The sequence below is a fragment of the Natator depressus genome, chromosome 5 (genome assembly GCF_965152275.1).
Source record: "Natator depressus isolate rNatDep1 chromosome 5, rNatDep2.hap1, whole genome shotgun sequence".
Classification (NCBI taxonomy): Eukaryota; Metazoa; Chordata; order Testudines; family Cheloniidae; genus Natator; species Natator depressus.
The window spans coordinates 86877004-87007802 of record NC_134238.1 but is presented as its reverse complement, the minus strand read 5'-3'; the positions used below and the strand labels follow the sequence as shown (position 1 = coordinate 87007802).

The window sequence follows — 130799 nt, the reverse complement described above, 5'->3', positions numbered from 1 at the left end:
AGGTACATAGGAGAAAAAAATTGCTTTTCAGGGGAGGGGTAAGTTCAACCACCACCCCAACCCTTTACAATAAACTTGGACCCTGCCCAGCTCCCACACTGCTATATTCTTACCTATATTATTTATACTACAGTAACTGCTAAAGGACACCTCCAAAATCGGAGCCCCATTGTTCTGGATGCTGAGCCAAGGAAATAATACTGTTTTCTATACAAGGAAATAATTCCTCCCCCAACGATCTTACAGTCTAAATAGACCAGATACACAGACAAATAATGAGAGAAAGGAGATATTATTTCCCTCATTTTATAGACAGGGACTGAGATTCAGAGAGATTAAATGGTGTGTCACAGATCACACAGGAAGTCCTTGGCACAGACTCGACTTGAACTCAGCTCTCCTGAGTCCTAATCTTGTACTTTAACCACACGACCAGCCTTCCTTTCTGGGGAGCCCCTGGAATTCTGGTATGGCTCCTAACAACTCTCCTCCTCTCTGTTGGGCCTGGTTGATGGAGGAGTTCAAATGGTGAGCACTTGTGGGCCTCCTGTAATCAGGAATGTCTTGCACTCTGCATGTGGTGGGGGAGCACAGAAAGTGGAGCTTGGACAGATCAGTGAGCTCAGGCCCAGAAAAGATAAGTCATAGTGGGTCATGCAATTCAGTCATGTTAAGTGTAAAGAACTCTGGAAATGGGAAGCGAGTTGCAGAGTCTGGGGACTAATAGGGGCATGTAGGGTTTACAGGGGTAGGCAAAATACACAGAACCCAAATGTATCTGATATTGATTTTCCAGAACAGAATTCCAATTAGTACAATATCCATGCTATGCATTCCTCATTATCTGGTTCCCCATCCAATGGACCATCGGAATTGATTGCCGAGTGGTCCACGCTCTCACTCGGAGTGAGGCTGAAGGGTTATTTGTCTCTGTCATGGGCTCTGCATGAGGTGTTTTCTCCAGGTTCAGTTGTGCACACACTCAACACACAGCAAATCCAGAGGCCGAATATGGGACTTCACTCTTTGGGTGTCTGCTTTAATGTCTGACTACTAGGAGCCAGACTCAACTGCCAGACCGCCATGACTCTGTCCAGACAAGGCTTTTCCAGAGTTGTATGGCCCCAAATAAATTATCTTAATAAAATCAAAGCCAGTTTCAAATACCACAATATAAAATGGTTCACCTTCTGAAACTAGCAATTATAAAACCTTTCCCTGGAAAAGGTCTCTGAAGCAATTCCTATTATAAAAGCTGCAGCTGAGCTAAGGGTGGTAAATGACCACAGTGCTCCTTGGAGGCTGTGGGTGTCAGAGGAAAGATGCATGAGAGAAAAATGCATTGGCTGAAGGTAGAGCATGTTTTCAAACATTAGTGGTAGTTTAGTAACCCAAGCATGTTTCTGATTAACATCAGAGTCCTTCAGATGAATGGAATGTAAACCACATACCAATTATTGGAATCCCATGAAGTAAACTCCCTTTTCCGTCTGTCTGTCTATCCATCTATCTGCCCACCCACACAACTACAGTGTCTCAGAAATATTCCTCCTTAGAAACTGTGGAAAATTCTACTTCTGTGTGTGTTCACTTTATCCTTGATTCTGTGGTACTGTACTAAAAATTGAATAAATGAAATTACAATGGAGGCACGTGGACACTATCAAAGAAATAGACCTGCTAATTAAAAGGATAATATTTCCTGGCACCAAATCAAAACACACAGGAGCAAGTCCTGAGATCTTTATTCAGGCATACTTCTGAGGATTTGACCCATACAGTAAAACCTATTAAAAAATTAAGTCCAGTGCATTACAAGATAGAAAGGAATAGAAAATGTATCTCCCTAAAAATTAATTGATCAGTTACATGTATATATGTGTGTGTGTGTGTATATATATATATATGTATGTACTGTGTGCCAAATCACTAATTACTTTGTACTTTTATAACATCCTTTATTTAAGGTTCTAAACCTATTAATTCTATTAGCTAAGCTTCCCATCCCTTTTGTGAAGCAAGTAAGTATAATGTCTATTTTGCAGATGGCAAAATTGAGGCACAGAGAAGTATATTGACAACAAATTAATGCCACTGGAATACAACCCAGAAATGTAGAGTCTCCTGCTGTAATCACTAGACAACACTGTCTCTCCTAAATATATACTAATCTTAACCATAAACCAGCAGATCCCTCCTACAGGAAAGAAGTAATATATCTGATTTAATTAGTACTGTCTACTTCTAACATCTGATCCTACCTACTCAAGGAATATAGACCTATGATAAGGGTAACATTGTGGCATGGGGTGTTTTTTTGTTTGTTTGTTTCCACTCTAATTGCAATACAAGTCAACCGGAATATAATAGTATGGCAGCCGTTGGAAAGCTGGAAGAAAACTTTAATCATAATAGTTCTGTAAGAGTTGGTCCTATGGCAGCATCAGGTCCTATTTCACTGTAGCTGTTTTCTGATGCTTTGCTGGCCTCTAGAGGGACAAGCTGTAAATACTCTGGAGTACAAACTGGAAATAAACTTTAAGCACAACATTCTGTTCTTATATCCCTCTCCCCAGGCTTCTCTTTTCTACCTATAATTCTAGTGAATTCTGTGAAAGAAGGATGCTTTGTAAATCCTTGAGAATAATTTTCTTTATTTGTGTAACTCCCTTTCTGTGTCGGCCTTATGTTGAGGACACCATCCTTCTGGCTGAGGAGGACTGGATAGGAGTTCCTTGGGATCCCATCAGTGCCACCCCTTAGTCAGAAAAGGGGAGAAGTTCTGCTGACACAGCAGTGGCAAAGAAGTGTGTGTGAGACGGAGGGAGATTCTCTAGGTTCCTACAGGGAGGCAGGAGATCCCCTATGAATAGAAGTGCAGAAAAGAGAACAATGTATTTTATGTGTAATGTTGATTAACTTTTAATGCTTAGAACACCATTATTGAATACTCTCATTCTCAGTAGAAAGCATTACTACACTGTGAAAAGGAGCAGTGGTTTTAAATCTCTCAGCAAGTAGTATGCCTCCCCTTTCTCTTTCTACTCTGCCTCACTGCTTGCTGAACTAGTTTGCTGCATTCCCTCACCCCGCTCCTTGGCTCCCACTTTCTGCTTTTCCCCAGAAAAACCTTAACTACATGTTTTAAATTTGCTGCACATAGCAGAGAATAACGCCCTGAGTAGGGGGCTCTGGGAACTTCATGGGTTTGTTTAATATTAAATGTACATATTCGTAAAATGTCAATGTACCTTTCTGAAATTTCATGACATAGCCATGTGTCTTGGCACATTTTTTAAAGGCCCTAGTTATTCTTCCAAAACCAACAGTACACATCCTCCAGTTCCCCAGCTCCTTTCCTTCCCTTCCCCCTTGTCTCCACTCCCTCCTGCCAATTCCCTCCCAAATGAAGTGTTCATATCTCCTGATGATATCTTCATTCCCACTCTGTTCCTACTTGCCAGTTCCCTTCCACTTCAAGCAAGGTCCCATGTTCCCACTTATTTGGCCCCAAACCAAAACTAATTAGTAATTCCTCTGCCTAGTGATATGATAAACACAGGGTATGCTTGTATTGGCCTCTCTTTTTTCCTTTGAAGTGAAGCAATTGTCAAAAGCTTTCATTATGTTAGAGAGAATCCCTGCTAATACCTCTCCCATCTCATAGGGCAATAGTCACCAATGTGCAAAAGACTCACACAAGGCCCTATGCAGTACTTAAACTCTTATGGCAAGGATTACATGGTGCAAGAAAGCTTGGGGTAGGCCTCTGAACCCAAACCTGCAATCCTTCCTCAAGCAGAACTCCAATTTAAGTCAATCACTATAATAATCTAAGGTTCTATTTGAAGTTAATGTCAAAACTCATATTGACTTCAACAGGATCGGGATTAAGATCCCAATCTTGCATGGAAAACCAGACAATCCAGCACCGTTCCCTTGCCCTGTCTCTTAGGGAAGGATTTTCCTCTCATTACACTTTTGTACCATTATTCTGCCATTCCTCCCCACAGTCCCAGGTTTCATGGGGCTGTCCTGCTTTGACCCCAATAATCTCTTTCTCCGGAGGAAGATCAGTTTGCTCTGGGCCCCCAGTTTGAGAAGACCTCCAGACTAAATCGTGGCACACAGGGTCACATCATTGCTCAAGTCTGACCCATCTTCCCCTCAATCTGTCTACAGGCCCATCCAACCCTCCATCTCCAGCTATGGAGAGGTGGATGGGCCAAACCTGAGAGACACTGCACCTCACTTTAGCCAACTGAAATGTTGGGAAGTATTGTTGGCAAATATTTTATCAAAATGTTAAAAACAAATGAATACTGAATCTTACTATAATGATATACTTTGTTAGTGTGAGAGAACTTATTGGTACTCCTGAGTACATAGAAGAAATTCCAGGTGTGTGTATGGCGGAGGGAGATATAACGTAAACTGCAGTATAAAGGAATTGGGTAGTATCCCTTTAAATAGTTTGTGAGCCCTCTAGTTGTGCTCAGTGTGTTTTCTGTTTTAGAAACCACTCAGAGCAGCATATATAGAGGTAGCTAGGCTTTGTGTGTTTGTGTATATTTAGTAAACACATCATTTTGTTGTGTTGAGAGGAAAAGAAACAGTTGGTGACAAGGATGAAATCCTAATCCAGGAACACAATGAAATAGAGAATGATTTGGGGACTAGCTGGGACTGTGACTAAACTACTCATTTAAGGGGAAAAGGGTTAAAAATGTCTGTCTGGGGAAAATGAACTTGTTTGATAGCTCAGTAGAGGACTGGCCTGCCTATATCAACAGATTGGAACGGTATATAACTACTCCTAGTATAACTGATGAGAAAAGGGTGATGGTTTTACTGTGTGAAGTGGGAGCTAAAATTTATAACCTGCTGCATAGTCTAACAGCTCCTATTAAACCAGTGGACAAAACGTTGTGCAAATTGTGGAAATCCTACAAAATTGCCTATCCTCACCAGTGATTGCAGAGTATTTCTGCTTTTATAAACAGAATTTAAAAGAAAATAGAGGAATTTCTGAATATGTGGCTGAATTAAGAAAATTTACAGAGCATTGCCAGTCTGGGGAGTTTAAATTGTACATTAAGGGACTGGTTCGTACCTTAAGGGATTGGTATGCAAAATGAAGCAATTCAAAATCATCTATTGACTGAGGCTGATTTGGTCCTTAAAAGTGCCCGAGAAATTGCTCTGTTAATGGAGGCAGCAGCAAAGATGCCAGGGAGCTGCAACTGCATCATGTAATCTGTGCAACAGATAAACTGGGGTCAAACAGAAAGTACAGCGAGTGCAATGCTCAAAGGCTCGGTGCTTTCATTGTGGGAAACCATCTCACAATGCAAATGATTATTGGTTCAAGGACAAATCCTGTAGAAACAGCAAGAAACTGGGGCACACAAAAAATATCTAAGTCAGTAGAACTACTTACTGAGGGCAAAACCAGAGAATTTCCGATTCATCAGCATGCAGGTGACAACATGGTGTCCACTGAGAACGTTATAGCATCTCTACAACTGTTTAATTTGCAAAACAATGACTGCAGTGTTTAGATTTCTTTACAAGTGGAAGACGTAGAACTTAAATGCAGCTTGATAAAGGTGCTGCTGTTTCTGCACTTTCACAGCAGCCTTATCAAAGACCACTTAAAGAAGTGAAGATGCAGAAAACCTCAGTGCTACTAAAAATATATATATACAGGGGAAATTCTTGTTCCCCTCAGTGTTGTTACAATGGAGGTAACATATATAACTCTAAACTGCATATGTTAAATCTCTATATTGTGAAGTAAGAGGGTCCTGCATTATTTGATAGAGAGTGGCTATGAGAGATTCAGCGAGACTAGCAAAGTATGAAGTGTCTGCAGATTTTAAAAAATTATAAACTCTGGCCTAAATAAAAAATTTGCCCTTTTGGACATGACAATGTAACATCATCTGAACAAAGTGATACTTAATGGACAGATAGGGTATTGGTCCCCACATTGGATCAAGACATTTGATGAGCCCAAGAAGCTTCTAGCATCTGAACACTACAATGTATCTCTGCCTGAAAAGTTAGCTTGTGACATTTCCCGATATAGAATAGGAGCAATCTGATGGAAGATCATTTTGAAAGGCCTATTGCCTTTGCTTCTAGATCTCTAAGGCCCTGTGTTTTCAGTTTTTACCAAAAAAAATTTCAACAGAGAAGTTCCAAGGTTTGACAAAAGTCATTATTTGTTTTTTAACCAATTTGCACCCAAATTTTGGAAGTGCTGGAACTCCCTGGACGTGGCTCCCCACTCCAGAAGGGATAGAATCCAGTTCTTACAGACAGCATCCAGTTGCTCTAACCATAAGACCATCCTTTTCTTACCTGCAATCTCCTGCCTCATTCATTACACACCTTCCAACTACTGCAACAAATGAGGCAGGGGTCCTACAGACAACAGCCTCCTTCATTATGTGCACTGAATGAGGCTGTGCTCTTCTACTCTTTGATCAATTCTTCACCAGACCATTTCAGTGGATTTCTTTCTTTTTCTGAATTCTTTCTAAAAAAATCACACCCCTCTAATGTAAGATGCAGTACTGGGTAACTGGTGAAATTCTCTGGCATGTGTTACACAAGAGATCAGACAATCTGGTGTAATCGTCCCTTCTGGCTTTAAAAATCTATGAATCTATGAAAATGACATTTAAAAAAAAGTTACAAATGCAAGTCACTTAAACCAAACTTTTCACCAGTGGTCACTGATTGTGTGTCTGTGTCTGACTAAAGACCCTGGGGTCTGATCTGTAGAAGTGCTGAGCCCTCATAGGTGTAACTGAAGTCAGTGGGAGCAGTGTTTTGAGCATATTAAGTGCTACATAATGCTAAGTACTCTGAAAAATCAGGTCCTACCTGCTTCAAATTGGCACCCAAAATTAGCGGATGCTTTTATTGCCATTATCTAGCTGTGGCTCGGTTCCCGATATGTAAAATGGGGATAATACCACCCCCTCAACTCACGAGGGTGTTGCCAAAATATATTAATTAATATGGGTGAGGTACTCAGAGACTACAGTGATGAGCGCCATAGAAAAGATCATGAGGAACATGGACAGCTAGTGACCTGGCCATTGGGGGAGGCTAGCCCCCCGGCCCCTACCCTTATGCCCAAGGCCCAGCCCCTCCCCATCTGCCCTCCCCCTCCCACCAGAGCCCAGAGCACCCCCACCTCAGCCTCTGGTCCCAGCACCGGGCGGCCAGGGGGGTGGGGCCCCAGCCCTGGTGCTGCAGGTAGCCAGGTGCTGCGGTCAGCCCTGGTGCGCCGGGTGGCAGCGCTTCTGGCCCTGGTGCTCTGTGCATCCAGCGGGCAGTGCAGCCAGCCCCAGTGCATCCAGCGGGAGGCAGGCCAGCTAGCCTGAGCCGGCTAAGGCAGAGTGCTGTGGGAACCGCAGGAGGGGGCCTGGCCTGGGGGCAGAGTATGGGTGGGGCTATGCTAAGCTGTTTGGGAAGGCACCGCCTACCCCTGCCTACGATACCCACCACCCATGATGAGGAAATTAATCATTCTGTTTCTGTACCAGGGTTTCAATAGTGTACAGTAAAGAAGGCATGGGGCCACATGTTGAACAATGAGGAGAAAACAAAATATTGTTACATCACTAACTGAGCACCAACCATTTTGTGCACTGAATAAGGCAGAGGTCCCATTGAAAAAATAGTATTTGATCATGTAATTAAAGAATTTACTATAATATATATATATATATACACAAAGAGGCTGAATTAAGATTGTGCAGGCAATCTTAATTCCGGCATTTCCTAACTTCTGACCGCTTGACTTTGCAACTTTAATAATTTCTTTTTTACATTTGTGGCTTGTTTGTTTGTAAAAGTGTGGAAAGGTTGCCATTCCTAGAGCCCAGCTTTTGGGGGAGACCTTATATTCCTAATCAATAGCACAGGCTTCCCTTTAACTAGACCAATGGAGGTGATATTTTCTTTATGGGTTTTTTAAATTGTATCACCCTTAAATATTTAAGTTACAGGAAAAGGTCGTGATCAATCTGTATGCCTTCTAAGAGCAATTCAAGGGGTTCATAGAACCTCAAGTTCTACAAGTTTTTCCCATCCCTAATTGGCTGGGCTCTCCATCAAAATTGTCATTATGCATCATCATCACTGGAAGAGCGGAAGACCACTCAGATGCAGTATGCCTCTAAAAGATCCATGAGGAAATGGACAAAAGTTCACATTTAAGGCCATAAGTCTCATGCACTTCCCCTTTAGTCACTATTTCATGTAACAAAAGCAGTTTTGCAGTCTGTATGTCATTTCATTCTCATTGGTAGAGTCTCTCAGTACTCCTTTCACTCATCAGACAGAAATGTATTTATTTATAACAAAAACAACTTAGCTCTCTAGTGCATGCTCCTTTTTTCCATGTGTTTTGCCTCTATTTGCCCCCGATTTCTAGGACATCGAAACCAAATATGGCATTCTGTGGTGAAACAAGAGGCTATGGCTTCTATTGGGTTCTTTGGGATTTGCAACCTCCAGAGGTTTTTATCTAGCTGTTCAAAACTGCAGTGTTCGTTTAATTCCTTTTATTTTGCCTTCCCGTCCCTGCTCAAGTACCACTCCCCTTGCCTTCGTGCTGTGTTTGAGATGGTTTAAGGTAAGGACTAATACTGCATATTCATTTTTATGGATCTAATCAGTGGTGCTCACAATTGAACGTAAGTCTCTTTATAGTAGCTTTTTACAAACTTCCTTGTATCTTCTATGTAATCATTTCTTTCTTCGGCAAACACATTGGAAATGCTTGAAACTGAAATTATTGAGCCAATGTCTGTACTTTAACTAAAATGAGTAGTGTGCAGGTAAATACTTCCTTTGAAAAGATCAATTCAGAGGTTGACATGGTCCATTGCAAAGGGGCTCTTAAATGTCATCACGCTAAAGAGAATATCTATTTTTTATTACTCCTGATGTCTAATAATGAAACTTACTATTTATATGCACTGCTTCATCTTCAAAGTGCTTTGCAAACATTCATTATCTGAACATCTGCAGACCTTGGTGCCCATCCACCTTCCAGAATCCTTCCCACTACTGCACTTGATACATTAATCCTTCACGTTAAGCCTTTGTGCAAAACAATTGCAACAAAACCCCGCCACATGCAAAACTCACTTGGGCAAGGCTTTTCTTTCAAACTATAATTTTATTTCCTCTTGGCTGAATGAGCACCAGTTCAAGATTCGAGTAAGCTGTAACAAAGTCATGTATTTTTGTGTGTGTGACACGAAAAAGGAACGTGATTCAGCCATAACACTGGAGTTCTGAGTATACTGTTTCTGTAGATCCATGTCAGAATGTGCCTCAGCACTGTAAGTTCCAGAGCCATTTAAAAGTGGTATATAGGGCATGTATCTATAAGGGTTTTCCATCCCAATCAGCCTAATTTATTTTCCTCCCTCCACAATCTGAGAGTCTCAGAACCATCTCTCTCTCTGCTTTTCTTTGTGGTTTACTTGCATATTATGTAGTATAAGTAGTTTAATAATTTAATCACAATCAATGCTTTTTAAGCATTTGAACTTGTTGTGTTGTAGCCCTACCCCTACTTATCTAAAAGGAGCCAAATTGTATCTACGCTGATGTTAGAGGGGGTTTCAGTCAATTTAACTCGGTGGTGCTAAATCAATTGCAAAATGCACCTTTTTTGTCTATGTATTCAGGACCTAAATTAAATTCCTCACTTCTGACGTGGGACTTGACTTTGATCTCAAGTTGGTGTAAATCAGGATTATCTCAACAGAAGTCGTTGGAATTATATCGTTGAAAAGCGGGTGTAAATTTGATGGGTATGAGGTTCATAATTTGATTTTGATTACTCTCAAATGTTATATTTAAGAGGTGAGTCATATGGTATGAAATGGAAACTGAAATGGACTGAAATGGAAACAAATTATTTGCACAAACTCTAGCCAAGCAAAAGTGTTGAGTTTCAATCAACTCTAATTTAGAGCTGAACTTTACTAAACAGTTAGCATTTAAAAAAAAAATCCCTGCCTACGTCAGACCTATTGAAGATTGTTGACATGGATTCATTTCAGCCTGGTATCAGGAAAGGGGGAAAGAATACATTTTAAGGAAAAGTTTAAAGGAGAAGTTCATGACAGGCAATATGTTATCTATTACATCTTGTAAATACGATCATTGCATTTACATTGGATCACATCAAAAGCCAAATGTTATGTGACATACTCACCATCATAAACTTTAAAGAACCTTTTTTTTTAACGTAGCTATCCATCTCTGAAACGGGATGCCTCCTGTCAGTGTTGATAGCAGCAGCTCTCTGATCTTAAGGACCCTGAGCAGAGGGCACAAATGTCTGAGGTGTGGGTACTGTAATCAAGACAGTTCACTGTCACCTGCTCCAGTTATAGCTGCATAGTTTGGTGCTTCTCTCACTGCGCTGTTATGAAATTGCTAAGGGCGTTTAACTACAGAATCTGGAGGCTTGTCTGTGTTTAACCACTGTGTCCCACTATCTTTTACACAATCTTCCATTTGATCTTTTTTGTGTATTTTATTTACATTATTTATTTGTTTAATTTTTTACACCAAGTATGGATTTTTAAAAAAAAAAAATAGGGGCAGCAAAAACAAGTGCTTGTCAGTAATTACTGGGCAAGCTGGTCTGAACAAAGAAGAACCAACCTGAATTTTCATTCAGAAGTCAGACAAATCTGAACCTAATCTATTTTTAGTTATTTCATTTTTGCATACCCCTATTGTGATACACTGTGTACACACGGGACTCTAGCTTTTTAGTAAGGAAAGACTGAGGCTTCAGGGTGTGTTGATAATGACCAGGTATGTTTTATTTTCCACTCACCAGACATACACCCAATTTCCTGTTAAAGATTGTGCTTAGTGTAGTCCAACAGACCACCTCCTTCTTATCTGGCATCTCCATTTCTGGAGGTTTACAACCATGGCATCCCATTCTGTACAATCCTTGGCTAACTTCTCTGTGGATGAATAGTCCTTTTGATCCACCCAGGATACCACATTATCCATCGAAGATCTTCTTTTTCTGCCTTGAGTTCTTCTGCCATCAACTTTCCCTTCCAATGTTTATAAATATCCATTGCTTGCTGAAACTCTTAAAGTGTGCCCTGGAAATTGATTCTTTTCATAAGATCTCTGACTAGTGTTAGCTGGGTTCCAATCATGTCCAATACTTTGTCATTGGTTACTTGGTCAAGCCATGTCTTCTATAACACCGTCATTCAAAGGATTGTAGTTACTTTATTATCAATTGTTTCAATGTCTGTGTTTCACAACTGTAATTTCACACAGACCAAACATAAATTGTTAAGAGTCAGAATTCAGTCTTCAGATTTATGTCTCTTCTCATCAGATGTTTATACTTCTGGAATGTCTTTCAGTCTTGCTATTCTGGTGCTGACTTCAGTATCTGATCTTCTATCTTCTGTAATGATGCTTCCTAAGTAGTAGTAATTTCTCACGTGCTGTACAACTATGTCATTCAGTGGAATCTTGCACGTTTTCCCAGGATCCTTGCATCACACCATAGTTTTTGTCTTATCCACATTCCACTTTTGACCCTATTCTTTGCCATGTGCATATATAATCTCCACTAACTTCATCAGAAATAGTAATCTCCACTAATCTCCACTAATAATCTCCACTAATTTAATCAGAAATAGGGCAGATCCTGCTGTAGTGAGCTCCAGGCACAGTGAATCTAGTGCAGTGCAGTTCTGCTATGCACGGAAGTCAGGCTTTGTATCTTCTGAGCACATGGCCTGCTGCTCTACAACAGTTTCCTATGCAAACCCAGCCAGAAGGGCTCATAGAGGTGGAACAGAGACGTGCAGTGGGATAGGAGCTTGGATGGCACATGAAGCTACTTTCTTGGGATCCCAGGAGCTAAGGTACAGGCACAAAGAAGATCAGGCTGGTCAGGAATCAGAATTTCCATTCCACAGGAATTTCTAACGTTTCATTTTTAATTGGAACAAAAAGACCATTTCAAAATTTTCCAGGAAACAGTTCAGAAAAACTTTGGATTGGAGCCATTGTTTTGATAGTGCTGAAATGTTTAGTTTCCATTTTTGTACTGCTTCATTTCATTTCAATTTGTATGTTATATTTAAATAGTAAATATATTGTATTATATATACATAAAATATAATATATTAATGTAATAATAAACATTTTATGTAATATAAAGGTCAAAAGCAAATTACTCGAAATGATAGTCGAAATAAGTTTTGTACTTTATGCCAAAGAAAACATTGTTGAAATTTACACATTCCCATAAAGGTTATAATTTCAACAAAACTGTATTTGTTGACCAGTTCTGAATGAGGACTATAGCAATCTCCTTGTTACAGCCATGGCCCCAGAGCATCAATGCTGCCACTGTGGCACAGCCTGAGAGGAGTATTCCTTTCCCACAGCCCCATAAAACACTGCTGCACCAAGCCCAGTTACTCAGCTTGGGATCAGGATTTAGCATATTTCTACATTACATTCGCAGTTCCAGCTTTGGTAGTAGAATGCTGAAACGCCACAAGAAATGCTGTTTCCATGACATTTCTGGCTTAAATAGAATTCTAGTGAGTGAGCTATTCTCTTAAAATTTCCATCTCATGTCTGCATACTCACAGTCTTGGAGGTTTGAGGTAAGCCTCCAATGAGCATGCAGAGTTCTGAGATCAGCAAGTTGGATATAAGGCAGCTGGCTGAAAATAACTCTGAGAAAGTCCAGAAGCAAAGTTGGTGGGAAGAGGGAGGCATTTTGAACAGCTACTGAAGGAGTTCAGCAGCAAATAGTCAACTCGTTTCATAGCCTTGGAATTCTGTTGGAATTGTCACTATTTCTTGATAGCCAAATAGCAGTGACTGAGGGGGAAAAAAACTGCCTTCCACGTTTTGGCTGGGAAAGAAATCTTTGCTACCCCCTTTTACTTCCATGATGCCCTAGTCACAGTGGACCATGTCTTATTGACTTCTAGGCTGGATTGCTGTGAGTCAAAATACTTCAGAAAGATTGTTCCAAAAATCGCTAGCTGGTCCAACGTGCAGCAGCCTTCCTCCAGAGCAACATCGGCTGCTTGACAGCCTCAGCATCCCAGTGCTCCACATGCTATGGTGGTTTCCTGCAAAAAAAACTAACAAAAAAAAACACTGGGTAAGTTTTCAAGGTACTCATCCTCATCTTTAGAGCTGTCCATGGCATTGGATTAAGACTCTTTCCCTTGGACCTCTCTCAATTATTACATTCCACAGGAGCAATGGTATTGTCAAACTCAAGGATCAGGTTTGTGAGACTTGGGAACAGAACTTTCCACAGTCTTGGGCTAGCTGCCAAGATCTTGTAAGAGGTGAGGATGACCACATACCTCACCACCTTCAGAACAAAGTGCAAAACTCAGTTCTTTAGCCTTTCTATGACAACTGGACTTTCAAGTAAAGAAAAGCAGACAAATGGAGGAAGAGAAGCTCTCTCACACACATTCCAGCAATTTTCTTGGTACCAGGGGAAAATGTAGCAAGGTTCTTGGTTTATTTAGTTTTAGTAGGTGGCTGGATACTATGGTGATAAGCTGGAGAAAAGAACCTAGACATATAACATAAGAACATAAGAATGGCCCTACTGGGTCAGACCAAAGGTCCATCTAGCCCAGTATCCTGTCTTCTGACAGTGGCCAGTGCCAGGTGCCCCAGAGGGAATGAACAGAACAGGTAATCATCAAGTGATCCATCCGCTGTCACTCATTCCCAGCTTCTGGCAAACAGAGGCTGGGGACACCATTCCTGTGCATCCTGGCTAATAGCCATTGATGGACCTATCTTCCATGAATTTATCTAATTCTTTTTTGAACCCTGTTATGGTCTTGGCCTTCACAACATCCTCTGGCAAGGAGTTCCACAGGTTGACTGTGCATTGTGTAAAGAAATACTTCCTTTTATTTGTTTTAAACCTGTTGCCTATTAATTTCATTTGGTGACCCCTAGTTAATATAGATATTAACAGAAACATTTACTGTGCAATCAAAGCTAAATAGAAGTGTGAAGAGATATTGGCAATTCTTCATCAGTTCCAGTGTCAGTCACAGTCCCATATTTGATATGCTCCCTACAGTCCTCCCAGTAGGGCTGCTGGAAAGGTTTCTACTGAAACTTTTTTTCAACAAAAAATTGGATTTTCAATTAAATGAGATTTTTGTGAACTCATACACTCAGGGTGACCCATTTACTCTAGGGTATGAGGACACAATTCCTGTGTCTTTTTATGAGTACAAGTATAACAATAATTAAGGCTACATTTTAGTCATGGGTATTTTTAGTAAAAGCCATGAACAGGTCACAGGCAGTAAACAAAAGTTTATGGCCTGTGACCTGTCCATGACTTTTACTATATACCCCTGACTAAAACTTAGGGGGGTGGGGTGGCTCAGGGGGGTGGTTCTGTAGGCGCTGCAGGTGCTCGGTGCGGGGGGGGATTGCAGCCTTGGGGGCACCATGGGTGCTGGGGGGGAGGGTTGGCGGGGATGGGGCAGGTTCCCTGTCCCTACCTGGCTCCTGGGAAGCAGTGACCTCCAGCTCCTCACTCCACATGCTGTCTCTGCTCCGCCCCAAGCCCTGGTTCTGCAGCTCCCATTGGCTGGGAACTGCGGCCAGTGGGAACTGTGGGGGCAGTGCCTGCGGGCGGAGGCAGCATGTGGAGCTAGGAGCTGAGGGAGAGGAGTTCCTGTCGCCCTTCTGGGGAGCTCCCCCCAAAGGTAAGCACTGACCCGCACCTCAGTCCCTATACCTGAGCCCCTCCCACACCCAAACTCCTGCTGCTGTGGGGTGGGGGAGCCCAAGACTGCCCCAGCAGCAGCCGGTGGGACTGGCCCAGGGGCTGCCGGAGCTGCTCAGTCGGATCCCAGGCCAGCTACACAGGTCGCTGCAGAAGTCACGGAGGTCATGGAAAGTCACAGAATCTGTGACTTCCGTGACTTCCATGACAAACACGGAGCCTTAATAATAATTTATTAATAATCAAAACATAAACAAGTTCCACAAAAGCAACAAAGCTTAGTAGGTGGAATTATGGGTAAGCAACAACATAATTCATGTAAATAAAGCTAGCCAAAGCTGGCTTTTCGCCTTCTTCTCTACAATTTGAGCAAAGAATTCCAGCTGTAAGTCTCCTGGCCTTGGGGCTTATATTTGGAATGATCCTCCTGTCTTCACCTACAGAGAGACTCTTTTCCTCCCCTTTTTATATGCCTCCTTAAAATCCATCACTTCAAGCAATGCTCACTCCCTTCTTATCATTAATAATCGTTCCTCTTAACACCATTCCTCTCCTGAACTGTGGTCCTGCGTCACATCGTCTGTTTAGTATGTTTTATTTAGACTTCAAGACAGGGAAAATATCTTTGTTTATAAATGCCATGTCAATGTATAGTGCTGTATAATTTATTATTGTAAGTGCAGGACTGTGATGGGGCATTAATGGAGCCCTATGGAGGCTGCGTGACTAAGATGGGGGCTGTGAGGAGCAGCCAATCAGGGCCTGGCAGGCCCATATAAGAAGAGCTGCAGGGCTGAGCAGGGTCAGTTGCTCCCTGCAGCTCAAGATAGGAGGACTGGCTGCCTTGCAGGTGGTAGAAAGCTAGCACCCTGGACAGAGTGGTGCTGGGCAGGAACAGGGGAGTGAGAGAAAGAGCTCCTGGCTGGCTGCCAAGACTGGCTTGCTGAGGCCCTGAGGTAAGGATGAAGAAGGTGCTGGGGCTGTGGGGAAGTGGCCCAGGAAATGTACTGAGAAGTTGGAGGGAACGCAGCATGTGGGTGCCATGTACAAGGTCCCTGGGCCAGGACCCGAAATAGGGCGGGCCTGGGTTCCCTCCAGCCATTCGCCACTGAGGAAGTGGTTGGACATTTGGACTGCAGTACTGTTCCCCGGAAGGGGGGAGGGCAGAGTGTAGCATGGATGGAGGACTGTGTCACAAAGAGGATGCTGTCATCCTTGGAGTGATGTGGGAGAAGAAGTGATAGCAGGCAAGACACCACCTGGAGAGGGCGTACTGACCTACAGAGTTGATCCCCAAGATGACCAGCAGGAGGTGCTAGCATGGTGAGTGGAGCCCTGTCACAAGGACATATTTCAGATTGTCTTTCCAAGTCATAAATACAGTCCTTTGACCATGTGCTTGAACATTTCATTTTAACATTTTTTCTCAAATGTTTCTTTTTTCCAAGGTGGAAAAATATTGGAACAATTTTGGGAAACCCCAAATCCCCTCTTTTTGCTTATTTAGGCAGTATTGAGGGACCAATGTCCTCTCTACTGGCAGAAAAGGTATATTTTACCATACTCAGTGGGATATACCGTATTCTGTGCCACCATGGAAGAGCGAACAATGACAATTGCAACTAACAATGGCTTCAGAATGGGTTAATAATGACCCTTTCAAAAGCAGTTGTGAACTAAACTGATATATGTAGATATTATTTTGATACAGCAATGAATGAGTATGAATGTTCATCTCAAGAAAATATTTGAGCACAGCTGTTGCTCTCTTGTCCCATATGGTTGTTTTTAAACATGGCTTAAACTTGATGCAGTTTCCATTTATAAAAATTCTTTAGCAAAATCCTCTTTTCAATAATAATATTCATGTGTGTGTCTTCACTTCTGATATTTTTCTAATTAATTAATATCTTGAAACATAGTTCCCTTGTCTCTTTGCTCCATTGTATGCACATTTTATACTCCACAGCTCTAAAATCCTCTTAACTGGTGCAAGAGTGTGGAAAGGTTAGGTTACCTTGTTTTGTTCCAGAGAATCTTAACTTACATTGTTATGACAGTGTGTAACATGTCACATGCCAGATGTGCTGTCTCTTCATTACATACTCAGACACATCCCCATATTTTTAATGTACTCACTGAAAGAGCTTCCTGCTATGTTTGTCCCTGCAAGGCTGTTCTAAACCCATAGATCAAAATGGCCAGATGATTAGTTAATGTATCACTTACGCAGCAAAAAAAAGAAAATACCCCATTGAACATGCGAGTACGTTCAGGTGGTAACATTCTCATTTCTGGGACACCTGGTTATTGGGTTCAAATTCCACATTAGGACTTGAGATCTACCTATACTGACACTGAAGTGCAGTTGCATACAGTATTTTTCCTTTCAAGGTGACATCCTAGGGTGGAACATGAAACAGATGTCCTTTCCAACAACTCTTCAGGTAGAAGTGAAAATTGCATTGTGCCTTCTTAAGAAGACTAGTGCACCCCAACAATGCACCAAAATCAAATGTCATTTATTAAATGACCACAGAGCAATCCTACATATTTTGATGATGTTTTTATGAATAAATATAAGCTTGTTTTTCCACATTGGCCCTATTATTGTCATTTGAGGGAGGGCCTCATTTTGATTTGATTTACACTAGGGGACTTTAAGAGAAGCTACTCTGACTTTATATCAGTGTAACTAAGATCAGAACTGAGCCCATTATGTTGCTGGGGAATAAAGAACTCTGAACATATACTGACACACAATTAATGAAATAAGCACAAGACCTGAATTCTTCATCCCCCTTGTGATCTACCCACTGAACTAGAGAATAGACTTTGCTTTTTCCTGTGCACCTTTTATAGATCTTCCATGACAATATAATACACCCAAGTAACAGCAGTATTATCAGCTGCTCCTAATCTTTAGATACCCTATACTCCACTGAGGGTCTGACAACACACAAAGACACTTAAAATAACTTTTGTCTTTTACAAATCTAAAGTATTTTAAAAAAAATTATCCAGCTGTAAGGCAGCTACTGGAGTTTATTACATTTCCAAACCATTTTCTAGTTTTCTTTTCTTTTTGCACTATATCAATTTGAAATCTGTTACTGAAACAGATGCACTTTGAGACACCATTTTTCACCACTTTTTGATTCCTATACTTTGTGTCCCCTATACAGCAAATACAGGTCACAGTAATGGGCCCTAGAGTAACAAGTGCTTCCTGTGAGATACTGAGCAGATTTAACCCTGAGAAGACATCGACAAGAGTTGAGGCTGCACATCACATCACAGAAGGCAATAAGTGTCATCCAAGTTTAGGCCCAATACACTCAGAATTTAATGAAAAACTGCAGTAATTGTTACTATTACTATAGGTGACTACAGAGAATGTAAATTAAAAGGGGAAATTATAGTACTGCCAGCCACAGGCATTAAGAAATCATGGGTCAAGCTTCAAAAAAGCATGGGAGTGTCTTAAAAGCGGGGGGGGGGCTTCAAAAACACATCATAAATGTTGGGTTCTTTCTATGTGACTTCTGGTGTCACTGTGTGAGCCTTTCAGGTCCCATTTTTAAGCTTTTCTCCACAATCATGTAGAGCTTTTTAATGAAAGTTGAGATTCTCATGAAATGTCATGATTCCAGGAACTACAGCCTCAAGAAAGACACCAAATATCATGAAACTCTCAATAAAATCATGAGAATGGCAACACTGAAATTACAAAGCAGCCTCTTAAAATACCTAAAAATGCTTCAGAATCTCCATTGATATGAACTGGCCAGTTCTGTGGCCTCTGATTCTGCCACTTTATGCATGTTCCAAAGCCTGTGGAAAAACAATGGAATGACTGCACTGGCTTCAGATCCGGCCTTGAATGAGGATTTACAGAGAGAATTCAGTAATATATATCCTGGACTATTTAAAGAAGAAAAAAAAAGTAGGGTGAAGGCTCATGAGGCTTTCCAATTCTGGATTCCTGAGTTCAAGTAAAAAGAGGTTAATCTTACGTCACACCCTAATATTTTGGTGTACATCACAAATACTACCACACAGTTAGGCACACTAGCAGTTTCTAGCCCGGAGAAACCAGATGCCTACAACCCCACTTGATTGTGCTCTTTTCTTTCTCCACATGGCCTTGAGGAAGCCAAACTAATGGGCAGCTCTAGTCAGCTCCTCTCTAGCTGGCTGGGTTTGCGAAGCAGTCTGTCTTTTTATTTTGAGTGCATTCTGAATTCCACGAACCCAGATCTCAGTAAACCACTGAGGATATAATCAACCTTTGAATTACAGAGAGGTTCAGTTAACCATGGTTTTAGTGTCTGTAATCAATTCTGTCAACTTTCTAGATACAGTAGTTGTGCTGAACAGATCTCAAAGAGAATTTATTTTTCAGCATGTCCTGTGAACTCTGCATTGTGATCTAACTTGCAGCTATTGATCACTTTCCTCACACCTGTCCTGGCTGATTTCAACATTCAGTATTAGTGGATATTAACAAAATCTTATATTCTTGTATCCTTTGTATGTCTCTCTTTCTCCTTTCTTTCTGCATTTTTTGCATGTACAATTACAGCAATTACCTAGCAAATTAGGCAGCTGCATGTAAAAATAATATTTAGGTGCCAGATAGAGACCAGTTTGCACTTTCAGCTGTGGTAACTGCATGTATAAACATAAAAATATATGCATACATGTATAACTATGTCTGAACTTCCTTATTTTAAAATTTGAACATATACTGATTAGAACTGGTAGAATAGGGGATAGATTTTTTTTCCCCCTTACTATCTGTTCAGATTCCAATTGAGTTTCTGTTTGAGAGTGTCTTGTGATCCTTTTGCATTTGCTTTCTGCAAACATTGACTGCTCAAGCTTAGCTAGATCAAATCCTTAGGGAAAACTTTTATTCAATGTTTGAATATTCACTGGAAAAAAATTGTTTGCAAAATTTGCATTTCAAAATTCACCCTAACCAATACAGCATGAATTACGAATTTTATAGTTGAATTCTCAGTTACACTGTGTGTTCCCCTTGGAAAAGCACTGTATGCCACAGCTACAACCTGAGTGTCATGGATCACTGAAGGATCTAGCAGGAGCATCCTCATATTGCAGACAGGTTTAACAGATGGCAGGCACACTCCCTTAGAAAGGGATAGGCAACTCTGACAGGTGCTTCCTCAAACAACCATTATCAGTCTTGTCTGGAATGGGCCTCAATCAGTTAATCAACATTGAAGACCCAGTCGCATTCAGCTCTCAGCTGCAGCAGCCAGTCATGGGAGAAGGAGACAGAGAATATGATCTGACTACTGAAGGTACCATAATCCATGTCTCCTCACTAACCATCCTAACAGCTTTGCATATGTGCAACACAGAGTTCCATGGGTGGTCCACTACTTTGTCAGCAGCTCTTGTCAGGCCTGATGTACTCACTATACCCAACACACTGTTGTTATGATATTACATACCACCTTTGAGTGTGTGTATATATATTATTGGAAAACTAATAACTCACTAATCATTAATATTCCTGTGATGTATGTACGATGTGAGTGCAAAGAGTTATAGATGTGCTAGAATTATGCTCTTAAAAGCAAGCAATGCATAAGCCCTGGCGGCCCTAGACAATGGAATGTGTACTTGCATGGCTGACCAGTCTGATCATCAGGCAGAGACAATGATGGTGCATTTACATGAGAGATAAACAAAGCCTTCAAGCTAACAAGGGGAGGAGGTAATGACTCAACTATCACTAGCAAAAGCCACCAATGAAATTAAGCAAAGCGTGGCCTAAAACAATGGAAACCCCATTTACATGCTGTGACAGGGTCGGGCCAGATGGCTACAGGAGAGTAATCCCTACTGGGATCTGGGAAGTGGGTGGGCAAAGCCCGCCCACTGCTAAAGGATTCCCCCCCCCCCCCCCGAGCCTAAGAGGGGGATCCACAGGACCTGGACACCAAATTAATTAATTAATTAAATAAGCCCTACCGGAGAATAATAGAAGGCAGATATATTAGCCCCAGGCTAAGCAGGTCCCTTTTCCCTGGGTAAGGTAACAGGGAAGGTTCCAGAACAATCAGGAACCTTCTGGAGACAATTAAGACAGGCTGATTAGAACACCTGCAGCCAATCAAGAAGCTGCTAGAATCAATTAAGGCAGGCTAATCAGGGCATCTGGGTTTTAAAAAGGAGCTCACTGCAGTTTGTGGTGTGCGTGTGAGGAGCTAGGAGCAAGAGGCACTAGGAGCTGAGAGTGAGAACGCAGACTGTTGGGGGACTGAGGTGTACAAGCATTATCAGACACCAGGAGGAAGGTCCTATGGTGAAGATAAAGAAGGTGTTGGGAGGAGGCCATGGGGAAGTAGCCCAGGGAGTTGTAGCTGTTGCTCAGCTGTTTCAGGAGGCTCTCTAGACAGCTGCATTCCACAGGGCCCTGGGCTGGAACCTGGAGTAGAGGGCAGGCCCGGGTTCCCCCCAAATCCTCCCAACTCCTGGTCAGACACAGGAGTCGTCGACCTGGACTGTGGGTTCAGAAAAATGGCCAAACTGAGGGCTGCCGTGAAGCTCCAAGGTGAGCAAATCCTCCAATAAGCGCAAGACCCACCAAGGTAGAGGAGGAACTTTGTCACAATACATATCAGCAGAGGGATCAGACGCCCACTGGCAGGGAAGAACAGCATGAAGTCATCTGAGTCTGGGGACAAAATAGTGAGTTTGGAAAGATATAAGGGGAGAGAAGAAGCCGTCATAGCATCCATCACTGAACAGACAAAAGGGGCCAGAGCTTTTGCAAGCTGAGAAAGTCTCTGGGAACTGAATATAGGTGGAAAACCTGCTTAGACAGAGATCTTTTACCTAGGAAGACAAGGAAAGCCAGTACTTTGACCTTCTAACTTCTTGACTGAAAGGTCAGCCATGGCTATAAAGAAGAAAGATTGAACAAAGACAGTAGCTTGTTAAGTCTTAGCCACTAGAAGGCATATTTTACTTTCATTCGCTGTCTTTATCGTTTGTACTTGAAATCATTTTTAACCTACCTCTTTTTGAATAAATAAATTTTTTTTCTTTTAATCTAAACCAACCCAGTGCTGTGTTTGAATTGAAGTGATGAACACTAGTTAAAGTAATAAGCTGAGTTTTTATCTCTTCAAAGGCACAACAAACCTTATTGACTTCTCTGCATGCTCTGGTAGAGGGCTGGACTCTTCATGGCAGATGCCTGTGGGGAAATTTGGGGTTGGGAGTGTGTTCGAGTCACCCTGCAAGTAGTAACCCAGGCTTGTGGAGACCAAGGCGGGGTTGTGCTGTAGTAGGCAGGCTGCTGGGGACAGAGTGCTGAATCCAGGCTGCACAGCACACAGATACTCCAGGAACTGTATGCTTGGCTGCTGAGTGTTGGTGGCCAGGCTGTGAGCCATAGCAGCAGAGCATTTAAGATTACATGCATGCAAGATTACAGGTCAGGCAGTGACACAACCTCTCACTGCACCCAGAGGAGTGAATACATATCCATGACATCCTACAAGCCTTTGGGTGTGGAAGAGCACTTGCTGGGATTTCTCACAGAGAAAGGAGAGGAGCCATTTGAGAGCAAATATATCAAGAGGCACCTGATAACTCTAAAAGAATAAAGCGTTCACTTTCCTCCCCAACCAGGAGATCAGCCCACCACTACCACCAGCACCACACCAAGACCTTGGAACCAGGTTACTTTGGAGTCAAAGAAATCTGTCGACTTCATATACCATCAGAATTCTATTGCAAGACTTCTTCTGTTGCAAGAAGGTCAAGAGATGGGATGAGATAGGGTGATTGCAATATTTTGTGTTCTGCTTTTCAGATTATGATATTCTAGTTGGAGGAATGTGCCTCTGCAGTCTTCTTTTCTACCACACCAGTAGAGACTAAACCACATCTGGTACTCAAATGATGTAATGCAAAGAGGTATGGGGCCTGGTTTTTGTTTTTATTTTGTTTATTGTGCTCACTAGCTAAAACTAGAGAGAGAATTTTTCCCCGCTTCTCTGTAAAAGTTATTTTTCACACTAATTTTGTAATTGGAGGAGAGAGCAGTTCTTCAGTCTCACCCCGAAGGCAAAAGTTAATCTGATGCTCATTATCATTCTTATAATTTCTCAGCCAGTAATCAATAACAGAGAATATAATTATTGGCCAGTTCTAGGACGCTTATCTTTTCATTAATTACAAGCAAGCTTCATTCTTATTTCAAGTTTTACATTAGCTCTTGATTTATTTATTTTTAAATCTTTTGCTTCTTGTGGTACTTTCCTATAAAGTATCATTTACAGTATAGTAGCTTAGATCATATGACTGTCTTCTTTGGGTCTCTGGGAATACTGCACAGTGAAAGACCAGGGGCGTGTGGCTAACTTCAATCCTAGAGTGCAGGAGACAGTCATACAGAGTGTCTCCAAAAGAGGAATGTACTAAAAATGAGCATGCACCACCTTATAAAACTCCTAAATGAGATGCTAAGTATAACTTTCTCCTGGACTCTTGTGCATTGGTCAGTCATACAGCCCTATCCTTTGCCCTCCAGCACACTCTGTTTTCCTGGGGATGCTGAGTGAGATTCAACATGTCTCCAGTTCCTCAGTGACTACTTGGGACTATTAATAAATTGTTTATCCTTGGGTCCAAGTTACTTTTACACCCTCCATGGGTTTTTGTGCTGCTTTTTTCCCTCTTGCCTCTCTACATTTGTGAGGATTCTGAAGTTCTTCAGCATAAGACTGGCAGTTCTCTGTTTCCAAGTGCAGCTTTTGTTCAGCTAATGAACATTTTGCAAATCTATCCCTTCTGTGTGTAAGCCTAGTTTCTACTCTTCAAATTCAGGTAAGATTCCCTTACAGAGATCCTTTGTCCTTATTTAGTCCAAAACTCTTGTTACAGTCAGTGAGAGTTTTGCCTAAGAACTGAGTAAACTCTCCATGATTTGACACTAAATCTGTTAAAAAGTAAAATTCAGACAACTTTTCTTAATATTGCTTTTAGTTGAACACATTCTAGTTGCTACATTTTAATTGTGTTGTTTAAATATATTATTTATCTATTCCCCTTATAGTACATAGGAATTTCCATACTATATCAGGCTATTGGTCCACCTAGTCCTGGTATCCTGTCTCAGATAGCAGCCAATAACAGTTACTTCAGAGGAAAGTACAATAAACACTGTAGTGGGTTTCACGCTGTCTGGAGTGGCTCAGGACCTTGGGTGCCAACTTCAGGGCAGACTGTCAAAAAGCAAGGCAGAAACCCCAGACTGGTTGTATGTTTTATAATTCGATTTCATCAAGCCAGTAACAACTGTGAACTCCTAAAGTATTGTAACAGTCTTACCATGGGGTCACAGACAGTTCCCTTGGGCAATCCAGTCTATCTTTGCTGCCCAAGCAAGCTGGACTACGTGATAGATGGTCACTTTACACTAAAAATCACAACAATACTCAGGTTACTCCCTGTCCCAAAGGACCAGTCACTTACCCTGGTCATTTGTACTCTAATCTCAAACCAAGACAACACCTGTAGCCAATCCTGTAATAATCTAATTAAAGATTTAATTACTAAGAAAATAAATGAGTTATTTACAAGATTAAAACAGGAAACACACACACATGCACAAGTTACAGGCTTAGATTTACAAAAGGTAACATTAGCTTCTAATAAAAGCAGCTTTATGTGCCCTTTAGGGCTGAGCCATGCCAAGCAGCATGGGGATCTCTTGCTTATGTTTAGGAATCTTTGCCCCTCAGAATCCAGACAGCATGAAGAGATCTCAATTCCTTCTGGTCAGGTATTTTTATCCCCTTCACCCCAGAATCCAAGATGAAGTGATAAGTTCCTGGGAAGGCCTCCCCTTCCTGGGGGGAGTGAGGAACACAGTCAATAAGATCTCTGTCCTTTTGATGCTACACAACGTCTCATTTACCTTCAATGGGCCATCTTGTGTGCAGGACGAGCACTTTACCTTAATTAATGTTTCTTTTCCTGTTTGGTGAGTTATACAATCACAGCAGTTTACAATGCAAACACTCAATCTAACTTTATACCATGGGATACAGATATTATAAGTAAGACTAATACACGTAGCATCCTAAAAGCATTCCATAAAGTCTAAATATATTCTTATAGCAATGTCTATTTTAACTGTATCAACACACAGGCGCGACAGACTGGTTTCCAGCTGTGCACTTGTCAGTGTTCAGTGAGTCCCTGGGCCTTGGCATGAACTGGCACCTGGTCTGCCAGGGTCACAGTGGGTATTTATGGAACTTCTTGCTTATAGCAGATGTTTCTTCCTAGCCATAGGCACTATGGGTGGCTTTTTTCCTGAAGAGTGAGAGTTTATACATAACTCTATGGTGTTTGCCTGATGAGAAACTTACTCCTCAGAGGCACTGAGTGCCTTCAATTCACAGTGAAGTCCATAGACATTGAGGGCATTCATCATCTTATAGGATCAAGCCTAGAGTGGTTTAATCATGAAGCACTTGGAAATCAATTTGCTCTTCATAAATGTCATATTAGAACACTAGACTTAATTTCCTTGGGAGGTGGGGGGGTGGGAGGGAAGAGAGAGAGAGTGTCTTTGCAGGAGCAAGAAAAGCTCACAAAGTCACTTGTGCTCCCTCTCCCTGTTGTGATCCTCATTTCTTGTGTCTCATAGCATCTCCTCTCAGACATTCCAAGTATGATGACAGCCATAAAAATTAGGCTTGTTAAGTGACAGGAAAGATCACAGGCTTTCATTCTTATTGAGCTCCTCCAACAACAGCTGCCATTTGGCTCACCATCACCATCTAATATGGGATCTGATTTATGAAGCTGCTCAGATCAGAAAGTGGGACACATGTATTGTCCTTTCCCACAAATAATGAGGTGGGACAGAGACACTGAAAGAGCTATTCTGGGCCATCACTAAATCCTAAAGCTAAAAAAATTCAAAGGTTATTAAAACTCACTTTAGATAAAGACGTCCAGTAATTCACAGGAATAGCTGTAATCTTATACATAGTTCAAAGATGCAGGAACACTAATGCACTTCAATAGCTAGTAAAAAGTACTGTAGAATAATTTTTATTTGAAATCCACAGTGCTTGTGAATTACAGGGATAATAGATACATAGCTGCTTTGTAGCAAAGCTGTCTAACATGGAGTATTTACTCCTGAAAAATAATTAGCCATGATAATATCTAGCTTTTATATAGAGCTTTTTATCAGTAGTTCTCTACTGATTTACAAAGGAGGTCAGTGTCATTATCCCCATTTTACAGATGGGGAAACTGAGCCACAGGGCAGTGACGTGACTTGCTTATGGTCACCCAACTGCCAGGGACACAGCTGGGACTATAACTCAGGTCTCCTGAGTCCCAGTCCACTAGGCCGCATTGATTCCCACACTGTTGTGATAAGCTGCTGAATTAAATAAAAATAGACATTTGATTTTCAAGATGAGGGGAACTGCATGTGTGTGGAAAATAATATTTTAACTTTTTTGAGTCATAAATCTTTTAGTGTGTGACTTTACTGAAGTGACTGTAGAGCTCTGAGTGATGAGGGAGGAGTGGGGAGTCGCATATTAAAATTAAATGAAAGCAGAATATCACTCTGTCTTTCCCTGCATTATGGGACTTTCTGAAAATGTAGATTAATTTTGTGTCTCCTCCCACCTCCATCTGAGAGCTCTGAGCTGCCTAAAATGTCAGATGCCAGTTTATTTTGCTTCCATTTGGTTCAGATGGCTGTAGAGAACAACCTGATTTTACTGTACACTGCTATTTCTTCTTTGTTGTACTGTACGTCGTTTTCCAGCTGTTGTCACTGATTCAATGCACTAGATCCTGTCCTGACTCTTAGGGCAATGGCTGCTTGTTTCTTGTTAACTTCTGTCCTCATAGTACGATGGTTTCTTCTCTGTGTGCAGTCTCTTCTTTGGCCCTTCAGAAGGGACTTCATAAAATACAGGAGAGGGGCACTCATCGTCCCAGGGTCTGTGGTTCACCCTCCCACTTTACTGTTACTTCAGATGCTACTGCAGCTGCTGTTGCCTTTTCCTCCTCCCCTCCCCCACCCCGTGGTGGTACTACACACTAAATAATATCCATTAGGAAGCGTGAGAGCTCTTTCTTTCAGGTCTCTGTTTTAGTCAGATTGCTATGTGATGAACAGGGAGACCTTTGAACACCCACCTCAGGTGCCAGTCATATGGGTGATGGTTGTTCCTTTTGGTGCTGCAATAGCTGTTGTTCCCCACTAGTGTTATGCTGCCAACATTTTAACTCCATCAGTTCCTTGCTTCTCTGTCCTCTGCAAAAAATCTGTTGTTTCCATACTCTTCCTTCCCTCCCTCCATCCCCCCAACTCCATCAGTTCAGCCACCACTCCCACACCTAGCCCTTACCTCTTCACCCACCTATTTCCCCTCTCTTCATTATCTCATTAAGGCCCTTCTAGGTGTCAGGTGTTACTCACAGCAGCAGCAGTGGTGTTGGTAGGCAGGTTTCTGGCTGGCTGCTTGCTTGGTTGTGAAGCAGGTCACCTCTGGCGATGGGCTTATGTAGTCAGTTGAGGAAGGGATCTTGTTTGGTTCCTGAAGTACACAAGTATCCCCTGACTGTTTAAGGTCTCTCTCAATTGCTCTGGAAAGGAAAGATGGAGCACATCACCCCAGAATGGTGAGGTAGATCTCCACTAGCTGGTGGTTGGTGAGGCAACTCTGTCTCAAGCGCCCTCCTAGTACCTTTTCTTCAAATTCCAAGCTGAGGCTGGGAAGAGAGGCACTGGCCGAAAGACAGCCGGGCTGCATCATGCTTATCTGTCTGGAAGTGGGGAATAAAAGAAATCAAAAATGAAGATGTGACTAATAGACATCTCAAGCTTTTATATGCCCTAGCACAGAGAAACCACACTGAGATGCCATGAAAGTTGTGGATAGGAAAAGAGACAGGCTCAAGACAGCATAAGGAAATTTGGTGCTCACATGAAAAAAGTCCTTGGAAAGAAAAGCATATAAATTAAAGGGGGCAGGGGAGGAAGGCAGGCAAACGGAGAGTGCAGGTATTTTGGATTGCGAATGGGCTGATAGGGGCATTCATTGGGATTGCAGTCCGTGAATAACAAAGATGGTCCAAAATGTCTTGAATCTGTTGACCTTCAGGACATGCTGCAAGGTCCACCTGTTTTTCTCAGCAGTAGCTTGGCCCCTTCTTTCCTCAGATAGTACTGGAGAGGGATGGGGGGCTTCTGGAACTACTTGGTTGCTTCCCCAGGCACACCAGGAGGCACTGGTAAAAGATGCAAGCAGAGAGGATTAACATTTTTAATAGGCAGAGCTGGCCATAGTCATTTTGGAGTAGGTTGCCAAAAAGTTTTTGCCATCTCCATCCTGAATGTAAGAGATTCCAAACTGTCATGATCACACAACCATGAATAGGCCCAGCCTAAGGATTCAGGGATCGCAAACACCATGATACTTTGAGATAAACCCAAAACTTTACTGATTCATTTTACTTAGCGATTGTGTGGGTATGTTTGTACAGAGGCAGGTAGGAAATGTAAGGGCCTCCCTGCTTCCTGCTGCAGAACAGAAGTGGAGCTCAGCTGCATATTCCTTTCAGTCTTAGCCTTGAACATGTAAACTGATTGCCATCTCCTCAAGAAAATGGTCTGGAGAGGTACTTTATTTAAAAATAACCCAAAAAGCTGAGATTCTCCTTTACAGGGCCCAGGGACCGGTTCTATTAACAAGGATCTCATGGTCACCTTAGCAATCTCCAGATACTCCCCAAACTTCTCCACCCTGATCATTTCTTTCATTTTCTTCTCTTCTGTATTCTGTCTCCTAATATTTCCCCAGTCATCTAACTTCTCTTCCAAAATTAATTAAAGTAATAAAGGGACCAACTTATGCCAAAACAGTTACTCAATATGGGTGCATATATATATATGTGTGTGTGTTTGGATGGTTCTATTATTTTTGTCATTTAAGGCACCAGTAATTTTAATAGCCCTTTATCTGACTCTTTCTCTACAGGCTGTAAATTATTTTTGTGATATTTCTTGCATGTGACTTTTTCCAGATAAAGGGTCTGATTCGCCATGGTGTTTCTCTGGCTATATGTGTAACTCCACTGGTATCAGTGGACATATGCTGCTGTAAAAAAGGTCTAACGGTGCAGAAAGTTTAATTGTTTGCTGTTGTAAAAGCAAGCCTAGCTTAGAAGGGAAAAAGCATTAGTAAGGTTTTTTTTTTCTTTACACATCAGATAAAATAAATTATCTGTAAATACTTATAAAATATAAGTTTGTAGCAAACTATGTCAAATTATGATATTGAATCTCTAAAAGTATCATTACTGAGGTAACAAATAATAGTTTTACAGTGAGTGTAAAAGATTGATTGTAGTCGTATTTGTTTCTTTTTTTAAAAAAAACACAGCTTTGGTTACTAATGGGCCTTTATCATTTTCATTTCATGTGCTTTGAAGCAACTGTATCTGTCCCTGGATGAACAATGGCATAGTGGAGAACTGCAATTTGCTGAGAAATTGAATTCAAAATCATTTTCAAATTAATATTAATCTTCCCCCTCTCGCTCCCTTTTGCGTGTTCCCTGGAATTTTGCTTTGACTGGGAACCAAAAGTTGATGAAAAAATCTTCACTTCTCATGTTTGCATCCTGCAAATGTTATGTCTTAAATACTTCTTTTTCCACATGACTTCATGTGCTAGCAATTTGACTTAATGAGTAGCTGCAATAAATGTACAGTATGGAAATGTTGTTACAAGTCTGCTAGAGCATTCCCATGCTTAAGCAAAGCATTGCGTTGAAAGAGATGTAAAATATATAATTACTCTGAGGCCTTGAACAAAATCCTGGTTCTTAGTTCACTCTTACCCTTTTTTTGGACAGTGTGAGTAAACCTTAATTATGCCTTGTTTTTAAAGAGAATTGCTGAGGGCCTGTACATCTGGACTTTGCTTTCCCTATCATCATCTATGGATATGTTCAAGCTATTAAAATGAACACAATTCACTGCATATTGTTTATTTTAGTTGAAACCCTGCCAAGTTCCTTACCTAATGATGTATTTAAAAGATCTCACATAAGCATATTGGTAATTTTATTTGGAAATTCAATTTAGCGGATGCAGCAAACAAGATGAACCCAGAATTAAATGTGATTAGATTTCCTCTCCTGAATATTTACAAATTTTAGATGTTAAATCTGCCCTCCAATCCCCTTCAATGTCAGCCTGTTGCCAATTTGTTTCTCATTGCTTAGAAGAGCAGAAAATCATGGGTGTGACTGAAATGTGGATTTTGCAGTTATTGTTGCTTTTCTCAGAACTGAAGCATTCAGGGTTTTTTTTTTTTAAATGGTTAATGAATAAATTCTGTGCTGACTTATACCCTATACAGTTTCAGTTAGTTTCTTAGTTCTTCTGAATGTCTGAAGCAGTCTTCATAGTGTAAACTGATGCACTGGTAATCAGTACCCTCTTATTGAAAAGAATCCGTAGTGTCTAGTGATGGACAGAAATAAATCCACAGGTTAATGGTGGTTGAACTTTAAATGGTTTGCAAGTTAAGAGTCCAATCCTCCAATTCTATCAAGTCAACAGAAGGGGGCCAGCAAAGAAGGAAGTGCATGCACCACTTTTCAAAGGTGTGACAGGACCACTCTGCCTGGTACACCCAGAGCATTGCACTGTCTGATGCAGTCAGATACCACCATGATGGGTGTGATTATAAATGCTTGGGTAGATGGATGGGTAGACACACTGGCTACAGCAGCTCTCACTGGCACAGTGCCACCACTGAGAGGTGAAATCTGTCTGCTATTCAGTTTAAGACCTGGTCCCAGGAGGGCTCAATTTTGGTTAATGACATGTTGCTGAACATGATCTGTCCTTACAAATTAAATAGTTATGATATATTAACAGTTTCCCCAAAACTGAGCTGAGTGGAAAATACTTTTCTTCCTGCATAAATTTTTTACTTTTCTGTTTTAAAAAAAAAATGGTGGCGGTCGGGGGGGGACCGGGGGAAATTTGGCCACAATCTTTAGGTTAAAATTGAAAATACTTCACTGAGCCTCATGGAAGTTGTAGTTCAGGTGTCTCATACTCTCATTCTCCTCTATGGGCCAGGCTCCCTGGATGAGCTATATCTTCCCTGATACATTCGAGTTTCTCCTCTTGCTGAGCATAGAACAGTGCTTCATCAGAATTGCTAGCTGCAGTGCATTGTGGGAGATGTAGTCTGGCTGGGGAACCTAGCCCATAGAGGAGAATGGAGGCACGAGGCAGCAAAATAACAACTCCCATATAGCACCAGAGCAGCATTTCCAAATTGAAATATTTTAGTTTTCGACTTAAATGCTTTGGTTTTTTAGGTGTTCAGCTTTTTAATGAAAAGTCAGGTTTCCATGGAAAGCAGGACACTTTCTGTGACAAAAGGTTGTTTGGTCAAAAACCCAATTTTTTATCCAAAAACAGTTTCAACAAAAAATTTTCAATCAGCGCTACCCAAAAACATTGTCTCTCTCTCTCTCCTAATAAACATTAGAGCCATGACTAACATCATTTGATCTGAGAAACCATGAACTTAGGGTAAGTTCAGATCTGAGCTCTGCAACTCAAGCCCTTGTTATTATCTTCATGTATTTCAAATTCAAACAAAATGACTCCTCTTCATATTTGTTGTATTGAAGGATGGGCAGACTTCAAAAAGCTGGATAGTATACATTTTAGTTTGAAACAGGACTTGAAGATAGTTATTTTAAGCCTTCCCTAATCTATCCAAACCATTTTATCCTTCAAAACAGGGGTTGAAACATTATGAAAGTAGCGTAGTAGCTTGTGTTTCCTGTTTTGCCTGCAACCATGAGTTACAGGTATGAGTAAGGCTGAAAATATAATGAAAAAATCTAACGAGCTAGGGTTTGTCTCAGGAGTCAGATGAGTGGAGAGTCATTTTATTGGAACCTGTTCCTGGTTGTACTATGTTATTCTGGAGAAATTCTGCCCTATTTTGCTCCATACTAGTGGTTTAGATGGTTCTTTTACTTGACAAATTACTGAGAATATTTTTAAAAATTATTTAAAATTCTATTTTTAGAACAACTATAGCAGAAGAGCAGCAATAGTACTGCCACGCTGTTTTACAAGGCCATAATTCAGTCCCCTTGTTGGCATAACCCATGAGAGCTTTGGTCTCATAGTTTCTCCATTTGGTGACTGGATTACTGCCTTGTAAAACAGCATGACAGTACTATTACTACTAAAAGAAGGGACAGCCATCCAGAGAGCCAATTGGCTGACACCTTTTTTTCTTTTGGCCATAATATTTTTGTTCTTGGAAGTAGCATATAAAACAAAATGTTTGCAACTCTAACACCTAATAATTTACCTTTTTTTTCCCTGCAATATGAAGTCTATTTTATATAGTTTGCTTAATTTATTATCAACTTGCTGATAGTATTATTCATTATTTATATAGCACTGTAAATGTATGAGGCATGTCACAATAAGTAATATGTCTAAGTATGTATATGGCTCCTTCACAAATATTATTAATTTACCCTCCCAAGACTTCTGTGTGGTAGGGACATATTATCCCCATTTTATGTATCAGGAACTGAGGCTCAGAAAGATTAAAGATTAGATTGTGTATCAATTTCTCACATTGGTGAGCATTTACATACAGTGTCCTAATGAAGTCACCCAATGTGAATGTGAAGAAGGGGTGCATAATCTAGCTCTTTGTGACTTGCCCTGGGTCATACCAAAAGTCAGGATGGAACCCATATCTCCTGAGTCCCAAGCCAGTAGCCTTAACCACAAAATCATTCTCCCATTCCTTTGAGAAGTAAAGGACACAATGCCTGCCCAAAGAGTTTACACTTTAAAGGCACTAGTGGGACCAGGGCACACAACAATATGGCCTGGTATCATGTAGACAAACAGAGATCATTGTGTTGTCACTGTAGCTGCAGCATTTCCACAATGTAGGTGGGTTTGCGGAGACTTTTGAAGGAGGACAGAACAGGAATTTAGAACAACCTCCCAATTTTTTCACACATTCACGAGAGGGGGGCGGGGAGAAAGAGTAGTGGATAAAAGTCCTCAGAAGAATGTTTCCCGCTGTTAGAGCAAAGCAGAAGACCATAGCCGGCTGGATAAAATAGAGTAGCCCCCAAGCTGTTCTATTCTGTGCCAGATCTAAGGAAGGGAATCAGGGAGCCAGCTATTCCCCTCTTTGCTGCACTCAAGATCTGGCTTTGTGCCTTTGATGAATAAACTACTGCTAATTATCCAGCTAGATGAGCAATATTTTTTCTTTTCAAATACATAATTGCTTGTCTGAATCCAAAATTGCCAAATTTCATCTGTATCCACATTTTTATTCAAATTCACTCTGAACTACTACTACTACAGAAAGCTGCTTCCAGGTTGTCTTAGGGCTTGTCTTCACTACAGAGTGGAGTTATTACTCAAGTGGAGCTCCTAACTCAATTCCCATCCACACATAAAACCCCTTATCTTGAGAGTGGTGGCGCTTTTTACTCAAGTTGGCTGAGCCATCAGGGCCGTACCACTGTAGTGTCTCACTGTAGATGCTGGGTCGCCCTCAAAGTTATATAAGTATGATAGAATTATCATTATGTAGTAGTAGAAATAAAGATAGACAAAAGAGTATATAGGTATTGTAAAAAAGTATGAACATCAGTTCCATGCTGTTGAATTTCACTCTGTAACAAATGCAAGGCCAAAGTGCTAATTATTTCAGACCGGAACAGGACAAAGAGTCTGTGCTGGAAAGTGATAAGAACTTTGAGAAAACAATGCTGTTCTTTAAAACAACACTCTGATGCTCTTTCCCCATGGGGGCCCCTTGTCATGCCTATGTAAATCTTGGTATCCAAAGAGGGAAAAATAGATAGTGGGATAAAACTTGTTCAATGAATCAAGAGTCATAGATTGTGTTGTTAAGTAAAAGAATGGATGATGAGTGCATGGAATTGAGAGCCTGAAGCAGGGAAATAATTGGTTAGTAACTGGTGCCAGCCTAATCCTAAGAATTTCAACCTTGATATCGATGGGCCGAAGAGTATGCAAAGTGGAGATAACCGGATGACCCCCGGAGGGCGAACCGGAATCCACGCAAAACGCATCAAGGAAGAACAAGAAGATAACATCTAGCCATCATGGATGTACCACCTGCTGATTGAGCTGATTGATGGTCATCTCAATTGTAAATTCAGCATGATGAAGCAACTTCCATAGACTTGTATTGAACCAGAGACCTACAAAAATTGGGTCCAGGGACTGTGTTCTTTGAGTCTGGTTCTACAACCACCCTCCAGGAGCATCGGATGTGCATCTGACAATGACTCAGCTCCACTCTTGTGTCCAGGCCACCTGGCCAGTGACTTGGCATGAGCAACGTCTAGGCTGGTAACTATAACAACCTTTTTGTAGAACCTGTGTGTGAATGTCTGTGTGTGTGAATGGATCTATATAGAAATTGCATATAGGAATACTTTGTTGTATTTACAATAAACATGGCAATTTGCCTTGTCCCTCTTACAAGATCCTGTTGGTATCATTTTTATTAGTGTAACATAGACTCTACCTATGCCAAGGGGAGGGGTTCTCCCATCACTGTAAGTAAGCCACCTCCCCAAGAGATGGTAGGTAGGTTGATGGAAGAATTCTTCTACGTGAGCACTTGGGTCAGGTTACTTACACCGTTCAGGAGTGTGGATTTTCACACCCCTGACTGACGTAGTCAAACCAATATAATTTTGCAGTGTATACCAGGCATCAGTGTTATTTCACAGTGTGACTGCTCTCACTCAAGCGAGGCTAACACAAGAAGTAGTAATGCGAGTGTGTATAACTTGAGCTAACTCTGCAGTGAAGACGCAGTCTTAGAGAACAGAGTGCTGGTGCATTTCAGCCAGACAGAAACCAGTGTATGGGTAAAAGTAATTTTTAAAATTATCATTCATTCATAAATATTCTGGTTGCTACCACAACAGAAGCTTAAATTCTTTACAGACTTCATCAGTAAGCTTTCCTGGAAAAATTTACAGGAAGCACAGGTAAACCCTGATTATCCAAATGTTTATTCATTTAGAACTTACATAAGACATGAACAGCATAATGTTTAAAAATGGGGGGAGCCAGGATTGCAAAGCACATTGTTTCCCAGAAGCATTAAACATCATGCAATTCACTGCCCTTCATAAATATATAACTGGCTTGCTTACTGAATTGCATGTGAGTCCACTCATCCAACTCCCCCACTGAAAGACCAAAGATAAGTTACTGTAGCCAACATTTAGAATGGTGTTGGCAGATGCCAGAGGGAGCCATACCTAGCCCACCATCAGAGTGGTGGTTGTGACACAGAGCATTTAAGGGTAAATGGGAGGGTTCTGGGATATGGTCTCAATGTAAATGTTTTTACAAGTATCTGGAACTTTGTTGTTTAAATTGTGGAATCAGTTGCTCCAAGGGAAAGTATGGAAAAAATGATGTAAGCCCACAGATCAAAATCTAACAAGTTTATTCAAATACCAGATTGCTTTCTTTTAGTTGGGAAAAAAAACATTCTGTACTAAAAAGACAGGCTCGTTCCCACTTGGTAGCATGCTCTGCTTGCCTTCGGGCTGTCTCTCAGACAGCCCTCTTCACAGCTCTGCTGACAGAATTCAGAGCTCACCAAGGGTGCCTGTCTAAGAGTAATGCCCAACACCAACAGCCAAAGGGGCTGTCTGTGTTTGCCTTGCATGGTAAATGAGACCTCAATTATCATCTTCAGGACAATAAATCCCAGTGGATCACAATTTGATGAATACCACCTCAGTCCTAGAGGAAATGTTGTGTATATATAGTTCTAGCCAAATGGTCTCGAGGAGAATTGACCCTAGATTGTAACATGGGAACATTCTCAGCCAAGTTGTCAGCACTTCAGAGAGTTTCTTGCTTTCATGTAAATGCTTGAAGGTGGGTCTTTCTGGTTACCAAAAATCTCATTTGAGTTCATTTTCTGCCATCTTTTAGCATCTTAAAGCTACAAAACTGACCTTAAAATAACAGCCGCTCATTTTATTAGTGCTCTGTATTTACACTTAGAGATTTTACACCTGGAGATTTTTATAGGATTTCAGTTTTGATTTTGTTCCAATAGCTTTTTTGTCCATCTCTATAACAATAATCAAAATAGCTTACATTTTTATGCCATGCCTTTCCTCCCAAAGGATCCTAAACACATTTACAATCTATAAAAGCTGCCTTTTCTGTATACAGAAATGCCTTTACCCGTCAGAGAAGTGCAGTCACCTGTGGGGTGGAGCACAGCTGTTTAAAAGCATACAACATTTTTGCATTTTAAAGTGGAAAGTGAAAATAATGTATCCATTTGAAACTACAGAGGGGCTTTAATTAGGCAGAATGTAATTATGTGAATAGTAATCTGACCTGGGCAACACCCCAGTTCTTGCAAAAAGTGCCAAAGGGCCTTTTAATTTTAGCATGCTGTCAGGACATCAGTTTTATGACTTCTTCAGAAAAACCAAACGTCCAGCATGGTGGCCCCTAATTCTATGCAGAAGGGAAGGGAGGAACCAAGTGAATAATCTATTTCCAAGCTGCACTCTGTATTTTTCTTAAAAGTCTCTCTAAGTGCTGAGCAGGTTTCACTCTGCTTTGTTTGTGAGATTTGAGAAAATTATAGCCCAAGGTGGTACAGCTGCAGCAAATCTCTTGATTGTGCTCACAGAAATCATGTTCTTTATAATAATAGAAAAATAATAATTGTTGGTGATGATGGAAGTAAAACTAAGCTTGTGTGAACGCACTGGGGGATGTTTTTGTTTTCAAACAGATTTCTTTATGATGACTCAGTATGAATAATAAGCTCTGTTATGACAAGTTGTATACTTGGCAAACTCTAAAAGTACCTACAGCAAACTAAGCTCATGCTTAGCATTAAGCACATGCTGGTGTTCCCTTCCTGAATAGAGATGCTTTTTTAATCAGGGCCTATATGCGGAAGATATTTTAAAATACTCTGGCAATGTGAAGATTTGAAAGTAATGACTTTACTGGAATATCTGAGGTGCAAACCCCAGAAGAGGATAATATCCACTGCAGCAATAGCTGTTGTGTCCATGATAGTAACAGTAATTGGTGCTTATATAGTATTTTTCATCTAAGGATCACAAAGCATTTTCTGAAGAAAGTGCCATTTTTAAGTACCCCCATGTCACTGAAAGGGGAACTGCATTACAGAGACTATGCTTGCTCAAACTACAGTTATAATGAAGTGCTATCCACCGTTTAAAACATAGATTTTAAAAGCCAGAAGTGGCCTTTTGGTCAAAGTATGACCTGATTAACACAGACCAGAGAATTTCATCCAGTTACTCCAATATTCAGCCTAATAATGTGTGTTTGACTAAAGCATGCTTTTCTTTTCTCCTTCTTTTTCTTTTATTGAAATTTTCCTCCCCCAAAATAAGGGAAGAACAGAAAACTAAACAGAAGAATGGGAAGGGAAGGGAAGGAAGGGGAGGCAGAGAGGGGAAAGGATAGGGGCATCTTTGATTAATTCCTAGGGGATGAAAACTAAGATTTCTAAAAAGTCAGACCAAATCTCTTAAAATTTGTCTGAGCTCCCTCTTCTCCAAAATGTTTCCCACTCTTCAGCTGCGAGATCAGCCAAGATGCTTCATGTGCCAATATATATTCATGCCTGTATCTGTAATTTTCACTCCATGCATCTGAAGAAGTGGGTTTTTTATCCACAAAAGTTTATGCCCAAATAAATCTGTTAGTCTTTAAGGTGCCACTGGACTCCTTGTTATTTTTGTGGATACAGACTAACATGGCTGTGTTAATTAATGGCCTCTGATTTAAGATGCTGTGCTAATTTCTTTCCCTGGAGGCAAGCTGCTCTTCCCTTGATGCAAGATGAGTCGTTTGGTTACAAGTATTGTTCTAGAACCAAGCTTTCCATGGCTTTCCAAGCTGATGGGATATATCCCAAAACACAGTTCTGGGAAGTCATTTTTAGGGCTATGTCCATTAATATATTAACTCTCCTACCTAGTTCTAGCCAAAAGGATTGTATCCTGGGACAGTCCCAAAACATGTAAGCCAGAATGGCTCTGGGTGACCCTTATCTACAGCAGCAAGTCTTTGGCAAGGCCCATGGACTGTAATCTAAGTGAGGACCATTGTGAATAAAATAGATTTTTCTGGTGGATCAGCCTTAATCATAGGTCAACAGTAGAGTTTTAATATTTCACAAGGCACTTTCCCATTGGCTAGGGTTAAAGGATCTAGACAAATCTTTGTTCCAGGCCTGATGCAGGCAATATAAATTAGGGAAGGTCTTTTGGGCCAGGAAGTTGTAACAGGCTACAATTGGTTAGGTGCCTTATAAAGCTCCTTCCACATCAACGACTATCCTGGAGTCTCTGGTGCGCCCAGTACCTCAGGACCAAATATGTCCTTCAAGAAATGTTTAAGCTGGAAATAACACCTTGCTGCAGGTAGGTAGTATTGCTGCTGGAGGGCTTGACTAACGCTTCTTCCTGAGAGGCATCCCATCTTGGTATGAAGACTTCAAGAGATGGAGAATCCACTGCTTCCCTTGGTGAATTTCTTTTATATTTTCCTAAAACAAGATAGCATTAGAACACAGCTATCTAATGAAATCTCTGCACATAGATACAAAAAGGAGGCACTAAGGACCAGACCCTCAAAGGTTAATAGTTAGGCACCTAAATACCTTTGAGGATCTGGATCTAAGAGCTTGCTATAAAGCCCATTTAAATCAATGAAAAGACTCTCATTGACTTTAGTGGATCGTGAATCCAGTGCTAAGTGAGCAAAATGAAGCATACAGTACATGCACAAGTCGGTCCAGGATGGCTGTCTATTACACAACGAACTAATAGTTTAAGGGGGCCTAAGCCCTAAATCAAATCAGTGTCTTCACGTGCATCCGGTTCGAGGAAGAACCCCACATGATAGTGCATTTTGAGCTGGATGCTTATTATTGTTGTCTTAGAACTGCAGCGTGCTTGGTACTTTACCAATCAAGTGACACTGCAAATGGAACAAGAGAATTTGCATTAAAGGGAAAATGTCAGTTTAAAAATCCATATGCAAGTTAAAAGAAAAATATTTTCTTTCCTGATAACTAATATACCACAGATTGTAAAAATGAAAGGAATTTTAAAAATCAAATTTACTGTTCACTGTGTTCATGTATTTATCCATTTCACTACATTCGGTAAATGAAAATAGTCCAGTCGGCTTTAGTTTTTACTAGTGAGTTTTATTCTGTGATTGAACTGTAATACTACAAAAGAATATTTAAATCCAAACCCAAAATGAGAAATGTTTCAATGATTTGATTTGATTTATTTTAAAATTAACCTAAATTTTGAGGCTAAGTTAACAGTGTCCCTAGGAATTCAGACTTTTATTCCAAAGTGAATTCAGAATTATGAGGCCTTCTTCAGGAAAACTGTAGTAAATGGTAAAGCTAGGGTTAAAATTCTCTTTCTTGTCCATCATAGCAGATTTCTAAAAGAAAAACCCAAAACACACTGATGGATATATCTAATACTACCTTTATTTTCTTTTATCAGCATGAGCTGAAGATAACCCATTTAATTCTATTTGCTCACCACATGCTGTTTCCATGTTAGAAAGTGTAAAGGTTCCTTCCCCACTCTGAACTCTAGGGTACAGATGTGGGGACCTGCATGAAAGACTCCCTAAGCTTATTCTTACCAGCTTAGGTTAAAAACTTCCTCAAGGTACAAACTTTGCCTTGTCCTTGAACCCTATGCTGCCATCACCAAGCATGTTAAACAAAGAACAGGGAAAGAGCCCGCTTGGAGATATCTTCCCCCCAAAATATCCCCCCAAGCCCTACACCCCCTTTCCTGGGGAAGGCTTGATAAAAATCCTCACCAATTTGCATAGGTGAACACAGACCCAAATCTTTGGATCTTAAGAACAATGAAAAAGCAATCAGATTCTTAAAAGAAGAATTTTAATTAAAGAAAAAGTAAAAGAATCACCTCTGTAAAATCAGGATGGTAAATACCTTACAGCGTAATCAGATTCCAACCATAGAGAATCCCTCTAGGCAAAACCTTAAGTTACAAAAAGACACAAAAACAGGAATATACATTCCATTCAGCATAGCTATTTTACCAACCATTAAACAAAAGGAAATCTAATGCATTTCTAGCTAGATTACTTACTAATTTACGGAGTTATGAAGAGCGTTCCCGATCTGTTCCTGGCAAAAGCATCACACAGACAGACAGATCCTTTGTCGTCCCCCCCCCCCCAACAGCTTTGAAAGTATCTTGTCTCCTCACTGGTCATTTTGGTCAGGTGCCAGTGAGGTTATCTTAGCTTCTTAACCCTTTACAGGTGAAAGGGTTTTGCCTCTGGCCAGGCGGGATTTTATAGTTCTGTATACAGAAAGATGGTTACCCTTCCCTTTATATTTATGACAGAAAGTCATTCATAAAGAATAAGTCATAGCCAGGTTCCTTCTTTGAGAAAAGACAGAGCATGTAATTCTTGCAGGAAACTAAACTGATATTTCATCTCGCAACAATAAGAGTCTACAGCAGGGTGAAGATAACATCAGGGTCATGGAGGAAAAGGGTAATCATACCTGAAAAGTACATCATGATCAAACCTGTAAAGTATGTCTGCAGGAAACCTTAGAGGTCCTCATTGTCTTTATCAACTCTATCTTTTTAAAGTACTAAACTGATATAATAGCAGGGGGAAATGATTACGGAATTTCAGTGCATTACAGTATTATTTACAAGGCTATGGGTTAAAAGGAGGTATATCATAGATGACTTTGGCCCATGGTGTTTTAAAAGGGTAAATGCACCCAAAGCCTATGTGAGGGGCATATTTTTAAAGTATAAGGCCACAATCCTACAAACACTTACACACATGCTTAACTTTATACACTGTGACTAGTTCCATTGAGTTCAACAGGATTATTCCTGGGGTGTAAAATTAAGCATGAGAATTGGAGCCTAAAGAGGTAGGGGTGGACTGTGGAGGTTGTATACAGATTTCAATTAGGGTTAGGATTGCGTTCAAGGCAAAATCAGGGCCTGGAGTCATGTTCAAATTCAAGGTCACGGTGAAATCTCCCTCACTGCTCAGTAGTGTAGAAAGCTTGAGATTGCTGATCTTGCAAAATTTCTGCAACTTCTAATAGTGGAAATCTCATGCAAGATAACAGTTGTTCTTGTGAGATTTCCATTGTCTTGGGCCAGAATATCACAAGTATAGCCATCATCAGGGAATGTTCTCTATATCCTAACCCCAAAGAAAAAAATAGGCCCCTTCGGGTTTTGGATGTGACCCAGAACCATGGGTCAGATTCGGATCTAGGGATTCATCCCACTCTCTCTACCCCTCAGGCCAATCCAACTCTTATGGAAAAGTCCTATAGAATTCAATAGGAATGAAGGCAGTAGGGTTCTATTTCAATTTGATATAGTCCTATGGGAAAGTTTGATCTCCTTCCATAGTGTTTTGAACCATCCTATTCTGTAGCAGAGATATAATTCACTAATAAGTTTTATAGGATGATTTAAAAATCCTCTATTACTTTTTAGACACCTTTTCCACGAGAGCATGTTTTTTCCGCTCCCTTCCCAAAACATTCAATAGGGTGCATATTCAGGCTTGCAGTTTAAGCCCACCTCTAATAATAACCTAACATTTCATAAATAGAGAGTATGGGTCAGATGCTCTGTAATGGAATATAGAGCTTTTGTTTAAAACTGATCCAGGTTTTAGTAGTAGTGCATGCCCTTACATATCAGTGTTTCTCCATAGATCTCAAAGCACTGTAAAAAGTTGTGTAAGTATCAATATCCTCTTTTTACAGATGTGGAAACTGACTCATGAAGAGATTAAGTAACTTGCTCAAAGTCACACAGCATGTCAGCAACTGAACCAGGAACAGAACTTGGATCTCTTCATTCCCTGGTGCCTTTTCCATGATGCAGCTCAGGAGTTACCTAAAGCTGATTCACTGGTAAAGAACATGTTTGAGTCATACACAGGTAGAAATAAGATTTCAAATTACGGATGAAAATGTGTAGTGGTGGGTCTCCTAACTTGTTGCCTGATTCAAGTAACAGATCATAAATTGGTGTGTTTATAGACCACAAAGTATTTGTTGTTCTTTGTTTCAGGGTGTCCTAACATATTAACCATCTGATTTAAATTTGTTCCTGTAGATGCAAAATGGATACTGAATTTTCCTTTCTTTAAGGAAATTGAAAAACAAAGATGCTGGGCTTCCTCTCTATTTGAGAGAAACCATGTATATCTGTAGGCAAACCTGTTTCATATTTCATGCTCTGTTGGTGCTTTGCATTGTTTAAAATTAATTTCAGATCAGACTGCTGTTGAGTTCTAATATAGTTTTACTGAGCTCATTCTAAAAATTATTGGTGAGATGTTGGGCCAGATTATTCTATGTAGCATGATCTTTTTATGCTACATCATCAACATGATCTGGACCGAAAGGGCCACATCCAGCCCTAAGAAGATCATTCCAGTGCAATGAAAATCCTCTGGTGTATAGCCAGCCTACAGGCTCTTAGATTATTTCTTTTCCCTGATGTCTGCATAGCATGGAAAAGGTTGCAGAGCCAGAAGAAAGGGGGCTAGGATGCCCCCATACCAGGCGGATCGCTGGCTACAATTTTAACCCCTTGGGGTTGTTATCCGCAGTAGGAGAACTGGCTCACATACAACTGCAGCAGGGGCTGTGAACAGTTCAATCATTGCTGAGGATCTGACCACATGTGTTTTGCTCTTTTGCTATGAATCCTTTTTGCTATGTAATGCACATGATGATGGGGACTATTAAAACTAAGGGAACACTTGCAAGCTACATAGGAGGTGGAGTTGATCCTACAATTGAAAGGGAAACATTGCTGTTTCTCAGGATATTTATAGTAACCCCAGCACCATTTGTACTTTCAGGGAAGTCCTTCTCGTGATACTGTGTACTTTAGCCATGTGTGGTCCAGCATATTGGGCACAACACTGAGATTCACAGTTCTCTGAACCCAAAGCTTCCTTTGAACTTTGCAGTCCTACACAGTAAAACTATGTGTGGTGCTGGGCGGCCCACCCAGAGAGCTGGATACTTCTTGTGCGCTATCCTGTACTTCTCCATGGTAAACTACTGTTAAAATGCGATGGTAGTATCCATCTTTGTGTCAATACTGTTTTCTTCCCAACCCACTCCCACTCCAAACTACCCAGTGGAGGTGGACGAGGAACATCATAGTCTCATACATCATTGTGTGACAGGGTCGGGCCAGATGGCTACAGGAGAGTAATAGAAGGCAGATATATTAGCCCCATGTTAAGTAGGTCCCTTTTCCCTGGGTAAAGTAACAGGGAAGGTTCCAGAACAATCAGGAACCTTCTGGAGACAATTAAGACAGACAGGCTGATTAGAACACCTGCAGCCAATCAAGAAGCTGCTAGAATCAATTAAGGCAGGCTAATCAGGGCACCTGGGTTTAAAAAGGAGCTCACTTCAGTTTGTGGTGCGTGTGAGGAGCTGGGAGCAAGAGGCGCTAGGAGCTGAGAGTGAGAACACGTACTGTTGAAGGACTGAGGAGTACAAGCATTATCAGACACCAGGAGGAAGGTCCTATGGTGAGGATAAAGAAGGTTTTGGGAGGAGGCCATGGGGAAGTAGCCCAGGGAGTTGTAGCTGCCGCACAGCTGTTCCAGGAGGCACTCTAGACAGCTGCATTCCACAGGGCCCTGGGCTGGAACCCGGAGTAGAGGGCAGGCCCGGGTTCCCCCCAAACCTCCCAACTCCTGGTCAGACACAGGAGTCGTCGACCTGGACTGTGGGTTCAGAAAAATGGCCAGACTGAGGGCTGCTGTGAAGCTCCAAGGCGAGCAAATCCTCCAATAAGTGCAAGACTAACCAAGGTAGAGGAGGATCAACTTTGTCACAATATATAAGTACAGTCCTAACTGTATGCTGTGTCTGAGTTGTGATCATTGAAAAATGATTCCATGCTTCTGATGGTTGATTCACTGACCATTACTTTTAATTGCTACCTTATCACAGAAATTAGAAATGGAAAAGACCTATTAGGCCAGCTGGACTATTCCCAGGGATCAGTACAGGATTGTTCACTATGCTAAAATATCTACTGCTTAATCTGGGATCAGGTTGTAAGAGGAGACCTGCCACCAGAAGGATTGTCCTGTCCAAGAGTATTGTCACTCCAGGTGATTGACATGGAAACCCTTAACCAAACATTATCAGGCTTTCAGACAGATTCAATTTGAATTTCACAAGGTGATTCTGGGAGGTCTTGACTTCACCCAAATTGGTTTGCTCATCTATGATGGGGTTCACCCCTGACCAAAACTAAAGGGGTGAGGGAGCAGTGCTGAGCCAAGAAGGTCCATCCCTCAGCAGCTGCAAAGCATGATCCAAAGGAAGGACCTGCTTAAAATAGGACTCTGGCAATCAAGTGGGGGGAGAGTGAAGGAGAGGCTATCTACAGGTAGGAAGTCAGTTAGTACCTTCTGGGACAGAGGAATCCACAGGGGAAGGACCTAGACTGTGGGTAAAGCTCAACCAGGCAGCCAGAGGCCTGAACTCTGTTTCTCTTTCCTTCTCCCTCACAAGGGAGAAATCACTGTAAAGGGAGCTGGGAAGCCCCAGTAGACTATCTGAATCACTGAAGCTGCTTGAACAACCCTTCTGTGAGGGAAGCAGAGGGCTGTGACCATGGTCCAATTGGAGGAGAACACAGTGGGAGGGCAGATAAGAAGTGGCCCAGTGGAGGCTGGTCTGTGGTATCAGCTAGAAGGAACAGAAGCATTCCCCACACATTCCACCTTGAACTGCTACATCATCTCAAAATACGAGCACTCTGGGTATTAGTGTTGTTTGTTTAGCACTGGTATGTATGACGTGTTCCACAGATAACATTGTGGGTATACATTTTTACTTTGTACATTTCTTTTCTTTTAAAATTACAATCAATACTTTAACATTATGGGTACCAAAATATCCTCTTAACTGCAAAATGTCATCAGACATTGATTTCTTGCTAGAAAGAAGTGGAAGCTACAGATAAGTCTTGCCAATGAGAGGAAAAAACCCTAGTGTTGGTGGCTTTAAAAAACAGTCCTTAAATCCACCCTCTTTACATAAACAAACACAGTTGTAAAAGGTAAATATTTGGGGGGAACACTAAAGCCAGATGCAAAAAGTTTCAAATTAATAAGTCCAAGTACTGTGTATGAATAGGATAAGGCAACTATATGTATTTTTAAAATTTTATTGCAGCCCTTGATTTCTGTTTAATTAGGAGGACATGTTTGTCCAAGCTTTTTTCTCGATCACAACATGTCACTAAACTGACATGCTACCCTAAAATGGCACAGACACTGTTTCAGTGTTAAACAATAGCACTTCTTGCTGCTAAAGAGCAAGTGAGTCACCAGTTTTGTTTCTTCCAATTATAATACTTTGCATATATGCCATCTTTCATCTGAGAAGCTCAAAGCACTTAGTAGTCACTGGAGAATGAAGTCTCTCAACACCCCTAGGGGAGGTAAGTAAGTGTTGCACATGGTAAACTGAGGCACAGATAGGCTGTTACATTCCCAAGGACAGACAGACAGTTGCAGACATGAAGAATAAAACCTGGTTCGCCTCACTTCCAGTTTGCTGCTGAAACCACTAATTTTCGCTCTTTCCCATGTTAAAAGTGCTCCCTCTGATCAGATTCCTGGGTGCATTAAAGCTATATAAGCATCTAATGGATCTATTTGTTGAATATGTTTTTACTATAGTTTCCCAGAGCTCTCTGAAGGAGAACAGATTTATGGAACTTTTTAGACTTGCACAATCAGATTGGGGGGAAAAACCTGGTACCCCAAAATACTGTGAGATATTGCTTTCCCATCTGCTCAAATTGGTGAATTCAGGGAATGCAATGCATCACCCTTAGAGCTTTTTGGTGTCATCCTGGTGAAATAATTTCCCACATTTCCAGGCTCTTGAAAATGCTGGAGCAATTTCTGCTCTTGCAATCACACTGACTATGGCCAGTACTTCATCCTCTGCCACTCATAATCTACAAAGAACAGGAGCACGTTTGTTATGTGGACGAGTCATATTTGTCATGCACAAAAATCTTGTGTTTGGCACTTAGTAATCAAACCCATTTCCAATGACTACGGTTCTGATATGCAGTTGGGGAATATTATCTCTGATTTTCTCTATTTCATTGGTGCCTTGCATAGCTGTCTCTTGTGGATTTCCTGTCTCTTTAAGAGCACTTGTCTGCTGTCATAAGTGCCCAGCTCCTGCCTGTGCCATAGACTGTTACACTAAGCACTTTATAACCTAAGCAAATTGGAACATTGTTCATATGCCTAAAGTCTACTACCTCTCATATGATATCACCCTGTAAATTAAAACCTGCAGTTGTATAAAGGCAATTAAAGGTTTGGTTTACGTTGGGCTTTTGGCCTTGAGGATTTCATTCTGTTTTTAGGTTTCAGAGTAGCAGCCATGTTAGTCTGTATCCGCAAAAAGAAAAGGAGTACTTGTGGCACCTTCGAGACTAACAAATTTATTAGAGCATAAGCTTTCGTGAGCTACAGTTCACTTCATCGGATGCATTCAGCGGAAAATACAGTGGGGACATTTATATACACAGAGAACAAGAAACAATGGGTGTTACCATACACACTGTAACAAGAGTGATCAGGTAAGGTGAGCTATTACCAGTTACAGTGGCTATTACCAGTTACAGTCATCACTGGCAATTTTATAGCACCATCGAAGTTTTTGGCACCCATGTGATCACTGGCTGTGTAGCGGCATTCCATGGTAAACATGTTTCAGAATTCATGGGTTGTTCATTCTAATAATATGTCCAAACCAAGAAACATCAAAACCAAACTAGTGCTGATTGAGGTGGTTTCTGGGTTCAGCTTCGAATATCCTCATTTCTGGTTTAGCCCTGCTACTTGATGTGGAGCAGCTGCTAAAAATTATGAAAATCAAAAACATAAATCTAGTATTCTTCAGCCTGCTTCAGCAGCCACATTTCACTTCTGTACAATACTTGGTATAACCCTTGTTCAATGGATCTGCAGCTTCCTATCAAGCTTGATGGCACAACTTCCTTATGGAGGCCACTGAAGAGACTGAAACATGACAGTAGCTGGTGCTGTACAAGTGTCCACATCTTTTGAGCGTCCTCCAGAACTGTCTGTTACGTTGCCCAAATATTGTACCGTTACCACCTGCTTGATGGCCCCATGCGGACAGGTTAATACTGAGCTGGTTGTAATCTGGAGCTGGAGACTGCTTGATGGTGATGGTGAGGGACTTAGTTTTAATAAGCAGACTAATAAGCAGACTAATACACAGTGCTTCTTGCCTGACCATGTCTGCCATCAGCTGCAGTGATTCACCAAGCTGAGCCAACAAGACAATGTAATCAGTGGATTTGAGAACTCAAAGCAGCTCAACACCACCACCAGCTGCCTCTTCAAGCTTATCCACCAACCAATCAATGACTGTATTGAAAAACAATGGTGACAGAAGGCAGCCTTGCTGAGCTCCTGTGGAGAAACCACGCTGTGTATCTATCATGACTTGAACACAGCTTTCTGTCCCATTATAGAGCTCTTCTGTCCATGATACTCTCTTTCCAGAGACTCTGAGTCACCTCGTCAGACCTCACAAGCTTGCTCATTGCACTGAGTGAAAGGCCTGAAGGAAGTTTACAAAAAGCGCTGTGCTTGGTTTATTAAATTTAGCTACCTTGTCAAAGAAGTTGTCTCAAGGTAAAGATCTGGTCAGCAGTAGAACAACCAGGTCTAAGGCCACAGTCAGTTTCCTGACCTTTGCCATGAAGTAGATAGTTGAGTTGAGACATTGATATGGAAACAAAGGCTTTCTATGGGACTGACAACATCACAATACCTCTATAATTGCTACATTTGGCCTTCTCACCTTTTTTGAACAGAGACCGAATAACTCCCTTCTTCCAGTCATCGGGGATGATATTAGTGCACCAAATGGTCTGGAAAAGCCTATGCAGCTGCAGTACAACAGTGCTCTCACCTGTCTTCAGCAACTCAGGTGTCATGTTACAAACCCCTCATGCCTTCCCAGGCTTCAGTTCATGGATTATGACCTGGATCTTTTCTTGGTTAAAGGAAGATGGTTCTACTGGGACTTCTTGCCCTTCTTCAAATGCAAGAGGGACTCCAGGTGGCAGACAACTGAGGAGCATCTTGAAACGATGTTTTCCATCAATGCAACTGATCTTGCAGACTCTGCCCGATTCTGCCATCCTGATTCTTTATTAAATAAACTGATGCCACTCTCCCCCGCAAACACAGCAAAGTTGAAAAGAGGGCCTAAATATGAAAGGTATTACAGGCTACTACTACTAGTCTCAGTTCAGCTAGTTTCCCAGGATTTTGTCTAATCAAAATTGAACCTGAACTTCATAGATAATGAAACACACTGAGTCAGAATGGGAGATCTGCAAAAACTCCCCAGGTTCTGCTCAATGGTTCAGTTGTTTATCCAGATCTTATTAAATTAATATTTGTGTCTAAAATATCAGTCTGTAAATCTCAGAGAAATATGCTGACAAAAAAAAATTCAGATTCTTCCTTCCACTCCCAACAAGAAGTATGTCTCTTCTCATCTCTTCTCTTTGTAAAAATCAAAAGAGTTTAGATTTGATTCTGGGGTTGAACATAGATATAAGTTGGTTCTTATTTTACCATAAGTGGCTCTCAGACACCCACAAAGTTAGTTGGCACAATTATACAAATAGGGGTGATGTAATGTTGATATGAAAATGACTATTTTCATTGGTCTGTTAAGCCTTTGTGCATGCCCAATTAGAGAGAGATGTTACCAGAAGCCTGAACAGACTCAGACTGATCTATGTGTTCAAGGAGTTAATAAAAATAAAGTACTGTTCCTGACAAACCTGATTCGTGAGTGTCTGGTAAATATTATAGTTCCTAACATGGAAATCCATTTGACATCTAAATATGTTTTTGATTGAGTTGTTAGTGGTTCAGACTATGCAAGAGATCTGCAGTATGAGTCAGAGAGGAGAATTTACCCACTGGGCTAGACAGTGCAGCTTATAAGAACATACAAAGCACCTAGTGCAATGAGGTTCTGGTCCATGAGTAGGACTATGAAGTACTACGGTAATACAAATAAGCCATATGATTATTATTTATTTATGAACTTTGCATTCAAGAGGCTTTCATTCAGAGCTCTTTAAACACTCTTACAATTGTTATTTTCTTATTTCAGATTTATATTACAGCAACATCCTGAGGCTCCAATCAGAGCCCAGGCCCCACTGTGCTCAATGCTGTACAACCACATATAATGACACAGTCCCTGCCCTGAAGAGTTTACAGTCTGAGAAAAGATCTTACAATGTTAATAACAAGTCAGAGAGGAGGATCTGGTTCCTGCCCCAAGAAGCTTCCTACCTAAATGAGGAACTGAAAGCTAAGTAAGTCAAACTCACCTAGTAACGGAATGACAGAAATGAATGATTATCAAGCAAGACAGGCTTTTAAAAAAGCCATTTTCAACCCACAGTTCCAGGCATTCACAGTAAAAGCCAAATGCCAATTCTGAGTTAGGGCAAACTTCTATTGATTGTCTCTCAAAAATCAGATCCCAATAGCTATATGAGATCCTGGAAGCTCTGGATTGTTCTTTGTCCTGCAATGGCATTGGCTGATAGATTACAGTATGATAACGATTAGCTCTAAATATCAGTTTTGATCTGTAATAGGCAAATCCATGCTTGATCTCCATGATTTTCTTATTGTTTAGTAGAATGTAGACTAGAAGAGTTAAGTCACCCAAACATGGTTCACATTCTACAGCCCTGATCTAAAGCCCATTGAAGTCAATGAATATCAAATGTCCGCTCACGTCCTTTCCTCTAAATGAGCTATTAGCATGTTTCTTACAATACATTTCACGCACTATATACAATATGTGTGCATGTACTGTGTACAAGACTTTTTTTCCATATATGTTTTCTGTTTCCCTGTGGTCTTCTGATCCTCTTGTTTCAGAGTAGCAGCCGTGTTAGTCTGTATCCGCAAAAAGAAAAGGAGTACTTGTGCCACAAGTGATCCTCTTGTGTGAATGAAAATTTACTTATGCCAAAGAACAACTACTATAAAACAGGGATTTTATAGTGGAGTTCCCTTTAGCCTGAGCCACTGTGGAAGGGGAAATAACATCCAGTAGACTCAACAAGACTGGTAATGGGTGTGATGGTGGCTCAACACTTGACCACATTCCAGGATTCCTGTAGATTATTATTGAACATGAATGGTAGAAGTCAGCTTGTTAGCCCACCAAATATGTAAAATATCAGGAAAAAAATCTTTGAAGGGAGATCTATTAGTATGAGAAACAGTCTTCAAAGGGAAGCCTCATTAATTAAACTGAACAGGATGTTATACTTCCAGGAGGAGAGGAGGGAACTTTGGTGGAGAGGAGGGAAATGGGGGGTTGATGGGGAGTAAGCAGCTAGCCTTCCAAATAGGTCTCTCCCATTTTTAATGTCTCCATATTGTATAATTCTATTCAAACATACACTTTTTGTTTATAAAAAATAATATCCCCTGTGACAAATGCATAACAATGACTCTATTAGCCTGGGCACCGAGTTTATATATGTTAATCATTTGTAAGGTTTTATTAAGAGATGTTAATGCCTAGACCACAGCCAAAAATGTATAGAAATGCATGGCATGGCTATCACCTGTCATAATATCCTGTATTGTTGTAGGTCTAGATGAAAGTGCCTCACTGTGATTGGCTTATTTATTGCAAGAATTCAAAGGCTGTTTATCTCGATTAGTTAAAGACCTATAATTACAGCAGTTTGACCTAGAGGAAGGTAATTACTCCACAAAAGCTCTCTACAGGAAACCAGACATTAGCCTTGGCTAATTAGGCTGACATTCACAAGCTGCCCTTATCAGAATGCAGATGGATTGGCAATAGCAGCGTGCGAAGAGCATCTACAAGTACTGCATGAGTTCCCCACAGAAAGCGTCTGCCAGTCAATGATGTCTAGGAGTGGAATTATTTTTTGCTGTCTTTTATACGTTTCTTTAAGAAAGTCCCTTTCCCAGAGACTGTTTCTCATGAAGAAAGGTGGAAGTTGATGGCAGTCCGGGGGACAGAATCAATTTATTTTGGGAAAAAACTGTATGAGCCTGGTTCTGTAAGTGCTTCAGTCATTCCTTGCCCTTATGACAATGGTTAGCCATCTCATCCTTATTGGCACATTCTTCAATCTTCCCCCTTTTGACAATTTATATTGTGTTAATCTCTCTGAGGGGGTTTATATTTAGGCTTTCTGTATATGATCCCAATGAGCTCCAGAAACGAAGCTGATCAAAGAAAAAAATGACATTTAATTTGTGCTAAAAGTTGCATCATTTGCATACTAAATACAACTTTTTATGGTTTGAATTTACACCTCAGTCATTTATGTAAGAGTGAATAATGATTCAATTAAGCCATGTGGAATTGTTTTTAAAGATACTAAGAATGTAGCTCTGGTTAAAGAGTTTACATTTTCAAAGTGAATTTAGTATTTTTTAAAGCAGCTGGACTGTCACTAACAGCAGAACAATAGAAGCTGGTCCAGTAAAAGCTATTACCTCACCCACTTTGTCTCTCCCAAACAGCTGCCAAGTTTAGAATTTATCCCAGTGGGACAGACACCTCCACTGTGCTTTCATATTGTCCATGTTGCAAGATTATGATCTTTCTACTGAGAGGCAGTGTAATGATGCTGAGACAAAATGGCATTGTGTTGTAGCATGAGGATGTTCCATGGGCATGGAAAGTGAATTTTAGACTTGTTTGTATTCCTCAAGCAGTGCTTACAGGACATAGGGTTTCCCCAGTGCAATCATGACAAGTCTGCAAATGATGAACCTGTGAATTTCAAGATGGGTGGTAACAAAAGTGAGCCAGTAAGAGAGTTTATCCACCCCACCCTGCCAAAATATCTCAACCCTGAGATGTAAGGACCACCTCAAGAGATGAGAGGGTAATTCAGTCCCACACATATTCAGTCACTGGCCCCTGCTGAGACTGTGAGTTGTAGGGGTGTCAAAACACTGTCAGTTGTGGTGATGTGCACTTCAGGCTCTGTAGGTATTAGACTGAGACATTCAACTTATTTCACTTATACAGCCAAGAAGCCTTCAGATGATAACTACTGCCTGTTACAAAGTCATACCAATCAGGGCTAGTTTAAAATAGGCAATTTACCCATGGAAGGCTCTAATCCCAGTACAGATCTCTTCAACCAACCATTCCCTTTACATGGTTTCCATGGAAGGTATATCTATTTTTTATATATATACACATATAGGCCAAAACTCTCATTGAAGTCAATTGTGCAAGAACAGGCTCCTAGAGAGGTTAAATTATTTTCTTCATAATAGCCAAGTGTGTGGGGTTTTTTCCTGCTATGTTTCTGCACATGGTTTGGGGCCTTATTAGACAGAAGTGAGGATGTAAAAGCCCACTCCATCTTCACATCAGAGTACAGTAGATGTGCAAGTTGTGGTCCAATACCACAGTTATTGTTATTTATATAACTAAATATACCTGTTTCCAAGTTATTTTCTTTTTCTTAACAAAAGACAGACGCACGTCCTTGGAAAGAGGCCCCTTCAAATGTTTGAATTAAAAAGTTTTATTAAATGTCAGTTTGTTTTATTAGTTCATATGAGATTTTAAAGGCAGAATGATGCAATATATCAGTGCATCAGTTAGTTCATCCTACCACAAATATTCACGATGAATGCAAGCATGCTTTCTGAGTGAGGAGGAGAACTGGGATGAAGATGAGTCAAGAATAAGGAGGGAGCTCTTAATGTCCCCATACATAAGCGCTCATGCATGTCACTTGGACGTAGGTTCCTTCCAGCTCCTTCCACCAACTTCTGAACAATGCAGTATTTGACTCTCCACTGGCCAAACTGCTCTTGCTTTTCTCCCTGCAATAGTCCCTAAATTTAATAAAAGAAGAACCTAGAGTATCTTGCACTTTTTAAAAATGAGATACAGCTGAAATGTGGAATAGGAGTGAATAAATCCTCTCCAGCAAAGCGAACATTTTCTACAAGTTTTTTAGTTTCTCACCCGCCCTTGCAATAGATGAGATGGGGGACTAAAGGAGGGCTAGAGCAAGTGTTAATAAATCAGTTTCTTCTGTGTTTGTTTATCTTCCGTTTACTTCCCAGTCACAGCACAGGTTGTATTTTATTGCTGAAACAAGAGGGTAACATGTAAATGTTAAATGTTGTTTAAGCCTCCTGGACAGTAAAAAACAAAGGAAACTATGTTGCATTGAAAAATGTCAACTAGTCCTTTAGAAGAATGTAGTTAACTAATGAAGGTTTGCATAGTACTTACAGAATCATTTGATGGAGAAAATGAATGAAGTTCTCCATCTAATTGCAACACTTGCTCACACAGAGCAATAGGGAAACTTCAGAAATGTCTTTGGAGTGTGTTATATTCACAATTGCTCTCCATTATAATCAGTCTAAAATGTCTTGAATTTTACACTTTTCCAACAAGGGCCAGCTCCTCAGCTGATGTAAGCTGACATAATTCCATTGAAGTCTATAGAGCTATGCTGATTGCACATTGGGGAGCTGGCCCTTGGTTTGGGACATCTGCATTTCTCTGCTAAACCTGATTGTCCATTGTAACAGTGTGTTTTCTGTAAGTGAAGTGCACAGTGCCTTGATCATCTCCAATTATTGTAAACACTTAATCTTCTGCTTGGAAAAGTGTTTGGAAATGTACATTAATAAGAGAGTAAGTAGATTGGTGTGTTTCTACTTTGGGTCAAGCACAATGCATTGCCCATTCCCGAGTTTTTTTTTAAAAAACACTTCTATTATAATCACATACACAGAGACATATATATATATATATAATTGGCCTGTCAGTAGTCTCGCTTCCTGTCCCCCCACCACTGCCCTGGTGTAAGCCCCACTTTAGGTCAGCACAGTGTATCGGCTTTGGGGGTAGGGCCGGTTCTAGGCACCAGCTCAGGAAGCTGGTGCCTGGGGCGGCAAATCAGAAGGGGCGGCACTTCGGCCGTTCTTGGGGCACACTCCTTCCTCAGTGGCAACTTCTTCATTTTCCCTTCTTCGGTGGCACTTTGGTTTATTTTTTCTTCTTTGGCGGCCACTTTTTCTTCATTTTTTTTTTTTTTTGCTTCACTGCTTGGGGCGGCAAAAAAGGTAGAGCCGGCCCTGTTTGGGGGTTTGCCCTAGTACAGGGGCTCTCAACCTTTTTCTTTCTGAGGCCCCGCCAACACGCTATAAAAACTCCACAGCCCACCTGCGCCACAACAACTGTTTTCCTGCATATAAAAGCCAGGGCCGGTATTAAGGGGTAGCAAGCAGGGCAATTGCCCATGGCCCTACAGCAGTTGCTCAGGCTTAGGCTTTGGCTTCAGCCCTTGGTCGCAGGGCTTCAGCTTTCGGCCCTGGGCCCCAGTCAGTCTAATGCTGGCTCTGCTTGGCGGACCCCCCTGATACCTGCTTGCGGCCCCCCAAGGGGCCTCAGAACTGCTGCCCTAGTATAATTACTTCAGTGTAGTTCTATGGTATTTCCTTAATGTAGACAGGGCTGAAAGCCCTGGAGTTTGAAGTCCTTTACTTTTCACAGAAACAGTAGAGCAAAGGCAGCAGTGGAATGCCCCCTGCCCCCCACCAAAAAACATGTTTCTCATGTGTGGCCCGCAGAGACCAACCTAGATGTGAGATGGTCATAAAGTGCTAAATCTTCTAATTCACAACTTTGAAGGTGTACACGGAGAAGGGAGATCTGGGGCTCCCAAGCTGCTGCTCCATTGCACCATTTCCTCTTGGTGACGTGATGCCAAATTCACTACTGCCCTTGGCAGGTACCACTCAGTTGACTTAGCTGAAACTGTACTCATATGCTGAAAATGAATTCAGCCCCAGGTCTGCATAGAGCATGTCTGGGAAGGGCCATCAAAAAGGGTGGAGTCCTGGAACTATAGAGGAAAACCCTATGGCTTCCTGGCTTTCTTTGTAGCAGTAACATGCTTCCACAACTCTTCTGACATCCCCACCTCACTCCAATAGCATTGCCACATAGCACACCCAGGCCTCTTCTAAAGTATTAAAAACCCAGGGATCTGGACTTACCACTGTTAACTTATAATTTATAATGCATTATACATCATGGGATTGAAGAACATGCTGTCTTAAAGTGCCAGTACCTTTGACCTCCTGTCCTCTGTAACATTCCAGCTATGAAGCTGAGCTCTATCATAGCAGCTGCAGAGATCAGAGAAGCAGCTCTCTATGGTGAAGAGAGAACATAACAAGTATTACCTTTCCACTCCATACAACCCTCCCCTCAGCACTCTGCCACAGGATTTAGGCCTTTCAGTTTCCCACCATGCCTTGTAAAAAAAAAAAAAAAAAAAAAAAAAAGGAGGGGAACATACAGCTGTTAGGCTCCAGACCTAGGTCACCAAAGAGCCATCAGCCAGTATCATCAGCAAACCAGGCTGGAGTCAAACTGGCAACATAGAGGGGAAGGTTCCAGGTCCCATTGCCAAACCCCTGAGCATCCAGTCCTGCTCCCAAATCCCGTTCAAAAAGATTGCCTGTCATGCATATGCGATGGAAAACTGTACCCTGGCAAAACACAAAACGTAAATATTTAAAGAAAAAAACACAATGAAACAAAATGTGATGCGTTTATATTTCCATGGTTCACTGCCAAGTATCTCTCAACCTTTTACCCATCTAGTGCTTAGTGCGCCACATGTTTTTGAAGACAGTGGATTAAACTCCTCCATCATTGTGGAAAACATCAGTGTGTTTGTTCTGGCCTTTCTCTCCCTGCATTTGTTGTTAATTTACAAGTTTCTCACATCCCTTTGACGATTTCTGTCAGTGTATTTACATGTTTTAGATTTCTGAAGGAATGTGTATACTGCCTGTAACACCACCCAGGGTCTGGTGCAGATTATCCCCACAAAGAATGAGTGTAGCCCCACCAAATTTTAGTGGACATTTGAGAACACAGACCAGAATTTAAGCATCTGAGACACATGCTGAGTTCAAAACTCCTTGATGCCCCACCGATGCACATCTTCAGATGCTCAGCAGGACCCTCCCTCTACAGAGAAGTAAATCATTTACAATTCCAGCCCAAAACTCCATCTAAACCTCAGGGTGAATCTGACCCTGAACCTTTGTTGAGAGACAGCATTGTTGTCTAGAGGAGTGAGAGTCAAGCACTTGTAAGTCCTAATCCTGTCTTCAATGTAGATTTTTTTCAGCCAGTTGCTTCACTTCACCACAGCTTCCTGATCTGTAAAATGAAGACAATAGTTCGGACCTACCTGCCAGGGGCGCTATGAGAAATAGGAGAACAAATCGGGTAAAGAAAATACAGTACTTTGAATAGATAAAGTGCTTTAAAACTCTTAAGTGTTAGTGTCATTAATGCTGTGGTTTTAAAAAGTCAGTAACATGTATTAAGCGCTCTGACATAGTTGCCAATTTCAGCCAGGCATGGGAGCAGAAAATACTAAGCAAAACAGACCCTGATGAATACTGCCAAAAAAATCCCACTTCTAGTCCTTTGAATTGTTAAACAAATTTGTTTCAAATGTATTTGCATCCCTTTTATAGCAATTTGCTATAAATATTCTGGAGAACGAGTTTATTGGTGGGAATTTTCATGGAAGTAACAATTTTTATTAAAAAAAATTCCCCAACTATTCGTGGTGACCACATTCTGATTTTGTAAGCATAAGTATTCACGCTAGGAGCCAGATTGCAAGAGTGACACTCGTCCCAGCTGGGAAGATATGAGCCCTACTTCTCCCTTTTGGCCTCTGGAGCGGTGCAAAAGGACCAAAGTCAGGCCACAGATGCTATTCCTCAAACATTATGAAACGTTTGGTTGAGGTTCCCCACTATGAAGGAGAAGGAATTGGCCCCTATAATCTCTTAGTATATTCACCCTCCCTATACCCTCCTTCATCCCATGCACATTTCTTACTTGGTGGCAGGTCTTCTTGGATGGACTGTCTGACAGCTGTTCTGCCTCCAGGATTGGGGGGGCTTTGGAACTGATTAGCTGGGCAGCTCACAAAAATATATGGCTGCCGTCTTTTCTGAGGTGAACAGTTAATCAGCTCATTCACCTCAGGGCAGTGGATGAGCTGCCCCTTTAAACAAGACTCCAGACATTCCATCCTCAAGTGAGAACCTTGTTCTCATGGCAATGCAGGGAGTCTGACCATTGCTTTTGCAACTCATAAGTGTTTGCTGGTCCCACCCCCCTAGCCTGGAGGCTTCTGCATCACCTGCTGAGGACCATGCCTGAAGAAGCAGCTAGTATTAATAGCAACAGGAGAAATAGCAAGTAGTTGAGTCTGTGTCCAGCATTCTGACTACTTGTGCCTATCTGGCCCCCTCACTTATACTGAACACCCGATTACAGGTCCTCACTACATTCCTATCCAGCTAAAAATATATTAGATTCAGGGGCTAGTCTACACTGGCAACATTAAAGCGCTGCTCCAGTGCTTTAACATGGCTTGTGTAGTCGCGGCAGAGCACTGGGAGAGAGCTCTCCCAGCGTGCCAAAATAGCCCACCTCGACGAGGGGCGTGGCTACCAGTGCTGGTGCACTCTCTACACTGGTGGTTTACAGCGCTGAAACTTGCTGTGCTCAGCAAAAATTAACCATCATATAAAATATTTGGTTTGGTTACTGTTGAACATGGACAACTGCGCTCTCCTCAACAAATGGACTCAGAAGAAATCCATTCCACTCAGGGCTTCACACTCAAAATCCCCTAGACTGTGTCTCCCGTTGACTGGCAGGAAATGGAATGTAACCCTGCAGTGTTTTGTCAGTATTCATCTTGGGCCTTCTGTCCCCTGCTCCTCCAGCCAGTAAAACGTGGCAACATAAATACTTTTTTGGGAGAAAAACCTTGAAGGAAAACAAGTGCTTACGCTAGATTGAAGAGCTGCAGAAAATGCTCCTTGTGATCCCTGAGGAAACCACATCAGAGCAGAGATGGAATTGGACAACAATGTATTGGCTTTGGCAAAGTCTCTATTGTTGTGTTTTCTCCAGGAGCATGAAAGAAACTAACAAGCAGCTTTCTATCCATGAAGCCCCTGTCGCCCTGCACCCTCCCTCCTACCCTGGCCTGCACCTGTGATACATTCCCTCATCACCCTCTCTCCCATTCAGACCCACACCTCTGAGACACCCTCTTATCCACTGAAGCTGAAAGCCATATTTCCTCCCCCACACCCCTACCATAGCCTGCACCCCCTAAGCGGAGGGGGAGAGAAGCAGCAGTGAGTATTTGGATCTGGGTGGAATTCAAAACTGCAGGGCACAGACTGGATATGTTAACATACATGCAAACACTCCCAAAATGTGTGTGGATACATGTGTTAGGATTTGGGGGCACCAGTGTTGGGGCCATCAATATTCATGTTTGCCATTGGGTTCATCAAGCAGAAAGATAATGCTGCTGATTTTGCAGGTGTAGGATATGTGTGTGTGGTGCGCTGGGAAGGGAACATGCATTTGTGCATGTCTGTGTTGAGTTACAGACCATGTCCCGAGAAAGAAAATACTAACATATTCTTTTCAACACAGCCACAGGAATATAAAAGTTGTTTAAGAACTAGATAGGCAAAGTCTGGTCAAAGTGCTGTCCAGAGAAATGACAGGTGTTTGTTCTCATGGGTTCTCTTCATGTCACAGCTTGTCTGCATATTAAAAGGGCTCATTTGTCTGTGAGGGGGTAAAGACGGGTCAGGGTCACATTGTTCTTTGCCGTCTTTGTTCCCTTAGAACAAAACAAGGAGTCAAATTTGAGTCCACAGAGCGGAGGGCAGCCAAACAGCATGCTTGGGAACCTGTTTGCATTTGTAACTAGTGTAATGTTAATTACATTGAAATAGATTCACAGATATACTTTCTGCCCTGGTTTGGTTCTTCTATGAAGCTGAGTTTTGGAGGGGCTCATTTCATTTTATTTTTCATGTCACAATTTAAATGCTATTCCGTATTAGATGAAAACCACCATTGTGCTTGGAGCATGTCACAAAAAGACAACACACCAGCTAAAATATTTTGTAATGGTCCCGTGTGTGACTTTGCTTTTTCATTAGAAATTTACCACAAGTAAAATAGTCCAACTGTCTGTGAGCCATGGATCAGTGTGTAACCTGACATTTTATTACTGAAATATTATGGTTCAGATGACGAATAGCCCAAACATTCATCAGTATTCAACATCACTGCCACTGTCTTTGAAGAAGTTCTATTCTGAAAAGTGACTCTGTGAACATGGCATTATTGGGCTCCATGTTTTGAAATTATTCCAGGTCAAGTTTATTCAGTCTACACATAAATAGAATAATTTTCCTAAATGCCTGCTTGGCTAACCCAATCTGTGCTTTGGGGGGGGATCTTCTCACAGGACATCAGCACCAATAAAGATGCTGCAAATTTGATTTTGACATGCACATCCACCATGCCATTTTCACAGTCATTTATCAAAGCAGAGATGTACCTTAAGTGAAAACCACCTCCCTTGTAACACAAACATACAAAGAAACATGTTGTTTCTCTACTGAACTAAGGAAAAAGAAGAGAATCTGAATGACCATGCCATGGCTAACAGTGCTATATTTATAAGAACATCCTTCTACGGTGGAGAGTGTGTTATTGAGTGATTAGAGTAGGGAACTGCTTTGTAAACCCAGGTCTTGTGGACTCAGTATATCCAAGCCTGTGCTTGAGCATCCACACTGTATTGTAAACCTGGGTTTACAATAATTGGACCTGGGTCTCACAGCCATGTTAATGCATCCATACTGCACTACGCAAAACTTCTGACTCAGGTCTGTGGCTTGAGCTGCTTCCACACTGCAAAATAACAGGGCTTGGATCTGATTCAGAACAGGACTTGGTCGCTTATCCACCCCTCAGAGGATCTTGGACCCAGATCCTACATGCTTGCTGACCCGAGTCAGGCTGATTTGTATGTGGACAGAAGGGGCCTGGGTGCAAATCTGCATCCAGGATCTGGCTATACAGTGTAGACATACCCTTAGATTGCTCTCAACAAGTCATCATAGAATGAATCGTCTATCCTGTTGCGAGCAGAGTCACCAGCCACTTGCAACCAGTTGTGCATTTAGTATCTGGTACACAAATGCATTGGATTTGGGTCTGACAGCTACCTCCTAAAATTTTTGAGATTTTCAAAGCTTTAGCTTCAGTCTCTTCTTGTGGGATTAGTAGTGCGATCGATCAGAGAAGCACCAGATGTCTCGGCCCGTATATGATGTTGCCACCACTCCTGGTTATATACCCGTTGACTGGGACCTCTTAATTTCTTCAAGGCCCTTCATATGCTGGCAATCATCCTGAGGTGCTCAGACAGGAACCTAATATTTCTTTTACGTTCTCTCTCTTGTCAGGATTCAGCCATGGGTTGAAACAAACCCCTGAACATGAGATATGAGTGATCTACCACCCACCTTTCCACAAACTCCTCTCTTTGGGCAAGCCTGAATTGTCCTATGGAAGGTTTCCCTCGATTGATTTAAAATGTTGCTGTCTGGAAGAGTCTCATGAGCGATGCATCTTATTCTTGTGGGGCTCCTCAGGAGGCACCAGTAAGCCAACATACTTCAGTACAACACTATGTAACATAGGCTACTCAGTCTAAAATAACAGAAAACATCTGAACAGTCCATTTCAGTTCATTTCACACAGATTTCTTAAAATAAAGCATAAAAATTGTCTTAAAACCAAACAAAATGGACTCCTGTTTCAAAGGAAGGGGCAGCCTATTCCAGCTATTTGTAACCACAACTATGGAATCCTGATTCCTATAGCCCGTGTTATTTCTAAGTACTTTAAACTACATTGGGCCAGAGTCTCTGGTCTGTGGTTGCTTATTTGTACTGCTCCATTAGTGCATAGGGGCTGTAATGGTGGCTTACCGTGCCAGCTGAGAGAAAGGGAATCCTGGAGCTGAGTTTTGCTTTGGGCCCTACTATAGTTGTTCAGGTACCTTGGAAGTTTTGGTTCACAGGACATTTAGTGAAACACCTTTTGGTCTGGATCCATTTTTGCTTTGTAATTTGGTTCAATTAAGGTGATCTCAACTGAAATATTAAGCTTTGCCTGTTTTGGGACAGGTCAAAATCCCATATAAAAGTGTCCCATTTTCCCCTGTAAATCTCCTCTTCCCGTCTTGCCCCATTACCCAAAACTTGCCCGGAATTTAGCTTAGGTTCTCTTGTGAACATTTGGTGAACACAGCCCTAGTGAAACCATCAAAGAGACTGCTACTGAGCAGCCAAACCTCTGTTCAGTCACTATGTGTGCTTTCCTACACTGTGTCCTAAATCAGGGGATAAACTGATCTTCTTTTACGTTGCTTCTCTGAAGATGGGACACAGAAATACACGTAAATGGGCAGGAAAGCTAAGGAATGTGGGAAAATAAATCATTCGGACAGCAGGCCTGCCTCTAAATAGAATGTGCACTTTATGGAATGTCTTAATTCACACCACTTGTTATTATCCTAAAGCCAGCTGCTGTGTCATTACTAACAGGAATGGATATCTGAGCTTTGAAAAGACATGATGTATTTTTAGGGTTATCTCCCAGACACCCAGGCAGGGCCTGATGGTCTCACTAAACACGAGGTAATTCTTGGTAAAGAAAGATTGGAAAGATTACTCACATGATAATTGGCTTGTGTGTGGGGCTGTGGAAAAGTCTTTGTTCTAGATCAGATTATTTGTAAACAACTGTATTAAATCATAGATTCCCCCCCGCCCCATGATGACTGCAGTCAACATAGGGGGCATTAACACTACACTTTCCCAAGTGCAGAGTGTGGGGTAGTCTGAGTGATTGTGTTCCCAGACATGTATAATGCCTCTGGTGGTACAGGTTTCAGAGGGATAGCCGTGTTAGTCTGTAACTTCATTCTTCAACAAAAAAACTTCAAAAGCAGACTTCATCGAGAAACTGCAGAACTGGAACTACTTTACAAACTTGACACCATCAAATTAGGCCTGAATAAAGACTGGGAGTGGCTGGGTCACCTTCTTGTCAACTGTTGGGAATGGGCCACATCCACCATGATTGAACTGGCATCGTTAGCACTGACCCCACACTTGGCAAGGCAACTCCCATCTTTTCATGTGCTGTATATTTATGCCTGCCTACTGAATTTTTCACTCCATGCATCTGATGAAGTGGGTTCTAGCCCACGAAAGCTTATGCCCAAATAAATTTGTTCGTCTCTCAGGTGCCACAAGGACTCCTCGTTGTTTCTGGTGGTACAGTTCTACCTCCATTGGGGCTGAGGCTCACAGTGCCTGTAGCGTATTCTCTGTAAAACAGGTGGCTGCATTTTGTTAGTTGGCAAAGTGACGGGATCCGGATGTACATATGGCTGAATCTTGTGGTATTTGTGTCTTTATGCTCAATTTCTCACCCTAATTAACTCTGGCTTTAACCATGAATTCTCAGCCATTTCCCCAAAAATAATGTTTTAATTGAGAAACACTGGTCAGAGGCACCAGCGAGACAAAAATTTTATTTTGATTCCCCACTTCAGTGAGAGGTACTTGACGATATGTAGACCCGAGCCATCCTGGATGCTTTTGAAAGTGATCCTCTTAGCAGTTTTTGGTAGTCTTTCCTGTGGTACAAATCTCTTCTCCCTGCTGTGGAATGGTACATGGTTGAGAAACAAAGGCTTGGTGGATGCAACAGAATAAATGGGAAATAAATTGGCTTAAAATCTCACTTACGTACTGAGGGTCAAGTATAGGCTTGTGTTAACAAGTGCAGATTCATGGTTTTGCACCTTCTTACACCAGGACTGAATCTGGCCTCTAGTCTAGAAGAGAGACAGACTGATCATGGGCCAAGCGCATCAAGGAACCTGAACTAAAACCCTGAACGTTGGGGAAGTTCATCTCCAGATCCAAACCTGGAGGCTTTACAGGAACAAGGAAAATCAGAGTGTCCTGGGACTGCACTTTCCCAGTCTCCCTTTTGAGGAAAGATGCTTTAAAAGTCATCTCTATGATGCACTCCTCATTGGAAAGCTGAGTGCTGACAGGATGCAGGGGTCTACACTGACACCATTTGGTCAGTGATTATTTGAAGGTTAGGGCTTAGTGGGTGGCATTGGATCTCTCTGTGAACTTTTTCATCTTGTTATTGCTTTTGGTTGTTGTTTTTTTTCTTCTTCCCCCAGAGTGGCCGGGAAGCAGCGGTGGGTGGGAGGACAGCACATTCACAGCTAGCCTGAGACACTGACCAGTTTATTTACTTAAACAACAAACATCCAGCCTGCCATGAGTGCAGTGACAGAGGGCAGTTCCTGAATGGGATGAGACAGTGTGTCTTTGCAGGCGCCCACCCACGTAGACTGAAGGGTTTAACAGAGCTGACTTCTTGCAAGGAAATGACAGCTTGTGTGTTCAGAAACGTCACAGGCTGCCCAACAATGTGTGTGATATGAGGATCCCACAAGCTGTTTGCAAATGGCCAGAGGCAAAACACTGCTCCTTATTTTCCTTTATTTCTCTTCCTCCTCCCTCTTTCCTCCCACCCACTTCTTTAGAGCGCTCATTCTTCTCGCCATCCTGCTTGCAGCTGGCACTAAGCAGCAGAGGGGAGTCTAGCATTCCTCCTTGAAAGGAGGGGGGGAGTATATAAACAAAACAAACAAAGCAACAAGAACATTTCTAGGAGCAACATCAAAACTGACCTTTTGTCTTAACAGCAAAAATTAACAAAGAGGCTCTTGGGAATCTAAATGAAATGAGAGGGGGATAAACAGTAACCTTTAAACTCTTGTGTCTGTGTGTAGCGGACCATGCAGGGCCTTGATTTTTACCAGGGCTCTGAACTCCACTGGACTATAAAAATGTATACCACAGTCATCATCCTCACTGTGCAAAGGCTGGTAACCTCTCAACCCAGCTGTAATTGAAGCAAAATAACCTTAATATTCCACTGTTTTTCTAGTAAGCCCTGGATTTGGGATTTTGTGCTGACAGCTCCTCAGAATGGCAAAGCATGACACCAGTGCTCCAGGATCAGCACTGATGCCTGCTGGTTTTCCAGATTGAGTTTAAGATGTTGGTTTTGACCTACAAAGCTGAAATGACTTGCGACTTTCCTACTTGAAAGACTTTCTCCTCATGCCAGCAAAGGTGCTCCAGACAGGTCTGTCTCCATTTAAAAGAAAGGTGGCTGGTGGAAGAGCTGTCTCTGTGAAGGGCCTGGACTGTGGAATAAGCTGCTCCCCGCTGCCCAGTCCAAAATACCTCTGGTCTCTTGACCTCTGGGACATGCTGCAAGTCTGCCTGGAGGTGGCACAGTAATGCAAGCTTCCATTCTGCCTGGGTCTTGGAGCTGCCAGACATAGCCCAGAAAGGGAATAGGACCAGCTAAGGGAGTGGACCAGACCAGGGCACCAGTAGATGTGCTGTGTCAGAGAGGATCCCCATGGCCACCTCCATCAGTGGGCCTCCTATAAAAAAGCAGCCATAGGTTAGAGCTGTGCACTCCTGTCAGAAACACATTGGGAGGGTGCATGCAGGCAGGCCGACCACCTGCTCATTACCAGCAGTGATTTCCCCCTCCAGTGAAACTGTCCCTAACAGTGCGAGAGGACAGGAGGTGCAAACTCCTTGCCTCTGCACCAACAAGACTGAATCACGCTCTGTGTCTTTTAAACTTCATCTTAGCTGGGATGGCTAAGTTCCCACCATTGCTCAAGTCCACTAGTGTCTCTGGCAGAAGGGACCTTTCTTTCACTTGTATGCCTTGGATTTTCAAAAGCATCTATAGGAAAGAGGCACTCAGCTCCCTGTGAATTTCAATAGGATTTTGGAGCCTTGCTTCCTTAGATTCCTTTGAAAAATCAAGCTTATATTTTAAAAAGATCAAGAGGTTGAGCCAGTGCTCCCAATTCACAGTGGCAATGGACAGCTTCATCTAAAAAAATGCGTAGATGATAAATCTGTGGAACTAGCAGGCAGTGAGGGTGGAAGGGTTATTTCTATTGCTTTTGCCCAGAAAACTGTAGCATGTAGAAGCATCAGCTGAGATCAGGGCCTGACTATGCTAGGAACTGTAGAAGTATATGGCAAGAGACAGTCGCTACTCTGAAGAATTTATAATCTAAATAAACAAGACAGACAAAGGGTAGAAAGCGTAACACCCTTTTCCCTCTAGAGTTTTAATCAAAGGGAGCTATGTATACTTAACAAGCAACCCAGTGACTTTATTTTTCCCTCACCCTTATAAACAGAACAACTTTCCACCATGCTGCTCCTTTTCCAGGACATTTTTGATCGTTTTTTAATGCTCTTTTTCTGCCCTAAACACTTACTCCCCAAGACACAAACCTTCTGACCCACCCGACAGCCAGTTATAGGCCCAGGAAATTTGAACGCATGCAAAGATGCAATCCACTATTCATTGGTGTGATAATAGATTCTCAGGAAGCTGTGGTGCTCATAAATAAATATTACTTCCCTTTCCCCGCACAGAGGCAATTCTTAAGAAAGCTGTTAGACCAGATCTGGCCCACATTTATTCTTGATTTTTGAGGGTGAGCCATGAAAGTGACCCCTTGTATGTGACATTAGAATAGAGTTCATTGGGTTGTATGATAGTGTGGACAATAGCTGGAGGCTTCAGGGTGCTGCCACACTCATCCCAGGTAAGGAGCAATGGAGAGGTCCTCTAAGCAGGCTAGAGTGGCTGCAGGGGAAGCAGCCAGTCAGGGCTGAAGAGGGCCCTATAAAAAGGAGCTACAGCGTCAGTGACAGTTCAGTGCCTCGCTAGCACTGGAGGAGTGTGGATGGCTCAGGGAACTGCAACACAATGGACAGCCTAGTGCTAGTAGGGACTGAGGGAGCAAGGAAGAGCTCCTGGCTGGCTACTGGGCCCTTAAAACAGCACTGAGATAAGGGTGAGGCATTGGTGAAGGCTGGGGTCATGGGGAAATGGCCCAAGGAACTGAAGACCTTTTTACAAAAGGGACATGCTATTCTTACGGTTCCTGGGCTGAGAACCAGAATAGTGGGTGGGCCTGGGTCTACCCCCACCCTAGACCACTGGGGAAGGGCCTACAGTTGGACATCAGTAAACCCCGAGAAAGGGACTGAACTGTCAGAAGGCCCAGTTGAAGACTGAGGCTAAAACAGACAAAGAGGGGAAAACCATTGCCTCCAGGGAGGAAGCCCTGGGGGTATGGCCTGTTGGTAGGGCTGGGACTGGTTTGAAGACCGGGGACACACCCAACCAGAGGGGCCGCTTGCGAGAGGTGGGTGCTGACCCCATTACAGGTTGTCTGAAAACAGCTCTTGAAGTTGGAACCATTGTGTCTTATCCTGCCATAACAAATATTACAGAGTGCTAACAAAGTGCAAGTCTACATTACGGGGCTAAGTCAACCTAAGTTACCAACTCCAGCTATGTTATTCACGTAGCTGGAGTCAACGTATCTTAGGTTGACTTATTGCGGGGTCTACACCGTGCTGGGTCGACAGGAGAAACTCTCCCATCGACTTACCTCATGCTTCTCATTCCGGTGAAGTACCAGAGTCGATGGGAGAGCGATTGGCGGTCGATTTAGCGGGTCTTCACTAGACCCGCTAAATTGACCCCTGGTGGATCGATTGCTGCAGAGTTGATGCACGGTAAGTGGAGACCAGCCCAAAGAGTTAGCACTTCTATAGTGCTTTATACCTTCAGAGATTAAACATCTTATTCTCACAACACCCTTGTAACGTAGATAAATATTTTTACACAATTTTACGGATGGTGAATCTGAGTTACAGACAGCACATTTTTGGAAAGGAAGATCCGATATCTGGGCACAGAAACATATACACTCTTCTATACTTATGTGTGTATGTGTCATTACCACAACTCTGTGTGCAAATTGGTCGATTGTGCACATGAATATACCTGCAAAGGAAAAAGTGACAGTCAGTGGCAGAACTGGGAACAGACCCATAAGAGCACTGTGGTTAGGTCACTAGGCCATGTATGTATATACAGTAGTGAACTGGAGCTGGTTCGCACCGGTTCGCGTGAACCGGTTGTTAAATTTGGAAGCTGGTTTAGAACTGGTTGTTAAAGGGTTGGGCAAATTCCGGCCTGCGGGCCACATCTGGCCTGCAGGACCGTCCTGTCCGGCCCGCCTGAGTTCCCAGCTGGGGAGGCTCCCCTTGAGAATCCCTTTTTACTCACCCGGCGGCACTCCGGGTCTTCAGCGGCACTTCGGCAGCAGGTCCTTCACTCGCTCCAGGTCTTCAGCAGCACTTCAGCGGCGGGTCCCTCAGTGCCGCCGAAGACCCGTAGCGAGTGAAGGACGTGCCGCCGAAGTGCTTCCGAAGACCTGGGGCAACTGAAGGAACCGGTTCTTCAGATTTTGGCAGCTCATCACTGTGTGTATATCTATGTGTATACAGTGTTGTTGTAGGTGCGTTGGTCCCAGGATATTAGAGAGACAAGGTGGGTAAGGTAATATCTTTTATTGGACCAACTTCTGTTGATGAGAGAGACAAGCCTTCAAGCTACACCGAGCTCTTCTTCAGGTCTGAGAAAGGTACTCTGAGCGGCACAGCTAAATTAAGGTAGAACAGATTGTTTAGCATAGGTAGTTGGCACATATTCTAAGACGGGCCATTCAAAGGGGAGTGGTGCTACAATGGCCAAGTACTAAATGTTACTGTTCAGCTGAGGATAAACCATGTGAAAAGACTTTAGAGTATGAAGTAAAAAGGGAGGAGTCTGTGATGATTCCTCAAAGTGTGTATGAGGAATCCCTTGTCAATATCAATCTACAGTGCCTAGCACAATGGGAGCCCAACTGGGAAGAGGGCTTTAGTTGCTATTGTAATATACATGTTAAATAAAACAATAATAATATACATACAGACCCCATATGTTTATTGACAAAATTATTCTTGTCAGATGATGCTGGACAGAATGCAGTACCCTACAGTTTAGTATATATGGGTCTTTCAAATGAGACCTTGAATAACAAGGTCCCATCTATTTTGCATGGACATTAAAGATCCCTTTGATCTTTTTGTAAGAGCAGAGGTTTGCTCCAAAACCCTGGACAAAATATCTCCAGGCTACAATGTTGCACAGTGTGCTGAACACTCATGGTTTGCTTCCACCCCAGAGCCGGTTGCTTTTTAAGAATGGTGCATGATTTTTAATGCCAGCCAATTGTCATTGGTTTGTTTACTGAAACCAGTAAATGGGATGATAGTTGGCATTGCAGCTGCTGTCTTCCCCTCTTTCTACAATATCAGTTGCGTTAATAAATCTCTCCTGCTCTCTCCATGCAAAGAATTTTATATGCATTACCAAGATGTCTGCCTGAGAGATGTAGCCCTAACTCAGACCTGCAGCAGGCAAAGAGCATTTAGGTTATGCTGCTGCCAGAACTTCTCTCATCACTGCTACTGTTTGTTGTGCAATGGATACTCTCTCCTACACAGCATCAGTGAAGCACCAGCCAACTGCTAAATGCTTGCCTCAAAATTCATGAGTAAAGGGCATTTGTAAACCATCATTACCTTGCTTTGTCTCCCTCGCTAAAACATTTGCTCTGAGCACTTACCATGCAAGCATCTTAAGTGGTCAGATAGTTGAACTGTGGCAAATAAGCTCTTCTACGATTCATTAATAAATCTTAGCACAAACATTTCCCTGGTAGGATTATAATCAGAGTATTATATTATCCCTGGGGAAGAGGAAACTAGTCCAGATTTTTAAATACACATTTCTTCTGCACTTTGCTTCAGTGGGAAGAAGCTCATATTAGACAAAAAACAACTGAGTCCAAACCATTACCAATTGGCTCATGTTTTACTTGATGAACTTTGGCCAATCTAAAAGTGATCATATGAGGAGCAACTGGAATCCTGTTCACAAACCTGAAGTGAAAAATGAACCTCCAAATTAGCAGAGCTAATTTCAAGGCCTAGTGCAGGAGAGACTGCAGTTGTGTTGTGAATACCTGTTATCAAGGAGTGGTGAGGTAGGTAGCGCTTGGAAATCTGTATACACAAAAGCTTAACTATTGATTTCTGCATGCCCACATCTTCCAAGATGGATAGACCACTAAATGCAGCATGGCCTTGTCTACACTAGCATTTTCCTTCAAATTTCTCACCATTGTATTACTATTGGTACAGCTCCATTGGTGGCAACAATAGTGGGAGAACCAGTGTAGACAGTCTTCTGATGTTTTAACCCCATGTTGTCTACATTTTCTCTGAACTGGGTTAGACAACAGAGTGGAGATGCACCGGTGTAACAGTGGGAAATCTGAAGAAAAATACTATCATAGATACAGACACATGAAAAAGAGCCATATCCTCCCCTGTGTAATGAAAAGTAGAAGAAAGGGCTTAAATCCTCACATTTTCAGAGCAAAACAGAGCTACATAAATTAATATGTAACTTGCCATCTAGTCATGAGACAAAATGCTTATAGGAACCAGCAACGGGCATAGTTAGAATGCAAGTAAATCCCAATGAGCCAAATAGCTCAGGAAACATTCAAAATAATCCAGTGCTCAAAGTTTCAGCCAAATGAAACTGATCTCCACATGAAGTTTCGAGTCAAGGGACATATCTGAATTTTGGATACCCTGAAATTTGGTTAACCAGCATTTGGATAATCCGGGTGTACCTGTACTACATTACCACGGAGACAGCATGTGTATTCAGGGCCCACAGTACATGAAAATTTGCTGCAAAATGTATTACATTTTTTCCAAGCCCCTACAGTCAGAGATAAAGCCCACCTACCTCTACTATTTATATATATAACTGTTGTATGCTCAAACACCCATTTCACCATAGCTATTTTGCTATTCTGTGCTGTGAATCTTTAAACAATTGTGGAGAATCACTAACTCACTACACTAGAATCTTCTTACAGTTAAGGTGTAATTTACAGATCTTTTTTCCCTATAAGTGAAGATTCTCAAGCCCTGGGAACATATTGGAACTGATGATGGAATTACTGTGGAGAATTATATGGCCTGGTTACATAGAATGGTCCCTTCTGGCCTTAAAACCTGTGAGTCTGTATGGATCTAAAATGGGAGTGCAATGACATATGCTGCATGTTAATAAAACATCTGAACTGCAACAACAAAAACCCTACCTGTGTAATAGAAGGGATGTTGCCCTAGGAAATAAAACTGCCAGTGTAGCAGTATGTCAGACTACACTCATAGCAAAAAATAATAACCTATTTCATAGATTGCCAGAATGCTAGTCAGATCTACTGCACGTGCCGTTTCCATTAGGGACACTGAGAAAGCAAGGCAACTGTATGCAGTGGAAATACATATCAACTGTATTTCTACTTCCCACACACACACACACACACACACACATTTTTTTTCCTGTTGAAAGAAATTAGACACAGGCAGGTTCTATAGAACACCCTGTGTTGCATTTTTGGAATTCACAGGGGTGTTCTAGAAATAAACAAATAACACTGATCTAAATAGTGCTATTGGATTGCAAATCACTTCTCTACTTCAGTTCAGTGCTTAAACTCCTTTTTTTTAAATCACCATACTCCTGATCAGCCACTTCCAACTTGAGTAACATACTACATAGAGAAGGAAAGAGAATCTAAGATGGTCCCAAAAAAACTATTTTTAAAATTGATTTTTCCTGTCTCTTTCTAATAAGCAAGATAATAAAAGGCTGTGGAAAAACATGGCAAAATTGCACAGAGACAGACAGACCCACAACAGAGCATGTTGAACAGCTGCTAAACCTATAGAAGCCACACTGTTTCCTGCATTGATTGTTCGAGGAGCTGAGTTTATTGAAGCCAGGGTGATTTGGAACAGCTTAGAGGGAAACTATTGACTGAAGAGCCCTTTTGTATGGGAAGCCATTGTTCGGTAAAATTTTATGACTTCACAGCTTTTTAACAAGAGGAATTTTAACAAGGAATGTTTCCTTCGAGGTTTCTTTATGAAGTGGGTGAGCTGAGTTCCCCATTTCTCCACAGATTAAGCTGTGCTCTAAGAAGCTTTCTCATCTTTCAGGTACTGGAAAAACAAAAGGCTTGGCATGGATTTAGCTGTTCTAAAAAGGAAAAAGAAATTAGAGGAAAAAATTCTCAGTTTGATTAACTTTTGTATGTACTTTATAGAAGCTGCTGGTGGTGAGTGGATGTCTTCTACTTTGTCAGTAGTTGCATTATCAAGAATTTCATCTCAGTAGGTCTGGACATTCTCCAGAAACAGTAGCCCTGTCTACACTGAACTTTTACTTAAAATTTCCTACCATTGCACTACCACAGCTGCAATGCCACTAATGGTACCAACAACAGTGGAAGCGCTAGTGACCATCCCTGTTTTCACCACCATGTCATCTAGTCTTGTTTTAAGCAGGGTTAGATAATAGTGATATAAATACCTTGACTGACCTTGTCTGCACTGGAGCTCCTGCTATTGCTACTACCAGGACACAGATACAACTTAAAGCAGAAATGAAATTTTGGTCAGTAGGACTCCTTCCATGCAGTTAGGATTTAAGGATTCATCCCCTTTTTCCTCTGCTTCTCAGACTACATATTCTAAACTAAACTTGTGGCACCTTAGAGACTAACAAATTTATTTGAGCATAAGCTTTCGTGATCTACAGCTCACTTCATGCATCTGATGCTCACGAAAGCTTACGCTCAAATAAATTTGTTAGTCTCTAAGGTGCCACAAGTACTCCTTTTCTTTTTGCGGATACAGACTAACACGGCTGCTACACTCAAACATATTCTAAACTGACTCCTTTGACTTGTGAGAATACAAAACAAACTTGATGATCCAACATGGGATATGAAATTACTGTGGACAATCACATTAATATAACAATGATCTTTTTGGTTTCAGGAGACTGAGTCATAAGCTCTGCCGACGAAAAGGATCCATAGTTTATAAAAAATTTTGGGAAAAAGTATTTTGTGTGTGTGTAATATACTGTGCAGTATTAAGTGGTCATCCCAACACGGGAAATGTTATGTGCTGAAATCAAGCCCCAGGTGCAAATGAGAGTTTGTTTGGATAAACAAGGTTAGGTTCCATGTTAACATATTTTATACAACTATGTGACCAAATCCTGACTCTGCTGCTGAGAAGCGTGTAGACCAGCCAGAGTTCTGCAGCCTGGAATGGCACTGAACCAGTGGAATTCTGGTGGAAAAGGGTCACCGCCACTCTCAGCAAGGTGCACTGCTCCGGAGGTGCTGGCAGCTGTACAGCATCCACCCTTCTCCCACAGGTGAAGTCTGTGCCTCAGCCCCCTGCTGCCGCTGTGTATGGCAGTGAGGTTGCCGAGGAGCGATGTTACCAGAGGAAGTGCTCCATGGGGCCTGCTGCACCACAGCAGCTACAGTATACTGAGCAGAAGAGAAAGAGGGGACAGAATGGCAAACATAGGAAACTCATGTTAAGCCCTCATGGAGCTTGAACATGGAGCGGCTTCTCTGCACCCAGCTGCACCAGCCTGACCTCCTCAGGATTGGTGTGGCCTGCCCCAGAACTCATATCTGTAGGGTTAAGAGGCCTGCACAGCCCATTTGGCCCATTGTAAGCATCTTTTAGAAGTATAACGGTTGATACAGACACTGAGTTTTCTTGCTGTTGATTTTGTTTTAATTAATTTGGAAAACTTAGTAAAGAGATATTTTAAAAGACTATTAGTATTAGCCAGTCATCCAAAGCATCAGACTCTTTCAACGGGAGCAGTCAGGGTTATTTAAACATTTCAAAACCAAGTATTTAGCCATAGAAGGAAATATATATAAGGACAGTGGTATATTGGCAAATTTAGAAGTGTGCATACTGTTTGTCATATGTAGTCTCATGCTCTGGAGTGTTGGGGAGACATGACCCAGAAGAAATCATCCCATGGTCATAATATAATTTTGGGAAACCAGGGAACTTCCCAATTCATGTGTGCAGTAGCTCCATTGAGCTCCAGTTAAGCTACACCATGGCTGAATTTGTTCCCACATATACATAAGTCAGTGCCTGCTCACTTCTGCAGGTTGGGCTTTCCCCACAGTAAGATGTTAGGACTCTCTCCTGCTGCTGCTGTAACAATTGTAGGACTGGAAAGGACCTCTAGAGGTCTTCTAGTCCAGTCCCCTGCACTCAAGGCAGGACTAAGTATTATCTATTATTATGATCAGCATCTATATAGGCAAGACTTGTCACACAAAAGACAACCACAGCCTGGCCTTGGGTGGTTGGCAGTTGCTCCAGGGGTCCAAAATCTGCCCCTAGTTACACGGGTGCAAAGCTGGACCAACTCTATCAGTTTAGGACAGTGGTTCCCAAACTTTAACAGCCCGTGAACCCCTTTCACTAAATTGTGAAATCTCGTGAACCCCCTCCTAAAAATGAATATTTCCAGGGATTTAAGTTTAAATTTCCTCCACACTCCGCACTCCGTGGGGCTCCTGCTGCTGGACCCCGTTGACCGCCCCGGTCAACTGAGCTCCACTGAGCTCGGGCTGTAGGTCCCGCTAATCGCCAGGGCTCGGACTGCCAGCCCCAACTGCCCTGCCCCGCTCTCCCTGGGGCTCAGGCTGTCTGCCCTGCAACAGGGTCCCACCTGCTACCTCCAATGCCCAGGGTCCTCTGGCCACCATTAGTGATATTTTTCTGGTGAAGCCCCTGTAACGTTCTGCGAACTTCCAGGGGTTCACGAACCCCAGTTTGGGTACCACTGGTTTAGGAGGAATTGGCCAGATTAAGCTGGTGTAATAGTAGAATTTGTCTCATCCCCTCCAAAAGTCAATCAGCAAGAATTTATTTGAATGACATCACACTAATCTAGTCCTGGCATTCTACTCTACACAGGTTCTTTCATCACCCTCATCACCATAGTATCTGAGAGCATGTCCATACAACAGCTAGAAATCCTCTTGTGTTTACAGAAAAGTGAGACTGGGGTGAAAGAGTATTTTTAAGATCTTCATCTCCTATCTAGAGCTGATACAGATTTTTTTTATTTGTTTCTTTCTTCGGAGATCAAGCTGGGAATGTATTTGAGGAAACTATTTAAAAGGCATTTGTAGCACACCTGGGGGTTAGAATATCTTGTATAAACATAATTCTCCAGCATTTGGAGCATTCACAGCTGTGAAACGCAGTTGAATATACTCTGAATACTTACATGCAGTTAACCCTGTACTGCTCTGTAATGCAGAGGCTGAGGAGTTTTGCATGTGACTCTTCTGAACAATAGGCTCCCACAGAAACCACACTGAGTCATTATGCTGGATTATAGACATGCAGAGCATGGGTTCTAGAAGACATGGCCTCTGAAAATAGTATAATGTCACAAAGTATTTGCCAATGATTCTTGCTGTGGTAATATCCCATTCTGTTAGCTCAAAGGCTGTAGCAGACTCATAAACTTCTAAGTGGTCCATTCAACACTAAAGGGGGATAGAACCATGCTGAGTAAGCATAAATTACACATGAATCACCACTGAGTCTTGCCATTGCCCCAAGATGACATTCCCAGAAGTACAGTTTTCTAGGCGGCTTTTTTTCCCAAGTTGATATTGAGAGACATGGAGGAATTGGATAGTGCAAGAGATTGCCAATTTTTTTAATGGAGCCCTTCCTGCAATATGTTGGTGAATGGGTCCCACCCACACATACCCATCTTGCACCTGGCCCCTGCACAGTTGCCATCTCTATACTTGTCTCTCTTCATTCTCTCTTACCATCATGTCTCTGTCCTGTCTCCATTCTTTCCCCCTTATCTGTTTTTTTAATCTTCATGTGCTTTCAGTTTTTATTCATTTTTCTTTTTTTCCTGCTTTTTGCTCTCCTCCCTAGGTTGCGCCACTCATTCCATCACTTGCCAAAAGGCTACATTCTGTTCAGGGTTGGGCTTCCATTAGTGGCTCTGCGGCCGGAGGAGACAAAATCTTGCAGTTGAGTTTTGTAAGAGCAGACACCAATGGTCTTCTCCTTGAGAATCACCACGGATGATAAATAATCCCCCTAATCAGATCATTGGTGGTTAGTTCATATTCAGAAATTGTGAATAATCCAGGAGTTCACTGATTGAACAGCACAGCAATTATTGGGAGCACAGCATGTAGAAGGCAAACAGTGCAAACTAGAAGGCCTTAGTCATTTTGCTTTGGCTTTTGTTGCTGTTCTTTACAACAGTTTTCAAATTCGTATTGGCAAAAAGGTGTGAGATTAAAGTTGTGGAGCCTGAGATCCTCCAGCCACATGACAGAGACCGTACTAGCAGCAGTAGTTCAGCTTCTCCACAATGTGCTTCAGAACGGTTCTGCGGAGACCATTCCTAATGGAGAGAAGATAGTTCAGTATCCATTCCCATTCAGTCCTTGGCCTTCATTCCCCTTAACGCTTTATCATTCCCTTGGTAAATTTGTGTTGTAAAGCACTCTGGCAGAACTCATCAAGTCTCTGCATTTTCCTTTTGGTATGTCATGGTGATCAGTCAGTCAGGGTTTTAATTAAACTTACCATTGACATCTATTGACCTGTCAGTAACATCACATCCTTCTATTTACCAGCTTTGGTAGTCTCTTGATCATTCTTATTTTTCCAGCTAGGTCTTTTCATATGTATTCTCTTCATCTCATTTCTGGTGTTCAATACATTGGGTCTCTTTTATATTTGGGCCTCATGCCATCAACTTCTGTGCATATTGATTTTACTACAGATGCACCATAACTTGCTGCATGAGCACTCCAAGGTATCATCATATCTTCAGACAAACAGAATAGTCACACTGTGCTGTTACTTTCCAGAAGGAGTGTGATGGAGTGTGGAGATACCACTTTAGGAGCCAGCCAAAAGCCACAGTCAGAACCACCTGCATAGAATCAAGGAGGCTCCCTGCTCCACACTAGGACTGACCTATTTAAACAGGAAGAGGAAGCTGAGTAGGGAGTAAGAAGCTGTAGAGCTGGCCAGGGGTGGTGAGTGCTCTTCAGCTCTCTGACGGCTGTCCTGGCCAGATACAAAGACTTTTGTTTTGGACTTTTAAGTTGTGGGAGTTCTGAACCTGGATCCTGAAGTGAGGCCCTTTAAATGGTTTTCCAAGTGCTCCTTTCATGGGGCTTTGTTAAAGGGAGATGTACTTATGTTAATTAGTGTGTTTGGTTTCTTATTGCCCTGATCTGAGCAAGACCAGTTGTTGTCACCCAGTTGGAATAAACCAGGGTGAGGTATACATGCAATACTACACCTGCCTATGAGGGTTGCATTGGGATGGCCCATGCCCTCTACAGGAACCATTTCTAGAATATCCTACTATGGCAATGGTGGAATAGTAACAGCCGTTCAGTATTTCTAATGCAACAACATCCGTCCTGGCAAATGGGATGATGTGGCCTTGACAGGAAAGCAGGAGTCAAAAGTACCCTTACTGGTATTCTAGCTCTTATTCTAATCCACCATAATCCTCCTTGCTATTAGGTTACTGCCAAAAGGTCATTCTTGGCCTTCATATCCAGGCTCATAAATTGAGGGATTTGTATCTTCACCTCATATTAGCTTACAAATACCACTTCTAAAATATTGTTCTCCTTGACTAACCCACATGGGACAAGGTTTGATATCAATCAGTTTGACAGTTTTAAGGTATCTTTGACTTACTGTGTTGGAGGCTAAGTAAATTTCCCTTTCCTACAAGAGTAAATGTTTGATATTGATCGCTCAGAGTACAATTCATACTCTCAGAATTGTCCTGCTTTCCTGTTTGCTGATAAGTGTTATCCAGGTCATGTGTGCATGATGTTTCAGACTCATTGTTTCATCCAAAAATGAAGAGAGTTCACACCAAGAGTAATTAAAGTCAAAGCAAAGGACATGAGGGAGATGAAATACCTTGAACTTTCTCAGTAGATCATACTACTTCACTCTCTAGTAATTGTATCGGTGTAAGATGTGTTCTCTCCATTTTTTTTCTGGCATCAGAACTTGGCAATTGAAAAGGCTACCTGTCTGACACTTATGGCTCAATTCCGCAAGGTGATGGATGCCTCCTGTGCAGTGCTGAGTGCCCACAATTCCCAGCTAACTTCAGTGCACAAGGCAGGATGCAATCCACGGTGGATGAGAGAGGCTAGGAACATACCCCTGTGAGAAATGGCCGTTTTAACATGCACTGCATTTGTGAATTACTGTACAATATTGAACAGTCATGAATACAATATGTTATCTTGTATTGGTACCACAGTAGGGCCACTTCATTTTTGTTTGAAAACTTCATGCATACCTTGGAGTAGCCACAATGGAAAACGTTTGGTTAGAATAACATGAGTTGTTCTCTTTCCAGCAACAGCTAATTAAAAGCATTAAAAACCACACGTGTACTAGTAGAAATGAAGCTTCAAACAAAGGCACCTGTAATTCACTGACACTACTTTGCATAGAAGCATCCATTGGGTTACTAAATGGTAAACAGTGGCAGTACATAATCACTCCAGATACTGCAGCGGCAAGTCAGATTCCAATCTTTTTGAATTCTAGATTTGATAAATGCTACAGTATGTGTGGTCCTAAAGAAAGGGTGTTTATACTTAATTTTTTCTTGTGCAAGCAGGATACTTTAAACAAAAAAAATTCAAGACTATAAATTTGTTTTCTATTATGTCACAATCTTACTCCTGCAGATCAGCAGGATTTGTCACTCATCTTTTTAAACTCCTTTGATAGCACTTCTTTTATTTCGTCAGACAATTTCTCTTCTTTCAAAAGACTTTTTTCTCCAAATATTCTATAGCATTATAGTCTTTATTTCTGATAGCATTACTAGCAATTGTATTGATTATGGTGTGCCATAAGTATGGATGGCCCCCGTAGCTAACAATCAAATCAAGGAGATAAGACAGTTCTGACAGGAAAAAAAAGTTGAGTCCCATAGGTTAGCAGTCTAAGGCATTCTTTAATAAGTGATAGCTGTTTGTGGGATGTGTTAAGTGAGTTTATAGTTTTCTCCAGCTAAGTCTTTTTTTGGGGGTAGGGGGGGAGCTTGCTTGTTTAGACACTGGTTTCCAAAGTTTAAAAGTTTACAGCACTGTATTTTTAAAGAAAATGATAGGAGGAAGGCAAGTGGAGTATGAACTGCACTGTAATTGTGACCAGGTGCATGGAAGTATTTTATTACCTTAAAGCAGCTGAAAGTCATTTATGAACATGCAAGATATGTACAGGAATAATTTTGTGTATGTTTAGTAATAAATACCAAAAGGCATTGTAAATGACTTGACACCATCAGAAAACTGCCTCAGAGTATTCACTTTTATTCCGGATATTGTATCCTGAGTGTGGGTGGATGGGCTGAGGGGGGCGGAAGGGGGAAAAGGGGAGTACAATACATATTCACACCTTTATTCCTGTGAATTCTAAGAGATTTACTCCCCCAACAACACGTGTGTGTGCTTTCAGAAGAGGAAAGAGAGTAACAAAGCCAGGGGGCTGCTCTAACTTATGCCAGAATTGACGAGAGAAAGGTGGCATAAGACTACCTTTGGCTCATTCCTGTGAATGCAGGCCTGCCAGACATAGCAACCAACAGTCATTACCAGATGATGGCTGTTCATTAACCTACTGGTACATGAAATGAGTTAGCTGTCTCAAATTAGACAGATCAGCTGTCTGGTGGATATGTCCCTACATCACAAAATACTGTAATCAATAGTGCAGATGGCACCTGCACCACTATATGTGCCTTTCTCTTAGGGTTTGTCTACATGAACACTTAATGCATGGCCAGCTGAGGTATGAATCTGCCCTGCACTAGCTTGCCATGAATTAACTGTTCATTAGTTTGAAAGAACTAGATCAAAGCAATGAGGACTAGCTCAAAGCAAACCAAATAGTTAATGCACATCAGCAGGGTCCACACAGACAGTTAGTCCCTGGTAGGTTAGTATGAGGTAGATTCACCCCTAACATGCAGTAAGCTAAATGTTCATGTAGACAAGCCATTAGTGGTATCTTATATGTTGTCTGATCAGGGTTTTAGCAGGAAGTTGAGTTATTCCTGTGCATGCTGGAGTTAGTACTTGCAGTATACCAATAAATCACTGATTCTGTAATTGAGCATTACCATACACTACTACAATTAGCAACCTCAGCAGATAGCAGTGTCTGAAGGGGCATGGAGGCTGAATTACTCTTTCACTAACCCAGTTGGTTCAGTCACAGTGGCTTGGTCTGTTTGTAGCTAGCGGGAGGACAGTGAGTCTGATATGGTTCACTGACTTTCAATGTGTCATGTCTACATGCCTCTGCACATCCAGGTTCCCCCATTTCCCCGTATAGAAGGGATATAGTGCTGTACCACAAGATAATCTGTTTTGAGAGTGGGTGAAATTCACTTTGGTGCACAGAGCCAGAACAAGGCCCTCTACACCCTATACTTAAGCACCATATTGGGGCTGTAGGGAAGGGGGGAGTCGTAGGTGAAGTAGTTGCACACAGGTATGTGCTCATTGCAGAGTGGGCCTCTGCACCAGCCCACACATGGTGTGGAGAAGGGCCTTCCTCCATAGCCAGGGGATGGGCTATGGGATCCATGTTTATATAGATCTGATGCTCCTTGCACAGTGTGCAAATGTATGGACGGGCTGTAACCACTTCTCCAGCCCGTAGTGGGCAGTAGTGGCTCCAAAGCAATGAGCTGGAACTCCACAGCCTGGCTCTGGGTTGGGGAGGTGAATTTTGTTTCCCAGCATCCTATACTTTATCAACATACTGGTTGCAAGGGCTTAGTGCAGGTGATGTGAATGTCATCCAATGTTTTATGGACCCATGATGAGGTTTGGAGTACTTAGAAAGCTTTGGATCAGATCTAGACTTCTGAGTGCTTATCTGGACTGCATCTCTAATCCTTAGCTCACTCCTTAGGTATGCTTGCCTGAAGCCCTCTTTAAAAATGCTTTTATGAGGCTGTTTCATCCCAGGTAAAACATAGGCACACATTTGCCCTCTTCCAAGTTAACCCTAGCCTAATCTCCAATGCAGATAGCTGAAATGGGCCTTCCTATGGAGAGGCAGACCACTAGCTGAGATGGAGATAGATGGAGCTTCTAAAAGCCTTTCTCTTATTTGTAAGGCAAGCATGTCTTGAAGTGGACATGGCTGACACTGTTTAGCCAGTCTCTGTGGATGGGTCCATGCTGGATGACTGAACCGTGCTGAAATCACTGTAGCCAGGCTGGGGATGGAGAGCCTTATTGGGATTGCTTGGCTGGGTATGGAGGGACCATTTTGTGCTGGAAGTGATGGCTTCAGAGGTATTTAGAGGACAGTGAAATAGGAAGAGGCCTTGTCTAGATTAGCCTATATTCAGCCTTGGTGTCCCTGCACTCTTAAGTGAAGAAAAGAATGTACAACGAATCAAGATTTAGCCTCCTTAAACCAGCTTAAACCCCAGTTAGGTAAAATTGCTGCAAACCCCTGCATGTTCTTCCCTATACCAAGGGTCAGCATTGACTGCTGACTCAGGGATATACCTGAGAGAGGAAAGCCAGGAATCCCCCAGACTGCCCTGTGGTAGCAGCCTAAAGAACTTGAGTCTCTACCGTACAGTTTCCCTATTGTCTCCCCTAATCCCACTGCTATTTTTATGGAGAGAGAGCAGAAGCCAATGAAGGTGCCTGTTCAGCTACAAGGTCAATCATCTCTAGCTTGCTGTACTTATGACCACCCTAGTGAAGGAGTGGATAGTGAAGAGTTGAGGGAAGAGAGAGGTGAGTCATGGGACTGTGCATTAGGGTGTAATGAATGTGATGGAAATGGAGAGACAGAAGCATAAAACGTAAGTACATATTTTTCTTTAACCAACTTAACTGCTTGTGTGTATTGTGTCTGAGGATGCCTCGACAGCCTCTCCCCCAAACCTCCCCAAAGGTTATTATGTGGAAGACTGGATGTCTTCTGACCTGTTCTTCTCATTCCCCACTGGGGCAGGTTTTCTGGTGAGTGGCGGTAAAAGAGATGGGCTGTTAAGCCTCACAATACCAAAGTGAAAGAGTAGGATGGGTAAACCTCAGCATCTAGCTGTGCTAGGATCCACTTTCCTACAACCAGGCCATAGTTCTGCCTCCTAGTCTCTGGCCTTACCTAGCTGAAAATACTGTCTCCTCTGTATGATCGAAAATATTGTGGGGGCGGGCGTGATATAGTCTAGTGACTGCTCCAGAGAGAGGATAAGGGGTCTGCTCCATTATGGGAGAGGCCAGTTTCTCAAGAAGAGGAGGCAAATGGTTTCGGTAGTGAATGACCAGAGTCTTAGCACAGCTCTCCTGATGTGTGCATGTGTAATTTATCTACCATGGCAGAATGTAACCACTCCAGGGAATGAACTTTTTTATTTCATTTTTATTGTAAAGCCCCTAACTCTGTTGTGGGCAGTGTAAAAGATCAGAGGTGGCTTGAAAATAGGGTCACTTTTCTGGTGAAGTGAGCTGTAGCTCACGAAAGCTCATGCTCAAATAAACTGGTTAGTCTCTAAGGTGCCACAAGTACTCCTTTTCTTTTTTCTTTTTTCTGGCAAAAATTGTCACTGAAAATGTGTCCCTGTCCAAAAAAAAAATCTCTGCTAAATTTTTCAACCAGCTCTAACAAGTAAACTGTCCTGCAGGCACTTGAATTCATTATGCATTTTCAGTTTTGTCATGCAAATGCCCTCTTTTAATTATAAACTGTTTGTGTAAAAGTACAGCCTCTATTTAATATTGACTTGATTACAGCTCTCTTTTTTCTACTGTGATATCTTTCTTCCAACAAACTGTCATACATCACTTACTGGCAATGGATTTTCTCAGACTGAAATTGTGCTGAAAACAAACTAAAGCAATTGATTCAGAGTATAATATGTTGATCATGTGTTTGCCATATGCATATGTTGTAAGTTCTGCCAGGCCTACATGGTTATTCAGTATTAAAAGAATATTATTCAACTCTTACTGACATCCTCTGTGATTTCATCAGTACACTGGTTTCTGTGATCCAGATGGGGTGGGTGACATGGTTTAGTAAGGCAGGCAGCCCTGAAAATCAAGGTGTTCTCCTACAGGCCACCCACACAGTGCCATTCATTGGGATCTGCCAGATAGAACATGAAGCAGAATTGGCATCTACTGTGCAGCGGCAGCAGAGACATTTTGTCACTTTATTGATCTATGTATTGATTTATGAGGTGGGTGGGCTGTTTGGAAGAAAACTGTCTTCTAAAGCCTGTATGTATATCATCAACATATGATGATAGTTAGAGGCTGCTCTGTGAACACTTAGAGCAGCAGTCCTTGGTTTCTGATATTTCTTTGTACAGAATGTCATTAAACATCCCTTTCAAAACTTTTGTCACTCCGTTTGGAAATTAAGTGGAATGCCTTGCTTACCCATTCAGAACAGATCATGTATTGGATTTGGAGGCAAGTGATTAAGAGTGATAACTTCTGAAGGTTTTTACTTTCAATCACCAGAGTCTGAATAACTTCCTTACCAAAAAATGACAAGTTTTTAATTAGACCTGTGGATGTGTTATAATCATTGATGAAAATGGCACCACCCTGGAATCACATGAAAAGATACATTTAACAGTAAGAAGGGGTTAGCATAAACCATTAAAAGTAAGGAGACTGAGAGTTCAAGAGGAGTCCCTGCCCTTGCAATCTCCACTCAGCACATGCTGTGTGACAGTATGTCATTTTAGAGGGCTGGGTTTTTCTGGTGGGAGATGCTCCTGTCTGAACACAGGGAAAGGTGTCACAGAAGCACCCCCAGATTGGGTGCACGATGGCTATCATGATCCTAAGCTTAGCCCTGCATCTTCTGACTTTGATTTGCCACAGACTGTCCAATGCATTAAACCATCTTGAACAGAGTTGGTTATAATGTTTTATTCAAAACAACATCTTGGATGAAAAATGGCCTTTTTTCAAAGTGAAAATCTTCAAGCAAACTCTTTTCAAATTTTTGTTTTTAATGAAAAATGTTTTCAAAATACAAAACTTTTTAAAGGTTTATAGAACATGAAAACCAAAGGCTGAAACATTTTTGTAAAAATCTGGGGGAAGGGATTTCTTTTCTTGAAATCTTTAGCAGAAAATACTTACACTTTCAACCAGCTCTAATGTTAATAATACATAACCATTGTGCTCTGTATTCTGCTTCTGTGGGTGGAGAAGTTAAAAATATCATTGTCTTTAGAACTGATAAGTTCTAGCAGTTCATGTTACTTAATACACATGCGTTTTGAGGTCACACATTGGCAATGCTGATGGAGGGAGACTGGACGGTTCAGGAGTCTTTCACTTACAGATCATTACTTCAAATACAGCCCAGGTCAGTATTGATCATTACCGTTTGGTGGTCTTTCTAGAATGGGTAAGTAGTAGACTGTTGTCTACATCACAAATACTAGTGTTGCAACTGGCACTAAGTGGCAATCTGGTTGGCAAAGCTGCAAGACCAAGGATGAAATATGTATGATCTGAACTACACCGTCATCCCTAGAGTGGTCTCTTCAGGGCAAGCTTGAGCAACTTAAGTTATTTGACCATGAAGAAAAAAAGGCAAAAAAGCCCCATGATGGCTCACATACTGGCTATGACCAAGAAGTGCTGACACAGATAAAGTACCTTTCGTACATACCTCTCCTTAAGCCACTTTTAGGCCTCCAAAACAACCTTTACCCCAGTCAGACGCTGTCACATTCTGAGGTGCAATCCAGGCTGGTGAGGAGTTTTCACCACTGGCCCTATAACCCTGAGTGCTTCACAAGACTCGGCTGCTGTGGTTCTCTTGTCTGGATGCTCCCAGCCAGCATACAAACCTGCACTGAGTGTCTGTGAGGTAAGCAACTCTATGACTCAGCAATTCTGATTCCAGCAGCTGGCTTGTTACACCTCAGCCACAGTCTGGTTACCCGTGGAGTAAATACACCCTTCCCTTCAAACACAGCACTGAGTTGGTTTATCAGACATTTTTGTTAATCAGAGGACATCGGGTTACGTGATACCAGGTAGAAGGAATACAGTTAGAAAGGGTTACAAACAAAAGTAAAATACACTTTCTGTTGCATGGTGGCTAAGACCTAACTTAACAAGCTACAGTCTTTGTTCAAAGTCTTTACTGATCTTGTTTTCCCAGAGATTTCAGCCTCCTTGGTTGAAGGGCCCATCTTTCTCAGCTTGCAAGAGCTCTGACCAGGGGTGAAAGTAAGATAAAATACTTACTGGGATGGGGGCCCGGCTCCAGGACCCTGGAAGGGGTGGGGCCTCCGGCGGAAGGAGCGGGGCTGGGGAGGTCAGCCTCACCCAGCCAGCCCTTCAAGGCTGCCCAGTCCATGCAGCCCGGGGCTCTGGTGGCAATTAAAAAGGACCCGGGGCTCTGGCTGGTGCCGCAGTAGTGGCGGCTGGGAGGCCGGGCCCTTTTAAATCGACGAGCCCCAGGGCAGCTGCCACTTTTTCACCCCCACCCTGGCAGCAGTCCTGGCAGGGGGCGGAAAAAGGGGCAGCAACGTTAAAGCATTGCCGCGGCAATGATTTAACGTTGGTTGTGTATGGGCTGGTACCGGCAGCCACTTCTTACCAGTGTGCCGTACCGGCCCACTTTCACCTCTGGCTCTGACCTTTTGTCTGCCCGGTAGTGGATGCCAAGATGGCTTCTCCGCTCTCTTATATCTTCACAAACTTACTGTTTTGTCCCCAGACTAAGGATGACCTCATGCTTTTCTTCCTTCCAATTTCCTTCCTGATATATATATAAATGGAGTTTCCATTGTTTGTTTTTTGGTCACACCTGAGTTAATTTCATTGGAGACACGTAGGTAGCTACATTTCCTCTTGTTTGGGGGGAGAGGGGGAAGAGAGACCCATTTCTCCCTGTGTTTGGTCACAGCCTTTGAAGCATTATATCATTAAGTATCCATATTTCCTCATATAGTGTTAATAAAAACATTCACAATGATATTAATCACCAGTGTGCCATTAACTTTCAGAAAAGACCTCACTTGATAAACTTTTCTAATACAGTAATATTGTATACAATCAGTTGATTCAATTACTTATTTGAGGTTCAGACCTGCTGTCTTTATAGTCCAGATAATGTTTCTCTTGCTGAGGCGAGGACACCATTCTGTCTTCCTCCCTACTTGATGGCTTTGTTTACTTTATAAGTAAATAGACCTTCATTGTTTCTGACTGAGAACCAGGCTGGATAAAGAAACCCAATACATGGCCCATTTGGCTAGGGCATACTGGGCTTATGCATTGCTTGCCAAACACATTTTTGACACGACTTTTTTTTTCTTGTACACAGCCTATGCATGATCATGCATGATTATATCTGATCAGTGAGTTACTAGTTTTCCAGTAATATCTTACATGCCACCTTTCAGATACGGAACTTCAGTAAGTTGGGGTACAGTGAATTGGTCAGGCCAGCTGAAACTTACTCCCAGGTAACAGTAAACCCCTTGCTTGATTATACCGGGATGTTGCTAGGGTCACATAATTCCCAAATCAGCAGCAGTTGTAGCCACTGCTACTGTGTCCTTAGATTGGAGCAATGCTCCTGTGTCTGGTGAAACTGACCTTAGGGCTGCTTTGCCCCAGCATACTGGGAAATCAGCCCCTATATGTTCAGAATAGAAACCTTGCCCTTAAATGACTCAGAATTGGCTCATGTGATAAGCTTCAAACTTTGCCTGTTTTATAGATCTCACGGAGACTTGGAACTTGAGTCATGTTTGTAGACAGCTAGCCCGGTAGTTTTAATTATGAATATTTGGGACCAGGCATTTCTAAAATGAAACCTGAGGTCTGTGCCTTCAAGGCTATGCTGGTGGGGAGTGAGAGGGCAGGATGAAGCCATGCTCCCAGGTCTTTGATATCCTGCCTCCTTATCCTTGGCTAGCTGAGCTGTCATAGTGCTCTGCAACTGATGGGCTGCCTGGGCACTGTCTCCTATCAATCAGCAGCTAGCCCTTCACCTACACTGCCACGTTCACCACAGGGAACACCACTCTGCCCGTATGTCTTTAAATGAAAAGGAGATCCCTCAAAGTTTAATGAACCTTAACTATGGAAGTTACTAGTAATGCATCCATAATATAGAGAAAGGAGATATGTTCACTGCATATGAGAACATTTCAGCCTTTGACTAGACTAGGGGTAGGCAACCTATGGCACGCGTGCCAAAGGTGGCACGTGAGCTGATTTTCAGTGGCACTCACACTCCCTGGGTCCCAGCCACTAGTCCTGGGGGCTCTGCTGCTGGCCTGGGGGACCAGCCACCAACCCCCTGCCTGCCGGGGTTCCATCCACCAGCCCCGCTTAGCCCACTGCCGGCCTGGGGTCCTGGCCAACGGCTCCTGGGGCAGTGAGGGGTGCAGACAGGGCAAGAGGGAGCGCAGCTCAGCACCCCCACCTTAAAAATTGTTCCAGCGCAACTGTACTGGGATATTTTTAAGTCCTGATTTGTTGCTTACATCACTATCACGCCACGTGGAACAGCGCACTGCGTTTGATGTTGAGATTAGACTGTACATGCAAGAACTGGAATCAGAATTTTCTGACAGATTTCCAGCAATTTGGCCCAATGCTTTCTTTTCTAATTAAACCTGAAAAGTTCAACGAAAGCGACTTGGATTTGTCTGTATTTCAGTGGATGGGTGTTGAAGATTTCAAAATGCAGCTCATTCAGTTAAAAAGCTTAGAACTGTGGGCATCAAAGTTTGTAGATCTACAGAGTGCACTTGAAGCTACCGAGAGAGATCCTGGGGCCGCTATTCTGACCTGCTGGACGTCCCTGCCAGTGAAATTTAACTGTTTGAAGAAAATTGCATTTGCAATGCTTTCAGCATTTGGATCCACATACCTGTGTGAACAGGTATTTTCACACATGAAATCTGTCCTCTGTCCCTCCCAGAGCCGGTTAACAACTGATCACTCAGAAACCTGTGTGCAGCTTAAAGTATCCAAATACGTGCCAGACATTGGAAAACTCAGCAAGGAAAAGCAAGGGCAAGGATCACGCTAAACTGATAAGATCTGCATTTTAATTTAATTTTAAATGAAGCTTCTTAAACATTTTTAAAACCTTATTTACTTTACATACAACAATAGCTTAGTTATATATTATAGACTTATAGAAAGAAACCTTCTAAAAACGTTAAAATGTATTACTGGCACACAAAACCTTAAATTAGAGTGAATAAATGAAGACTCGGCACACCACTTCTGAAAGGTTGCAGACCCCTGGACTAGACTATATCAGGGTGGTGAACATTCAGTTACTAGCCACACATCAGGGCAGAGGCTGCCAAAACCATAGCCAGAAAGAAGATGGATTTAAGCAGCACTACATACTGTAAATAATAAAACGTCTACAGTAGAAGGGGCAACATAACCCTATTTGATCACCACCCAGGTATACAGTGTTCCTTTATGTTGTTCAAAGGCAGAGATACAGTATTTATATAATTCCATTTACACCTTTGTTTGTTCTCCCACATCTTTAAGCACTTCTGTTTATGTGAAGCATAGTGAAAGATAAGTGCAGAGTCAGCCATGGTAGTCCACAGAGAGGAGCAAGTCTGATAGGGGATTTAGACCAGAGCCTGCTAGCGGAACAGACATAAACCAGAACCGTGTGTTTCCCTACAGGTGGAGTTCCTGCAGTGTTGGTCATTCCTCAGTATTGTGTTGATATCGGTGGTCTTTCTGTCTGAGCATGCTCAGTTGGCTCATTCTGACATTAGGGTGAACTAAATTCTATTGATAGGTATAAAGAAAAGGAGTACTTGTGGCACCTTGGAGACTAACCAATTTATTTGAGCATAAGCTTTCGTGAGCTACAGCTCACTTCATCGGATGTGTAGCTCACGAAAGCTTATGCTCAAATAAATTGGTTAGTCTCTAAGGTGCCACAAGTGCTCCTTTTCTTTTTGCGAATACAGACTAACACGGCTGTTACTCTGAAACCTATTGATAGGTATATTAACACTAGCACTTAATACTCTGCTGTAGCACTGAATTGAAAAGTGCCAGAAAGTGCTGATGTCTGAGTTCTGCACAGGACGGGACATAAAATCTGGATTTCAAATCCCAGTGTCTTTACTCTGTCCTTATACAAGCAAAATACCCACTGAAGTCAAGATTTGACTTTATCTACTATTGGACATTTGAACTCAGAAAGATAAGCTAGATGAACCTACAAAAGTTAGCATGACATACAGAGAAGGGATAGATCGTGATGGCAAAATCCCACTGGAATTTGTTAGAATGAGGTAATAGTGCCCTCTTCTGGTAATGTTTGGAGTAATATAAAAATATCTGTTAAAGGAATTACGCATATTTGTTGTTTGTTGAAACATGGCTTTCCCCTGGGTTTTAAAGCTAATAGGGATCAATATTAAAAACTTTGCTCCTAGAAGCTGATGTTTGCACTCCTAGGGTAAAATTCTCAGAGGCCCAATGTCTGTATGGAAAATATATACAGAATTGTATATGGATTTACTGTGATTGTGCATGCAAACTGCCATTTGTACACCACTGGCAGTAACTGCATGCTAATTTAGGCATACTGGTATTGAATGAATGGAGAATGTCTACCTACATTCATAATGCTAGGCAAAGGAAACCTTAAAATATGATATGTCTGCAGTGCCCGTTCCACTGGGCAAACGTCTAACCACAAATGAAAAAAACAGTACTGAGATTTTCAAAAATATGAGCCTAACATTCACTTTAGTTAGTTCAGGCAATGGTCTTATTGAACACAACACAACATGCTTACCCTTAAATAGTAGTTGACATCTTCAGAGGACTATACAACTATTAATGAATGCATCCATCCAAGAAGGTAAGTATTATCCCGATTTTACAGAGTTTAGGTTATTAGCCTAAGGCCTTACAGCAGAACTCAGTTCATGACTGCTAATCCTGCGCCTCTTCTACAAGACTACACTACTGTATTCAGGTTCTTACAACAGCCTTGGGTGCAGTATATCTAAGCCAATTCATGCTGCTGTAACATCCCTAACAGCTCTCTAAGATTAACCAGTAGCTAGACTGCTTTTCCTTTAGTAGGATAGCTGCAAGAGTAAGCCTGACATGTTCCGTGAAATTAATAGAATAACTTTTTCTCTTTGGGGAGAGAGTGAACCTACACAGCTGACTATGCAGCCTGTAAATAATAAACATGTTAAAATAAGAAAATCCTGTCTTCCTGAACATAAAACTTTGGGCTGATTGGAACTGCTATGCTTTGGCATCTGAGAAATAATCCCACAATCAGCCAGCAGAAAACGCATTTTATTTGCAGTGTAGGAGCTATTGAAAGGCAGACAAGCCAAAAGCTAGTGTATAAATATGTCCATTGTGTTTAGAATATCTCCTAAACATGATTCTCAATTGTTGCCATAATATTTATTAGTTAATAACTCTAAAGTACTGAGCACACAACACGAAAGGTCTGAGTTTTCAGCCATAATCCTGAATTTTCTTGGGTTTTTTTACAGTTAAGTCAGATCTTCAATTACTTTAAGGCATCATTTTCTGCAGTTCTTATCCACACACTACTGGTATTTCTCCTAAACAGGTGCTGCAGGGATATTATAATTAAGCATTCCTTTAGTGCCCCTTAGTGGTGAATTTACCTTTAGTTATTGTTACACAACGGGGGGACTCTGAGCAGCAAGCAACATTCATACATTTCAGAATGACACCACAGAAATCAGATTACTGTACATGACCTATTGCACAAAAGCCTTCTCTGCAATATTCAGCTACTTTGAGTCATCATGGCCAGTGTTAGACTCGCTAGGGCTCACGGCAGAAGGCAGAAGTCCTGCTGCATGGGACTGCAGCCTGGGACACCAAGCGCCACCACCTGGGGCTGAAGCCAAAGCCTGAGCAACTTAGCTTCACAGTGCCCCCTATGGTGTAGGGCCCTGGGCAATTGCCCTGCTTGCTGCCCCCTAATGCCAGCCCTGGCTTTTATATGCAGCAAAACAATTGTTATGGCGCAGCTGGGCCATGGAGTTTTTATAGTGGGGAGGAGGAGAGGTCAGAAAGAAAAAGATTGAGAACCCCTGATCCAGGGATTTAATTATTCTAGCTATTTGTAGGTCCACCCAAGGTGGCAGGGATAATATCCAAACTGTGGGTGAGCGAAATGGTCCAGTGGCTCTGACTTTCTCTTGAAACTGAGGCACTGTTTTGTTTTTCTTTACGCAGTTGCCTTTTAACCACCCTTACGGGCCTGAATCATAGAGCAGTTCCATTGAATCTACCTTTACCTGGCTCCCCCTGAGCAAGTTATGTGGAACTATCTCAAATACTCTTGTTAACACGGAGAACTACTGAACAGGCTTTATAGCCTGTCATAAATAGAAATCAAGGGTCAGATTCTGCCAGCTGTACACCTCTTGAACAGTTCCTTCTTCCACAAGTAGTCCCTTGGTCACTATGGGACCAGTGCAAAGCCCACTGCAATCAATGGGAGTCTTTGCATTGACTTCAGTGGGCTTTGCTCCTTAGGACCTCACTTGTTCTGAGGTCTCAGAAATAATTGCCCATGGTTTTGATACTAGTTCCTGTAGCATTGTTGGGGGTCTCAGTAGGGCCTGCTACCTTGAATGTAAGTAAGTTAGAATATTAGTATGTACTCTTTTTAGACTGTGCATTCTTCAGGTACACTTTTCTGTTTAGAAAGTGCCACGCCTTTGGGGTACTACTGCAATCTAAATAATCAAATAGTAATAATAATATGGCTTCACAATGAGATAGCACCTTTTATATAAGGATCTCAATTCTTGACACACATTAATAAAAGCCTCCAAACTGGGGGGAAGAAGGGTTTTTCTCTCTCACCTATGCGGTAGATGTAAAATAGAGAAACTGGGGAAACTGAGGTCCAGAGAGGCTTAAGGGACTCATCAAAGGTCCGACCATCACTCATTGCTAAAGTTAAATATAGCCCAGGCCTCCTGACTTCCAGGCCTCTAAGACAGCAGAGTATCTTGCTACCTCAAGTACTTATTCTGGTCCAACATAATTCTTCCTTTTGCCTTCTTCCTTTCCTTGCTAACTATTACTACATTAATATCCTCTTACCATTAACCATTTCTACAACTTACTTTGTATAACATCTCCTGTGGCATCCATTTGCTTAGTTAATTTGGTTTCCACATAGGGCACTTCTGCAATGAATGGTTATCATAACCCTCATGAGTGCTGGCAATGTGTAGCAAAAGTTTTTTTGCATCAGACGTGTTTGTTTCAAGGAGAGAACCTTGCAATAGAGTTTCTGCTTGCACTGGAATAGTTTTCATATTATCATCTTAGATAATTGCCTCATTTTAATGTGGATGAAATGAATAGGTTTGTGGAGAGTAACCATCTGCCTCCTGCTCTGGAGAGGGAGTAAACTACATTGGGTCTATATCCAGTACAACAGATGCTCCTCAGCATGTTGGCACAGCTATGCTGCTGGGCTCATGGATGTGGAAATCCAGGTTCCGGCCCATCTCCTGCCTCCCCCTGTGAAGGAAGGGATGGCATGTACCAGCTCTGCAGAACCTGCTTCCTCTTCTGTGCCCCAAGACGTGGGTAGCTAGTGCAAGGGCCTGGACAACTTTTTTCATTTGGGAGACTGGAGTTTAAACACCACACACACACACTCTCTCTCTCTCTCTCTCTCTGTTGGCTAGCACTTTAATGAGTAGTTTGGTACCATAACTAAATCTCCGTTTTACTAAAGTGTGATAAATGAGTTTTTGTTCCGAACTCAGTGCTTCCTTTATTTATTAATACAATCCCTAAATCTTCAGAGAAGCTAAAGCCCCCACAAGCCTCCAGTTGTCTCTGGCCACACAGTGCATGGGGAGGCGGGGCGGGGGGGGGAGAAGGGGGCGGGCAGGCAGATGCCTTGCAGCCCCCTTAATCCCTTGTGCCACTGTTCAAGCAGGACAAAAATTTGACCCTAAACTCCATCTATAGTTATAAAATGAGAATGTAGGTTTCTAAATACAGAATTAGGTACATAACTTTAGGCATCTAAGACTGAAAACTGGGCTTAGACAGATCTCACTGTCCCACAGCTCCCCATAGAGAGGGAAGAAGGGTACTGATTAATGCATCAAGCTGTAATCCAGTCTCTCACTTGTGCTCCATCAGCTGCCACTGTTTGGAAACTCCTGGACACGGTATTGAATTCTTAGCCTGGCCTCCCTCCCAGCACCCCAAAAGTGCAAGTGGATGTGGTGCAAGAATTTAAGGATCATGAATAGAATGTGCGAGAGTGTTTATAACTAAAGATGTTCCTCACAATAATATTTGGATAACTGACCCCTGCATGCATTTTCCCCATCAATGTGTGAGCCTTGCCCTTCTGCTGGGATGGGAAGACAACCTAATCTGTCAGAATAGCCTGAGAGAGCGTGTTTGCAATGTTGCTCATTTAGCACGACTGTATCACTTTCTGAAATATGTATTGCAGCCATTGTCAAGGCCAACCCCATCAGCTGCTCGCCCAGTAAGCACTCCTCACTCCTACAGCTCTTTTACATTGTTGCCACATAGTAATATATCTCAAATAAATATTTTGGGCAAGCTGCCACATAAAATTCTTTCTGTTGCGGGTGGTCCTTAAGAACAGTAGGGTCCTGTCAGTATTACCAGTCTTGATAATAGTGTTTACAACATTGGGATTCAAGGGTTTCGATTTTTTTGTACTGTGCTCTAAATGGCTTGTCTAGACAGATTTGCAGTTCCAATCTCTTTAAAAGTAAGACTGTGATTTAGTGCTATGCCACTGATATACTCAATCAGTGGATTACATCGTTATTGTTAAAAGCAATTGTGCCCTGAATGGCTTCTTTTTTCCTTAATGTAGTACTCTTGGTGACTGGCTGCACTTTTTGTTACCGAAACAATGTCCCCTTTGCCTGTACAAACATGCATGAGGCTAATTCAATAACTGAAATGTTTTGTAAGTAAGGGTTGTTCACATTTTCAAGACTGTGTATTACATTTTTAGGTCAGTAGACCAGACTCAGTAGAGCCAGTCAGCATTTCACTCATTAACTGAGAGCAGGAGCTATCAAAGGCCACAATCTTACTATTAAGGGAAGTCTGTCCAGATAAAATAGTATGGCCTAGACTGATTTTGTCCAAATTGAGACACTTTAATGGGTTCTCATTCTCAGCAAGTGCTGAGCACCCACCCTGTGGAAGTAAGGGCCCTTTAAAATGCCTCAATTTGGACACCCAGGATTTAAGGCACCCAAGATGACTAATGACTTCGTGATTGTGCATACAAACACACATTCTTGTTTACCCATGTTTCTTAAAACTACCTTTTTTTTTTTAAACCTTATTTTCTTCTTGTCATATGCCCACCTTATCTAGCTTTCTATTTTCGTTCTGCTTGGGTAACAAAACTAGATTGATCATTTTCACTTTTGAAACTCAATAGGGAATTTGCCAAATATCCAAATTTTTCTAATTTAAATCCTATCTGCTAGAAGCAAATATTTCTTCTTGCATTATACACTCCTGGAGAACTTGATATGTTAATTTTATTGATGCTCTAGTCACTTCCTGAACAGGTCACTCAATTTCCCAAAAATATCCATTTCTGTCTCACCCTTTTCCAGCAGCATGTGTGTGGGGGCGGGTCCTTGTGTTACTGAATAAGGCAGTATTTGCTTTACCAACAAGCAAAAAACACTGTCATCGTTAGAGGAAACTGAAGGCCTGAGTGATAATGCAGTGTAGACTTTCCCAGGGTCTCAGAGCCTGGGCTCCAGCCCAAGCCCAAATGTCAACACTCCTATTTTTAGCCCTGTAGTACCAGCACAAGGCAGTTGACCTGGGCTCCAAGACTTGCTGCAGGGATTTATTTGTACAGAGTGTAGACATACTCTGAGGCTGCAGTCCTGCAAGCATTTAGGCTTTGTCCTCACTGAGGAAAAAAGTATGTTATCTCATTAGCTACCTCGAGGAATAATCCTAAAGCAGCTTGGAGTTTTCATATAGGTTAGTAGATCAAATTAAAGGCGAAATGCACCATTGAAGTGAATACAGAGCATCCATTGACTTCGATGGGTCAGGATTAGACACTAAAACACAGTCCCATTGCTCACATGAGTAAGCCAATGGGCCTACTCACGTACATAAAACTAAGCATGTATATAATTACTTGTGGCTTTAGATGGCTGTAGGGCTAGAGAAAGAATATTATTTATTTCCTTATCTTGCCCAGACTTAATTTGATATCTCAAGAGAGAGAGTGTGTCAGTCAGTCTGTCCCCCTCAATTGTTGAATTGAACAGGGGATTTCCCAAAGTCCTATAGGCTTTGGCTCACATGTAATATTTATCATGTATTGTTTGGTTTATTGTAAAGCTGTACAAGTAGCATACTTTAGAGAATATCTTTTAATCTATATAAAATGGTAATTTATATTACATTATATTTATATATTTATATCCCTTCCTCATTTTTTCAAACAAAGTTAATATGTATAACACCAGTGTCTCACTGCCAGTTGCAGATGTTTTTTATACTGGGTGTGAATATTCAGTAGTTTATATTCTATGAATTGTTTAACACAACTATGAAACAACCAAATAAGTAATGTAGAGAGACTGTTTAATTTACAAACTGAGGAAGTTCAATGGGCATAAAATGTAGGAAACATTTTCCATATATCAGGGTACTCAGAAAGACAGACAAGGTATTCAGTTCCAATGTACAGTATGTGAATTTCATAAACAGGAGAAACATTCATTTTGGGTTGTGTTATGATATTGTGTAACATTTTCAAAAGCACTTATGTCCCAGCTCCTCAAAAGTAATTAGGCTCTTAACTGCCACTGAGGGGAGAAAGGATGACCCAGCAGTTGGGGAGACATAGGAGACCCATGTTTAATTCCTTGCTCTGCCATGGACTGCCTGTGTTGGACAAGTCACTTAGGCTGTCTATGCCTTAGTTCCCTATCTGTAAGGGATCCCAGAGAAGATAGAGACTGCTAGAATAATATCACCCATTGAAACATCATGAAATGATGCCCCTATGACTGAGCTGGTCACAGAATACATGGATATAGAACTGCCATTGAAATCAGTAGCTAGGAGCCAACATACCTTTGAAGATCTGGGCCTAAGTGACTTCGAAGTCCTAATGGGACTTAACAGCTAAGTCATGTAGGTGCTTTGGAAAATGTCTCTCTAGACTTTTTTTTAACAGTTATTAAGCACCCTACATATAGTACTGTTTTTAATTAAATTTCTCACTTGTTTTTCTTCACAAAACAGCAGAGTGATCTTTTAATACATAGTGCCTTTTGTACAACTGCTATCTGCATTCCTAAAACTTTGGCAAAACTTTTTCTGGAGTTAGAAATTCAATTCTACTAACCCCAAATCTCTTACTGAAATGTAACTATTCCTTTCAAGAGAAGTCCAAACAATGGGAGATGCCAAAATTCATAGCTAGTACTCTCATGCCTTAACTGTGTTTCTGCTGTTCTTAAGGAATCTGACTCACTTTTCTCTCAGTGTTTCATTTTCAGCAGTCAAAGTAGGAAGGACCTAGCAGTGTTGCCAAGTGTCACAATTGTGGAGTTTCCTCTATGGTTTTGGGGGGTTGGCTCATGGTTTTTTGGAATGCTTTGGAGTTGGCAATCCTGACCTGGGTGACCTATTACTACCTTAGCCCCTGATCCTGCAAACCCTTATGCACATGCGTAAATTTAAGCATGTGAAATAGCCCCACTGAACTCAGTGGAATGACTTATTTATATAGAGTTACTAGCATGCTTCTGTGAGGCCTTGCTTTACAATTTCCATAGAACATAGTTCGTTGTACCTTACAGGAGGTGTGGTGGAGGTGAAGAATGCTCATTGTTTCCTGGAGGTTGAAGTAATTATTTTAATGATGATGTTCAGTGTGAGAGGGGTTGAAAATAGATATTAGTATGTAAACGTCAGAATCAAGTATTTCTAAACACGTATGTGCACGCGCACACACACAAACACCATAACATGTAGTATGCTTTGCGGTGTTCCCTAATGTGCCTTTGAATGAAGATTCAGAACAGTGCATAATTTGGTTTCTGTGCTGACATATGCGGAGAGTTAGGATCTTTCCTGTCTCGTCCTTCTGATGTAAGTCAGACTTACAATGAGATTTTAACATTGTATTTTATGGCAAGGAGCTGCTATGCTGTACTATGTCAGTGCATTGGCAGTATCTGGCATATGTCATTATACAGCTTTTTGTCACATGGCATCTTAAAGGAACTGCAGGTGTCATTAGGATCTATTTAGTGGTTGAATTAAGTGGGAGCACAGCTTTACCTCCTATCTTGTTTACACTACAGGGACATCCTCACATCACATTTGGCCAACAAATGCAAATATATATTCACTCCTGCTGGTTTAAATAAGACTTCTGATATTTGACTGTTTCTTTATTGAATAGCTTTTTGGAACGCACAAACAAAACAACGTTGCAAAGTGCAAAGATTTTCACTTCCTAATTCTACACAAAATAAAGAGAAGTTCTGAATGTGTAATGTTTTCCAAATAACTATCTAGATTCAAAGTCTTCACCTTCAGCTTTCATCTTCCTACAAACACAGGAATAGAAGTTACCATACTGGAGGTCCACTTTGTCCAGTATCCTGTCTGACAGTGATTCATATAAGATGCTTTGGAGGACTCCAAAGCCCTTTCCACTAATAAACTCTGTTCCAGCAAACTTCCAAAGCCCCTATGCACAGATTCCCTCCAACGTCTAAAACCTCTTCCCACTATCTCCTCCTCCTCTAGAAAAATCTCTGTGTCCTACCACAAAAATCCAAAGCCCCTTCACAGATCAGGTGAATCTTCCTAAAAGCATCAAAGCAAACAAACCTATGTTTGGAAATAATGCAAATTGTCTTATTTGTAAACATTAAACAGCTGTAGCTACCCACCATTTGCAAGCTCAGTTTAAAGAAGCAAAAGCAGCTGTAGCATCCCATCTCTCTGTAACTGATCCAAAGCCCATTGAAGTCAGTGGCAAAACACTGACTTCAATGGCCTTTGGATCAGGCCCTTAGCAAACTTCTTCAGTAAGCGTGCTGGGCCAAATTCATCCAGAGCTGAATTTAGACCCCAGAATTATAGTGTATGAAGCTAGGATTCACAATTTCACATGGTCTAAAAAGTTGATTTTGTTAGGGCCTCTTCCAGTTCCTTTTCAGGTAAGTCGAAAATGTGTTCAGGAACACCTCTTGAAGTCTGTCACTGTGGAATACCCACAACGGAATGAGCTGCACGATGCATGCCTTACAAACAGTGGAACAAAAAGGAAAACAAACAAACAAAAAGGGGAGGGGGGTGTTAAAAAAAAGTCATTACAGGCAGCTATAAAGAAATCAAATCAGTGTTCATGTAGGTTATAATAATTAGCATTGAAAACTTTTGTGATACTGCTACAGTCAATATTTCAGTGGGGGGAGGGTTTTTTTTTTTTCAGTTTCCAACTGATGGAATCTACTCATATCAGTGCTTGTACCTAACTCCCACTACGGTTAATTGGTGACATATATAAGCATCAACAATTCACAATCAGCATTAAGCCTGTACAGAATTTTTCATTTGGGGCCTGATCCAAAACCCCATGAAATCAATGGGAAGACTCCAGTTGACTTCAATGGGCTTTGGGATCAGTCCCTGGGAGCCCTGTAATAATTATTAAATTTAATTACCAAGATCTCATGGGCTAAACAACCAAATGTCTCCTCTCCAACAGTTACATACATCAGTGATTCTCTAACAAACTCCTCCGCAGTCTTTGTTATGAGATTGGGTTTTTGGTACATTGTCATTGGAGTAGAAACAGCAAAAGGAGCCACCACCTGAAATAAAAGATCATTATTGACAATAATTAGTGCCTTTCATTTAGAAGGGTCCTTAACACATTATAGAAGGTATATGGAGCATCAGTGAAAGGGCAGCCACCTCTCGGGTGGAGTGAGGAGAGGAAGCTTTTGTTTCACAACAGTGAGGAGGAAAATTTAGCAGGGACACTGGGCCACCCAACGCTTCCACACGGGTGTCCAGCACTTCATGGGATTGGGCTCTGTGACTGGACTTCAAATATTCATGAAAATGAAGGCAAATAACAAAGATACTATATCACCTGTATGATAATTCCCTTTGCCTTATATTCTGCTTGAAGTGCTTTGGAAAATGTGCATACAAAAGCCTAGAATAACAAAATTGAATAAACTTAGTCATAAGGAACTGAAATTACTTGTGTGCACACATGCATGCATGTACACACATACCCCTTACCAAAATGACCCAACTATCATCCAAGCTAGAGCACAAACATGTCTGCAAAACCTAGCAATGAGTTATTTAGTGCATCCACCTGCTGTACCACATTTAGAAAAGGAGGGCCTGAATCTGATCCCACAGGATCTTCTACACAGAAAAAGTTGTACCCATATGCCAGCACAAGTCAGACATGAAACAAGCGCTAGTGTACAAGGGACTCAAAAGTATCCCAGGTTATGAAAATGCAGTTTTGAGGATACAGTGGTAAAAAAGCCTGAGCTGTGTTTATACCAGTTGCTAGCACAGGTGCAGTTGTACCATTGCTGGAATATAACACATTCTTCTTTTGACACATGTGCTGAGACATCCACCCCACACCAAGCCTGCAGAGGGAAATTAGGCCAATAACCTATAGGCTGCACCTGGAGGAAACCTAGGGTGTACAAGGGCCTACTTGCAGATAAGTCCAGCTCGGGGGAGGAGCTGGGCAGGATCTATAAAGAAAGGAAGGAGGTGGGTGGGGTGGGTAACCTGCAGTTGCATTTCCTGATACAAGGGTAGGGTTGCCAGGCATCTGGTTTTTGACTGGAATGCCCGACTGCTAAAAGTCTGGTCGGCAGCACAGTGGGGCTAAGGCAGGCTGCCTGACATGGCTCCACACGGCTCCCAGAAGCAGCCGGCATGTCTGATTCCTAGGCACAGGGGCAGCCATGGTGGCTTTGCATGCTGCCCCTGCCCCAAGCGCCGGCTCTGCAGCTCCCTTTGGCCAGGAACTGCAGCCAATGGGAGCTGCGGGGGTGATGCCTGCAGGCGTGGGCAGCATGCAGAATCCCCTGGTTTCTCTGCCTAGGAGCCAGATATACTGGCCATTTTCAGGAGCCACCTGAGGTAAGCGCTGCCTGGCCAGAGCCCCCACTTTGAAAAAATCCTTCCTGCATCCCAATCCCCTGCCCCAGCTTAGAACTCTCTTCTGCATCCCATCCCCTCATCCCCAGCCCTGAGTCCTGTCTCACACCCAAACTCCCTCCTGCACCCTGCCAGCAGGTTTAAAACAAATAAAAGGAAGTTCTTCCTCACTCAGCACACAGCGCACTATGGAACTCCTTGCCTGAGGAGGTTGTGAAGGCTAGGACTATAGCAGGGTTTAAAAGAGAACTGGATAAATTCATGGAGGTTAAGTCCATTAATGGCTATTAGCCAACCCCCTATCCCAGCCCAGTGAGGGTGGAGGAGAGCAAACGATGGAGGGAGAAGGGATGGAGTGAGCAGGGGTGGGATCTCAGAGAAGGGTCAGGGCAGGGGTGAGTTCCCAGGGCAGGAGTTGGGGCAAGGGTGTTTGGTTTTGTGCGATTAGAAAGTTGGCAACCCTATACAAGGGGGAAGAGTGGGAAGCTGCAAGGAGAGAGTAGGAAGCAGTCCAGGGAAGAAGCAGTAAGGGCTGGAAGAGTAAAAGCCCAGAGCTGCTGGGTTGAGGGTCCCTGGACTGGAACCCAGTGTAGAGGGTAGGCCCAGGTTCCCCTACCAGCCACTGGAGGAGTGGCACAGACCAGGCAGTGAGGAGCAGACTGCACCTGGGACAGTTTGCCTTACAGTACCTTAGATAAGGGGAGAACTGTAATGTGAGTTTACTGGCAGGCTAAGCTATGAAGAGGAAAGTGCCGCAGCTCCAGGAGCATGAGAGGCTAGTGAGTGAGTGAGAACAACGACTGACTGAGTAACTACAGGAAGGGTTTTAAGACCAGATAGCAGAGCTAATTCCCCATCGGAGCCACAAGGAGGCACTGCCAAGTGGTGAGTAGTGCAGTCGCTGGGCCAATGCACTTACAGGAGAGTAACCACTGATTCCACTCGAGTTAGTCCCAATTTACTGTTGTGAGTGAAATCTGAATCAGGGCTGGAATTTGGACATATTTGTATTGCTGCTGTTCAAATGTCTTGCCAAAAATCATGAGTCAGGCCCCATAACATCATGAGCCTGGCTTACAAATAATTAGACTTTTAAAAACGGTACGTTTGGCAGAGGAAAGAGAGATAGATACTTTCTGTTGCTTGATCCTTTAGTGTTTTAGTGTTTCCAGGCTTCTCTCCACACCAGAAGGGCTAGAAACTTGGCTTTCATTTTTAAAAAAAAGTAGTAAGAGTCTCACATAATCTCAGGTTTCAGAGTAGTCTTATGACTTCAGGAGCTGGGGCATGGAGACACACCAAATATCAAGTGACTCGGCAACACTGAGTCGTTCATCAGTAATTAGATGCACAAAATCAGTGTTGAAGATAATGCTTTCTGGTGCTTTTTAGATATTATGCAGAGGGCAACTGGTGTTTTACACCTCAATATTCTCATTCCAGCATCTGAAAATATACTATGAGCAGTGAGAGGAAAGGTCCCTTTTTAAACTGGAACTAACTATATAGTGGTAGAAGATAAATCATTTGTATGCTTTTTTTGGCCCATAATGCCATTTTAATCCCTAAATAGAATTGAGGTTCACTTTATTTAAAAAATTAAAATCACCAAAAGGCTAGACAGCTGAATGAGCCATTCTAGGCACCAGAGAATAAGGGTTGCATTTTGTGTGTGTGATTCTCAAGTAGAGGCTGGTAGACAGGCCCTCTGAAAAACAAGAGAAGGGATTGGAAAAAAACCTGAAAATTAAAGATAGACGAGTGTTAGCCTTTTAGTTCCTCTCCATTTTCTGTCACATATTGCAGTGCTCTTTATCTTGCAACAGTGACAAGAGCCAAATTCAAAAACTCTGAAGTAGAGAAGAACCCAAGCCTGGAAGTGTGGCTCTGGATTGAGATCCATATTTCATGGACCCAAATTGCAAAATTAAGATCCACAGATGAATCTAGATCCCAATGTACCCATAGTTCAATATTGTTCCTGTCGGGACCATCTCTAGTCTGGAAACTTTGGGCCTGATTATCTGCCTTGCACCTTGTATAGTATGTTACTCCTGTACAAACTGAGCAAAACTGGGTGTAAAATACTATCAGATCAGAATTCTCCACTCATTTACATCAATGGTAACATTTTTACACCCACTTTGCACAGATCAATGACTATGCAAAGTGCAAGTAGAGATGACGGATGGTTTGGTTTTTAGGATACTAGCCTAGGACTTGATCTGGGTCCAAGTCCCTGCTCCACCACAGACATCCGTGTAACAATGGGCACGTCACAGCCTCTCTGTGCCTCGGTTTCTCATCTATAAAATGGGGATAATAGGGAAATGCTATCTTACAAGTTTCAGAGTAGCAGCCATGTTAGTCTGTATTCACAAAAAGAAAAGGAGTACTAGTGGCACCTTAGAGACTAACAAATTTATTTGAGCATAAGCTTTCGTGAGGTACAGCTCACTTCATCGGATCTTGTGAGTATTAATATATTGGAGTGCGAGGTTCTCAGATATATGGTCACTGTTTCCATAATAAGTACCTAAAAAGAGACATGTCACTCGGTCATCAGAAATTTTTAGATAATGCTGACCACGTTTTTTTCAATCTAAAAATATTTTATTGAATTTGATTTCACTTTTGAGTAGAGCCATGAGAAACTCAGGCAACCAAAAAACCCCACCTAAAAACTCAGGTTTCAATGTAGCTGAAACTTGGGCTAGATTTGTGTGAGTTTTGTCTGGGTTTTGAGGGAGCTTGGGTGGAACGTCACCCAAAGAAGAGCTGAGTTTCAGCATTTTATGGTTTTGAATGGAAATCATCAAAGTGAACCCTATCAGTATGAAGTTAAAATTTTGGGGGTTTTAACTCAAAGTGAAGCCTCCAAATGAAACACAGGCAAGGCAACCCCTACCTGCTGATGGTGGGGCGGCTGAGTGAGGGAAACTGGGGGGCCGACCCTGCCCACCCTCCCCCACCACGCATCTCCCATCTCCATCCTTCCACTACACAAAATTTTACCCTCCACAAAATCTGTCACATTTTGTGCATCTTCAGTCTTGAGTACACCAGTTAGCTTGTCCCTACAGAAGTTCACCATTGCCCTATTCTCTGCCTTAGTTTAGAGGGATACTATGAATATTGTGGTGGTGGTGGTGTTTAATTGCATCTGAAAAATATCAATATTATTAGTCAGATTCGCAGCTAGTGCATTGCTTCCATAGACTTCAATGGAGCTACACTGATTTACACCAGCTGAGGTGTAAAACATTTCAGCAACACTGATTTACAAAGCAATATGAAAGACTTACTTTAGAAGCTGAATATATAGTATATAATGGACAAGGAAAGGTGCCCAAACCAGAAGAAAGGTTCAGAATAATTCCTTTTCGTCTGAAATTCAAATTAAATTGTTAAATTAAATTTTCCTTTTGCTATATTACAGTAGGATCTGGGTCCTGCACAAGATTAAAACTGCAGTCTTTTCCTCTAGAAGGCAGAACTTTTCTATTATACAAACAGAATAGGCTACATTCTCAAAGAGAGTCTTTAGAGCTTAATTAGGCACCAGCAAATACACAGACAGAAAATTGTAGAAGTGTAATTTAAGTGAATAGTGCAACTGGAACCATGGGGGATTTTGCTCATGGTGTTTTACATCTGAGCATGAATATTGTCAGATATTTGAAAAATTCAGAGAAAAGAATTTATGCTTATAACTGCTCCTTAACCAAACCATTCCTCTTCCTACTTCCTTCATTTGTGCCTTAATTTTCCCTATACGCAGTAAAAAGCATCTCTCAGCTATTTTCATAATAACCAAAGGGAAAACTAGTAAAAGATAAAAGCTTGTCTTTATTGTTGCTGAAACAAAAGTTTACTGTATCCTAAAATAAAAATTTTCTCCTCACCCTTTTTAAATTCTAACAGATGGAAATTTAATTATCAAAATTATGTCTTAAATATATGTTCCCTTGAAACAGATAAGAAAAGGAACCCTTTACTCATGGAGCTGAATTAATTGCTCTTAGTAAATCCAGTTATTGTAACTTATCTTTAACACTTAAATACTATTATTCCAAACTCTACAGCTACCTTTAAAAAATACTTATGTGCGTAAAGACATTTGCATGCTTAATTAGACTCATACAAGGCAGGTTTACATATGCTATACAAGCATATCTTTTTTGTAAGCTTAACCCAGTATATTACATCTTCTGATCTGCCTTATATTTTACTTTTTTGTTACAGTTCCTACCAGTTGTTCACACAGCAATGGGAGAAATAAATTATACTGAGCATCGACACACCGGAACTTGAGTAGTTATTGCAGAACTAATTGGAGCTAGCAAGTATTTGCTATAATTAGAACCCACAGAAAGCTTAAGAGAAAAAATGTAGTTTTACCTTGGCTCCATTTGTTTCAAAATTATCTGTGTCATCTACAAGAAATAAAACGGCTATGAGTTACATTCCCTCTCCCTGTGCTTTGTGTCTTTTTTTTATGTTTTTGTTTTGTTGTTGTTTTTTTAAAACAGAGAAAATGTGCTAACACCTTAAGTTCTTTAAGAGTACGGGGGGTCTGAGCCAGAGCAGGTAGGTTAAAAAAAATACTTTGAAATTTTGGGGAAAGACTAGAAATTTTACTGGCACAGATTAGAACACATTAAGTTGAATTGTTGACCAAAGTTTCCAAGGGTCAGTTTGATATGCAATGTTCTCAGCTTATGCAAATCTTCTCCAAACTATCTGAATTTCATGAGTCTGTAATATTGGATCAAATATCTCAATCTGTTTCTTGGTATTTCAGCATTTCCACTTCTGGTACCAACTAGGATCAGAAAGTGCAAAAACACAATGTTTTTCCTTATCTTTTCAACTTTTTCAAGCCGCAGCATAAAAGCTTTAGGTTCATTTTGAATTTCAAAGGTTTGTGTTGGATCTTAAATATTCAGTCACCCATCTCTATCACTCTAACCCTGTTTTAGCAAAGCACTTAGTTATGTGCTCAAGTCCATCCCTATTTAGTGAAGGAAGCACTTATGCACATGCTTAACATTAAGTATGGACTTGAGTCCCTTTGAACTCAATGGGACTCCTCAGTGTTCGAAGACCTTACACATGTGCTTAGCTTTTAAGGAGAAGAGCCTTGATAGACAACTTACAAAGAAAGGAAAGGCTAACACTGTAAACTAGTGCAGATAAACATACTGGTGCTTAGTTCCGGTCAGTAGCGTGAAGGGGGTGAGAATGTGCATTCGGGGGTTTAAGCCTCATTTTCAAATTGGAATTTATGGACGAAAGGATGGAGCCATTTCGTGTCCGAGTGGGTGAAGGGAGAAGGTGCCAGTCATAGTGGACAAAGTGGAAAAAGGTCAAGAGATGAGTGGCTGGAAGGCATCAATATGGAAATTTGCCATGAAGTTTCACTGGAACAAGGAGGGCAGAAGAGAGAGACTACAGTATCAATGAAAGCAGATGCCACAAGGGACATCCTGCCCCTATCCAATACAATGGCAAAAATCCCATTAAATTCACTGGAGCCAGGATTTCACCTCAGGATGTTTAGAGCTTGCAGGAGGTCAAGAGCTTACATATGATCAGGACAAAAATGAGAAACCAGCAGAAACATTTGAAGAGAGGATGGATCTAATCAGAGACATGATTAATTCTTGTACCAACATTTGGAATAGACTGAAGGGGGCATGTGGCTTTGTGAGAGGCCAGAGAGGTGGAGGTTGCAGTAATTAGGGGAAGGCATCATCCAGGCTGAGAAAGGGAATTATTGTGGTGGAGGGGTAGAGAGGAATTGGCAGATTTTATGGAAGATTTATAGAAAGAAATGGCAGAAATAAATAGTTTATTTTAGTTGAACAATATGAAAGGATTTATACATCAAACCTTGAAGAAGAAATCATTTGCCTAACCAGCTAACATGGCTTATTTTGGCTTGTCCCACTTCTACACACTTAAATTTAGACTTTTAGCTGTCCCCCCCCCCACAAGAATTATTTTGGGGTTTGTGCTCTATTTTAAAATCCAGACACCTTTCAAGAAGAGAGATTCTTTGGTAAGCAGTCAAAGCAATTGTCAGAGCATAGCCTTTGAGAAAGTATGTGGTGTGATCAAAGAGGCCAAACTGTGGGAGGTAGGTATGTTAGAGAGGGGGAGGAAACTCTCAACAATTAAAGAGGAAAGTCTGTCGATAAAAGCCTCTCATGTCATGTTTATAAAGATATTAGCTAAGGTTGAGATGAACTATGAAGCATTTAGTTGTAGCTCAGGTTAACATGTTGCCCCAAACAGCAGAGCAACAAACCTTAATCAGAGCTGGGGAGGTGGTGAAATACTAACTGTGCTTGAAAGGGAAGTAGCTAATCAAAATTAGAGCTGGCCAGAGAACAGTTTTGTTTTGAAACAACTTATGAGGTTTTGAAATCTGTCTTCAAAAGGTTTGTTCAATCTGCAATGAATGTTTTCACAAGGTGGAATTGCATCACATCCATTTTTGAAGCAAAAAAGGTCAGATTTTCAATCTCTCTCTCTCCGACCAGTGTGGACAAGAAGCTTTCCTGTCAAAGGTTTTGTCAAAATTGTTACCTTTTTGCAAAACGTTTTGGTTTTTGCCACAACAGCCTATTTAGACAACCAAAAATAGTTTGTTGAGAACTTTCTGACCAGCTCTAGTCAAAATGTTTCACACGTAGCAGAACCTAGCAGGTTAATTAGACTCCTAAAATAATGCTTCCATTATGGCTCAGGATGAGCAGCTAAGAAGCCAGCCAAAATGCAAGGAGATAAGAAAACTCATTGTCACTGTTTGAAACAATATCTTTCTCTGGTATAATACATTTATTTCTTTATACACTGAATGTGTGTTGTACATACCTTGGTAACAGAGATAATGTTGCAGTTGATGAGGTTCTGTTGAAAACAAGAAAATAATGCAAATTTAAACACATTTTGAGGGGTCACTTAGCTGGCATTTATAACATGAGGATTCAGTTTGCACAGACTTCTAACAGAACATCCAGGGTGAAAAGTAATTCAAAAGGAGGGTGCAAAAATGCATGCATATTTACCAAGATTGTACATGCAAATAACTATTTTCCTGCACAATTATCCATTTGTCATTGTATGTTCATTTGTAAGTATGTTTAGTTAGGCCCCAGTTCTCCTCCCACTGAATTCAACAGTGCAACTTCCACAGACCTCAATGGATGCAGGATCTGTCCCTTAGTAAATGGAACCTCCGTCCCTAATTGTTACATTGCAAGAAAAAACAACAGTACTACAACGTAATCCTACCTCATCTGTGTCTGCTCCATTTAGGAAACGGCATGGAAGAGAATTATGAAGCATTCCAACATTGTTAACTAGTCAGGAGGGAAACAGAACAAGAAGAACTATATTTGGATGAAGTGCATAGTTTAGCTGGTTAAACAAAAGGTTTCTCCTTAAGATGCTTTTAAGCTATATGTGAAGAGAAATGCTACGTTAGTGACCCATCTTCTTCCCACTGAAACCAAAGCCATTGATATTGACCTCAGTAGAAGCAAAACCAGGCTATTACTGGATTTTTTTAATTCATTAAAGGATACTTAAAAAATACTTTGTTCCTATTCATATCACTCCAGTTAGCTTTAACAAAAAGTTCATTTCTAGCGGCTTTCAGGTTCAGTGCAAGAATTCCACACAGCTGTAAAACAAATGCTGAAAATGAATTCATTGAGACTAAACAGGCAGAGTTACCACATAAAATGGATACTACTCAGCAGGTGGTAGATTGGCTTAGATGGTAAATAAATTACTGTACCCTATTAGAGAAATAGGGAACCCAGAGAGGGCCTTGATTCACCTCTACAACCTGTATAATAAACAACCAAAACCAGTTTATTAAGCAAGTGCACACTTAGTTTTAATAACATCTGCATGTTAAAACCAGCTGTTAGTGTCATATACACCATGTTCTAAAACAAGTGATGCCAATTTGTAGTTCCATAGTAAGCTGTAATTACTTAAATGCATTTGTATTTATATAATGTATTATCAAAATACTCTTCAATTAATGGGTCTAATTAACTTACCCAAAATGCCAATTTCTAAGCCTTGAAGACTTTCTTCAATATTCTCATATATGTAATCTTTTGTAAAGTCAGCTTGTATGATCTTCACATTTCTACCTGTGGCCTGTTCTGTAATTAACAACACAAAATGTCTTTATATATAAATAGAGAGAATTGCAATCGGGAGGAATGAGCCAAAGAACTTGGTTCACCCTTTTGTATTGCACTCTGTACTACATGCAGCTGTTTCAACTCCCTTGCTTTTTAACAGTAATCAAAATATAAGCAAAAGGCACTTTCTGTAACACATTTTTTAAGGAAAATGTAGGGTCAGTTTCTGCCCTGAAATCTGTGGGAGCGCTGCCCAAATATCAAGACAAAATTTAGCCCCCTAACTATAAATAATGCAAAACTTCTAACATTTCCCCCGATTATTTTAATGTTTATAAGAGAAGGGTTGCAATTTATTGAAAAAGAACATGCTGACAGATCTTTGATGTAAACTCTGTTTTATACAATTATTTAAAAAGTTTGCTTCTTTGTAAGATGAACATTTTAACAAGCAGAACTGGACTTGGCATTTTGGGCGCAGGTTGTGAAACAATATTTTGCTGCCTCCCTCTGAAATATAGCCTATTTGTGTTATTCATAATCACACCACTGTAAAATGGGTCAGCCTAAGGATTTTGGGAAGTATTATTGAGGCAACTCTTTGGGCAACACCTCAACTTTGACTCATTTTACATAAAAGGGAAATGGGAGAATCTATAATCTCTCCCCCTCCCCAACACCTACCCCTCCTCCTGCAAAAGTGGAATCCAGCTGCAGAATCCTGTCTCTGAGTTGTTTGGTTTATATCCTGTTTACATTTTCAATGCTGTCTTCACATAGAAGAGAGGCTGACTGACTGACTTCACAAATGAAAGCTGAAATTCTCTGTTGGAGAGCTCAAATTATAACTCTGCTAACAAGGGGGCTCACATGAGAAATATTTACTACTAAACCTGCTTTCAGGTTTCATGATCATCTTGAACCTCCGACCAGGTTTGTTGAAAGATTTGCTAAGTGAATCTAGGACCAGTTGAAAGGCTTTCTCCTCCTCCCTTTCTTGAACGGTGATCTGAACACACACATTTGTCAACAATGGAAATGCAGAGACCATTTCAGGTGCACACAGACTCCAGAAAGTCTAGGAGCTTCCTTCGTTGAAATGGAAACTGATTCTATAGCTATACGGAATTGGACTTTGTATCTAACTTTCCTATGTGTTTCTTTTATGTCACCTGCTAGTGTCATCAGAGCTTGGCCTTTTGGTGGGGGGAGAAGGGAGAGACCCTAATTTCCCCAGAAATTGCAAGCTTCTAATTCCACTTCAGTTATCAGCATATCTTCAGATTTGGCAAGAGCTTGCTTCTTCTGTACATCTGAGCTCTGCTTGGGGCAGGACAGCAGGGAGGCTGTCAGGAAGCCAATTATGGCTCCGTGATTCTGCGGGCCAGACTGTGCCAGGCCTGGCATGAGTTAGAGAACCAGTGTTATGGAGTGGAGCAGAGCTCCAACCTGTTCCCTCCCTGCCCCCGCCCAGTATGCTGTGGAGTGAAAAAGGCTGGTGCAGGAGCCAGCTCCATCAGGTTTGTGCCAGCTGAATCCCTGCACCTGAGTAGCACAAAGGAGCCTGAGCTAATTGCAGAATCTAGCCCTAAATGTACAGGGAAAGACTCCAGCAGCAGCACTTTTCCTCACTACAGTGAAAGTCTCGGGCAGCATGGAGCTGATAAAGCCTTTCTCTGCTGCCTCCCCTCTTCCGGAACCTTTCGCTGACAGACGTAGCTGCACACCATAGTGTGGAAAGGGACCCTGGCAACTCTGGTCAGCACTGCTGACCAGGCCATTAAAAGTCCATTTGGCCACAGCGGGGCTGGCTGGCTGGCTCCCTGCCAGGGTCCACGCAGCTCCCAGGAAGAAACTGGCATGTCCCTCTGGCTCAGGAACGGCCCTGGGGGCTCCACGTGCCTCTGCCCTGAGGGTCTGGGAGCCACCTAAGGTAAACACCGTCTGGAGCCAGCAATCCAAACCTCCTCCGGCACCCCAACCCCCTACCCAAGCTCAGAACCCCCTGCTGCACCCAAACTCCCTCCCGGAGCCCACACCCCAAACCCCTGTCTCAGCCGTGAGCTCCCTCCTGCACTCCAAACTCCTTGGCCCAGCCTGGAGCCCCCTCCTCACCCCAAGCCCCTCATGCCCAGCCCCACCCCAGAGCCCTCACCCCAACCCGGTGGGGGAGAGCGAGTGATGGGGGGGGGGATGGAGTGAGTGGGGGGTGGAGCCTCAGAGAAGGGGCAGGGCAGGGGTGGGGCTTCGGGGAAGGGGCAGGCAGTGCAAGGGTGTTTGATTTTCTGCGGTTAGAAAGTTGGCACCCTATGTGACATCTAGCTATACATACTTTACACACTGCCATCCAATGGTTTATAGTGTAAACATAGCCTTCGTTTTATGGTTTGATCAATGTTTTACATACACGACACAAAATGTGTTACATAAGTAGCCTAATAGACATAACGGCTCTACTTGTCTGCACAAACTCAATCTCTTTTTTTCTCTCAAATCTTATCTTGATTTTTTTAAAGGCCTTCCTGTCTGAATAGGTGGAAATTTCACTCTACATTCCAACACTGGAGATAAATGTTTTTTTAATTCTGGATTTCTGCCCATGTAGAATTCCAATTCTGGGAACTCCTATGGCACAACTATAATTCATGGGGCTGAATGTGTCAAAAGAGTAATCCTTTCCAACTCACTTCCTATACTGGAGGAGGAGGTGTTCGCTATTTGTTAAAGTACTGGACTGAGAATAAGGAGGTGTAGGTTCAATAACCAGCGCTGCCACACATTTATGTGACTGTTTAAAAATTAATTTCTGTGCCTTCGCAAAGTATTTCTAGCCATCAGTTGTGGATAATGATACTCATCTACTTCACAGAGTGGTATGAGAGTTAATGTTTTGTAAACACTTTAGGAACAGAATCCTGGGTCTCCTGAATCCAGTGCCCTATTACACCATGCTGCCTGTCACAGTCTTCTTCAGATTTAAACACTTACCAATTTCAGTGGCTACTTTCTGCAGTTTTTCAAGTGTTCTGCTTATCATAACAATATTTAATCCACGTTTTGCCAGCTACAAAAGAGGTGTTTAAAATGATTAAAACCGATGACATTCTGGTGATGAGAACATTAAATGACTTTTTTAGCTTTCAACACTAAGCATTTTATTTAATATTTCATTTACTTTCAAATACTCATCACTGTACTATCTGGAGACATGACAAAAATTAAAACCAAGCAACACATTAGTTAAACTGCTTATAGCAGCTGCACAAACATCCCCCTCCCTATATGATCCTGACCCATCATAACAAAACCCTCTGAGCGTCAACCTATAGCCAAACAAAAGATTTGCCAAAACAACGTCCCTTGAGCCCTTCTCGGAAAGGCTCTAATTAACTGACAGAAGGAGAGCAATTCCACCTGATATTTCCAATAAGGGGCCTTCTGCTGTGGAACTGACTTCCCCATTAATTCACCAGAACCTGAATTTGTTGACCTCCAGGTCACTCTATAATATTTCATCTTTTTCCAACATGCTTCCCCCCCCCCGCCCCGCCCTGAGAAAAGGGGAATAAATGGGCTGTATTGAATAGTGGGAGGGTCCTAACTTTGGGATGAATTTTAAAAGGATTATATATTTTGGACTTCGGTTAGAATTTATATTATATAATATATATATCATGCCCCCAAAACTTGAATGAGAAAATTTTTAAGTAAAGTGAAGTAAATAAACAAGCAGGAGTTTTTGTGCACACAAAAGCACATCCATAAAAATGTAGGCAAGAATTTAGGTTTGTAGATGCAAACACTTCTTAACATAAGTCTGTTTATAGTTGGTGAGGTAATGTGAAAATAATGCAAAACAAATAGTCATATTCTCCCCTTATTCTTATGGCTTCTTGTGGTAATTCTTGGCCTAGCAGCAGTCAGTTTGCAGGCAGGCAGCCTAGAGTAAAGTGGGGTGATTTGTAGCTCTCTGTTTTAAGGAGCAGCCTGTTTTCTCTCTCTCTCTCTCCGTTTTTGGGGTCTTGTGTGTTATAATTCTGAAGTCTAAGAAATAAAGTAGTGTTGGGTAGCAACCTTCCAGCAAGAGTATTTTATGTTTTTATCTAACTTCTCTCTGTGTGTACATATATATCATGAACATAAACGTTTCCACTCCCAGTTAGAGCTTTGTGCACAGATTGAAAGGAAAATATGCCCCAGCTTGTGGAGTGTATGTTTTTAACAAGCTGAAGTTGCACTAGATTTGGGTGCATGATCAGAGGAGAGAGTTCAGCTGATGCTAGAAAGCTGCCCACAGAAGCAGGGAGAGGCGGAGTTAAATGAATGTGCACAAAGATAAGGCCAACTTCATCTGAAAGTACCAGGTTTTACTTAGAGAGTAAGAAACTAGTTGACAAACCCCACACACTGGAAAGGCATTCATTTCTGTAACTGACTCCCTGCAATGCTTTCCCCCCTAAATCTATTTGAGGGAAACAGTTTGTCCCATTGAGCTTCCCTGAAACAATGAAAAGAATGTTAAGAAATAAGGACCTTTGTTTAAAAATTTGCTACATCGAGAGTATGAGGGGGAGATTGTCCACTAAATGTATTGGAAACAACCATTTGCATTTTAAGCACAAAGACCATTCTCACAGTTCTGAGCTTTTGGAGACTCTTACATAATTGTCCGGTGCCACAAAGAAACATGCAAACACTTAGACACTGTGGCGTTTTGAAAGCTCATTTTAAGGGCTGCATTTGAAGTACTCAGGAAGAGAACTCTAATTGTCTGCGTACTGGCAAATTTCCCTTTGTCCACATTAGGCTTGACTCAAGCTGTTTCCAATCTATTCAGAAGGCTACGGAGACATGGTCGCTGTTTCCATGGTCACTCATTCCAAGTTGTAATTTGGGGACCATTTAGATGGGTTTTTTAAGCATTCAGATCCATGCTAGTAATATAAATATCATCATCAAAAACTGAGCTATTTTTCTGAACTTTGGTTTTAATAAATGCGTTTCACTGATTTTTATTGCAGTTTGCTGAAACAAGTAAATGATAATGATTTTCATTGCTAAGACCTTGCATGCCAAATTTCAGCCAAGAATAAATGTTTATGGCCAGCTAATAAAACCCTAGTAAACAGTGATCATTAGACAAGAGCAGGAATCATTTTAGCTTCTCTATAGCAGGCTGGAAATGTGACGTGATGATGGCCAATTTTTAATGCAAAAGAGAGTTGGAAAATACCACTCTACTTGGGCTTGTATACTATGGCCTTTTCTGTATTGAGAAAATTCATTTTTAATCAGTCATGTTGAAGGGCAAAGTCATGTTTAACATTCTATTAGTAAAAACATCTTTGTTAAAATACTTTCTAAGACAATGCATTTTCCTAGTACAGACAAGGCCTGTGATGCAGCTAGAGAATAGAATTTCCCACTGCGGATGAGAGCAAGCCCCAGCTTCCAGCATTATGCAACATAAACCTGTTTGTATTAGGAAATCCTGACTCCCAGTGGTAAAGGATTTAAATGCTCATGAAATTCTGGGATTCCTAAAAGGCAAGATCATCATGACTACTTCCAGCAGTGACAAATGTCTAAGCATATTGAAACAGGTTAATAGAAGGCTTAGGCACGCATTGTAGTGTGCAACAGAAGACTTTCACACACATCAAACCAGTAAAAAAACCACTATGTCTTATAGTGCATTTTTGCAGCTTCCAGAATGAGCCAAGTTTTCAAATAGCTAGAGCCACATGCAAAACTGCACAGATTTTGGGCCTCATTTGTGCATGTTATTACTGCCGTTGCACACACAAACTGGCCATACTCAGACTAGATCATAAGAACTTAAAATTGCAGGATTATGATTTATGGAACAGTTGTTCTAGATTTCTAGACGTTTGTACAAGCTATTAGATTTTTTTTTTCCCCTAAGGTCTATATAGTGGGATTTTTGGCAGGACTGGCATCCCCAGTCATTTTTTTTTCTCTTAATTTCTCGCGGTTCAACCCTGTGAGACCTGTCTGACTCAAATCTCTCAACAAATATGTGGCCCAGAGGAAGTAGGATAGGAGAGCAGGATTGCAAAAATAAAGCTCACCAAAAGGAGAAATGGATTCTGCAAAACTGCTTTAAAATGTTTCCTCCGATGCTACTGCTAAAACAAACCTAAAATATTTGTGTCTGCAGAAGGATGTAATGGGAGACTCCTGCAACACTGTAAAATAGTGAATCAACTGGAATAGGGCAACTCAAGCCATAATTAATTTTCACCAGATTGTAAATAACATGCTAAGTTTTAACAAATCACACAAAGGTTTTCCCAAACACCAAAGCTTATATTATATGAAATTCCTCGCTCTCAAAAATGATCTAATGAAACCCTGATTTAAGCAAATCAACCTTAAATGTTTAAAGATATGAAGCTATTAATAAACAAGGAAAGCTGTAGTCAAAAATTGCCCAGTTCAGCTGAGCCAGTGACCTCCAGAGACCTGTGCTTTCACTTCAGCTCAGCAAGTTCAGGGTGTTTAGAAATGCTGAGCCACAAGCCTTACATAAATATGGGTCTTCATATTCGCCGAGCAAACTAGAGATGCTCAGCCAGTAATACTCACAGAAGTCTGTCCCTGGACATCATTCCAGGAAGACAGACATGTCAAGCCTGTAAACTGCCAAAGGCCAGTGCACTGACATGCTAAAAGTGCAGCGTAGTGGTCCATGTAGGTACCAATGCTAAAAGTGCAGCATAGTGACTTCATAGAGGCCTAAGACTTAACATAATCCCGGCAAGCTGTGGCTGCTGAGCCAGTAATTCTCAGAGACCTGTGCCTTGAGATCAGCTTAGCAAGTCTGAAGCCTTGACATCAGCCCCCAAACTAAATAAAGGACCTCACAGAAATCTGTTCCATGAAATCAGCCAGCAAGCTAGAGCAAGTAACCTCAGAGCGGTCTCTGCCTTGATATCAGACTAGTCAGCTTGAGGAACTCAGCCAGTATTGTCACAGATGCCCAAGAAGCTGGAAATGCTGATTCAGAGACCTCATGGGAGTCTGGACTGTCACATCAGCCCAACACGCTAGAGTGCTCATCCAGTAGACTCACAGAGTCCTGAACTTTAATACAAATCCAGAAAACTATATGTGCTGTGTCAATTGCTTCCACAAGCCCTGTGACATTAGCAAGCTATAACTGTCATGCCAGTAACACTATGCCTTTACATCAACCCAGAAAACTAGATATGCTGAGCCAGGAACCCTCACAGGGGCCGCCCCTCGTAGAGGTTGCGGATGTCTTGAGGCATCTAGATAAACTTATGTGTAGTGCTGGGGAGAGCAGGTGGTCGTGGTACATGTAGGTACCAATGACATAGGGAAAAGTAGGAGAGACGTCCTGGAGGCCAAATTTAGGCTGCTAGGAAAGAGACTGAAATCCAGGACCTCTATGGTGGCATTCTCAGAAACGCTTCCAGTTCCACGTGCAGGGCCAGGTAGGCAGGCAGAGCTTCAGAGTCTCAATGCGTGGATGAGACGATGGTGTAGAGAGGAGGGGTTTAGATTTATTAGGAACTGGGGAAACTTTTGGGATAGGGAAAGCCTATACAGGAAGGATGGGCTCCACCTAAACCAAAGTGGATCCAGACTGCTGGCACTTAACATTAAAAAGTTTGCAGAGCAATTTTTAAACTAAGAGATGGGGGAAAGCCGATTGCTGCAGAGGCGCACGTGGATCAGACAGAGACTTCTCTTAGAGGAGAGTCGATTGATAGAGATTCTCTAGGTTTTAGTCAGGAGGAGAGGATGGAAGAGAATAAAGTATGGGCCAGATCAGACAAGAAACATTCACATAAAGAATCTGACACATCAGAAAAGGGCAGACAAATAAACAGTGACAAGTTTTTAAAGTGCTTGTACACAAATGCTAGAAGTCTAAATAATAAGATGGGTGAACTAGAGTGCCTCGTGTTAAAGGAGGATATTGATATCATAGGCATCACAGAAACCTGGTGGAGTGAGGACAATCAATGGGACACAATCATTCCGGGGTACAAAATACATCGAAGGACAGAACAGGTCGTGCAGGGAGTAGGGGGGAGGCACTATATGTGAAAGAAAATGTAGAATCATATGAAATGAAAATCTTAAATGAATCCACATATTCCATAGAATCTCTATGGATAGTAATTCCATGCTCTAATAAGAATATAACAGTAGGGATCTATTATCGACCACCTAAGCAGGACAGTGATAGTGATGAAGAAAAGCTAAGGGAGATTAGAGAGGCTATCAAAATAAAGAACTCAATAATAGTGGGGGATTTCAATTATCCCCATATTTACTGGGTACATGTCACCTCAGGACAAAATGCAGAGACAAAATTTCTTGATACTGTAAATGACTGCTTCTTGGAGCAGCTGGTACAGGAACCCACAAGGGGAGAGGCAACTCTCGATCTAGTCCTGAGTGGAGTGCAGGATCTGGTCCAAGAGGTAACTATAACAGGACCGCTTGGAAATAGTGACCATAACATAATAACATTTAACATTCCTGTGGTGGGAAGAACACCTCAGCAGCCCAACACAGTGGCATTTAATTTCAGAAAGGGGAACTGTGCAAAAATGAGGAGGTTAGTTAAACAGAAATTAAAAGGTACAGTGACTAGAGTGAAATCCCTGCAAGCTTCATGGACACTTTTCAAAGACACCATAATAGAGGCTCAACTTAAATGTATACCGCAAATTAAAAAACACAGTAAAAGAACTAAAAAAGAGTCACCATGGCTTAACAACCATGTAAAAGAAGCAGTGAGAGATAAAAAAGCATCTTTTAAAAAGTGGAAGTCAAATCCTAGTGAGGTAAATAGGAAGGAACATAAACACTGCCAAATTAAATGTAAAAATGTAATAAGAAAAGCCAAAAAGGAGTTTGAAGAACAGCTAGCCAAAAACTCAAAAGGTAATAACAAAATGTTTTTTAAGTACATCAGAAGCAGGAAGCCTGCTAAACAACCAGTGGGGCCCCTGGACGACCGAGATACAAAAGGAGCACTTAAAGACGATAAAGTCATTGCAGAGAAACTAAATGAATTCTTTGCTTCAGTCTTCACAGCTGAGGATGTTAGGGAGATTCCCAAACCTGAGCCGTCTTTTGTAGGTGACAAATCTGAGGAATTGTCACACATTGAAGTGTCACTAGAGGAGGTTTTGGAATTAATTGAGAAACTTAACAGTAACAAGTCACCGGGACCAGATGGCATTCACCCAAGAGTTCTGAAAGAACTCAAATGTGAAATTGCGGAACTATTAACTATGGTTTATAACCTGTCGTTTAAATCAGCACCTGTACACAATGACTGGAAGATAGCTAATGTAACGCCAATATTTAAAAAGGGCTCTAGAGGTGATCCTGGCAATTACAGACCGGTAAGTGTAATGTCAGTACCGGGAAAATTAGTTGAAACAATAGTAAAGAATAAAATTGTCAAACATATAGAAGAACATAAATTGTTGTGCAAAAGTCAACATGGTTTCTGTAAAGGAAGATCACGTCTTACTAATCTATTAGAGTTCTTTGAGGGGGTCAATAAACATGTGGACAAGGGGGATCCAGTGGACATAGTGTGCTTAGATTTCCAGAAAGCCTTTGAAAAGGTCCCTCACCAAAGGCTCTTATGTAAATTAAGTTGTCATGGGACAAGATGGAAGATCCTTTCATGGTTAAGAGATAGGGAACAAAGGGTAGGAATAAATGGTAAATTTTCAGAATGGAGAGGGGTAACTAATGGTGTTCCCCAAGGGTCAGTCCTACGACCAATCCTATTCAACTTATTCATAAATGATCTGGAATATCCCAGGTCGGGGTTCCAGGGGTGTGTCTGTGCGGATTTGATCTTGTGCTTTTTCAGGAAGTTTCTTGAGCAAATGCTGTAGATGCTTTTGGTAACTCTCAGTGGGATCAGAGGGTAATGGCTTGTAGAAAGTGGTGTTGGAGAGCTGCCGAGCAGCCTCTTGTTCATATTCCGACCTATTCATGATGACAACAGCACCTCCTTTGTCAGCCTTTTTGATTATGATGTCAGAGTTGTTTCTGAGGCTGTGGATGGCATTGTGTTCTGCACGGCTGAGGTTATGGGGCAAGTGATGCTGCTTTTCCACAATTTCAGCCCGTGCACGTCGGCGGAATTTTCGACGTCTCCGACTCAAGGAATATTTCCAAAATACCTCTGAACAACATAATGATCCACAGAGGCCTGCCTACCAATATTACAAAAAGAAGGATTCTAGGTGGACTCCTCCTGAAGGTCGAAACAGCAGACTGGACTTCTACATAGAGTGCTTCCGCCGACGGGAATATTCTATCTACTACCCAAGATCCATAAACCTGGAAATCCTGGGCGCCCCATCATCTCAGGCATTGGCACCCTGACAGCAGGATTGTCCGGCTATGTAGACTCACTCCTCAGGCCCTACGCTACCAGCACTCCCAGCTACCTTCGAGACACCACTGACTTCCTGAGGAAACTACAATCCATTGGTGATCTTCCTGATAACACCATCCTGGCCACTATGGATGTAGAAGCCCTCTACACCAACATTCCACACAAAGATGGACTACAAGCCATCAAGAACACTATCCCCGCTAATGTCACGGCTAACCTGGTGGCTGAACTTTGTGACTTTGTCCTTACCCATAACTATTTTACATTTGGGGACAATGTATACCTTCAGATCAGCGGCACTGCTATGGGTACCCGCATGGCCCCACAGTATGCCAACATTTTTATGGCTGATTTAGAACAACGCTTCCTCAGCTCTCGTCCCCTAACGCCCCTACTTTACTTGCGCTATATTGATGACATCTTCATCATCTGGACCCATGGAAAAGAAGCCCTTGAGGAATTCCACCATGATTTCAACAATTTCCATCCCACCATCAACCTCAGCCTGGTCCAGTCCACACAAGAGATCCACTTCCTGGACACTACAGTGCTAATAAACGATGGTCACATCAACACCACCCTATACCGGAAACCTACTGACCGCTATTCCTACCTACATGCCTCCAGCTTTCACCCTGACCACACCACACGATCCATCGTCTACAGCCAAGCTCTGCGATACAACCGCATTTGCTCCAACCCCTCAGACAGAGACAAACACCTACAAGATCTCTATCAAGCATTCTTACAACTACAATACCCACCTGCGGAAGTGAAGAAACAGATTGATAGAGCCAGAAGAGTTCCCAGAAGTCACCTACTACAGGACAGGCCTAACAAAGAAAATAACAGAACGCCACTAGCCGTCACCTTCAGCCCCCAACTAAAACCCCTCCAACGCATTATTAAGGATCTACAACCTATCCTGAAGGATGACCCAACACTCTCACAAATCTTGGGAGACAGGCCAGTCCTTGCCTACAGACAGCCCCCCAACCTGAAGCGAATACTCACCAACAACCACATACCACACAACAGAACCACTAACCCAGGAACCTATCCTTGCAACAAAGCCCGTTGCCAACTGTGCCCACATATCTATTCAGGGGACACCATCACAGGGCCTAACAACATCAGCCACACTATCAGAGGCTCGTTCACCTGCACATCCACCAATGTGATATATGCCATCATGTGCCAGCAATGCCCCTCTGCCATGTACATTGGTCAAACTGGACAGTCTCTACGTAAAAGAATAAATGGACACAAATCAGATGTTAAGAATTATAACATTCATAAACCAGTCGGAGAACACTTCAATCTCTCTGGTCACGCAATCACAGACATGAGGGTCGCTATCTTAAAGCAAAAAAACTTCAAATCCAGACTCCAGCGAGAAACTGCTGAATTGGAATTCATTTGCAAATTGGATACTATTAATTTGGGCTTGAATAGAGACTGGGAGTGGCTAAGTCATTATGCAAGGTAGCCTATCTCCCCTTGTTTTTTTCCTACAAACCCCCCCCCAAGACGTTCTGGTTAAACTTGGATTATTGCTGTGCACATTGTAAGATGAGCTATTGCCAGCATGAGAGCGAGTTTGTGTGTGTGGTTTTTGGAGGGGTGTGTGGGGGGGGGGTGAGAAAACCTGGATTAGTGCTGGAAATGACCCACCTTGATTATCATGTGCATTATAAAGAGAGGTTTCAAAGAGGGATGGGCTATTACCAGCAGGAGAGTGAATTTGTATGTGTGTCTGTGGGGGGGAGGGTGAGAAAACCTGGATTTGTGCTGGAAATGGCCCTCCTTGATGATCACTTTAGATAAGCTGTTACCAGCAGGAGAGTGGGGTGGGAGGAAGTTTTGTTTCATGGTCTCTGTGTGTATATAATGTCTTCTGCAGTTTCCACGATATGCTATGCATCCGATTAAGTGAGCTGTAGCTCACGAAAGCTCATGCTCAAATAAACTGGTTAGTCTCTAAGGTGCCACAAGTACTCCTTTTCTTTTTTCTTTTTACGAATACAGACTAACACGGCTGTTACTCTAAAAAAGGGATAGAGAATAAGACGGAGAATATCTTATTGCCCTTATATAAATCCATGGTATGCCCACATCTTGAATACTGCATACAGATGTGGTCCCATCATCTCAAAAAAGACATACTGGCATTAGAAAAAGTTCAGAAAAGGGCAACTAAAATTATTAGGGGTTTGGAACAGGTCCCATATGAGGAGAGATTAAAGAGGCTAGGACTTTTCAGCTTGGAAAAGAGGAGACTAAGGGGGGATATGATAGAGGTATATAAAATCATGAGTGGTGTGGAGAAAGTGAATAAGGAAAAGTTATTTACTTCTTCCCATAATATAAGAACTGGGGGCCGCCATATGAAATTAATGGGTAGCTGATTTAAAACAAATAAAAGGAAGTTCTTCTTCACTCAGTGCACAGTCAACCTGTGGAACTCCTTGCCTGAGGAAGTTGTGAAGGCTAGAACTATAACAGGGTTTAAAAGAGAACTGGATAAATTCATGGAGGTTAAGTCCATTAATGGCTATTAGCCGGGATGGGTAAGGAATGGTGTCCCTAGCCTCTGTTTGTCAGAGGGTGGAGATGGATGGCAGGAGAGAGATCACTTGATCATTACCTGTTAGATTCACTCCCTCTGGGGCACCTGGCATTGTCCACTGTCGGTAGACAGGACACTGGACTGGATGGACTTCTGGTCTGACCCAGTATGGCCATTCTTATGTTCAGAGATCTGTCCTCTGTTATAAACCCATAAGTGCAGAGGTGTTGATCCAATACCCATATAAAGGCCTTTTGGCTTCAACCCAACAAACTAGAGGTGCTGAGGAGGAGACATCAGTGAGACCTGTGCCTTCACATCTGCCCAGAGAACATGAGGCACAGAGTCAGTAACTTCAGAGGGGTTTATACTTTGATATCAGTACAGCAAGGCAGAGGAGCCATGACAGAAACTTCAAAGGGTCAGAGGTATTTAACCAGTAGCCTGGCATCTGCCCTGTAGACTAGCTGAGCAGGGTTTAAATCAATAAGGCTACTTGTGGAGTAAGGTCCTATTCAGCATAAATAAAGATGGTGGAATCTGACTCTTACTCATACAACAAAAGCCAAAATATTTAACAAATGCTCCACAGTAACTGGTCAGTAGCAGCCAAAGTTTCCAAAACCACACTCAAACTGTTCTACTCCTCCCCAGTAACACAAAGCAGCCATAAATGTGTTTTAATTGTCCTGTTAAGCCAGGTTTACAGTTGCTTTCTATTGCTCAAGTAGCACAAAACAGGCAGTGTGCACTGTGTCTGACACATAACATTTGCAGGTGTACCTCTGTATGCATGCAAAACCCACATTTGTGTGGGCAACACAGCATTTGTAACGACACATTGGTTAAATGTCATCCAAACACTCACTTATATGCACTGATCCCCAAGTTCCACGTGTAGGCATTTGCACTCATAAATGTGGTTTTGAAGATGCAATTGGGCATGCATACTTATTCCTCCTATTCTGCACATTCTTCTCCTAGATGATCCCCTCCCCACACCTGCCCATTCACTGAGAACTGGACCAAAGACAAGGGAGGGAGCAATGCTGCAGAGAATGAAACTGACCCACTCTTCTGCATGAGAAGGGTGTGATCCATGGGTCATGGAGGCTGGTTTGGACACAATAATAATAAATACTAGACACTTTTGTTTATGCTTTATATGTTCAAACAAACTACAATACTGACAACCCCAAATGCTCAAAACCATGCATCAGGCCCTTAATGCCCTAAGATTGGCTTAAAAATAATGTTTTTAATATGTTTTTTCTATGCCTTCTGGTTTTTGTGCCATCAGATAACATTTTCAAGCTTTTCTCTGTAACCATGAGGGCTAGAAAAAAAATTTCAATTAAAACTGAGATTCTGTCATAAACATTTGTTTCCAGGAGCAGGGGCATTAAGTAACCCAGCATGGAACTTGCAATAAAATTGTGAGAGTTGGCAATGCTATTAAATAGTCACCCCTGTGAGGTAGATATTATTATCCCAGTATTAAAACTGGGGAAATTGAGGCAAAAAGGTTAAGGCCAACACTTTTAAATTTGTGTTTAAGGTTAGGCACCCAAGTTTGAAATATTTGGCATAAGTGACTTGCTCAAAACCAAACAGCAGGTTAATTGAGAATGGAACCCAGGTCAATAGATTTTCCAGTCCCAAACCTAGTCTATTAGACTATATTATCTCTTAAAGTTTATACTATATAATTATTACAGAATGTGTTAAATCTTTAGGATCACTCAGTACTTCCCTGTGATTTTCTTGGCACTATGGAAGCAGTTGGGGCTATTTCATGTCATTCTTCTAATTTTGAAAGTGAATGTCATATCTCTAAGTGATAACATGAGTTAAGCACATACACAGAAGAAAGATTAGGTCCCTAAGCATGTATAATGTTCTTAACTGTAGAATCAGTTTACTAAGTTGCAGAGAATGTTGGAAGGGAGGAAATTTCCCATTCACCAATATTTCCCATTCACCAATATTTGATTTTATAGATGCTTTACTTACCTCAAGGGAATATGCTTTTCCAATTCCATCTCCTGCCCCTGTGACCACTAGGAGGAAAAATAAATTTATAACCTTCTTTTGTTCGTCCTTTCATTATTCAATCTTTGTGTTTCAGAATTTCCTAAACACTAATGTCCAGTGCTCAAAGAGCTGGGCTAAAAGTGCAAACTTTAGTCTCTTTTTAGTTTTTTTCCAAGGAACCTGCTTCCACTAATCAGTGATTAAACACATTGAACAGAAAATATGGCTTATAATTCCCCTTAAAGTGCAAGCAGAACAATAATTTGTACCAATGGTGTTTCATTCTAGATATTTCATTTATTGGCATTGTGACTTTTTCAACTAAGTATAATTATCACCTTATTTAGCTCTTTTCAATGTCAAGGTATTTTAATAACATTGACTGATTAATCCTTATAGCAACCCTATTAGGTACAGTTAGATCAGTATTATCCCCATTATAGATGGAGAAACTGAGTCAGGATACCAAACCAAACCAATGGACTCAATTCTTTTCTGCAAAAGAATTTGAGCAAAATGTTCTAATCTCTCAGGAAGAGATTTTTCAGTGGCACAATGGGGCAGTTAGGAGCACAACCTGATTGAAAGTAATGGGAGGTGGATCTCTTGAAAATTCCAGCCTTATCCCATGTTTAAGTACCTGTCATGAATACCACCAGCCCGGAGGAGTCTTCAGGTGACCTATAAAAATGCCACAGAGTTTCCTCCTCACAACTAGTAGCAAAACCAAAAGGTGCAATGAATGAATCTGGTCCTGCCCCTCTCAACTTCTCCCCACCCTAGACACAACTGGAGCTGAGTAGCATGCCAGGCCCTTTGCCTCTTCCCCAATCTACATGGCTCAGACCAGCCTACAAGTATGTTTACACTGCAGTAAAACACCCTGCAGCTGGCCTGGGTCAGCTGACTCGGACTCAGGCTGTGGGCTATAAAATTGCACTGCAGCAGTTTGGACACTGGCACGTCCCGCCTTGCAGGGTCTTAGAGCCCAGACTCCAGTTTAAGCCTGAATGACTACAGCACAATTTTATAGCCCCGCAGCCTAAGCCTTAGTTAACTGACCCAGGCCAGCTGTGGATTATTCATTGCAGTAAGACATACCCTGCCTAGGTGGCCTGCAAATCACAGTAGCAAGTGTAGTTCCCCCAGTCTCCAGCTAGTGCAGAGGATGCAGGGAGTGAATCCAGGCCTGCCAATCCCCACTATTCCCCACGGCCCAGTGAGGAGCTACTGGTGTCTTGGACCACCCCTCTTGCACTATCACGTTCTGCTCACGGACCGCACCATTGAGTACTATGACCCTTTCCATTCATTCTCCTGTTCCTCATCCTCATCTCCCTGTCCCCTTGCATCCCTCTCTTTTTGCCTCCATCTTCCCTTTAGTGTCTCCTCCATGCTCCTTTGCTCTGGCAAATCCTTCCCCACCACTCCAGTCCCATCTAATCCACTTCTACCCCACCAAACCTTAAAATACAATATCTTAATTTTTTAGAGAACAACTTTAAAGATGCTACGATCCCCAAGCAGGACATACATAGACCACAGCCAAATCAAATTTGCCATCATGTACGTGTAACCCTTCTCCCTCCACTCTCCTACCCATTCTCTTCAATTTTGTCTTCACACTTCCCATCATGTCTTCATTTGGCTTGAAATATCCTTGGTGCAGGGACCCAGCAACGAGAATGCGTTGGGTGCCATATAAACAATATGACCACAGGGAACAAAGTGAACAATTCCCAGGTAGCCCCGAGAAGTTTTCATAATAAATGGAATGAAATGGGCACTATGAGCATTAAAGGATTTTGTTTTGTGAGAGTCTCTGGAAAATATGGATTTGGGTAGCCTGAATTATGAGAGAGAGTTTTTAATGCCAAGATTAGCTGTTAATACACACATCACTCCCCTGTGTCATATGGAGCCAGGAGCCCTTCAACAAAACAAGCAGTGATTGGTTAGGTTTCCCAGTAGACCAATAATTAAAAAGCCATAGTCTTCTGGGCAAAGCAGCAGACTTGACAGGTCTAGATCTGCCAATTTTAATTCTAGTGCCTTAGAATATCCTGCTTCATGTGATGCAATGAACTGTTTAAATAAACCTACCAATCTTCATTGAGCCCATTGACTTAAATGGGGTCAGGATTTCAACCAGAGAACTTCCACTTAATGAAATCTACTCCCCACACAGAGAGTCAGCACTAGACTTGTGCCCCCACTGAAGTCCCACTTAATTCTTCATTATAGGGTTTACAGGTTATTCAATAGTGACTGGGCATTGTGCTGGCCTTCTGAAAAGGGGTGGATGCCACCCATCAATAACAAAATGTAACATGTACAGTGAGATGTGATCTACTCCCATTAAAGTAAATGAGACCAGGCTCTTGAGACTGCAATCTGGAGGGGAAGGTGTTTACACCAAAGTTGGTATTTGATGCTAATGATGGCATCTTGTTATTAAGTAACCTCATCTGTGACACTTGTAATACAGGAATTCAGAAACTGCAATAAATCCTCAATCCTGCTTAATGCTAGCAGTTTAACAACCCTAAAAAAAAATCTCTGCATTAAATATCAAGAAAATGTTTTATTTTTAAACACCAATATTCTTCTTTTGAGGACATGTGGTACCTTTAAAATGGAGCAGCCAAGTTTTGAGTCTACTGTAAATGTGGATGTCAATGATATTATTATTGACAGGTAGCCATTCAGGCAAATTACATGGGAATCAAGTTACCATGAACATACCCTTCAGAGGATGGGGACAGATGTTCATGGTAAATTAGTTGCTTCATAAATGCTATATCAGGAAACTAAGGATATAGGCAATATTATAAAACTAAAGCACTTCCAGCAGAGAAAAGGTGATAGAACTGGGATGTGTGCAGTATAGGGAAGGATGAGGAGGGAGTTAAATTCCATATATATGTATTTAAAAAAAGAACATATGGTGTTTGATACCATTCTGATTATTTTCTTGTATTCCCAAGTACACTGAAATGTCTGGTTCATAAAAACTAAAATCAGTGGAACCCCCCCCCCCAGCAAAAGTTACAAGCTTAGTTCTTAAAAGGGTTAGGGGGAGAACCACTCATGATTAATAACACAGAAATTCATCACTCAATTATAGCAATAAAAATGTGAAGAAAATTCCATTACCTGCCCATTCTCCCATTGACCGAAAGAAAGACTGAGGCAAAGCATTCCATACACGTGGGAAAAAATACTTCAAAAATCTAATGCATTTCACCAGAGTAAACAGACAAATTAGACCCCCCAAAAGAGTGAGAAGTTGCTGTTGGAACTCTCCCATGGTGAACAGATCCAGTGAGGTTGGATGAAATACCGACACTATCTTCCCCTTAACTGCCTCCTAGCTCACTTCTACTCTCTGAGCATTGGCAGAGAAGTGTACAGTCTAATCAAATCCACTGGGTCATGTGATTTTTTTTTTCCCCACTGAGTGCCAAGGGTTTAGATTAAAGTAATTTCCCTATACTACACTCAGATTGGTAAATTACTGGAAAAAATAAAACCAAACTAGGATTTCTAATACCTGTTTTAGACAAGGTTCTTTTTTTGGGAAAACATCCAGGAACAAAAAAGAATTTTCATAGAGACTAAAGATTGGCCTAACCCAAAATCCTGGATGAGAACACCTTCAAATTTGGGGGACATTCACATTCAGATCTTTTGCTGCTGGACAAACTAAAATCTTCGATGCAGACACCTCAAAATATTGGGCATATTCATGTTGAACTAGGATCCTACTCTGTGGCCTGGTCTCATCTCTAAATTCCCAGACAAAAACCTCTATGTTAAATTGCTTTTGAGGTTGAGAGTATATCAGTAACTTAAGGATAAGAAATATACAAGAATGTTGTAATTATCCCAAGAAGAATCACTAGAAACATAGAATATTCAGGGTTACGTTTAAACTTATTATAAAGCCAAACATGTTAAAGTATGGAAATACACACTTAAGGCACTCAGACAATCTTAACTCTCCTCTGTAGCAACAACATGAAGGGAAAAGAAATGAAAAACCAATCTTTAAATGTCATTTTCATCTAATTTGGGACCAGAAACACCAAACTGCATTAATCATATGCCTATTACAGAGCAGAATAAAGGTTGTTTATGTACCTGAACTATGCATTTACATATTTTAACTTGCATGGATTACTTTCAAATTTTAAAACTCTTTTAGCCAAATAATCCTGGCACGTGCATAGTTCCCCTCACACTGCTGACTTTCCGCCAAGAGAATTGCAGTATGCAGATTAGTTAAAGAGGAAAGGTGATGACTGATCACAATGGTCTTACTGCAGGCCCTGTCTATTAGTTTCTAATTAAAACAATAACAATAATTAATAATTTCACTTAATTGCAACCTGATTTCTTCAAAGGTAAACTGTGCATGAGATTCCAGTGAGTTTTACCAAAGTGGAAAGTTTGAAGTGTTTGATATTTGTGTTATTCCACAATTCAGATAATTCTCAAAAACAATCTGAGTGTTAATTTCCTAAAGTACTCCTTTTTTAACTACTTGCAACTCAAAATTATTAAAAAATACTTGCAATTTCTCATGAAATTCATTATGTACTCAGAGTGCTGTAAGTTTGGAGAGGATAAAGTGTTCTTCATACATAACAAGGAGATTGAATCCCTTCTTTAAGTCAAAATCTCAGTACAACTTTGACTTTGGAGTTGCCACCAGAATCTTCATAACCACAGATGGAAATTTTTTATCAAAACTATCTCCCTACCAAAGCAGATTGTTTTCTACAGCATATTCAAGTACATAAAAGGTTGTTACAAGGAGGAGGGAGAAGAATTGTTCCTCTTAACCCCTGAGGATAGGACAAGACGCAATGGGCTTAAATTGCAGCAAGGGAGGTTTAGGTTGGACATTAGGAAAAAGTTCCTAACTGTCAGGGTGGTTAAGCACTGGAATAAATTGCATAGGGAGGTTGTGGAAACTCCATCATGGGAGATTTTTAAGAGCAGGTTAGACAAACACCTGTCAGGGATAGTCTAGATAATACTTAGTCCTGCCATGAATTTAGGGGACTAGACTAGATGACCTTTTGAGGTCCCTTGATTCTATGATATTCTAATGATTCATACACTCACAGATATTAAGGTCAGAAGGGATCGTTATGATAATCTAGTCTGACTTCCTGCACAATGCAGGCCACAGAATCTCCCCCACCCACTCCTGCAATAAACCTCTCATCTATGTCTGAGTTATTGAAGTCCTCAAATCATGGTTTAAAGACTTCAAGGTGCAGAGAATCCTCCAGCAAGTGACCAGTGCCCTATGCTATAGAGGAAGGTGAAAAACCCCCAGGGCCTCTTCCAATCTGCCCTGGAGGAAAATTCCTTCCCAACCCCAAATATGGCAATCAGCTGAACCCTGAGCATGTGGGCAAGATTCACCAGCCAGATACCCAGGAAAGAATTCTCTGTAGTAACTCAGATCCCACCCCATCTAACATCCCATCACAGGCCATTGGGCCTATTTACCATGAATAGTTAAAGATCAATTAATTGCCAAAATCATGTTATCCCATCATACCATCTCCTCCATAAACTTATCGAGTTTAATCTTGAAGCCAGATAGGTCTTTTGCCCCCACTGCTTCCCTTGGAAGGCTATTCCAGAACTTCACTCCTCTGATCGTTAGAAACCTTCGTCTAATTTCAAGTCTAAACTTCCCGATGGCCAGTTTATATCCATTTGTTCTTGTGTCCACATTGGTACTGAGCTTAAATAATTCCTCTCCCTCTCCAGTATTTATCCCTCTGATATATTCATAGAGAGCAATCATCTCTCCTCTCAACCTTCTTTTGGATAGGCTAAACAAGCCAAGCTCCTTGAGTCTCCTTTCATAAGAGAGGTTTTCCATTCCTCAGATCATCCTAGTAGCCCTTCTCTGTACCTGTTCCAGTTTGAATTCATCCTTCTTAAACATGCTGTCTTTCTTGCTGTCAGATCTGGAACATGAGCCTCAGGACTCTTAGGGTCTAGTTCCAGCTCTGCCAATGACTGACAGTGACCTTGGGGATTTCCCGTTTCTGGGACTCAGTTTACAACAACTATTTACAGGTTGTACTGTCAGAAAGTGTCTCCTGATATTCAGCATCAGTTTTCCTTTTCTTGCTCTCATCCAATTACTGCTAATACTATGACAATCAATTCTTATCCATCCTTGATCTTTACAACCTATAAATATTTGTCCAATTATAATGTCCTTCCTTACCCAGTCACTGCTTATCCAAGCTCTGTGTACAGAATCTTTTCCTACAGTTACCTAAACATGTGGCCTGATTTTCAGAAGTGCTAAGCATACAGCTGCTTAGCACTTTGGAAAAATCAGGCCATTTGTTTAGGTACCTAAATATGGACTTAGAAGCCTAAAATTGGGCACCTATTTTTTAAAATCTTGGCCTGTCCACAAAAAGAGAAAGATTAGAGCAGCGAGTTCTAAGAGTTTACAAAACACCTTAACGCTTGGTTAAAACAACCTATGAGTTTGTATAAAACTAAGAGTAGGGTTATCTACTAGTGTATGGCAAGAGACATTAGAATTAGTTTTGATATAGTAAATGGATACTTTGGGGTGAGGTATGTAAAGTTACCAATATCTGTCAAAATAATTCTGAATTTAATTAGCATTTCAATAATTCAATATTTGTTTACATTTCTAACTTAAGAATTACATTTGATTGAACAGTCCCTGACATTCCTGTAGCTTTCACTGATCTAAAACTTGACTGGCAAATGGATAAGCACTAGAATTAGGGATAAAAATTTTCTATATAGAAAGAAAATAGTAGATTATTGTTTGCCACTGTGTGATTAGACTTTGGATTTGGGATTTGATTTCTTCTTGATAAGTTTTGACATCCTACATTATTGTCTTAATTTCTTAATGATCTTTTACATCTACTTTGATTAATAAAACATACATATGTATAAGAATGATCAAGGTTTGTACTTTAGCTAAGCAACCCAAAATTCAAAGCCTTTATCAGAAGCCTGGTATGCATAATTGGCTAATTAAAATTACTTCAGCTATGATGATGGGTTTTTTTTACTGTAATGCATTTGACCTAGGGTTCACTTGTGACTTAGAAGTATCTTCCCTCTGCACCCAATAATAAAAATACAAAAATTGTAACAATAATTTCATTTATTTATTTACAAGCATACAGCAAACAATATTGCAGAATTAAGCCACATACCAAGTTGAACATAGCTGTTTTCCTTGAGGGTCTCTTTCTAAGTGTGCCTCATTACAGTAGGTGCAATTGCTAAATATCAAGCAGTGCTGTAATCCCACTTCTGTGCTAACCCTCTGATTATCGGTGAAAGCCATCCTGCCAGCTACTTAACGTTGAATTGTCAGGTAGTTTAGGCCCCAAAATTCTGGTGGTAGTGGTGGGGCAAAGGAAGTTTTACTAGACACCAGGAACAGAAAAATGTTCAAGAATTTTTTAAAATATAAAAGAAAACATTTTTAAAAATTAAAGTATTTCCCTGAATTGGCAGAATTGTACTAGATCATAATAGCCAGAAAGTGAAAGTGATGAACATGCTTTCAAGTAGTAGTATACCAAGTCACACTCTGGGACTTTTGGGGTATGTCTACACTGCAACTGAAAACCTGTGGCTGCCTGGGTCAACTGACTCGGGCTCACAGGGCTCAGGCTAAGGGGCTATTTAATTGTGAAGTAGACATTCAGGCTTGGGCTGCAGCCCGAGCTCTAGGACCCTCTTCACTCACAGGGCCTAGAGCACAGGCTCCAGCCTGAGCCCGAAGGTCTACACTGCAGTTAAACAGTTCCTTTGCCCGAGCCCAGGTCAGCTGGCATGGGCCAGCCGCAGGCTTTTAATTTTAACCTCCATGCACTGTAGGAGTGTCCATGTGGGACATTACTGTGCAATCAACTTGGAAACTGTGGATCCACACCCTGGTTTACTGCACAGTAACCTACCAGGTCGACAAGCCCTAAGGGAAATTAGTTTAACCAGAAAACAATCTAGTCATAGCTGCTTTCTGGATTGGGATATGAAAGGTAGAATTACAATATGGGCT

At 41.7% G+C, this 130799-nt stretch overlaps 1 protein-coding gene and 1 long non-coding RNA gene across 2 annotated transcripts; one reads left to right on the top strand and one right to left on the bottom strand.

The window, feature by feature from the left end:
- Positions 1-41845: 41845 nt before the first annotated feature.
- Positions 41846-103946, top strand: LOC141987629 (uncharacterized). The gene is made up of 3 exons (XR_012639591.1): positions 41846-41990; positions 49323-49530; positions 103741-103946. It is a non-coding gene; the product is annotated as an uncharacterized LOC141987629 (long non-coding RNA).
- Positions 96876-126008, bottom strand: HSD17B3 (hydroxysteroid 17-beta dehydrogenase 3). The gene is made up of 11 exons (XM_074953144.1): positions 125855-126008; positions 122678-122724; positions 110655-110730; positions 107577-107684; positions 106798-106865; positions 106378-106413; positions 103897-103931; positions 102801-102882; positions 98450-98515; positions 98016-98165; positions 96876-97592 (listed from the first exon to the last, which is right to left on the bottom strand). Exons 1-11 carry the CDS (start codon positions 126006-126008, stop codon positions 97482-97484), a joined length of 933 nt encoding a protein of 310 aa, XP_074809245.1. The 3' UTR covers positions 96876-97481.
- Positions 126009-130799: the final 4791 nt, after the last annotated feature.

What these genes read in the sequence shown, in the direction of transcription:
- HSD17B3 (XM_074953144.1), bottom strand. Translation starts at nt 126,008, where the DNA reads ATGGGAGAGTTCCAACAGCAACTTCTCACTCTTTTGGGGGGTCTAATT. An exon ending in CTATATATTCAGCTTCTAAA is followed by an intron (nt 98,516 to 102,800) that starts GTAAGTCTTTCA and finishes TTGTTATTCTAG; the next exon opens with GCTTTTGTATGCACATTTTC. An exon ending in GTTTAGCCCATGAGATCTTG is followed by an intron (nt 97,593 to 98,015) that starts GTAATTAAATTT and finishes ACTGTTTGTAAG; the next exon opens with GCATGCATCGTGCAGCTCAT.